Here is a 106,595-nt window from a genome sequence, read left to right as displayed (position 1 = left end):
AACACAATAGTGTTGACTTTATAAATGAGTGGTGATATGACTTTGCTATTAGAATGTTCATTTTATAATATATGATCCCTATATTCAATGTAGTCTACATAAGGGAAACACTGTTTATTGTAATTTTGAAAGACTCTATAAACATGTTTAATTTGCAGGCTGAAGTATTACAATGTGAAATCTGAAATATGTATTACACTGTAATTAAACATTTTTTGAAATGCTTTATCAATTTCTTAATTCTGAATTAAAGCAATACGATTTTTTATGGTTTTTTTTAATAAGGTTGTTATTTGACTATACAATTAAGAAGTTATTCTGTTCTTTTAATACTTGTACTGTCTAGAAGACTACATTTGATTTTTCAAAACGTACAATGTGTAATAATACTAAAACTCAAATTATTTTTAATTTTTATTATTCAATTACATTTTTTAATTACATGATTGGAATAGAAATTGAGAGAAATTCATGATTGTTATAAATTTATAAATTAATTTAGAGATAGAAATCAAATAGAAATTAATTTCTAAACTCAAATTTAGAAATCCGTGATTTTATATAAATAAAAATTATTTTTTTAAAAAAAAAGAAAAGAAATGCAAGAAGAAATCATGGAGGATAAAAACTTTGATTAAAACACAAACATTTTGCATGAGTGGGAGGTTTCTGTTTGTGTTAAAGGTTTCTGCTTTATTACAAAGTAAATACATATGTAATTACATGACATCGGTATTATTATCACTAGGATTAATAACATGAGATATTATTTGTTTTGAATATTTGAGTTTCATTGATTTTTTTCACTTACAAAAAAAATATAGAGTTAAAGGAAAAATATGTATTTAAATTGTTTTTTATTTTAATAATTAAATAATAAAAAATTACTAGATATACCAAAATACATTTATACACGTAATATTGTTTCTAATACAAGTTTTTTTTAGTAAAAGAACGTTATTTACCAAAATTCATCAAGGAATAAATTATACAACATTGTTAACATAAGTATTTTTGCTACAGGAAAAAAGGTTTTGAATAACCAAAACCAATATCGATTATGCTTTATGATAAGAGAGGTTTACAATTTTTAGATATTCACATAACTTTTATCACTTTAGTCTTTTAGACATAGCACGATCCACAAAATTAAGATAAACCATAATCTAATAAATGTTCAAAGAAGATTCAGAAATCTAGTAATGATGAGAATTTTGATATTTTATCATTAATTTAATGAATAGCTATTTTTTCACCTTTCTAAAAAAAAAAAAAATATGTTGATCTAAAGAAAAGACGTGGTCGTTGACATTTTAAAACTACATTTTTACAGTTTAAACTCGTGTAAACGATATCATTCCATAATCATGTCCCTTCATCGAATCACTTTTTGTTTCATTGATAAAGCAGAAGTTGATTATTAGTCACCAAATTTCAATTTAATCTATTTTTTATTTTTATTTTTTGTAGAGGTACATTTTTCCTTTCATTCTTATTTTGTTAATCTTTTTATAAAATAAGCTGTATTTGAATGAGTTGATAATATGTTTTTTTTTAAACGTCCATAAAATAACTGGCAACAAATTTCTCTCTCGTTTTCCTTCTTATTTGGGAATATAAAAATTTAGCAAGATATAGCTAAGTAAAAAAAATAATGGTCTTGAAATGAAATATTAAACTCTAACTAGGCTTCAAATCCTATAAAAAAAATATTAATATTGGTGCAATATGATATAGACAGCACTGACAACTAGGAAATTGTTTTGAATAAAGAAAAAATGGAGATTCACAATTAGAAGCTTTCTCGATTTAAATAATATAATTCTGGTATTTGTATAGTTTCCATGCCATATGGATGGTCGTGCGTTTCACAAACACATCATCAAATGTTGACTAAATTATTTATTACTTCCATCTCAATGTCTCAAACTCCAAACTCCTAAATCTAGTTAGATTCCACTACAGATTTTGTTTTAATATGTTAAATTACGTACATATTTTTCCTTCTTAAGTAAAGTTCACCGCTCAAAACTCAGACCCAACATGTCTCTTTTAATATATCATTTTGTGGAATTATTTTACTGCATTTAACTCAATTTCCTATTGCTAGTTCTATAATTTAATTTTTAAGAAAATAGCTTACTTAATTTATTTTTAAATTTATCACAGATTTTATTATTTTGAATTAAATTTTTTAATTGAGAATCTAAAATTTTATAGTGACGATATATCTTTCTATTAGGATTGAAACTAATTCTTTACTGTCATAAAGACAGCAACCATTTCTGTTATACTAGGTTTTACTATTAGTAGTTTAGTTGTTAGTTTGACAGAGCTCTATAAATAGAGCTCTCCCCTTTGTTTTCTTTATGGTTTTCAATACAGAAAGAAAATCACTATCATTTTGTAAGAACTCTCAAAGTAATCACAGAATAATAAAAGACGGTATTTTTCTTACCTCTTACGTTGTGCTCGTTCCTTTTCCCTTCTACACCGTCGTCCATAGCTGCCTCTGCGACGCTCAGCTTACGCGGACGCCATCGTTGCTTCTACTTCTACTGGAACCTTCAAGAAGATTTGTTCTCTCTCTTTTCGCTCTCATATCGCGCACATAAGACTGCTTGCGTGGCATCTGTGGTTTATTCTAAACCCCGTCAGTGGCAAACTAATATGGGCTGGGCCACATACCAAATGCAACAGTGTTGGGCCAGTTCTTTTATGGTATCAGATCAGGTCTAGTACCTGCTCTGCTTCCGTTGCCTCTGGTTCAAATCTTGGTATCTTCTTGGGCTGTTTCTTGGAATCTCTCTCTCATGGATCAATCAGCCGATCCACCCAGTTCTTGCTACCTACACCCAGCTGAAGCTAACAACCCATCCAGCCCCTACTATCTGCACCCTGGTGAGAACCCAGGTCTCACTCTCATTGCCCAGACTCTGAACAAAAACAATTATTCCTCATGGAGCATAAGCATGAGGAGAGCTTTGCTCTCCAAGAATAAAACAAAGTTTATTGATGGGTCCATAAAGAAACCCCAGAAAACTGATCCACTGTTTGATGCATGGGAAAGGTGCAATGTAATGATACTATCCTGGATTACAAAGACACTCTCCCCACAGATTGCTGAGAGTGTCATATACGTTGAAGAGGCCAAGGAATTATGGGATGAGCTGAAAGAAAGATTCTCCAAAGGAGACTATTTCAAGATTTCTGATTTATTACAGGATATACATTCTATCAAACAGGGAGAAAGGGGAGTGAGTCAGTTCTTTACTGATTTGAAAATCCTATGGGAGGAGTTGGAATTCTTAAGACCCATTCCTACTTGCACATGTAAAATTCCATGTAGTTGTGATCTTTCAAGAATCTCCCTGAAATACAGGGAAATGGAACATGTAATATGCTTCTTGAAAGGATTAAATGACTCCTACAGCACTGTTAAGACACAAATTCTACTAATGGATCCTCTACCTAATATCAATCCGGTCTTCTCTCTCATTATGCAGCAAGAGAGACAAGAGAAAAATACCTCTCCCGAGGTCAAGATTCTGGCAAGCACCACTGATAAGAACAGCGAGTGGAAGGGCCAAGGAAGAGGTTTTGGATTTCGTGGTCAAGGTAGAGGAAGGGGTAGGAATCCTAATCATGGGAAACAATGCTCCTTTTGCAACAAGATGAATCACACCATAGATGAGTGCTATTCTAAACATGGATACCCTCCTTGGTACAAGAAAGGGGACAACAACCAAAACAAGACAGCTGACTGGGGTTCTGCAAATGCCTGCCAGACCAGCACTTCCACTGAACCTGGAGATGCTCAGAGCACAAATCAAGCAAGCAGTAAGGACATTTTCCAGTCCTTCACGGTTGAGCAAATGCATAAACTTCTCAAAATGATGGACAAAATCGATGAGCCCCCTCACAAGGTTAATTAGGTCCAAAGAAGTGACACCCAACACAAACAAGGTACCCTTTCTTGGATTATTGACACTGGTGCCACAGATCATGTGACACATGATAAAACAAATTTTGTGACCTTCTATAAAATTAAACCTATTTCTGTGAAACTGCCAAACAATTCTATCCTAACTGCTGAACACGCTGGAACAGTGCAATTTTCCAAAGATTTTATTATTTTTAATGTTCTCTATATTCCTGAATTTTGCTTTAATTTGATCTCTGTTCAAAGTCTCATTAAGGACCTAGATTGCAGTCTAACTTTTTTCTCTAAGGTTTGCCAGATAAAGCAGAATCATACATTGAAGATGATTGGATGTGCTAATTCCTGGAAGGGACTCTATTACCTGCAAGTTTCTCCTAAATCTGATCAAAGATGCACTGCTAAAGCTGTTTTTTCTTTTAAAAATCTTGATGTAAACCTATGGCACTGTAGATTAGGCCATCCAGGTGACAAGGTGATGAAATACATATCTGAGAACTTTCCCTATGTTAAAACTGATACCAATATTGTTTGTGACACTTGCCATTATGCTAAGCAACGAAAGTTATCTTTCCCTAAGAGTATTTCTGCCACCACTGACTGTTTTGACATTGTGCATTGTGATATTTGGGGCCCTCTTAATATTGTTTCTGTGCATGGTCATAAATATTTCCTCATTATAGTAGATGATTACAGTAGACACACATGGATTTTTCTAATGAACAATAAGGGTCAAACTAGAATATTATTGCAAAATTTTGTTACTAAGATTAAGAATCAGTTTAACAAATCTATCAAAACCGTTAGATCTGATAATGGCCCTGAATTTAATTGTGTGGACTTCTACAACATGCATGGGATCAACCATCAAAAGAGTTGTGTTGAGACCCCAGAACAAAACTCTGTTGTTGAAAGAAAGCACCAACACATCCTAAATGTGACCCGTAGCCTACTCTTTCAATCCAATCTGCCTAACGTTTATTGGTCCTATGCAGTTGGGCATGCTGTTTATCTAATAAACAGGCTGCCCACTGTCACTCTTAATCACAGAACACCTCATGAACTTCTCTACAAGTTGCCTCCCACCTACTTAGACCTCAAAACCTTTGGCAGCTTATGTTTTGCCTCAACTCTTGAGAATAACAGGGGTAAGCTCGATCCTAGAGCCAGAAAAGGTATCTTTTTAGGATACAAATATGGTGTAAAAGGGTACATCTTGCTTGACATAAATACCAAAGAACTCCTCATAAGCAGAAATGTTATTTTTCATGAGGACATTTTTCCCTACAAGGAGGTGCCAGGCAGCAGAGAAGAATGTAACACTGAAAGAGACAAGGCTGATGCTTTAAATGATCTCTTAAAGGACCAATATCACATTGGTGATGGCAGACATGACGAGTTGAATGCTGTTGATCCAACAGCAGCAGAACACTCAGGAGAACAGCTCCCTGATGATGATGAAAATGACAGTGATGATGCAGAAACCAGCCAGGAGAATCAACAGCAGAGAAGGTCTGACAGACCCAGAAGAACTCCTACATACTTGAAAGATTATATCCACCAGGTGAATCAATCCTCATCTATTCAAAACTGCTTTAAAACACCCTATCCTATCTCTGATGTATTGTGTTGTGATAATCTTTCAGAGAAACATTTGAGATACACTATGGCAGTCACTGGAAACAAGGAACCCACATCATACAATGATGCGAAAAGGATGAATGAATGGGTAGAGGCCATGCAAAGGGAAATTAAAGCTCTGCAAGACAATGATACATGGGTCCTAACTCAACTGCCCCCAGGGAAAAATACAATAGGCTGCAAGTGGGTGTACAAAACGAAGTACAAAGCAGATGGCAGTATTGAGAGATACAAAGCTCGTTTAGTGGCTAAAGGTTATACGAAACAAGAGGGCATAGATTATCTGGACACATTTTCCCCTGTGGCCAAACTCACCACGGTCAGATTACTTATTGCTCTAGCAGCTTCCAACAGTTGGTTTCTACATCAACTGGATGTAGACAATGCCTTTCTGCACGGAGACCTTAATGAAGAGGTCTACATGGAACCACTCCCAGGACTAAACACATACAATGAAGGACAGGTTTGTAGGTTAACCAAGTCATTATATGGCTTAAAACAAGCCAGTAGGCAGTGGTTTGAAAAACTTTCTTCCTTCCTGATAACTGCCAAGTTTGTTCAATCTAAATCTGATCACTCTTTATTTACTAAGAAAACACCTACTAGCTTTACTGCCCTTCTTGTGTATGTAGACGATATTGTGTTAACAGGGAATTCCATGATGGAGATCAACCACATAAAGGAACTTCTCCATAACAGGTTCCGAATAAAGAACCTAGGAGAACTCAAATACTTCCTAGGATTGGAAGTAGCTAGATCTAAAAGAGGGATCCACCTATGCCAAAGGAAATACGCTCTAGATATACTGGAAGACACAGGAATGTTGGGTTGTAAGCCTTCATCTACTCCATTTCTTAGTGACACAAGTTCCTTATACAAATTGGACAGCTATCTAGATGATCCGGGCCCTTACAGAAGGCTAATAGGGAAGTTATTATACCTCACAAACACTAGACCTGACCTGTACTTTTCAGTTAATTTACTCAGTCAATTTGTTCAATCACCTACTGATTACCACTTTCGGGCCATCCAACATATTCTCAGGTACATCAAATCTAAGCCATCTGAGGGGTTGTTTTTCCCTGCTGACTCTCCTATGCAACTAAAGGCATTCAGTGATTCAGACTGGGCCACATGTCCCAACACCAGAAGATCCACAACAGGATTCTGCATTTTTCTTGGATCTTCTCTCATTTCATGGAAATCTAAGAAGCAGAGAACTGTCTCCAGATCATCTACTGAGGCTGAATATAGAGCACTTGCAGCCACTGTATGCGAGATACAGTGGCTCAATTATCTACTACATGACCTTCAAGTAGAAGAGTCAGGAATCCCGGCCCTATATTGCAACAACAAGTCAGCCAGACACATAGCTCACAATCAGAGCTTTCATGAACGGACCAAGCATATTGAGCTTGACTGTCATGTGGTTCGTGAAAAGGTACAAGAACAACTCCTAAACCTTCTTCCCGTGCGCTCCGACGAACAGTTAGCTGATATCTTCACAAAGTTCCCTCATCGCGTCAGATTCAGATCGATTATTCCCAAGCTTGGACTGACGACCATCCATCGTCCAGCTTGAGGGGAGGCTATTAGGATTGAAACTAATTCTTTACTGTCATAAAGACAGTAACCATTTCTGTTATACTAGGTTTTACTGTTAGTAGTTTAGTTGTTAGTTTGACAGAGCTCTATAAATAGAGTTCTCCCCTTTGTTTTCTTTATGGTTTTCAATACAGAAAGAAAATCACTATCATTTTGTAAGAACTCTCAAAGTAATCACAGAATAATAAAAGACGGTATTTTTCTTACCTCTTACGTTGTGCTCGTTCCTTTTCCCTTCTACACCGTCGTCCATAGCTGCCTCTGCGACGCTCAGCTTACGCGGACGCCATCGTTGCTTCTACTTCTACTGGAACCTTCAAGAAGCTCTGTTCTCTCTCTTTTCGCTCTCATATCGCGCACATAAGACTGCTTGCGTGGCATCTGTGGTTTATTCTAAACCCCGTCAGTGGCAAACTAATATGGGCTGGGCCACATACCAAATGCAACAGTGCTGGCCAGTTCTTTTACTTTCATTAACATGACATCTCTCCATGTTAAAAATAAAAAATAACATAATTTTTTTTTGTCTTTTATAAATCTAAACATTTTTACTTGGTTTTTATTAAGAGATTATGTTTGATGAAATGTCCAAAATCTTTATATTTTGTTAACTAAGTCTTTGTCAATATATAATTATTTTATTTTGCAATCTTAATAATAATATCATAAACTTAGACACTAAAAAAAATGTGGAATACTTATTTTATTTTGTTTTATTATTTAATTTAAAAAATAAAATTATTTTTTACAAAAATAATTAAGATTTTAGATATTTATTTTTATTATTCTCGAACTTTGTAATCATATTCTTAAGATTACAAAATCAAATGAAAATGATTGAACTAAAACAATGATATATTTAATATAATATTAATTTTTAATAAGAATTTAATTAAAAATATCTAAATAAGTTTAAAATTTAATTAACTTTGAATTTATTAGCATGTAGAATTTTACAAACATTTTTCTTACTTGCGATGCCATTACAGGGTATAAAGATTCCTCACTTCTTCAACACATCTTTTGGGGGAAAAAAATGTGAGATATGGAAAGAAACTAAAATGCATTATAAGGAAAATCTTCAAAGAATAGTGTCAGCTGTCTCAGTAGAAGAAGAGAAAATAAACACTAATTAATAGTATTAAAATTATGTACAGATTAATCCATCTTTTAAAAACAAATACAAAGTTATTTTTTCGGTTTACTTTTATGCATCGTTTAAAGACATAAGCTATCTATGGAAGAGCGGAACATTTATTTTTACTTATAATTTTTCATATCACTAAAGTGTGTTTGTCAAATGATCAAGAAAATATAAATAAATTTTTTTTGTGAGGATATGAAGTTCAAAGGATCAAAAGATAGCTTGGATAAAATGAGAAAAATTATATAATCAAAGGTTGAGGATGAGCTAGAAATTAGAGACAGGGAAAAGTTTAATATAACTTTATTAGCAAAATGAAAATGGAGAATGAGTGTGAAAAATAAGGGATTATGGAAGGAGATCTTAAACTCTAAGTATGGATCATGAAGAAACTTAAATGAGTATAATAGAGTAATGCATGCATCATGGTGGTGGAAAGACTTAAGTATAACAAATTCCTATTAGTAGTAGCTTTTCTCAATTGTTTACCATATGAAGTAGTAAGAAAAAAATGATTAGACAACTAGGTGAATGGAGAGAAAGAATGTGGGTCTAGAATATGTCTCGAAAGATGAAGAATTAATGCAAATTATAACAAACCAAAATATTTAATAGTGAAAAGGAAAATACTTAGGCTTGGAAAGAAGATGAGGACAAAATGTTTATAGTAAGGTCTGCATACAATATATTATAAAATGTTTCAGTAGGGGAAAACACTCAATTGTTTAATTTTTTTGAGTTTGAAAGCTCTTTCGATTGCACAACATTTTGAATGGAGAGTCCTATTGAATAAGATATCAACAAAGGACAACATACTACATAGAGGTGTAGGGCACAAAGTAATTCTTGTGAGTTATGTAAACAAACTGAGGAAATTGTCATACACTTATTTTGTAGTCGTCTTGTATCAAAGGAAATTTGGTAACAATGTCATAGGTGGTGGGTATAAGTTCAATGCATCATAACCTACCACAAACAAACTTTTAACAATTCTACCTATTGATTCTAAATAGAAAACAAAACAATGTTTAAAAGGTAGTATAGTTAGCAATTATTTGGACAATGCGGAATCGTATTAATGGTATATTATTTAGGTAATGTAAGGTTGATACAATGGATATTTTTGTTAGGATACAAACAAAGTCTCACATCATATAAAAACAAGAGATGTACATGAATTTATATAGAGATATACTTCCATTTATAAGAGACCTTTTGAATGGTACCAAAAACAAATTCGTGAGGGTTTGGCCTAGAGCAGACAATATCTTATCATTGTGGAGACCTATGTGTATGTTGACTCTCGCTACAAATGGTATCAGAGTTGATGATTAGTGACCGGTTCAAACGAGTATGTCCCTCCATAGTAAGGTGAAACCCTAACAGGAAGCCGGTGACAGACAACCAGATGAATCATGAGAGGTGGAGAACAAGAGATACTGAGTATTGTTAGGATACAAACAAAGTCTCACATCATATAAAAAGAATAGATGCATGACTTTTTGGTTTGGAACCAAAAGCAAATTCGTGAGACATTTGCCTAGAGCGGACAATATCTTATCATTGTGAAGACATATGTGTATGTTGACCCTCTCTACAATGTTGGTTGTGGATCAAACACAAAATCTCTTCTGTCACATTTTCATACACTAACCAGTACCAATGTCCTATTCAATGACTAAAAACCTTACGAAGCAAAATTGGTGAGATAACAAAGGTTATGGAAGAACATAGATCCTATTTCCAAGAGATCTAAAGGTTGTTTCCTGGAAATGTGTAGAAAATGAGGTTCAAGGTTTAAGAAATTCTGAATTAGTTAAGATGGTATGGTATGTAGCCAAGGTCTAAAGTAATGGACTTAAATAAAAAACTTAAAAGGATTATATGTGGGGTTGCTTGGTGGTTTTTCTCTTGCAGGTGAGATTGCTTGGGGGTTTCTGGTTTGCAAGTGTAGTCAACTACCATGGTGGGAACTCTCAAAAGAATAAACACGATAGGAGAATTGTTGTAGTATATAGGAGATAAAGAAATAAAGGAGTTTAACTATTTATACTATTCAAACAACAATGAGAAATATTGCAAACTAAGTCGAACTAAATGTTAATGATCTACAATGTTACAAGACTATTGGATATTTGGTGTCCTAGGATAGTTTATAGATTGTATTAACTGTAACAGCAAAGAAAAATGCTATAAATTTATAGTTGTTAGGCCATTGACCTTGTAAGAGTGTTGTAATGGTGTTCAAGTAAGAGTGTTGGTTGACAAAGAAAAAAGGTAATCTCTTTAAATTTGCTGAAAATAAAGTTGTAAAAATTATTGTTTTTAAATATTATATAAAAGGATTACAGTACTCCAAGTGTTATATTTTATATTCATATGTAATGTGTAGATAAAAAAGGCCTTGCAGCTACAAAAAGAAATGAAAACTTTTATTATATTATTTTTTAGTGTTGTACCTAGTTGATAACCCACACAACAAGATAAATTTTTAATCACATTAATTTGAATTAAATTTAAATTTTATTTAAACTAAACCTATCTATCAAAAGTAAAAACTACAATCAGTATGATTTTATGATTTTGTTAAACGATTCTAATAATAATTTTTACGATTTTATAATTAGACTATTTTAATAATTTTATTATAGATATATAAGATATTCGAATTAAAAAATAATATAGTAAAATCTTATGATTTTACGAGTTAAATATAAAATATAACACTAGGGCATTCGGCGTACGAATAATAACACACCTCTCCACATATGAGTGCCCACTTGAATTGATTAGTCAGTTTATATTTTATTTATTGAATTTGATGATTCAGAAAACAAGATAAGCAAAGAGATAGAGCAGTAGTAGAGTGAAAGAAGAGAAGACATTAATATATGGTTTGTTTGAAGGGAAACATTAATGGCAAAGTATATGGTGGCAGATGCACATTGAAGAAGTGCAATAAAAAGGGCTTTGTTTTCAGTTGGGTAGTAGGTCTGCCATTTTATATTGCTTTCAATATTTCGAATTTGAACACTGCAATTTCATCCTTAATTTGCTTCAACGTTTGTGCATAACAAGTGTATGTGTAAATGTGTAGATGATGAATCAAATGCAAACAATCATCATCTTGATGCTGAAAGTCCAAGACCCTCTCTGACCACCACCTTAATTAACCCCACCCACCACTTCTTCCTCACCATTAATACCATTAAGAAAGAGAGAGAAAACAATATCATCATAATCTTTACCCTCCCTTAATTACCACTACTCTTTCTTTCTCCTTCTCTTTCTGTCTGCTATATGGAAATACCCATGAAACTCACTTTTCCTTTCTGCTCTTTTCTTTCCCAGTAATGCTTCTCCTCTTTACCCATTTTCTTTCTTCACACTCAAAACACAAATTATGGCCACTCTTACTCTTCTTCGTTTCTTCTTGCTCCTCCTTCTACTAACGGTTCAGGTTGAATCCACCAACCTTAACTACACAACTGACAGGAAATTTAGCAGTTTGAGACTCCAAAGGATTCAGAGACACTTGGACAACATTAACAAGATCCCTCTCCTCACCATACAGGTAAATTAATTATTCATGTCTATGCATGTGTGATTGGTTCAAATGCTGTTGCAAAAATGTTGTTTTTTTGCTATGATTACAATGCTCCATTGATGAATTTCTATTCATGAATGTTTTTTTCAGAGTCCAGATGGTGATCTCATAGACTGTGTCCACAAAAGAAAGCAACCGGCTTTAGATCACCCCCTTTTGAAGAATCACAAGATCCAGGTACCTTCTTAGATTCATTGAAATTGAAAGAGAAAATTTTGGTTATTCTTTTAGATGTTTGAATGAGCATGAATGCAACAGAGAGTGCCAAGTGAGATGCCAAAGGGTATGAAGGTGAAGGAAAAGAGTGAAATGGGAATGGGAATGCAAAAGTGGCACCAAAATGGGACGCTGTGTCCAAAAGGAACCGTTCCCATACGGCGGAGCACCGTGCATGACGTGTTGAGAGCAAAGTCTTTGTTTGACTTTGGAAAGAAACGACGACGTTTCTCTCTCGCACGCAGCGACGCCCCCGATGTTGTCTCCGGTAACGGCCATGAGGTACCTTTTACTTCTATTTTTATATTTACATTATACCTTAACCATAAATCATTAATTTAATAAACTTGTTGACTTTCACACTCACAATAAATTTTAATAACTTTTACTTAATTCACCTTATAATAAATGCATAACATTAAATTGCACTGCTATTTTAATCAACATTATTGTTAAATATTCTAATGCTGTAAATACGCTTTCAATTTAAGGAATAAGTCTATCTGTCTCTACCAACACGGATTATGTTGTATAATGCTTGATACTTATATTACAAAACACAACACTCCTCCTTTTGTTTTTATTTATCTATTTATCATTTAAAACTTTTTTTATTCATTTAATTTTTTTCACTTCACAATTCTAAATATTATAGTGAAACTCCAACACGGTTAGAAGAAAAGCTGTAAAAGAAAATAGTTTATAAAAACAAGTAATTTTTTTTTAATTCATCATAAATATACAAGAGTTGGCAATTAATGTCATTGTTACAATACGTTTCTAGATTTTGACCGGGACCACAAAGCATTTACAATCAGTTTTTTTTTTTTTTAATTTCCTATTATGTATTGGCAAAGGGGTTCGATTTAGGATAAAGGTTTAAAATTTTAACTTTTCACCTTTTTTTTAATTTTATGATATATAAACTTGTGAGTTATTTGTTACATCTTTTTTAGTTTTTAATTCAAACGTATATATTTTAAATAATCATATATTATGTTGTTATGTAGAAATTGGGAAAGTAGTACTAGTTTGATGGAAAGGAATGAGTTATATAATGATTTAGTGGGTGTATGATGCAGCATGCAATCGCATACACAGGATCAGCAGAGGAGGTGTATGGGGCAAAGGCAACAATAAATGTGTGGGAACCTTCTATCCAAGAGGTGAACGAATTTAGTCTGTCTCAGATTTGGATTCTTTCTGGTTCCTTCGATGGCTCAGATCTCAACAGCATTGAAGCTGGATGGCAGGTATTCAAGCTTTGATTATTAGGTTAATTATATTATAATGTAGATTAATTAACAATTAACAAATGCTTGTATCTAAAGCTTTGATTCTTCTACTAGTCAGGTCAGTCCGGAGCTTTATGGTGACACCAGGCCAAGATTATTCACTTACTGGACGGTCAGCATCTCTCCCTTAATCACACTATAATCATTTTATTAACCACTCCAGAGATTTTCTATTCTGATTTATCATAATGATGTTTAGATGCAAAAAATTTGTGAGAGTGATGATTTTGTGGATTATGCAGAGTGATTCATATCAGGCAACAGGATGCTATAACCTTCTCTGTGCTGGTTTTGTGCAAACAAACAGCAGAATAGCCATTGGAGCTGCCATTTCTCCCATTTCATCCTACGATTCTAACCAATACGACATCACCATCCTCGTTTGGAAGGTTCGTGTTTCTCCTTCCACATGCAAATTACATGCTAAACTTTTCAGTGTTCTTCATCATTTTCTTTTGTAACACCAATATCAGGACCCGAAAATAGGGAACTGGTGGATGAGTTTCGGCGATGGCACACTGGTGGGGTATTGGCCAGTGGAGTTATTCACACACTTGGCCACACATGCGACCATGGTGGAGTGGGGTGGCGAAGTGGTGAACACACGTGCGAACGGGCAACACACCTCCACCCAAATGGGATCTGGGCACTTTGCCGGAGATGGTTTTGGAAAAGCAAGTTATTTTCGTAACCTTGAGATTGTAGACACCGACAATAGTCTTAGCTCGGTGCACAACATCTTAACCCTAGCTGAGAACACCAACTGTTATGACATCAAGAGCTCCTATAGTAATGAATGGGGCACGTACTTCTACTATGGTGGCCCAGGTAACAGTCCTCAGTGCCCGTGATCACATCATAACCTACCACATTTTTCGTTTTCAAGCACTTACGTAGTATTGTTTTGAGTTCGTTCAGGTTTAAGTGATGTCTTAGATTCTTTGCGTCGTAAATATAGAATTATTGTTCTTCGGCAGCAGCCATTTCCATTCTTGTTTCTGCTTTCACCTTTTTATTTTGTTTCCTTTGGAAGGGAAAGGAAAATGTATTTCTGTTGTAGCCAATAAGTCATGAAGGATTTTCTGGACGCATGTATGTATATCCATGCATAAACACGATTGGAAATGGTCAGAGATATTGAATCACTTTCATCTAATATTAATTTTGTTTTCTCTTTTTCTTTCTTTACAACCAATGGAATGATTATTGTGAGAATTATATGCCTGAGTTTAAAGATTTTAAGTTCTTTTTAACTCCCTTTGTATTTCAAAATAATACACTGTAAGATTAAAGCTTTTTTTCCTCCTAATTGATAAAGGTAAACTTGGAACTCAACTGAGTACATGTTTAGCATAAAACAGTTTTGGAAAATGTTTTTTTACAATCACTTTTGAGGGTAATATAATCATTTTAAAAAGTAACATTTTGTAATTGTAAGTGATTGTAAAAATTTATGAAATCCAAAGATATTTGGCTATGAACACGACAATGGTATTTGATATCAAAATACATTTTACATTGACATTATCATTCATTACTTTTCATATTCTCTCTTTTTCTTTGAAAATGTAAAAGTTAATTTTTGGTAAAACTATTTTACTTTTATAAAAAATTGTCAAATTAAATATTAAAGCTTAATTTGATGGTAAACTGGAAGTACATTTGCATTTTAAATTTAGCATAAAGCAATTTATTTTAAAAAGATAGTTTCCTTTTATAATAAATTAATCCTAATTTGGTATTATCTTTAGTCTCGATATGGAAACTCTAAGCAATAGGTAAAACTATATATACCTCTAAATCTTGAACAATAAAATTTATTTTAAGATTGATAAAAATCCTATCTATCAATACAATTGTGTTTAGGAATTTCGAAATTTTAAACATATTTTTCTGTCAATATTCGTTTAAGATCATAATTAATTTGAAGAATTTAATTTAACATTGATAAATATTACCTTCAATCAATTCTTTATTATTGTATGAAATTAGTACGTTCAGTGTTTCCAAAAGTTGTACAGTAAATTTTTCTCCAATTAAATTTGTTCCAATGTGTGTGTGTTTTATAAAATATAACAGAATTGTCAAAAATATCATTTTAAGATTAAATTGATTTCTAACTCATCTCTTATATTCAACCTTTCAAAATCAAATTCATTCCATTTATCTTGGCTATTGATGCTACTGCAAAGTATGAAAATAAAATGCAGTAATAAGTATCAATAGAATAATTTTCAAAAGTAATAAAAATAATGAAATGATAAATTATAGAAATTAGAAAATTCCATGCTAATTTAATTTATTGTCCAAATTTTATATTAATTGTCTACTTTAATAAATCACTTTGATTTTTTAAAATTATTTAAAAACCAAATACTACAACTTTGAACATAAAACATTATAAAGTCTTAAGCAGACTACTTGAGTTAATTGATTAAAATGTTATTTTAACATAATTAATTTGTTTATAAATATAATGAATAAGAAGGTTTTAATTAATGCAAACTTCCTCCCATTTTAGTATCCACTTTTCTTTTTCAATTATGCTCATACTTCTTACAGATTTTAAATATATATATATATATATATATTGTATAAAAAAGAAACAGAAAATATTTAACATTTGATTTTAATATTATATTTATATTTGCTTCTTGGCCATTTCTTCTTGCATTTCTATAATTTCAACTGAGGTGCAGGAAGAAGTTGCTTTGTTCTTTTATGCATCCTTATATGGGCTAGGCTTTTAAGGACCAATCCACTAAAACATTCCATCTCAGTCCTAAAGTAATAATGGTAAGCTTACAAGTTGCTCTGTACCCTGTCAAATTTCTCCATGCACCCATTATGTTGGATGTTGATATGTTGACTGAAATTAACAACAAACTATACCTTCTACAATAGGTAAAGATTGTCCATTAAGAGCTTAAGGGTTATCTAATCTTCATTTATAACCACATAATTATACTTGGAATTGCGTGTGAAATGAAATATTCAGAAAAGGCTAGATATTTTTATTTTATTTTTAATTCTAATAAAAATACATATATGTGTATTCATTCTTTTTTATGATAATAAAATTATTCTTATTACTATCATAATTATAAAATTAAATATAAATCACTTTTATAATTTATGTAAATAAATTTTATTTATTTTGCAAGTACTTTTACAACTAAAATTAGAGCGGTCAAAATGAGTCACAACCCACGGGCCAACCCGATCCACCACAAATTTGAGTCAGGTTGGGTTTGAAAAAATTGTATTTTTTTTATGCGAGTCAGATTTTAACCCGACTCATTTAAACTCGGCTCATGTGGGTTGAACCCGCGGTGGACCGGGTTGACCCACCAACCCACCTACATAATTTTATTTTATTAAAATTTAATTTTAATTTTATAAAAAAATACTTATTATTTTGTTTTTGCTTGAAAAATTATTTAAATTCCTTATTTTTAAAATTAATTAAACACTCATGTTGGGAGTGAAATTTGGAAGTGAAATTTCTTTAGATTTGAATTATAGAAAGTTTGTAATTTTTTTTTATTTAAAAAAATTTGTAATTGAGTCAGTGAACCAACTCGTTTACCCACCAACCCGTGATGGGTCATACTGAGTTCGAATTTTTCTAGCTCGCTAATAAATGAGCCGAGTTGAGTTGGCTCACTAAGTGACCAATCTGTGGTGAGCCAAACCGGGTCGAGCCGAACTGGGTCAGATAACCCGTTTTGACAGCTCTAATTAAAATAATGGTTTAATTTAAAAAATGATCAATTAAAAAATAATTAAAGTTAAAAAAACAACTATTTAAAGAAAAAATTAATAAAATACTTTTTTAATTTAAAAAAATACTTTTATCTAAAAAGTAAATTTGAAAAATAAATACAAACACTAAAAAAGAAGAATTCATAATTATAAATGATATATTTTTTGTTAAATACATTTTTTTTTATGTATATTAGTTTTGGATTAGACTATACCTTTCTTAGACTACAGCTTTATGTATATTCTCTTCCTTTCTAGCGATATACTATGTACCTTTTTCACCTTTTAAAAAGGTTAGAATAAACATATTTGTAGTTTAACCAAATTTTCATGTAGACAAAATTAAATCTTCAAAAAAGACTTACAAGTAAAAAAGAAAAAAAAATCAATCACCAACAAAGCTCATACACAACTCGCCAACATCAGAGTAATTTTCTATCCATAAGAACTTACCATATGTCAAATAGTTTTTTGTAACTCAAGCATTCTTAATCAAATGAACTACATTTTCTATACCAAAAGCTCACAAAGATTAGCCATCTTTTTAACCAGGAATAACAATGATATGGAAAGACTGGACACAGTCATCAACTAACTATTAAATCTGTTAGCATTTAACTTGACGACTCATATTCGTCCGTGTTGCAATCAGACTGTTGATGTTCAAACAGCCAGATAGTATTTTCAAAACCAGACAGAAGACCTGAGTGGTTTTACAAGTTATATGACAACACAATAACATGGTTAATGGCAAAAAGCTGCTGACACCTGATCAAATATTGCCATTTATAATATACAAAATTGATAACTAGTAATCCTAGTCTTCAAATTGACAATATACAAATGGAATTGCGAAACAAACAAGGATCCATTTCATATTCCTCTGCAGCAATTCATTTTTCCCATTCCAAATCTAAAACTTGAGAGCCACCCTTCCGTTGAATGCCCACTGTGCCTCTGGATTCTGTGCCTCTGGATTGCGGATTAGTTATCTGGTCCCAACCCATAATGTGTGGCAATGCAAACTGCATTATAATACAAATTAATAAGTGGAAAAACTCTTAAGAAGGTGCAAAAGTATACATGTTGTAAGAAAGGAAGAGATGACCATGGAATTCAAGTTTCGTTGAATTCAATCCGAAGGATTATTTAAGCCATGTGACAGCAGTTTCAAACTACAAAGGCCAGCATGTAAGCAAGGGATGATATGACTTGCCTCCGTCCTAGTTTTCATTTAGGGACTCGCAAATATAATCTCCCTCCCTCCCCTGAGCTTCTATATACGTTTATAATTGACTGAGTTTCCAGTGTGGAACTTCCAAGCATCAAGGAACACAATGGTTATCCCTTCAACCTCGTTTTCCTTTAACACTCTATGTCATGTACCTGTAGAATGATCATTATTTGACCTCATTGCGTTTTTCTTTTCTTGCAGGATATAGAATATGGTGTGCATATGGATCTTCTGCAGTCCAAAAATGAACTGCATCCCATGCAGTTTGGATCTAACGGCCTTCATTACTCCACACAGTTATTTATACTACTTCTACAAAACAAACTTAATATTTTAAGGGTCAAGATCCTTGTAGTTTTTAAACCAACTGTAGAGGGTCTGAATTCATCCTTGAGTGCGTGCGTGTGTATTTGGTCCAACAATCCTTATACTAGTGAAACATGAGCCATTTTCACCGGTTTAATCACTAGTACAATTTTATATATACTAATCTTAAGTTCTATTTACCAACAGTATATTATGAATGAAACCAACATGACAGTTCCACAGTAAAAAAAATTAGCATATAATCAACTATTTGAATCCTCTCCTGAAAGCAACAGTGGGTTGTCATATGTGTAAAAGGCAGTTCAAGAATGCTAATAAAAATGTCAAGAGAAACCCACATGAGTTCTTGTTAGGATATAGGGTATTTGGGATATAAGGGTATAATGGGAAATGGGATTAGGATAGAAGGTAGAGGAATTGTATAAATAGATTGTTTGGATAGTTAGAAGGTAGTTTTTGAGTACATTGTTTGTTAACAGGCCATTGACCTGTGAAGAGGGTTATGCCTCTAGATCTTGTATACACACTATTTTTTCTGTTAATAATACACAATTCACCACATATTTCTCTCTGTTTTCTGGGTGTGTGAGACTGTGAGGGAGTTCTTGATTAGGTTCCCAGTTTAGGAACCTATCAATTCTCAATTTCTAGATTCTGGATCAGAAATGTGCTAAATTTAATGGGCCATAAATGATGAATCAAGATTGAGGGCATTTTTGCGATGTATTAACTAGAGCTGTCAATTTGGCTCACCGTAGAGCTTGGCCCTAATCCACATGGGCTATGACCAAAAAAACTCACAATCAGAAAAAAGCCCTCCATTGAAAAAATTCATTGGACCAAAAAGCCCTATGAGCACATGGACTTTCTTTAGTATAGGCTGACTTGTCTCGATTTTCAGTTTGAATAGGCGTGTCTCAACTTTTAACAAAACCGACTAGAGTAGATCTTCAACCCATGGACCATCTCGACCTTGACTCGTCTAAAACTTCAATCCGGAACGGCTTGAGTCCACCTTCGTCACTAGTAGGATTGACTAGTCTCGACCTTCGTCCTAGGTTGCACCAATCTTGACCTTCAGCCCAAGCCAACTAGTCATGACCATTGACCCAATTCCGCTTTTCTCAACCGACAATTAAGGGTGGGTCCGAATTCAGGTCAGGGCAGACTCAACCGAATTTGACCAAATTCGGTCGAGGCAGAATCAGACAAATTCGGCCAAATTTTAGTCAGGACCGACTCAACGGCTGCATTTCGCCTTGTAGTGGGGCCAAGCCCACCTTAGCCCTGACGCTAACCCACTTGAGAGAGGGCTTTGGGGGCTAGGACTTTCTCTTGGCCCCCTCAATTAGGGACTCTCCAAAAGGGGACTTATTTAGGGGTGGGCTAGGACTGGTCAATGAGCTATGGGTCAAGTTGACAACTCTAGTATTAACCAAGGTTCAAGACAAGAATGGTGTTGATTAGGAATGTTAGGCTTGCAAGATGACGGGATAATTAGTTTCTTTGTCCTTTCCAACACTAGAAAGAAAATTCATGATATAAAAGGAACCATCTCTATTCTTATTTTTGAATTATTGCAAGTAGAAACTCATCAGCTCATAAAAGCTATAATATAATTTGAGAATTTATGAAAAATTAAGCAGATAAAAGGCATACACTGCAAGCTGTCTTCATTACAGCAAACTCGGCAGCTGTGACAGGAACACTGAAGTAGTCTTTGGTGTTTAACAGGTTGTTGACAACATCTGCCAAAGAAGGCGCAACAATCAGAGAGAACACATGGTGCATTGTGCAATCTGAGTAAGCAGCAAAAAAGAAGAAAAAAAACTAATGAAAAAAATAATAATCTTACTCAATGACACAAAGTATCCATTGCTGTTTGCATTGGGCTTAATAGATAAGCTCTTTCTTACTTGACCAGCATTACTGCAACATAATACGATTACAAAGCAGTCATCGCTATTTATCTTTGATTAATACAAATATAAAAAGAAAATCTGACTAAAAAGCTGATGATGATGTACTTTTTATTCAACCCCATCATAGTTCACTAAGATGATATTTAGTTGGCCGTCAAAACCTAATCCAAGATCCATGAAACCAACCTTGATAACATTGAAGGGTCATGAAAGAATTCAGAGGAATCTTGAGAGCCCATATTTATCAAAGAACCAACTTCAGTGGCTGAGAGAGCAAATCTCTACAAAAAGATAATCACTATGAGAGAGATAAACAAAAAACAGGTCAAAACCCCAGTAACCTATAACCATGCAAATGGATAGCAAAAACAATTACCTGTCTCTTCTCCCAGTCATATTTGCGTTCTCCAATAGAATGCATGAAAGTCATCATGATTGAACCACGTCGATCAACTACAACAGTCCCGGACTAGACAAGTGGAGTTCAGAGTTATGACATATGCGTTAATAACGCACGCAAAATGTCCATTCAATAAAATTATTAAAAGAAAAAAGCAATCTTACATCCAACTTAGTAAAAGTTGGAAGACAAGGACTCAACGAGAATGCCGCTTTGCCCTTGTAAACAGTATACGGAGCAAATATACGATCCGAGGCATACCCTGCAAGAGAAGTTCATAGCAGAAAAATAAAAAGTAAAAGTAAAGCCCAGTAAGTTCAGTTGCAGCCTCAACAAGTAGCAAAATTATAAACACTAGTATAAGCAATGCCTTTAGCAGCATAATTATTTGTAGAAGTAGAAATGCCGGCTGAATGGGTAAAATCACGCCGATCCCACAGAGAGTCTCCCACTTCAACATTCCTAGACGACAACACTTCCAACAGCCTATGCCTGTTTCACAAAATTGTAAAATTTAAAACCATCTAACCATGTTACTACGAAGATTCATCTGACATTATCGAAAGCTACCTCTGGGGTATGGCGTGTCCAGATTCACACCACATTAAGCAATTTACACAAAATTCTCCAAAGCCCTTTTTAAAAACCTTCTGTTTTTTTTCTGGGACGGACCATTTTCATGTTTGTTATTTAGTGTTGATACGAAGTTGTGAAGAACAACGGAATAGCAAGTACAGACAATAACCGATATTGAAGAGAAAGGGAAAAGTGAGTACATAGTTGAAGTAATAAGGTAGTAACAGAGAGTACCTAGAAGTGGAGGTGAGATGAAGCACGCGCGATAGCTTGAACATTTTGGAAAGCTTTTCTCTTTTCTCCTCTTCTTCACTTGCTGAGTAAAAGAGACCAACAACCGAGATTTTGGGGTTTATTGCTCATGCCCAGTTCAAATTGAAATTGGAAAATGCTCCCGGTAACCTTCACCCTAAACGACGCCGATCTACAAATACTGGCCCAGTCCAGGCCCAAACCCAAACCCAGGTTTTGTAGTAATGGTGAATTTGTTATTAGTCTGAACTACTTTTCAAAGCAATTGCAGCCATAATTTCATAATCCACCAAAAAGTAGTTTATGTTTAGTTTATATTGGTCAATTGTTATAAATTTGTATTAGTATTATATTTTTTTATTATCTTTATTTATCCATCTTAGGTCTATTGTGTTTGAACAAAAATGTTATTTTTGTATTTTAATCTGAAATAGAATTTCCTCTTTTTTTTTTACTTATTCTATGCGTTCAACGCTCATTTAAATCAATTAAAAAAAATTATGTTATAGTTGTCAAATTCATAAAAATTGTTAGAATTCTAACAACAACAAAATTAAGTTGTAATTTATTGATGTTCTTATTTGAAAAGAAAATTAAAATTATATTAATACTTATAAAATAGTATTTCTTGTAACAGTATAATGATAATAATTTGTCTAATATTTTATAACAACTATTTGGTACATACAGTAATAATTGTACTAGTTTATCTGATGGGAGTCTATTTTCTTTTTTATTATTGTTATTATTATTATTATTGTTATTTTAGAAAATTTATAACACATATTATCATTATTGAAGAGACCACGATTATCTAAAGAAATAATTTTGAATACATGTCTATAAATTGTTTTTTAATGATGCATACATATAAATTGTTTTCAAAAAGATGGAAAAAAGTATATATTCTGTTTTATGACTTATCAAATAACAATTCAAGTAGATATATTAACATCGTAAAATAGTTGTATAGAGTTATTTAATTACAAACAATTATGGGGACGGTTTTATGATAACTAATTTAAATATTAATAATTTATCGTATAATAATTTATAATTATAGCCTGACATTATGTATGATTTTTTTTTTTAAATAATGCTATTTTATTTATTTATTATTATTATTTGCTATATTTACCTTGGTTTTTTTTCACACACTAATTTCAAACCTGTGTATGTATGTCATTAATGTTGATTTGTTTGTTTATTAAAAAGAATTATATGTCAAACAATAATAATAAACATTTTAAGCTTATAATTAAGTTTTGAATTGAGTTAATTTAAAAATAATTTATAGATTTAGAAAGTCAACATGTTTATAAAAGTATAAATTGTAAATTTGTAAAGATATATAAAAGAAACATGTGTAAAAATAAAGTCAATTTTCTAAAAAGTAAAAAAATATGTATAATTAACTCATTAAAAATATAAGTTATTGTTTGAATAAGCTTATGTTGTCACATCATAAATATATAATAATCACAATTATATAATATAGGCGTCAACATCCAAATAAAGAGAACAGTTAAAATATAACTTGCAATTAAGTACGAAATTACAGTCATTCAAAATATAATATAGAGTTTTAAACTCAGACAGTTTTGAGTATTTAACATCCAAGAGTTTAGATATCTAAATCCTACAGAATGTGCAACAGCATCATTCTCCTCCAACTCTTGCTCCATAGGTATTTCCTCAACCTCATTTGCTCTCATCTAAGTGGATGATCATCGCAAAGAAAAACATACACAAACAGCACACAACACAGAAGCAAGGGTGAGCTAGATAAACAGGCAGTAATCATATTGTTCAATCAATTAATAATCATCATGCTTGGTATATATAAAACGGTTAATACATAACACATTAAACCATGACTCTAACACTTAACATGACTCGTCCGGATTAGTATAACTGTCGAACTATTGGTCGTCTTTACACTTGTGTAGTTCAGCTGGCACTCCCCAACACTATGCAAGGTAAATCCCCCAATTTGTCTATGTCTAAACTCTGAGACTATAGACGAGGACCTCCCTCTACTCTCACCACTTACACTGCTCTCCTCTATCTGAGTATGAATAGTGCTTCGAGTGTAGGGATAAACATACCAGTTCAAAGCTCCATACAGTTATACAGAACAACATCAACACCCCACACATCACTTTCAATCATCTCACCCTGAGATGTCCACTTCATACTCAATTACATCATTGTAGTTCACATTCATATGTTTTACAACCACTCAATAACACCATACATACATCCTGGTAGTCAAACAACATCAATCAATCCAAACAGAAGAAGAAAAATGAGTGAGATCCCCTCCATGCACCAGTTTACGTTCATATATATATATATATATATATATATATATATATATATATATATATATATATATATATATATATATATATATATATATATCTCATGCTTCATGGTTCTTATTTGGTAAACTACTTGTCTAATTTTCATCATAGTAGAGATCTTATTTTCTCCCAATTTGTCACCGGAGAGGGTTTAGATGTCTGAACGCATCAGACTCACCTTTGGCGCTAGCACATATGACTAGTCACAACGTACTGGACCAGGCCAAGGATGTGCCAACTCAGGTTTTTAAGTCCCCTCCTACCAACAAAGAAAGGCTTTTAACAAGTTATGATTTAATTATCTAAGTTATTAAAACTGTCCTACAGTGTTCTAGACATCAAATACCTAATTATATATATCTCCATTCCCCTCACAGTAACCTTAAACAGTACCTGCCCATATACATGCTATCATAGAGCCCTTCCTCCAAACCCTCCAACCAGAACAATTTCAACCAAAACAGATTAATTTCAACAGAGACACTTACAAACATAATTGACACATGTACCAGTTCAACACCAAAGCATAAATTATTTAAGCACAATTTCACAGTCTCAGTTATAATTATCCAATAAAAATTAACATAGTAGAACAACTTCACAAGAACACACCAGTTTAACATTCAACATGCATATATTTGTATAAAATAAATTCATACAAAAATAATTATCTCCCCTTACCTCATAGTCGAATTACCAAGCTCACATGAACTCTCCTTTACATGAACTCTCCTTTACATGAACTCTCCTTTACAGTGTCTCACCAAATGAGAACTCAACCAAACCCTATAAACCGCCAAGGGGTGACAGTAACATCTCTTAGAGCTTGATTTAACAAACAAAAAAAGAATATAAAAACAAAACCCCCTAGTAACATACAACCAGTAGCATTGCATGTTCTAGGTTTGAGATTGGAGACAGAGAAGGGAAAAGTTGACTCACCGGTCCAATCGAAAATGTGATCGGTTCAAAAGGAAGCCTTCACTGAGATGAACGTTTGAGCACCCTCCAACTCAAGATTGAAAGGTTCAAAGAGCTGGAAATTTAGAGAGAAGGCAGAGAGAGTTAGGGCTCGAAATTTTTAGAGAGAAGCTCAGAAAATTAGAATCTATTGAGCTCTTTCCTAAGGTCAGATTGACTTAGAGAGATGGGCCAACTGTCCCACATAGGGCCCAATAACCTTTTTTACCTTAATTAAATTTTTATCTCCATTTACTTTTTAATGTAAAAAAATATATAATACTATTTTATTTGGGTTTTCACATATGTAATGTGCATGGTTAAATTAGTCTAATCAATGTATTGACAAGCTCGTGTTTAATACGTGTTGTTAGACTTACTTGATCTGTATAAAGATATATTTGTTTAATGAATATTGTTAGACTCGTCTTATTACTATATGAAAAAACTTATGTAATGTATATTATAAGACTCACCAAATCATATAATTAATTGAGTCTTTAATTTGTATTATAATATATATGAAGATACTCGTCTAACTTATGTTGTTAAACTAATGTAATAAGTATATGGACAAACTAGTTTAATATATGTTATAATAATAATTTGACGAGTATTGACAAATTCATGTAATGCATGTTACCGTAATAGTTTGATCACTATATGTACATACTCGATATGTATTTTTAAAGTTATCTCATAAATGTATGAAATGACTCATTATATTTTTTGTTATACTTTTCTAATCAATGTATGTACAGATTTATTTAGTATATATTATTAAACCTGTGTAATGTTTTTTGTTGTACTCATATAATGAATGAACAATCTCGTATGTGATGTGTATTGCAAGATTTATCTAAATAGTAACAAAATTGTTTAATTTATTAATAGATTAGTTTAAGGTTTTATAGTCAATTTTGTCCTCAGTTTCGTTAACAAATCTCAATTTAGTCCATCGTTTTAAAAGTGTTTGAAATAGATCCTCACTTTTAAAATTTTGAGTCAAATTAGTCCCTTCCGTTAAATAAAAACAAACAGCGTTAAGGGTTTGATGATTCGACAAAAAACAGTGCTAACATGTTATTTTATAAATATATTTGTGTTGACGTGTTAGTGAATTAGAAGTTGATTGTGAAAGAGTAAAGATTGATATGGAAAGTATTGTACTTCCTAGGGGCTTTACACCTCATGGTTGAAAAACCATCCTTCTAGGCCAGTTCGAGCTCGTCTTTAATGGCACTGCTTCGTACTGGTTCACCGGGAACTAGAGCAATGGGACATTAATCAACATCCCAGATATGACCATCCCTTACCTTTACGCCTTTCACTTCGTCACGCCGTTCTCCGCCGTCACAAATGAATATGATTACTATTTGTTATAGAAGTTCAATCATTTTTTGTCTTGTGTAGCCTGACTTCTGGACTGCAGATGCTGTCAAGAGAGCTTACAGTAAAAACTGATTCTAATATTTTAGAGATGTCGGGTGAATTAGGTAGAGGAGGTTCAACTGCATTTACAACCATATTAGTCAATTGTCATAAGTTAATAGTAGCCAACATTGGGGATTCCAGGGTTGTCTTATGCAAGAAGGGTGTGGCCAAACAATTATTAGTGGATCATGAGCCAAACACAGAGCATGAAGATATAAAAAATAGAAGTCGAGAATATAAATGTTATCTATAAATCATTAAAGTAACAAAATAAGAAAGGAAAGAAAAAATGTTATCTAATAGAGTTACCACTACTTTGTAGATTTGATTTCCAAAACCTCAAATATTCAATTGAAGAGGAAAATGTTCTTCTCTTAATTCTACACGGAAAGCAAATCTAGACCAATACATAATATAACAAATCTTGAAACAGGAAAAAAATTAAAATAAAAAAGAGATAGGATAAAGTAAAAATATTGAGTTGAGTGGAAGAAGGAGAAGAGTGACAGCGATGTTTCGAATCTCGATCAAAGTTACAGTGATTACGAGACAGCAACGAAGGCGATGCCGCTAGTGATTTTGATTGGTATCGACAGTGATGCTATCGAAGGCTGAAGTGAAGCAAAGGAATTAGAGCACAAGACGACTTGCGATTTGTGTTTGCGATTCGAAGAGGAGAAACACGCGATTTGCTCCGTAGGACGGCGACGTCGTCGTCGACGACTTTTACTCAGAATCGGAACCTAATGGAAGCAACAGTGGCGTCATCAAGTGCACACGAAGGGAGGAACACTGTAGTGGCTGGCGATGTCTCTAGCAACGATCGGTGTCGCTGGTGACAGTTTTAGTCGTCCAAAGAAAGGCACGACGTTAGTCATGCGGAGGGCAGAGCTGCCGCTAATGAAGGTGGAGAAGAGACCTTCATTTTTGAAAAAGAAAAAAAAAAAGAAATCCCAAAAGGCTTGGGCCTCGCTTAGAAAATATCAAATGCACCTTTAAATTTCATCTCTGCACCCATTCACTAACACGCCACCATAAATATATCTATAAAATAACATGTCTTCTGCCAAATCATCAAACCCTTAACGCTGTTTGTTTCTATTTTACGGAATAAACTAATTTGACTAAAAATTTTAAATTTGTCAACAAAACTAGGGACAAAATTGGCCATTAAACCTTAGTTTAATTTATGTATTGAAAAAATTGTCCATTATATATTATTATAATCGTTGAACAAATATATGAATGATTCATATATATGGTTAGATTTGTTTAATCCACTTAGAAAATCTCATAAAATGTTAGGTGATAACAAAAATAAATATAAAAAAATAATATATATATATATATATATATATATATATATATATATATATTAAATAAGGATAAATAAAAAAATGACAAATAACTAAAAATAATTTGTTTGACAATTATCAACCAAATAAAAAAGATAACAAAATAAAATAAATTTAATACTATTGAAAACATTTCTTGGTTCAAGAATAAATCATACAAATAATATGGTAATTTTAATTCATTTGGTTCCCAATCTCATTCTCTTTCATTTTGTTTGGACTGGTATCGGTAAAGTTAGTTGTTTCTTCGTCGTGGATCCGTTCAGATCTCATTCAATCCAACCATCGATGTGTCTGCATTTCATTTTGACGATGCATTGCTGAACCTCAACCTGCGCTTCTTCTAATCCAGTTATCCCTCTTCCGTACACTCCACACTCTCGTCAACAATGGCGGATGTTGCCGGAGTCACAGTGGTGCACTACATCTGAAACCATTCCACTTTTCAGTTTCACTCAAATACTATTTTTGATTTTCATTTCTCGTAACCCTTTACTTATTCCGCTCTCTGCAGAGTCCCTCTATTGGCGAAACCAGCGATGCACAAAAGAATGTGTTTGATTTGGGAGCATTTGTTGGTGACCTAGCTTTGGAAGAGGATCCGAGCAGGTTTTCTTCGCTTTCTACCCCGTTTAGTTTCAGTTCGTACACTTTAAAGCCTGAAACTTTGGAATCAAGATTGGTTACTAGTTGATTCATGTGTTTCGGTTAACTTGACTTTGCAGCGATGATATATCGTTGGAAGGACTAGAGCAGGAACTGGAAGAGTGTAAGAACAATGATGTGAGTCACTCTGTGGTCGCTGTGTTGAAATCATTACTGCTGTTGAAATGGATCGACGTGTATTAAGTTATTAGGTTGCTCTGTTTTGTGTAGGTTGTTGCTAATATACTTTCTAAAGGTACCAAACTTAGGGACTACACGAAAGGAGTAGAGAACGATTTACGTAAAGTTGAATTGGATTCAATTCAGGTTTGTGGTCAATTTTCTGAAAGTTTTAATTGCTGCTCCATTTTATATTCCTTGTGGTTAGTGTGAATATTTGATAAAAGTGTGGTTGTTTTGCTCAGCTAATGCTTTTGCTTTTTTTTGTTCCGATTATTAGTTTTAATATCGTTCATTTTATCACAGGATTATATCAAAGAAAGTGATAATCTAGTCTCTCTTCATGATCAAATTCGTGATTGTGATAGTATTTTGTCACAGATGGAAACTCTTCTAAGTGGATTTCAGGTATGTTTTTGGCCAAGTAAGTTTTAACTTGAAGCTTGAATTTGACACATGAACTTCCCCTCCTTTTTATGAAGACTTCTCCCCATGAGAATGATTAGATTCGCTTGATGCTTTAGTACTTATTTACCTGTTATTCATCTGTAATAGTTATGTAACAGGAACTATGTTAAACCACAGCAGTACATTCAATAATCTGAAGGACTTACTAAAATATTTGAAGTACTTTTTTTTTGTATTTATTGTATATTAGATCATGAAATTATTTTTAAATTTTTATCAGGCTGAAATTGGTTCCATTAGTTCGGACATAAGGATACTCCAGGAGAAATCCATGGATATGAGTTTAAGACTTAAGAATCGCAAGGTATGAATGTTTAATTTAAACGAAATAAATTTCATAGTTGCTCACTAATGTATCATAACACCCTTTTGGGCCTTTCTTAATAATAATTGAACCAAACCCAATTTGTAACTAAGTCTTTTTGACCTGGGAAGCAATCTTCACCAAAATAAACAATTTGATATCTTATAATGTTTATCTATTTTTGTCTCTTCTCCTTACACCCCAGATAAGTTAGACCTTTTTTTATCAATCTCTACTTGTGTTAAGGTATTTCTTGTATCATCCAACAGGTGGCTGAATCCAAATTAGCTAAGTTTGTGGAGGACATAATAGTGCCTCCAAGGATGGTTGATATTCTTGTTGATGGAGAGGTATTTATATTTTTTCCATGCCCCAACGCTCTCTACCAATATTGCATAAGATGCCTTTGGTGGTGTGAAAATATATATTTATTTTTAATAGTATTATACTAGTTTGCATTTTACATCCATTTCAGTTTTTACGACTTAAAAAACAATATTCTAATTGAGGATCTCTCAGGTGTTTTACTTTTGATGTTGACTGTTCACATCATTGGTCACTTTTGTCATTATTATGCTGTAGACACAATATCTTTAGTAGCTTTGGTAATTCTATTCATATTTTAGGAATCTTGTAGCTTGAATCTTGATTAGCTTTATTAATTTTGACATATCTGCACATTGGTAGCCATAGAAACATTTAAAAATTGTACAATGATTATATTGAATTTTAATATAATGCATAGATTTTTTGATTTTTTGTCCACTGAGATACGTCGTCTGGGTTTTCTTTGATTTTTTGTCCTAGAGTTAATTTATTTCAATTCCACTGTCCTGTCTATGTTTTTTATTTTCATTCAGATCACTCAGTACTTAAGTGTATAGTTTCTTTCATTGTATTTCCACGTTATTGTTATATAATCTTTTAAGTAGACTTGTACACTTTGGACTTCTTTTCAGGTCAATGAAGAATATATGAGAACACTAGAGATTCTCAGTAAAAAACTGAAGTTTATAGAAGTCGATCCATTGGTTAAAGCTTCAAAAGCTCTAAAAGATGTTCAACCTGAGCTTGAGAAGCTCAGGCAGAAAGCAGTTTCAAAGGTTACCTAAAATAATAAGAATAATATTTTTTTATAGCTCATTTTTCTTTGTATTTGGTAGGCCATTTATTAGGTAAAAATTAACTAATACAAAATTTCGTCTGTAGGTGTTTGATTTCATTGTTCAGAAACTTTATGCACTGAGAAAACCCAAAACCAATATCCAAATACTTCAACAAAATGTCCTTTTAAAGTACAAGTAAGTTTTTCTTCTTGTTTGTGGTGATCTTGAAGAATTTATCCATGAAGTATTAAATTAAAGGTTGTGGTTGCCACCTTGCCATCATTTACGAGATTTGTATGTTGCCTGCTAACATTGAATGGCTGTGAAATATTGCAATCTATACTTCGCTTCATTGCCACCTTTAAATTGTGGACTCACTTGTGGTATTGTTTAGAGCTTCTGGTTCTCTGGTAATCTAACGAATTGATGTATAAATGTGTAGGTATGTTGTTACCTTCCTCAAGGAACACGGAAAGGAAATATATAATGAAGTTCGTGCTGCGTACATTGATACAATGAATAAGGTAACTGTTAAAAATAGAAATATTGGTATTTGGAATAGAAAAGGTCCAGTTGCTTCTGAGTGTTTGTCATTGTTTTCAGTTTTAGTCCAAAGCATATTTTTTGTTTGGTTTATTGAATTTTCATCAAGATCATGGCCATGAGTCATCAACATATTTTGGTAAGCTTAATATTTCCTAACCTAAGCCACCTTTGTAATCAATTGAAAAAACCTTGTTTTGTATGATTTGCATTCTACCTAAATCAAGGTTCAATAATGAAGGAAGCCGGAGCCCACCAGATCAGAAATACATCTATTTTTCATAAATTGGGTTTACATTGAGATATGTATATGATTGCATTGAAGACATTAGGTAGCTCTGATTTGGCATAGTAACAAGCCAAATAAGCTTATTCTTATTAGTTTCTCCACAAATTTTAATGGAAAAGGCTACAATGATCTCATAGGAAGGTCATAAGCAACTATCACAAGCTCAAAAGCTCTTCCAAATGCACCCCAGAACAACGTTAGATAACTTCAAGAAAAACACTAATGGTGCTGCTGAATGTTTGCAGGTTCTTAGTGCTCATTTTCGTGCTTATATACAAGCATTGGAGAAATTGCAATTGGATATAGCAACATATAATGATTTAATTGGTGTAGAGACAAGAAGCAGTGGTCTATTCACAAGAGCAAGGGAACCGCTGAAGAATCGATCTGCGGTATTTGCACTTGGGGATAGGATTAATATATTGAAGGTACAACATTGTCCAGAAAAAAGGAAATCCTTGCTTAGGATTTTGCTTTTTGATCACTGATTACATTGGCCTAAAATCATGTGTTTATTTAATCTAATTCTATTGTTATTCATGTTAATAGTTTTCTTCAAGGAATGGAGGCTAGTTAAACCCAGGAAATATAACTGTTAGAAAAGAAAGAAAGTTTGCTTTTTAGCAATTTGTATTTCAAGATTTTTGAACCTATTAATAATTTCATAAAGCAATAATGCTGAGTTATATGTTACTTTGATAGTTTGGTTCTGCAATTAAATTCATACAATACTAGAAATCATGTTTTTAAGATCTCCCAGGAATAATGCCAAAATACTCTAATAAGGTCTGGGAAACTCTTTTCTTAAGCTAGCTTTTGTGTTGGAGTTATATTCAGCCCATTTCTGTCATGATATCAGAATCTATCGGTTTTTTATTCTGGGTCACCCATTAATTTCCACTCTGGCTAATATGGTAAAAGAGCCTGATCCAATTTGAATACCATTGGTATTCCTTTGTTGTAATATTAAGTCCTTATTGAGGGTTGTTTGGCTTAATAAAAATTGATGTATTGTTTAACAAATCTGCACTGATTTGCAGACTTTTGGATAACTGCATTTCGTTTGTTACACTTTTTACAGGAAATTGATGAACCTGCATTAATACCTCATATAGCTGAAGCAAGCTCCATTAAATACCCATATGAGCAACTGTTCAGGAGCTTGCAGAAACTGCTTATGGATACTGCTACTTCAGAGTACTTTAAAAGTTCACTATGTCTTGTTATATTATCATCATAACATAAAGTCCCTACTGTTATGCATATTGACATTATTTTCTTTCATCTGCAGATATAATTTCTGTGATGATTTCTTTGGAGAAGAATCTATATTTTATGAAATTTTTTCAGGTATTTTTTATTTCTGGAACGTCTTGATTATTGTGAGGAGTTTTTTTCACTTAAAAAATAAAGAATAAGGAAGACTTCTAGCTTATTTGTATGTGAGATGAACATTGTTGAATTCATAAGTCACATGGTGTATACGTAGTGTGTGAGAGGGAGATCAACATTGTTGGATTCACTGTACATGTGGTGTACGTGTATAGTGTGCTTGAGAGGAAAATTGACACTGCTGGATTCATTCTCTTTGATGTGTGTGAGGAGCATGTCCAAAATGAGAACTCTAAGCTACCACGAGAAATAAAATTATATAAACCTTTAGTTACAACTATTAGTTTAAAATTAATGGTTTACATGGCATATTAAATTTCAAATCCCTTGTGGTTTTCTTTCTTTTTAATTGAAGTACATGAGATTTTTAAAAGATCTCTTAGAACTTGAAATTAAATAAATGAACATAGCTATTAATTTTAATCTAACCATTGTAATTAAATATTCTCACTCACAATAACCAACAGTTGTCTCTCTCTCTCTCTCACACAAACACTAGGATTGCTACTATTATATTATCGCTTGTCTGAAGAAGGGTCTAGCAAGTTACACCTGTGAGAGTGTATGAATAATAAATTAGAGGTTGCAATATGCTAAATTAACTCCTTAAAAACAGGTAGGGATGTATCAGCAGCAGTGATCATATATAAGTAAACATCATTTCAAAAGTGGTATTAGAACATCAAGAAACAAGGATGAGAGTTGTTTAATATAACTGATTAATTTTAGCATTGAAAACCAAAAAGTGATTTTTTATGAACGAAAAATTAAGCCCTAAATCAATGAATTTCTTGTTTGCTAAAAGAACATTTAGTGCTGAAAATGAATTAAATGTCTGTATTATAATTTAAATATAATAAAATTACGCTAGAAAATGACCATTTAATAATTGGAGATATATCATGCCACAAGCCAGACAGTTTAAGTATATTGGATCTCCATACAATGTGATGCAGAAATAGAGATGTAAATCATAGACTTCATACTTAGGTAGATGAAATGAAGGAATGTTTTAGGTTTTATTTGTGATTGAAAGGTGTCTCTTAAGCTAAAAGGAAAATCTTACTACACAATCATCATCAGAACAACCATGCTGTATGGTTCTTAATGTTGGGTGATAAAGTGCCAATAAAAGCATAAGGGTTGCAAAGATGTGGATGTTGCGTTATATAATTGATCATGCAAGAAAAGTTAAGACAAGGAAAATTCATGTTGTATTGAAAGTTAGAGTGGCATCAAGTGAGGGAAAGAAGGCAAAATGACATACATATGATATGGTTTAGGCGTGTGGGGAGAAGACTGATAAAGGCCCTTGTTTGAAGAATCCAGATGATACACAGCCTAATAATTTGATGAAGTAGTTATAGAGAACACGATGGCTTAATTCAGTTCGTGTACTTTGACCTTGTGGAAAACAGGTTTGGTGGTTGTTTTGTAATGATTTGAATGTAGAAAGGACCGTTGTTAAATTCATTTTGGTATATATTTATTTGTATCGACTACTAGATCACTTTAATGTTGAATCTCATTTCATTTTAGAATTGTGTTTTCAAGAAGATCCTTATGATTTTCTCTTTGGTATTTTCAGGTCCATTTGGTGTCATTGATGAGCACTTCAATTCAGTACTTCCAAATTGTTATGATGCTATTGGCCTCATGCTTATGATTCAAATAATACACAAGCATCAGGTAATGTTTTATTTTGTAAGCCTCTGATTTTTTTCTCTCTGGGTGAAAAGAACGCGTGTCTAAGGAAACACCATAGTGATGCTAATTAGACAGTTCTGGGATAAGTAAATGTAATCGCAGTGGATGACTGTTAACTGTTTTTGCATTTTATTCCAATTTACAGGAATCTGATTCTGAATCTTAAACCCCCCTCCTGAAATTCTGGAAGGTTGTGCTCCAAATAAAAATTTACAAATAGTTTTATTAGATTTAATTTATGAATTAACGCTTATGTTTGAAATTCTTTATATAAAAAAGGGTTTGAATTTATTTACAAATCAAATTCCACGTTTGGAATGCATTAATGATTAAATGAATTATGAATCGACTTTATGTTAGCAGATTACTTAAACTGACTAAATTAATAAGTGCAAAAAAATATCAATTCAATTATTAAAAATATGAGTGGATTTCTATTCGTACACAACTACAAATAAAAACGGTTTTCTAAATAAAATCAATGTTATAGATCATAACTATACAAAGGTATTCATTTATAAATCAAATTAATTCTTAAAATATTTGACCCCAAGCAGACTGAAAGAGAATTCACTCGACAATTTGGGGGCTTGGAACATCATTTAAGAAGAAACTACCATATGAATAAATAATATTGGAATGGTCTTTTCTACAGCATGAGAATATTTATGACTCTCCACTCTTAAACCATTTCAGCACATAAAACATACGTAGAAATAAGCTTTGTTAAAAAATATGGCAATCAACAGAATAAATTGTAGTATTCCAATGTTTTAGCAGATGATGGTGCACTTGGAGATTATATTTGTATATTTAAGATGTATGAATTTTTCAATTTCAGCTCATCATGTCTCGGAGACGGATTCCATGCCTGGATTCATATTTAGACAAGGTCAGCTTTCTATTTATGGACTTACTTATACAAGATAGCCTTCTCTTAAGAGTGTTTAAACTGAGAAGCCATATAACTTATAATTAGATTATTGGACTTCTATTTTTGGGAATAGCTTTAGTACTAATTGAAATGTGAGTCTAGCTTCGTATGTTACTTAAGCATTAGAGTTACTGGGATGTTATTCTTGTTAAAATAACAATAGATGTAAAAAAGAAAGTAAAATGTGATTGACACTTGCCCACTGGGGTCGTTTTTTCTTAAATATTATTGTATTAGTTGATGGCAGGAAAACTCAACTCTGACCACATTTTCCCTTTGTTTTCATTTGCGATTATGTTCATTTTTATTATAATATATATAGATTGTTTCCTAGCCTTTGCAAACTTTAAAGTGTGATTGAATTTGCCAGATGCAGCAAATATCGTCTTACTAGTTTATTTTCTGCTACATAATGCAAATCACATTTTTGTTTATGTATTTTTTTTTAATTGGCAAATATTTGAAGCAACGTGTAGAGAGTATTTACTTTTTATGAAGCCCCCAATTCAACTTCCTTCTCGCCCTTTTCTTTATTACATCTACTAATTATATACACATTTTTGGTTTCTGATATCCTTCTCTCACATGCCACTGGCTCATAGTTGGTAATTACCTGTAGATTTAGATGGACTACATTATTAATGGCTTTAAGGAATATTACTAATAAGATAATGTGCCCGCGTATCATTTAGAATTTACTCTCTATCGACCCATGATGAAGCTAATTTTATTTTGTGCAGGTCAATATATCCTTGTGGCCTAGATTTAAATTGGTATTTGACATGCACCTCACCAGCTTGCGTAATGCAAATGTGAAGACATTATGGGAAGACGATGTTCATCCTCACTATGTCATGAGGCGATATGCTGAGTTTACTGCTTCTCTTATCCACTTAAACACTGAACGTGGAGATGGTCAGGTTAGTATGATAGATGAATAGTCACCGAGTTTTCTTCTGTAAAATTCTAATATAATATATCCTCTGATCAATTGCAGCTTGATTTGAATTTGGAACGACTAAGAATGGCTGTTGATGACTTACTTATCAAGCTTGCGAAGAACTTCCCGAAACAAAAATTACAAACAGTTTTTCTTATAAACAACTATGATATGACAATTACAGTTTTGAAGGTAGGATTCTGTCAAATAACTATTTATATTTGCATCAATTAGAAGCTCAAGGGTGAGACAATAGATGTGGTTTTCATACTCAGATAAATTGTTTTCTGACTTTTGGCAACTGAAGCTTTCCCACTTTCTTGATTCCAGGAAGCAGGACCTGAAGGTGGAAAGATTCAAATGCACTTTGAAGAACTACTGAAGAGCAATACAACAATATTTGTGGTAACTGCAATCAATTTCTTGTATATATAGTTTCAATATAATTATAGTTTTGCGAATATACGAGTGCATCAATTTTCTGTTGCTATATATTCTAATTCTTGTTTCTTTTGGCATATGATGTTCACATCTTATGCCCACCTAGAATTTTGTAGTTTATCTCCTAAATTTGCGATAATGACTTTCAAATAACACAATCCCACTGAGTCGCGTCACCATTCAATTCACGAGAACTTTGTTGTGAGAAAAGTTTAAAAACCATTTATGTGATCTCCAAATTGGAGAAAGGACTTACAAATTTAATAAACCTTTCATATTATACTGATAGATTATACTAAGCAAATATAATATAATTTTCGTTGTTCTTGATGTTATCCTTACTGTTCTCTTCATTCCTTGTAGGAAGAACTGCTTCAAGAACATTTTAATGGTTTGATTAAATTTGTAAAGTCTAAAGCTTGTAAGTATCACAACAAGGACACGTATTGATTATGTTCTCTCTTTTGAAAAATACGGGTTTGATTGTGTGTAATTTGTCAGCCGAGGACCCAACAGCAAGTCCAGATAAACCTATAACTGTCGCCGAAGTCGAGCCCCTAGTGAAGGATTTTGCGAGTAGGTGGAAGGCTGCAATCGAGCTGATGCATAAAGACGTTATTACTTCTTTCAGCAACTTCTTGTGCGGTATGGAGATCTTAAGAGCTGCGTTGACTCAATTGTTGCTCTATTACACAAGACTCTCGGATTGCATTAAGAGGATCGTCGGTGGATCTGCATTGAACAAGGATCTTGTTTCCATATCTTCAATCATGTATGAAATTAGGAAATACTCGCGGACTTTCTAATCTCTTCAGGATGTCATTGTTATGTACTGGGTCTAAATCACAATCAATGATATTCCATTTTATATTATGCAAAAAGAAAAACAAAACATTTTTGTATCCTGTCAATGAAAGATAGCTTTGCTTCTTTCGGAACGCCCAAATAAGGGCACTTTTTGGTGCAATCTATTTGGGAATTACAGAAGTACAGATAATATAGGTTCAAACCTCACCATTGTTGTATAATGGCAAACGCATCAGTTGTTCATGTGTGGTTTTTTACACTCAGTAAATTCTTGTAGATTTTTTATCAAACCTTGATTTAAGCATTCTCAATAGAAAGCTGATCACACTAGATGTAATAATAATGGTGAAATCCATGTATCCGTTTCATCGTGCAAGTATCACTGTATGAAATTTTTATTATTCTGCCTTCATCACTATCAAAAGACTGAGTAGGTAGGAGCTTTAATCTTCAGCAATTTTTAGGGCCGTATAATCGAAATCAAGCAAGAGCACTTGTTTCATTTTGATATGTCGCACGGCCCTACTGCAATTTGTCATCTTAAATTAAGAAAACAACAATGTTATGTTTTGATCAACTTGTAATTGTGGTATTCTTTTAGTTCTTTGTATGTGAAATTTTCTTTTCAATAATACGTTATCAGCAAATAGAAGTGAACTTGAGATCTTATTATTTATCTATATATTACTCAACTTGTTAGTCAATCATAAAACCTTCAGTAGTGGTTGGGTAGATTAGTTTCGTTATAGAAAGTTATTACGTTGTAAATGCCAAAGAGAAAACATGTTGTATCAACTAATTTGATTTTCTCTCTATCCATGTGTATGAAGTAAAATGGGACTGGTGCAATGGGGCTTTTATCTCGCTGAGTAATTTACTAGAATCGAGCATGGTGATGTCGTGATGGATTATTTTGTGCAGCATGCTGAATTGTGACATGTTTAGTTGAAGGAGCTACTGAGCTACAGGAGGGTAGGGACGACTCAACAGTGATGAGATGGTTATGTTTGTAAGGAACCAAGCTGTGAGGTTCCCAGTTTGCATGTTATAATTTTGAAATCTGAATTAAAAATGTGAGATCTAACACCTGTCTCCGTGAAAATGAAAGTGACTTTGCCCACATCTCAATTCGACTCAATTTTGAACGAATCAGGAATTAAGGAAGTTAAACTAAATTATTTAAATATAATTTCTGAAACTAATTTCTATAGGAATATACAATGGCGACATAAAATTCAATCATAAATTATCATACATCATACATAAATTTGTTTGTTAACTGTTATTTTAAAAAATAATATTAATGATAGTTTTCAGTGGATTGATGTGTATATTTGTTTCATCTCAACTCGACATAAATAGTAGTAAATTTGCTCTCGAGATAAAATCCTGCCCTTCAGACAGCAACACTCGGCTTTTCTTTCAAAAGAAAAACAATAACAGCCAAAATAAAAACGGCGTGAAAATAAGACACTGGAAAAAAGACAGAAATATCAGTTTTTTTTTTCTGAAGTAATTAATTAGGTATGATATTATCTAAGTAATTCTCGTAGTATTGAGTATCTTCTTTTTTGCTTTGGGATATTCCTTTACCTTTGATTAATTAGTTTTTTAAACTCCGAAATATTGAGTTTAATAAGAAGAAACATCTATAAATCTGTGTTATTTAAAAATTAGGAACTACTTTTTATCAAAACTTTTGAGAGTATAGAATTATTGTACTTCTAGTTCTAAGATTATTTTAAATAATTTTATTTTAAAAATACTTGAATAAAAAGTTATACATTAAAAATCATGAGCGATGATGTATCGGGGTTTTAGATTTAATTAAGATTCAATAAAATATATTAAATTTATAATTCTTATTTATTTAGATATATTTTATTTGAATTTTTTAATTAAATTTGAATGTGGTTAAATTTTCTCTGTTAATTAGATTAAACTTAATGGAATTTGATGTGAATTAATTTTATTTAATTTGATGTAATAAAACACAAGCTAAACTTAATTTTATCTAACTTAATTTAATTTGTCTCAATCTTAAATTTGACTAAATTTAATTTAAGCAAACACATTTCAATTTATATGTGACATAACCTTATCTTGATCAAACTTAGTTTGACTTTGGTCTAGAGTGACTCGACTCAACATAGGTTTGAGTTAACTCGATTTGTCTTTATCTCATATTAATTCCGTTACTTTTGGTCTAAAATCGACTTGACTTCTTAGATCGATTCGACTTGTTCTCATCTCGAGCTAACTTGTCTCAACTTGGGACGATGTTGACTTGATCCAATTTTAGGTTAAGTCAACTCAATTCGACTTATGTATTTGATCTTACTCATCCTTATCTTTAGCATCTGCTAACTCAACTTCATCTTAAGATAACTCACGTCAACTTGTGTTCATATAGATTCGATTTGACCTTTGGTTTTTGCCAACTCAACTCCACTTAGACCATAATTGACTTAGCTCGACATTGATTTTAGACCAACTTAACTTAATAAATCTCATCAGACTTGATTACTTCACTTAAATTAAGTTTAACTCGACTAAATATTGATCCAGTTAAGTCGTAATTCAGTGATTCAAGTTCAAACTAACTACTTTATTTTATTTTAATCCTGAAATTTGACTTAATCTCTTATAATCCAATATAATGTTATTCTTATTTAAGATTCTCTTTACCCAACATTTTATAACTTGAAATTATTAAGACACATCTTAATATTAAATTATCAAAATCTAAACAATTAATACAAATATAATTAAAGAAAGTGAATTTAATCTAAAAATATAAATATAAATTTGAAATAAATACATTTAAATACAAGTAATATAAACTTAGATAAGTATGAATTATATTTCATAAGTTTTGCATTTTTTTTCTCACCTAACGAAAGAAACATCCTAACAATATACTTTCTTGCATCATTTTGTTAACACACAATAAACGATACTTGTTAAATAAAAAAAAAATAGACTTGAGATTTTTTTCACTCCATTAAACCACCAAGAATAGAATTATTTAATGAGTATGAAGAGTGGACGCAGATCGGGTAAGTGCGAAAGCAAAGAATAGAATCATTGGGTGTCGATCTAAACAGATGATGATGCGATACAAAGAGGTTCCAAATTTCATCATTTTCTTTCTCTCACTTAATCAAAATCAATATGAATGAATCTCACACTGTAATCGTTATAATCAATTGATTTTGTAGGAAAAAGAAGCAAAGAAGGAAGCTTTTAGAAAATATCTGGAAACAAGTGGAGCTGTGGATGCTCTCACCAAAGGTTTCTTTCCCATTCACATATTCATCTCTGCGTTTTTCAACTAATTCTTCAGTTAATTAACAATTCTTGTTTCTTTCTTTGTTCCCAATTTGGCGTTGTTGAAGTTCTCGTTGCTTTGTACGAGCAAAACGACAAGCCTTCTTCTGCCGTTGAGTATGTTCACTTCTTCACTTCCCATTCTCGTTTGTGACTCTACACGTGTGACACACACGTTTCTCTTCGCAGGTTCATTCAACAGAAGCTCAGCTGTCCTTCCATCTCCGAGTATGAAAAATTGCAGGCCGAATTCTCCGATCTGCAAATCAAATACAACGAGCTGTTGGCAGCGCACCAGAGAACCTGCAAAGAGGTTTTTTTTTTTTTTTTTTTTATTATTATTATTTATCATTTTTAATTTTTACCCTTCTAGACAGTTACTGGGAATATGTAATATTATCTCCGTTTAACGAAGTATAATTAATAATATAATTAATAATTAATTACACAATGCTATTAAGTTAATCGGTAAATATGTAAAAATGTAGTCTTTGATAAGCTGATTAGTGGGTTTGAACAAAAATTGAAATACATAAGGTGATTTTAAGGGAGAAGATTAGTTCATTTTACGACTTTATTTCCTTTTTCTTTTGGTATTTACTGAGAAGTCTATCCAGCCACAGTTATACTTGTAATGTACAGGGTTGTAGATGTTAGGATTCATGATGGCAGGTGAAATGGATAATATACTGTGTATAAAGCACGTGATAAAAAAAGTGGAACTCTTGATTAGCAACAAGAATATGGACTTGAAATGTTGTTTATGATGGATACTAATGTCTTGTGTGGTTAGGGAACTTGGTTATTTTAGGTTCACTAAAGGTAATGTAGGGGATAAAGTAAGGGGAAAATATGGATTGGAAAAGAGCTATGGACCTGTATAGAAGGGATGGAGGTCAGGGACTGGTAGAAGAGAACAAAGCTCCTCTTGTGGATACGATTGTTTTACATGAAAGTTAAAACCAATTTTGACCATCCACTTTGACTGAATGATCAACAGTAACATCTCCTCTCGGGCACGCAATTGTTATCATTTCTGTATATATGGACAATTAGTATTAGAAATTACTTTTAATAGCATGACTTTGAAGAAGTTACGTGATTTTTGTGTCTTGTTCTTTACTATATTTGATAAGATTTAATTATCAATATATACTCATCTCATTCTCAGCATATAAAAGGCCCCCCTCTTTATACTCTCTCATACGTATGCTGGCAGAACTGTGCATGCACATACTGGTGTTAAACTCAGAGCATGAGGCAAAACTTTGCCTTCTTCTGTTGTTGAAATCTCATACAAATACAATCTAATTATAAGTTGTCAATCTGATTTTCAGCCCAGTAAATCTTCTAAACTGCCGTATATACATTTAAACATATTATTCTATTAAGGGATGAAAATAATAGGTACAAATACCAATACATGTACAATCCCATATATTAGCTTTTGTCCATTAATGCTATTTACACCCCCCTCAAATTGGTGTTTGTGGATTCACAAGCATCAATGATACTAAATCCTATTTTGAGCTTCGTCTAAGGCAAGAAGTTCAGTTTCAACAGCCTTTAACCAACATTCATTCTCCATTGCCTGTTGATGATTTTGCTGTCAAGGAATTTATAGTACCCATTTGTGGGCTTAGGAACAAGAAAACTGTGTCACAATGGAAATGGATCTGGTTCCTGTACTGTGTCAGCGGCCAAGGAATTAATTTTAGGGGCCCCATGGGATTTTGTTTCCTGATTTTGAGTCACAACACTTCGTCTTTAGTTCACCAAGCAAGGTTTAGATGATGATTGACCTGACAAAGAGTTAGAAAACAATGGAAAAATAGAAATTGGAGAGAGTCATGATGTATTGCAAAAAAATGTATTTTCTTGGAAGATGCCATTTCTAGAGACCTGAATCCAGCTAAGGTTAGGATCATAACATAGAAAGCCCTTTTGGTATGGAGAATACCCAAGAAACACAGTCAACAACATATTGTGTTGTCAGTTTGGTGCATTATGTCCAAACTTCTTGCAGCAAAATCATTGAACAACCACATTGTTCTTCACATAACAAATCATTGAGACATGCATCCAGTGATGACCTCGGATACCTTCAAGGTCAGATCACAATTTCAAAAGGAAATTGATGTTGTTTAGTAGTTTCATGAATTGCTTAGATTGAACTTAAGACCATGAGATGTCAAGTTTTCATAACTTATATCAGTTTATCCAGCCCAAAGATTCATGAATTGAGAATAAAAGTTACACATGGAGAGACTGTATTGATTAAAGATAGATATGTGATATTCGAGCTGGAATCATCGAGGTGCATTGGTTTCATTATAGTCTTTCTTTTCATTATAGACTTTCTTCAAGTGTCCTCATCCTTGTTGTAGTCTCATAAAGACTGTTGAGAACAATTCTGGGATCCACGGAAGCTAGGATCCATGCCATGACTTGAGAATCTTTAACACTCCATTTGGCATAGTCAACATTATGTTGGATTTTGTCAGAGAGGTGTGCTACAACCAACATGCCCCAGCCGATATTTTTCTCTGACAAATATTTGGGATTGGAACTCCCATACTGAGTAATTTTTGGCATTAAGGCAAATTGATAAAACATCATATATTTTTCATAGACATGGATGTAGTTCAAAGGAAACAAAATACAACTAGAGGGTAATCAGGACAGGGAAACAGATAACCTAGAACAACTTGACTGGAAAACAAAAAAGATCCAGGAACTTGGACTAGGGTAAGAAAACAAGAACAAAGAACGTATTCTAAGCTCTGGGATTGTAACCTAGGTTGATACCGTGCTAAACTTAGAGAGCACGAGGGCAAAGTTGTGTATTTTCCTACCGGAGACGCCTCATATAAATACAATTTAATTACAAGCTGTCAATCAGATTTTCAGCTCACTAAATCTGCTAAATTTCCATATATATATGTGTGTGTGTGTGTATATATATATATATATATATACGTATAAGCATATTATCCTAACAGTTTCAAAGACAAATAAATGTGCAATCCCATATAATTTGCTTTCGTCCATTAATTCCACTGACAACTTGTTGGTCAAGTTAATTATTGTGTGTTCCCTCGCATGCCATGCCACTGAAAAGGATGGAAATGATTCTCCAAAATCTGGGCTTCCATTAGATGTATTCTTAAGTATGTTAACTTTCCATCTATGATGATTGATCTCCATATAAGTGGATTATGACTCTCGGATCAACGTTATATTTATGGAAAATATTAAAGATCCCCTAAACCAAAAGAAAATACTAAACTTCTAATCCAAAATTTGGTAGTCTTGGCCTCTGATACTATTAGAATATTCCATTGATTCTCTTGAATTTGTTGGTTTTATTTTTCGGTTTGACTGATGTTAGGGTTTATTCACCATATATGTGTTATTTGTCTTCACAGTTAGAAGAAATCAAAAGCTCACATGTCTTGGCGACGGTATCTACCAAAGAAACAACTGACAATGAATCTCCGAAAGATGGGCTCTAAAGCTTCCACGTTGAAACTTGCAATTCTTGTGGGTAACCTGGTTTGAAAATTTTCCGAAGTGTTTTTTTTTTTCAGTAGAGGTGACTACTGATTGTGAATAAGATTTTTGGGAATTTAGTTTTTAACCGAACCTCCATGGTATCATATTATTCATGTATCCCAATCTCAGCTACTGAGATTAGACCATTGTTGTTGGTGGTGGTGGCAAGTGACAATTGGTAGATTTTGGTTATAGGGGATTCCGTTATAACTTGTAATCACCTCTTCAGTCTACATAAGCTGTGACCTATGTGTAAAATGGTGTTGCTTTCTTATCAAGTATTTCGCACAGAATTTTGCTTGCTTCTTGGATTACAATGTAATTGATTGGGATGGGAGTTATATTTTGAACTTTTTGCCTGTCCTAGTTTCTTCTGTGTTGTGCTTAAATTAGGCTGAATAAAGTCTGAACTGGCAGTTTATATAGCCTAAATGGTTATAACCCTCAACCGTGGAGGGATTGAGAAATTTGACTAGTCGTTTTTGCCACTTTTAATGTTTTCTTCTCTGTTGGGGGAGCATAAAAAGTCTGATTATTTTAGGGAGTATTTTAAAGATCACATTACCCACCTAATGCTACAGCTATACTTGTCAACAGTGAGGGGAAGAATTTTTGTCAGGGTTTTGGGAAAATAAATTATTAAATATTAAACAATATATTATTTAAAATTAAGAGATTTTTTTTATACCATAAATTGAGAATTTTTGCTTTCGGTACTATTTTCTTAAGGTATCTTCAGCTGACACTTAAATGTTGGAAAAAAAAATCATTTCATCCTGTTTGATTGCGGTTTTATTTAACTTTTTTTTAGCAATATTTAAAAAAAAAGTAATTTAAATCATTAGACTTCTTGGTAATGATTCAGCTGGTTCAAAAATTGTAATGAAATTGTGGTTGAATTATATTTACTGCATAATAGGTTTGACTGGAGTTTTAACTTTTATACGCAAGGTTTATCTAGAATTTGGTTATTGCAAGTAAAAAAACAGTCAAATGAATTGAAATATCAGATGGGTTCTTTCATAAGCTTTCCAATTTACATTCACATGATCAAGTCAATATTATGCAAGAAGTGAAAAGGGGTTTGAAATTATATTGAATGCTTATTTTGCATCTCTCGTGCCTATCTTGTGTTTGTTGGCTTTTAATTGCATGAGTGCATAGATGCATCAGCCATTGCACTTCTTGATCATTTCTCAGAAGAGATTCTTTTATCTGTGCCCACTAACATGTGATTGCTTTTGTGAAATTATGCTCAATATGTCAATTGAGAATAATGAAGTTGTTTACAATGTAATAAAATCATGTTAACTTAAATAGTTTCCTGAACTCGGTATCTCATATCGAATAATGAATTTTGTGTCCGAATCCTTTAGATGCATAAAACATAGCTCCTTTCTGGAAAAATAAGAATCCCTAATCTGAATAACTTTAAAAAAAACACCAGTTTTAAGAAAAGAAAAATAAAAGGAATCCAGTTTTTCTGTTAAATGAAATTAATTTATAAAATTAAATTGATTTTAGTTTACGAAAAAGCTTATCCATTCTAGCTTCTGAATTTGTTTATTTGATAAAGTTTTTGTTGATTATCAATCTGCATATAAAACAATAATCTGAGATAAAGTATTCCTTACCTTATGGCAACAGCTCCCACAATGTGATATGTTGCAGAATTACATAGTATTCCAATTCATTGATGATGTCTCCCTGTTCACAAACCCATAGCACAATCCAACGCAATCCCACACACGTCCAATCTTGCCTTCTAGATAACCCTGTTTAAAGTCAAGACTTCCAAAATCTTTCTTCCATACAGCCACAGATTTCTCAATAGTAAAAAGGACCACTCTTGTTATTATTAATTAGATTTCAAAAAGCTACTACAACTTTTCTCCGATTAAGAATTTACCCTCACTAAAATCTTAATTTTTTATTAATTATTTTAAAACACATTTTTAAAAAGTTTATCATATTCATTCCTCTTATAATTTCAAATATTACGAAACTATTTTTTACATTGTAATTATTAAATTAGATTTATAATTCAATATAAATTTAAATATTTGTTTGATCCTTAATTTGCAGTGAAAATTAAAATTAGTTTATTTTTAGAGTTGTTTCTTAAATTTATTTGAAGCTTAAAAACATAAATTGAAAAAAAATGTGTGAAATACTATAAATAATTCAAATACTATCTTGAAATGATTTGAAAGTGTTAGGTTTATCTAGGAGAAAATTCATTGATTTCAATCACATAAAATATTGACACTACTATTTACAAAAAAAAAAAAAAAACTTAAGACAATGAGTTAATAGATTTTCAACTTTATGTAATATTTTACCTTATCTTATTTTTATCTAATATGAAACTTAGATTCATACTTAAAATTTTAATCAAAAAGTTAAATAAATTTAACAAAATTTGATTAGAAAAACTAAACATACACATTTTTTAAATTAAAAAACTAAATTGGGTAAAAAATTTAAATATAAATTAATTCAATTTCTTACTAAAAATTAAGAAAGTAAAATCATATTTAACCTATGAATATTTATTTGAATGAAGTGTGAAGAAAAATCTCGTATTTGAGAGAGGAAAGAGAAAGGTTTGTCTTGTGTATTTGTGAGTTAGGGAATTGGGAGAGAATATGAGAGGAAGAGAGTGAAAAAGAAAAAAAAAAAAAAAGAAAAAAAAAAGAGAAGGTAAGGTTGGTTGAGTGACTAGGATTCGGAAGAAGCTCAACCCTTATCGGTTTGTATATTTGGTTGTCAGTGTCACTGTCTGTGACTGCTCCTACTCACTACTTCCTTGTCACCCATTCAAATATCCACCTCCCACTTCTCCATTTTTCTTTTTATTTAATATTTATTATTATTATTATTATTACTATTATTAAATTAAAGATGATGAGTAAAATAAAAATAAAAAAGGTAGAAAAATAGAATAAGAAAATATGGAGAGGGAGAGGGTGAAAATAAGAGAGGGAAAGACGAAATGGAAAGGGTTGAGTTCAGACTCTGCACTGCCCTTCTTACAAGATAAACTGTTTTTGTTTTCATTATAAAAATAAATTAAAATATCTAAAAAAAAAAGCAGTGGGAGCAGTGGGAGCACACACATCTTTCTGTCCCAAACATGGAACCTAATGACAACCAACTCACCTCCTTCTTCCACCACCACCACCCCCACCACCACCATCACCACCAGCCCCAACCACCGCCCCAGACCGCCGCAGCCACCACCGCCTCTCCGACCAACGGCCTCTTGCCCAACGCCGACGCCTCACACATACTCTACCCTCACTCCGTGGCCTCGGCTGTCTCGTCGCAGCTGGAACCGGCCAAGAGGAAGCGGGGGCGCCCGAGGAAGTACGGCACGCCGGAGCAGGCTCTTGCCGCCAAGAAAGCCGCTACGGCTTCGTCTCAGTCGTTCTCCGCGGACAAGAAGCCCCACTCACCAACCTTCCATTCTTCTTCATCTTTCACATCCAAAAAATCCCATTCCTTCGCTCTAGGTTCGCTTTCCCTTTCTCAATTTCGCTCGTTAATTCCGCTTCTTTTGTATTCGTATGCTCGTGCGTTTGCTTCTCTCTGTGTTGTTGGATTCTGCGTTCGTTTTTTCGTTCTAATTTGAAAATGTTTAGGAATTGGGATTGCGAGTATAGCGTTTCGTACGAGTTTAAAAGTGTTTTTTAGTCGTACGGAAGTGTTTCTTTTAGCTTAAGGATTGACAAAAATACCTAAGGTACCGAGTGCGCGATTGATGGCAGAATTTTAACTAGATGTTTCTGCTGTGAATGGGGTGATGCAGGCAATGCAGGGCAAGGGTTCACTCCGCATGTCATTGCTGTTGCTGCTGGTGAGGTATGCGTTATTCATACTTCAGTCTTCGAATATTATTTGTGGATTTTAAATTTCTGCATCTACTTGCTTCAGGGCAAGTACAGTGAGTGACCTGTAACGAAGTCCCAACCGATTTGGTTATTATATTATAAAAGAAATTAATAACCCATCAATTTCAGCCCTAAAATGTTACTCCGTATCCTTAATAGTCGTCCCTAAAATGACCAAATTATATAAGCATTCTCCCAGGTATTAGAAATCACATTATAAAGTTTCTTATGTATTGAAAAATCCTTCGTAGGACATTAGTAAATTGATGGATATTTAATACCTTAGAGATTAGTTTTGTAATTTCCTTACTTAAAGGCTATTTAAGAGAAAAGGTAATATTTGTCAGACTAAATTGATAATTTGTTATATCTTGCATGCATCTGAACCTATATACTAAACAGCCTGACAATCTATATATCATATATCACTAATATATGCCAACTAAATTGTTCATTTAAGTATCTCCTACCCTAAGAGTTTAATTAGTAGGAATGTAAACTAGTCCAGCCAAACAACAAATCTTAGACTTGCCTTGTGAAAAATGGATTACAATGCTTGGCTCATCTACATAAATGAGTTTAACCGGAAGATTGAGTTTAGACTTGTTTAGATAAAAATAAATCTTGCGTGTGGTTTGTTTATCCCATTTTTAATTCAATTATTTTTTCTTTTTGCGGAAAATTTCCTTAAACTTATATTACTTTAAACTTTCTACAATTTAGTATTTATTATAACATTGAATACTAGATCATAATATACAAATAGAAATACACGCTCAAGATGTTAGATATACGTAATTTTAACATTATATTATGTATATAAATGAGTTTAATATCAAGTGTAAGTTTGCTTTTGTTTCTTTAATTAAGCAAACCAGTTTGATTAAGCATTTAACCAGTCAAGCTTGAATAGTTATACTTATTTACGACCCCACTAATTAGTAATTAATTACCATATGTTTTGTTCCACCCCATCCCATCTATTTATAGTCCTTCCAGATTTGTTCAACATGCATTGTTTCTTGCGTGGTGGTGATTTCAGTCTTTTCAAAGAGTAATTTCATGGCAGATCATGTTTTAAGTGACTAAGGGAGTTTATGAGCAAATATTTTATAAATAATGTAACAGTGTCTCTTGTAATTGAGATTATGTGGTGAGAGGATGCAATTTAGGACAATTCAGGAATAATGCCTTTTAGGGGTCAGCTTAGTCATCCTGTGTCGCTTGCTGAAGTTCACAAAGTTGCACCTGCTTAAGGGTTCCTACAATGGATCTAGGTGTGGCGCAATAGGTGTGCCAAATAGCCACAGTTAACCTTTGGATGTCATGTGAACTATTACAATCAGTGTAGTTACACTTTTTTCTGCATTTCCAACATATAAATTGTTTCAGAGAAATTATTAGTTTCTGTATTTTTCTGATGTTATTCAATTTTTCCTTGTAGTTCACCACTCTTTATACAAGTAAATTTTCCTCCATCCTTGTTGTTTGAATTTATTATGTTTTGTCATTTGTCCAGTTTATTTTCAACTTTCTTTTCTGTATGTGTATTACTTTGATTACTGTTTAACTGTGCACTCAATAGGATGTTGGCCAGAAAATTATGTTATTCATGCAACAAAGTAGGCGTGAAATGTGTATTCTCTCTGCATCTGGTTCCATCTCTAATGCCTCTCTTCGCCAGCCAGCAACCTCAGGAGGCAACATTACATATGAGGTAACATATTAGTTACTTTTTTTTTATCATATCTATTTGTTATATTCTTATAGATATTCTTTAAACAATCTTTTAAAGGAAAAGGAAACGTTGAAACTTTCAATTTTTGTCAAAATCTAATTTATGTGAGTACTAGAATAAAACCAAGACTTAAAATCTTGTTTATAATATATTTGATTTTATTGTTGGGTAAATTACATTCTCCTCCTTAGATATATTGATTTGTGTTACACTTTGGTTATTTAATGTGAATGAGCCTCTTAAAGATAGTTTCCTCTCTGACACTCTTCATTATTGACAATGGCAACTATTTTTAAACTTTTACTGTCAAATAAAATAAGATTTTGGATGATGTTCTTAGGCCACTAGTTGGAATATTGTAAACTTTATGTCGTTCATAAAAGTCCTATGTAGAAAATTAGTTTCCAGTGACGCTAAAAGTTGCAGAGAGCAAAAATGCACTTGGGAGAGATTAAAATTGTATTTGGAGATGCCAGTATGGGTGGGTACTTTAATATGCTCCCCCCATTTCATACCCACGCATATCATTTAATATATTAAACCTAAAATTTGAAATATTATATTTAATTACTTATTTAATGATACAAGTTGTCATCTTAAAGTTTACCCATGATATAATTCTCATCTCAAACCCTAAAGGCTTTTGTTGTAATTCTGCTCTCTAAAGTTTTCATGGCTTTATATTATTCATTCAATTATGGGAGCAGTTGTTGTTCTTCCATCCAACTTGGGGTATAATTTGTAGTTTATGTTTTCGTTTGGTTGATTTTTCATAATTGATTTTCAGTATTAACAATAGCATTTTTGTTTTACTAGTTTGTCAGAATTAAAATATTCCATTTAATTAGAATGTGAAAAATGGGTGAGGCTCTCAGGGTATGGGTTCAGAGGCAGGTTTAATTTTAAATGTGGTGTATGAATGGATTTTATAACCTTTTTCAAATTTTATCCATTTCCATCCCTACTAGGAGGCTTATTCATAATTGTTTACCACCATTAAGAGGATCAGTCAATGCGCTAAAGTGCAACATGTTTCTGACGTGGATGGAGAGTGTAATTTTTAAAATTGGAGGGAAAGAAGTTATAATTTAAGCATTACTCGGGAGAGGAAAACGTACTCTCCCTTTGATTTAAGGTTCTTCACTTGTCATCAAACAAGGTGAATGAGTTTTCAAATTTGAATTTTTCTCTAACTACTAGTAATAAAGGGACTAGTGTTTTGTCTTCATTTTTTCTCATAAATTTTTGAAGGTGTTCATTCTGAAAACTCTTGTTTCTTAATTATGCCATTAAAAACATTGGATTATAGATGTTCATTTAAAATTCTACTTAATAACAATAACTAATTTTCCCTTTTCACGCTCTTCATTTTGATCTCATCCTATCTTCTCATGTACACGTGTGTGCTTATGGCTTATTTGTATAAACCCAAATTCTATGGACCAATTTTCTCATGATCTAAATTAGAAGCTTTAGCAAAATGGTTTCAGAATCTGTAGATAACTCTTGCACCAGTTTCTTACAAGAAAACTAATCTTCATTCTTGAGTTGCCTTCAAGACTACAGACACAATGAGGAACCTTAATGAAAACTATCTATATTAGATTACAACCGGTCACTTAAAGTTAGTGCCGGTCAGCATTAAGTTAGTATTATCTTTTTCCTGTGTTGTCACTTGTTAATGAATTAACTGTTAAGCAGCAGTCATTGTCTACAACATAATGAGCACATGGCTAATTGCTGAAAATAAAAATTGTTAATTCTTTTTGTCAAGGGATTCTGCTTTATTATATTTGGTATTCATGTGCTCATATTGCAGTTATCAAAGTTTGACTCTTTGCTTTGACATCAGGGTCGATTTGAAATTATTTCACTTACTGGATCTTACGTCCGTAATGAGATTGGAACTCGAACTGGTGGTCTAAGTGTATGTTTATCTAACACTGATGGACAAATCATAGGCGGTGGAGTTGGTGGGCCGCTTAAAGCAGCTGGTCCAGTTCAGGTAATTTCAGAAAGAACTATGGAAGAACTTTTTGATGGCAAATATGAGCTGTGCTCTATTCTATTTTTCTTTGTCTTGATCAATATGCAATTTGTGCCTTGAAAAATTGTAGGCCTAACCATCAACATAATTTAGATTTAAAATGTGTCATTGAGCATGATTTATGATTAGGACATTATTTACCACTAGATATAACCAACCTCATTTAGTGGGAAGGTTCGGTAGTTGTTGATATGATTTTACGTTGCGGTCATGAGGTTGCTAACATATGCTTCAAGGTAAAACAGGGGTTGGAGAGAAAGTTGTATGTGATCAGTTCTCTACTTCTGTTCCTGCTTGTTCTGTAGTTTTTTTTTATGGCCTTCACCTTAATATACACAAATGTGATTTTACATGTATAAAAATTTCATAGGGAGAAAAAGGGAAGATGAGACGGGCATTTAGGGTTGTGCTTGGTAAGAGTAAAATTGATAGGGAAAACCGGTGAATAAAGTATGCATATAGACTTACTTTATATCTACATCGTCAAATTTCACTATTATATTTTGCACCTTCCTGTTTTTATTCCTATCAACCACTGCCTGGAAGTCATTTTTTATGAAAGGTTAATCTACACAGGTCATCGTTGGAACATTTTTTATTGACAACAAGAAGGATTCTAGCCCAAAAGTTGATGCCTCTGCAAGTAAGTTGCCACCACCACCTGTTAGTGAACCGGTATCAAGTTTAGGTTTCCGCCAATCCGTCGACTCTCCCAGTGGAAATCCAATCCGCGGAAATGATGAGCATCAAGCCATGGGGGGAAGTCATTTCATGATTCAACAGCTTGGTTTGCAGGGGACGCCTCCCCGGTCCACAGACTGGGCTCGTCCGGATTCAAGAAATTCCAGTTTTGAGCTGACAGGTATGGACTAACCTGCTCCTTCTAATAGTTTCGCTATGGTGTAATAAGGTTTCCTATCCGCAGGAAGGACAGGTCATGGGTCGCACCAGTCTCCTGAGAATGGGGGCTATGAGCAAATTCCCGATTGAAAACTCGATATGGCTTTGGATTTGATAAACCAATGTGCGATAGATGTATGATATCTATACATACCGGTCCTCTTTGTCGCGTGATGCCGTTTATAGTATGCACCATTCATTAAAGCTCGTGGCTTCTGAAAATTAGTACTAATGCTTGTCCTTGAAAATATTGTTCTGCCTCATTTACTGGTGTTGTATGTATAAATCAGGTTGCTTACTTCATTTTTGCAGGCCTGTTAGTTCATACCGGGATAAATATCATAGATATATGTTTCCTAGATTAGCTAATCTGTTGTGGATTATATTTTCCTTTCATTTTCAAGTGCACTTTAAGATATATTCTTCCAAATTCTGTCAAAGCATACATGATTATTATATTATGCTTCTTCATTTAAGCCTATTTTGAAAATGTTGATTATCTTTCTCTGCTCATCTTCTTGGTCGTTAGGCTCGTAAAGTAGTAAATGTAATGAAACTTTTTCGATTTTTAAGATACAGTCCACATTATGCGTAGTGTAATATGGTTAACTGGTATACTTTTTAACTATATTCTGTATGCTCAGAAGTTTTTAGATAAGTAGTAAATTTGTGATTTTAAGAGCATTTTGATTTATGATGCAAGGAAAACTGAAGACGTATTTTTAAATTGCACTTCCAATGGCGTTTTCAATTGTTTTTATTAAAAATATTATTTCCTAGATTCTTGCAGGACTAATTTCTTTTTGATTGAAATATTGAGGGATAAACACAAAACTTAAATGAGAAAAATAAAATAAATACAACGAATTTGAAACACTTTTAAACTATAAATTGGATATTATAATCGACTTACAGTTTATTTAGATATATTTCTCCAAAAGAATTTTCAAGAGGAAAAAATGAGTTTTTCTGTACTTTAAAATTAACTTATTCACTAATTAATAAAATATAAAAGAAGGTATAGTTGAGATATATCTACTTTGTCCAATACCAACCAATACATTTTAATATATCTCCTTTAACAGTGTCAAAAAAGACATTACATCCAGACGAAAATATTTCTTTGGTATTTATATGATTAAAAAATATTTCTGTGGTTATTTGATACTGATCATGCTTTTTATAACATTGTCATTTAGTAATGATTCAGTGATCCCTTATTTATTATTTATTACATCTTTTCAGTTGTTTAGCAATGTCTAGTGTGTAATAGTTTATTACCAATATACGAAAAGTGCCTCAAAGGTCATGTGAACAGAATACAAGAACTAGGAATCACTTAGCTTAATTATTCAATGAAAATATTTTATTTAATTTTCTTTTACACATCCAATATGATTTGTTTCTTTTTAACAAATTAATACAAGAGTTGGTGGTGGTATTTTCAGCTATAATGATGGCACCAGTTTTTAATATTGAATATGGATGCTTCAATGATTACTTTGTAAATTATATATTAAACACTCCCCTAGATAAAAACTACCTCCTACTTCATTTTTCATTATTTTTCTTTATAAAGGAGTGTTGGACAGCTGTTTGATAGATTAAAACAAAATTACTAGACATTATTAATTGTTGTATAATTGAATTTTATTTTATTTCCTTGATGAAAACTATTTCTTACAATATTTATTAGGTTTTCTAAAAACATCATAATAATGTATCATTTTTATTCAAAAATTTAGTTTAGTATCACATTAAATATTTTAATAAGATTAATATTATTTTTTATTAAAATTATTATTTTAACTAAAAAAAGTTAGATTTTCACCTTTTAATGAAAATGTATTTCTGATAAATTTGGTCAAACATCTTTTCTTGAAAAACGTTGTATCTAAATAATTTATTTTTTAAAATTTAACCTAAATATGAGAAGTTTCTCAGTTTTAAGTGTACCAATTAAAAAATATTATTATATAGTAATATACTCATATTAAACACTTTATACATTTTATTTTTATTTTTTATCATTCATCTAAACAAATTATAATGTAGATATTAGATTTTTTGTTGGTATGATAAAAAAATATTTACTATTTTATTTAACTAATTTATGAACTATGTTAATAAATACAAAAACATTTGAGAATCACCTTAAATAATTTATTTTAAGAATTTTTACTTTATAAACATTTCAAAAGTAATTTATTTTATGAATTTTTAGTTTACTTTTTTTTATATATTTATATTCGTTTTACGTCTATCAGTTAAGTTATTACTTAAAATTTTCCACAATTTTTATTTTAATATAGTTTGTATACTAATTGATAATTAATAAGTTTCCAGCTCATGATAAATTCTTAATTATTAAATTCTTAGCTTATAAATTTTATAACATTTGTCAAAAATAATTTTTATCTTAAAATTAAATTTGAAATATTCTCTTCGTGACATCTGTAACATTATTGATTTTTTTCTTCATATAATAATGCATACATCAAACTTTAATATGTGGTGACTACTGAAAATGATATTACGGACCCAGTCTGAAGGATCATCGCATTGCTACAGCACAACATGATGCCCACTTTACAAAATTAGAAAAAAACCCTATTTTCATGTCACCTTCTTTTCTTCCACAAATACAATACAAAACAACACACATATTAGGTTGAATAAGATATTTTGTTCCATAAGTCACTAACTATCATTTTTTTTATTAAAAATAAACAAAAATACTAATATTGCACAATAAATATCTACTTTATGTAATTCAAATTTAGGGTAATAAATATTGTATCATTATTAAAACTTTAAAATTCATAATAAATAATTAATTTAAATTATATTTTATATTTATGATAAATAATTAGTTAATATTACTATTATTACTATCATTATTAAGGTAATACTACCCTGTGGCTGTAGTTAAAATATAATTAATGATCACTGATTTAATTATGCTTATGTTGAAATATGAATAATTAACATAATTAATTAAAATAATATAAATTTATATAATATATTTTTTAAAGACAAAAACTTTGAAGTTTATAAGATCTTTACCGATAAATAGATAAAATTATTTCTTTGACATAAGAGCGTATCTCAGTGAATGTTTGAAATGTAAAGGCTTGAAACTAAGGATAAGAACGGATTAAGATAATATCTATTTTAACTGATTTATCTGATTTATAACAAAAAGAAATTATTCGCTATTTATGTGATTTATTAAATATTTATTTAAAAATCATTTGTGAATATTTTAAAATTCCACGAATTCGTAGATATTTGCGAAAATTTAAAAATATATTATAATTTGTTAAATAAAATTTAATAAAATTAAAAAATATACAAAATATAATATAAATTAAATTAAATATTTAATAAAATATAATTTTTAGGTTTTTTTTTTAGTATTGGATATTGGTATAAATAACATGGTACTCGCATCAATATGTTTATAGTTATTTCCTGTCTATTATCAACTGATGTTAAATATTCTCGAGTATCATTTATTCCTTACATATATTTTATTTGCGAATATTTATAAACACAAATATTTTTGTCATTGGTTTGAAACGTTTGAAAAATATTATCTTTAATTTTTGAAAAGAAAATCTTTTTGAAATTTATAAGATTTTTCAAATTCTTTTGTAATGAAAAGATTCCATTTCTTTTTATGAAAAAAATTCTCATTTTTTGACAGTGCATTTTGCACTCAAAATTAATTTCCCCTTCCTTCACAGTCCTATAATAATAGTGTTGTTGAGGAAGAAGTAACAGGGAATGTTGTACATTGTCCTCCAATTTCTAAAAAAAAGGTGGTCCGAAAGCAAGACGTTATAAAGGTGAAAAAGAACTATCAAAGAATAAGAATAGTTCTGGATTGTGTAAAGGGAATGGACATAACATTGTTACATGCAAGGTAAAGGAACAAAAAGGTTTCTGCAGGTGCAAAACTTTATGGTTGTTTTAATTTTTTATACAGTTTAATTAAATAAATAAATATAACTTTTTTAACTAATACATAAAATAAATTTAAAATCATTAAATTAAATAATTATATCTATTTATTTTTAAATTGTTGTTTCTACTTTGAGTTTTTGAATGCAATTTTGAAGAAGTCAAAATCAATGCATTAAGAAATGTTTGAAATCATGTGTTACAGTAGTAAATAATTGAGTGTCGGATTGATTATGATTATTGCTGGTAAAGGTTGTTTGAGAGAGGAAGGGAGTTTCAGTTCAGTTGAGTAAAGGTGCGTGGGTCCCATCTCTTTCTCTCTGCCTTCGACCAAGTGCAATCTTAAAACCTAAGATTGGATTTTTTGGTGATGGGTGGCATTATTTTATCAATTAATATCATTGACCAAAAGCATACCAGGTCCTGATTTATTCATTGTCTTCTCGATTTCTGACTCCAAATTGTTAGGGTTTTGGGAAATTAAACATAGTTTAGATCTGTTGTAATGCGTGTAGCAATTGTGGTGTCAATTTCCGGTGTATGTTCTTTGGGGATGCTGTAGAAAAAGGAAAATAGTAGCTCTAATTATTTTGTCGCCATGGAAAGAGGACTGCTTCTTTTGTTTTTCTTGCTGTTGGTTATGGTGCTCTCTGTCTTTGCTATCGAAGTGGAATATTCACACTGCAATTGTGATGACGAAGGGCTTTGGAGCATCCACAACGTCTTGGTTTGCCAGAAAGTGAGTGACTTTTTCATTGCCATTGCATATTTTTCCATTCCCCTTGAGCTCCTTTACTTTGTCAGCCGTTCCAATGTCCCCTTTAAATTGGTCTTTCTTCAATTCATTGCGTTCATAGTTCTCTGTGGATTGACCCATTTACTCAATGCCTATACTTACTATGGCCCCCACTCTTTCCGGTTGTTTCTTTCCCTCACTGTTGCTAAGTTTCTCACTGCTCTTGTCTCCTGTGCCACTGCCATTTCCTTTCCCACCCTCATACCTCTTCTGCTGAAAATCAAAGTCAGGGAGCTCTTCTTGAGGCAGAATGTGTTGGAATTGGGCCAGGAGGTTGGGATCATGAAGAAACAGGAGGAAGCTAGTTGGCATGTTAGGATGCTCACCTGTGAGATTAGGAAGTCTCTGGATAAGCATACCATCTTGTATACCACACTTGTTGAGCTTTCCAAGACCTTGGATTTGCACAATTGTGCAGTTTGGATGCCTGATGATGATAGGAGAGAAATGCTTTTGACACATGAGTTGAAATCAAACTCAGCAAGTAGTTTTCACAATTCTATTCCTATTAGTGATCCAGATGTGTTGGACGTAAAGAATAGCAAAGGGGTGTGGATTTTGAGGCCTGATTCGGCACTCGGAGCTGCAAGTAGCGGTGGTGGATCTGGGGATTCAGGTGCCGTGGCAGCCATCCGCATGCCGATACTTCATGTTTCCAATTTCAAAGGAGGGACACCAGAGATGGTTGAGACATCTTATGGTATACTGGTTTTGGTTCTTCCGAATTCAAACTCCAGGTCTTGGACCTCCCATGAAATGGAGATAGTGGAAGTGGTTGCTGATCAGGTTGCTGTGGCCTTGTCTCACGCGTCTGTTCTTGAAGAGTCTCAGCTTATGAGCCAGAAACTTGCAGAGCAAAACCGGGCATTGCAACAGGCCCAGAAGAATGCAATGATGGCCAGGAAGGCAAGGAGCTCGTTTGAGAAAGTTATGAGTCATGGAATGCGGAGGCCGATGCATTCTATCCTGGGTTTGCTTTCACTGTTTCAAGAGGATAATAGTATAAGGCCAGAACAGAAGATTGTTATTGACTCAATTTTCAAAGTTAGCAATGCACTCTCACGATTGATTAATGATGTGATGGAGATTTCCACGAATGACAATGGAAACTTCCGGTTGGAGATGAAACCTTTCAGTCTGCATTCAATGATGAGGGAAGTTTCTTGCACTACCAAGTGTTTGTGTATATATAAGGGCTTTGGTCTTGAAGTTGATGTTGACAAGTCTTTGCCTGATCTGGTCGCTGGTGATGAGGCAAGGTCTTTCCAAGTAATTTTACATATGATTGGCTATTTATTGAACCTTTGTGACAAAGGAACACTCATATTTCAAGTTTATCTTGAAAGTGGTAGTGGAGATAAAGATGATAGAAGTGTTGCAATATGGAGGTCAAACATGCAAAATGACTATGTACATATAAAATTTAATTTTCGAGTAAATGGTATTAGTTCCCAGTCAGATGAATCATTTTCAACAACAAATTATTCTTGTAGAAGGCAGCACAACAATGAACCTAAGGAAGGCCTGAGCTTCAGCATGTGCAAAACAATAGTGCAGGTAGGTGCACCATTTTCTTTTGAAAATTTACAAATCAGTGATCTCTTGTATGTGGCAGTGACATTTAATTTTGCGCAGATTTCTCTCCTGGCATGTTTCAGCTAAGGATATTAGGGTTTCTATCTCATGAGCTGTAATTTATCTCCAGTCTGTTAACAACTATCTTTCTTTGTTATTGACAATCATGGTATCCCTTGGGTCTAGCAACATTTTACAGTCGCTATTTTCCTCTATAACTTTAAGATTTTGTCTTGTTTATCCCATATCTATGATATATTATCCTCTTTTGAGATCTTAACCTAGATTGTGAGAATTTCTAGCATCATAGGCGTCAAGGACAAAATGAATATTGAGATAGCAGAAATGGCTAAGAGAGTCTACTTTTTTCTCCTGTGAGTGATCTATTAGTTAAGCAATTTTAACATGAAAGAGGCTCAAAATTCCCCCATTCGTCAGTTGTATTCTGAGAACAATTAACACTAAATAACATAACGATGAGTCCGTTCATGCATTTTGTCCTGTATATTTTGAACAGTTGGGCCTAAAACCGAATTTTATTTTGTCCTTGCGTACCAGCTTGACTGGGTTGGTTGAGCAGCTTTCAGCGATAAACCAGCTGAGGCATGTTAGTTTTAATGTGGTGTGATTGTTTGTTGTAATTCTGACAGTTGATACAATATGGAACAATATGCAGATGATGCAAGGTAATATTTGGATGTCAACTAACTCTATGGGTGTGACACAAGGAATGACACTTCTTCTCAGGTTTCCGACAGGATCATATCATGGAAGATTCATTCTTGCTACCAAAGATATTTCAAACTCCCAGTTTAGAGGGCTTAAGGTTGTGTTAGCTGATGATGATGATGTAAACAGGACTGTGACCAAGAAGCTGCTTGAGAAACTGGGGTGTCAAGTAACTGCTGTTTCATCAGGATTTGAATGTCTTAGTGCTGTAAGTGCCTCTGGTAACTCCATCAAAATTGTTCTACTGGATCTTCACATGCCCGAAATGGATGGTTTTGAAGTTACAAGAAGGATTCGAAAATTCCAAAGCCGTAATTGGCCCTTGATCGTGGCTGTGACTGCAAGTGCAGAAGAACACATCAAGGAGAAATGTCTACAAGTGGGAATGAATGGACTGATTCAAAAACCTATCCTTCTTCATGAGATAGCAGATGAACTTCGAACAGTCCTGCAACGTGCAGGTGAAAAATTGTGAGAACAAGTTTAGTTATCCCAAATCTGTTAGGTTCCTCAAATTAATCACTACAACATTCTGAAAGAGAACCTGGAATTCTTAACAAACTAAAATATACTAGATAGATAGTAGATACTAGCTTCATCTTGCTAACCATTTTTCTGTTTGATCCTTTGGCCGTATAATGAATTGTGACTTTTTCAAGGCGCATAGAACCTCTTCTCATAATCAAACAGGAAAAAGGACTAAATGCAAAATTCTGAAAGTGCTTACTTTCTTGTGTGTGTGTGTGTGTGTATATATATATAATAATATGAAAAGATGGATGAATGTGAAAAAACTATACATTAGACTAATTTTAGCTTATGTTGTTTGTTAATGTATTGTTGTAATATTAGTTATTCAATAAACTTATAGAAATTAATACGATATTTAAAATTGAGGTGGTATCTTCTGACTGCTCATTTGATCAAATGAACGCATACAAATTAGAAAAGCTTTTTGTTAATTGAATTTTAGATTTCTTGGTTGGTGGATTTTGTCTGTCACTTGATAATAACTAACATTTTTGTAATTATATTTTTAATGCTCATCATATTTTAATTTTTTTTATCATATTTATTAGTTTCATAAATATTAATAGTCATTACACTTTAGAAAAACGTGAAACATTATTTCTCTGATTTAAGATTGTGAGGTTTTGGTATAAGGGGTTTGTTCTGTATACTCATGAGCCATCCACAACTTGATTAATGTATTTAAGAGTAAATTGTACAGATAAAATTTTAATCAACTTTTAATTTGATATGCTACAATAAAATTCAAATTTATACTCTAGAAATTTTAATAATGCGATATGCTGATTTAAAAGTGTCCAATTAATGTAAATTTAGGTATGAAGATCTTCAACTATATTGTGTCATTGTATTAATCACTCTTAATTATGTTAAGATGAATTTTAAAATTTTAGAAAATGTTAAATGTTTTTTTAAATAAATCAATTCAATTTTTTGGTTTGAATAAGACAATTTAATTCCTATTATGTCCAATATTTATTTTCATAATATATATTTAAAGAATCAACATTTTCATTATTAGACTTTATGAAAATTATTAGTAATTGTTAAATTATCAAATATTAATATTAATATTTGATAATTCTAAAAAAATATTAGATGGTATAGAAAGTTTCAAAATGTAAATCATTAATATATACATGTTTTTGAAGTATCTTTGTTGTTCTCAATTCAAAAAAAGTTTAAGCCGATTTCTCATGAAGTTTATATTCAGAATGATAATGGTTTTACCAGTTTATAACTTGTATTATAAATTATAAAGTTTGGTATATTGCTTCTAAAATTGTTGTTCCCTGTTAGATGTTGAGATGTTAACAAATAAAATTAGGAATATTATAAAACAAGAAAAAGAATGATTGAGGACTTCCTCATGTTGATTTAAGATCTTCTAAATTTTTTAACCTTTTTTCTTATCGATTTTTTTTAATATATTTTCATTTCTTTCTTTTGTTTACTTACTTTATTAGGTTTAACTCTTTGCCTTAGACAACTATTTGAATTATTTAATATTATTAGTGAAGTCAATTACCTATAAATATTCTCGTTCCAAACTTTAAATAAGATGGTTTAGTTAATTTTACTTATCCTAATATTATTTAATAAGAAAAACTAAAAAAACATAGGAATTTTAAAAACATCATTTAACCAGTAAATTGAGTCAGAAATTATGAATTATTAGACGTCAGATCAAGCTCTATGAAAATAATATGAAAACAAGATGGTTTAAACTACACTAATATATAAATTAAATTTTAAAAGTTAATCAATCAACAATGACATACTTTGATTATCACATATTTTTTTTTTACAAAGCACTGCCAGTTAAATACTTATCACAAAACATAAACTCCCAACATTTACCATATACAAACTGTTTAAATAATAAAAATTTAAAATTTGATGCAAGTTTGTAACATATAATTTTGTAATTTATATAACAATTTTATACAATCTAATATAAATTTATAATTTTATACAATTTAAGTACATAAAATTGTATTATATTATTATATTAAACCATTTTCAATTAATCATATTTTAAAGTGTTGATTCAATGTATTCCTTAAATATTTATATTCTCATATTATTATTAATCTAATTACTTATTTAATAATTTCATCTTACATCATCTTATTATTTTAAATTATTTGATTATTTTTTCTCACTTACAAGAAAATTGATCAAACTAGTTATGGTATTTTTATAAGCATGTATAAATTTTATGGTATTTTTTATAAGCATATTTCTAGAATAGTTTCTTATAAATGTCAACGTATAAAAATAATAAATACATCAAAGTAAATCAAATCTCAAATAAATTATATAAGTGAGAGACAATAACAAGAACTAAATAAGGATAATCTTAAAAATTGATTTTAAACATTAATTTCATTCATTTTTATGTTAAATAATATTATAAATCAGAAGAGTTAACAGTACAATATAAATTGAATTTTACATTAAAATTCAAACTTCTACACTTAAATAATATGAATTTTAAAACAAAAGAAAAATAGAATGAAGTTTTCATATTAGTAATATTTAAGTACAGAAAATAGAATTTTAATGTAACATGTCAAATTAAAAGTTGATTATGAAGATTTTTTTTTTGTGATTTAATTTTCAATTGTACAAGTTCTTTTTTCTTGATTTCATACAAAAATTTCAAAAGCCTTCTATGCTTAAAATATCAATTGCACATGATCATCAAATATAATCAACTAGCAAGAAACTATACATATGCTGGTCTCGAATGTTTAAACACTATAATTTGTGCATCTTCATTGAATAACTAATATCACAAAACATGTTCTCAATTGCGCGACATAGTATGCCAGAAAAGCACTAATATGTCACATTCTTCCATCTTTTCATAAACAAATGCATAAAACCATAGGCACTTTCAGGGTTTTGCATCGTCCTTTCTGATGATGGGTAGCAGTTCTATACACATTGTTTGAAAGCCATAATTCATTTTTGGGAATAAAGATTAATCAGTAAAATGGTTAGTAAAATGGATGTAGTATCTACTATATTTAGTTTAAGAACTCCAGGTTCATGTCAAAAGTCATGAATTTTGAGGAACCTAAAAAGTTGATGCATTTAAGATTGTTTTCACAAATTTTCACCTGTACGTTGTAGGACAGCTCTAAGTTCATCTGCAATCTCATGGAGGAGGATAGGTTTTCGAATGAATCCATTCATTCCCACCTGTAGGCATCTCTCCTTGATGTGCTCTTCTGCACTAGCAGTGAAAGCTATGATCAAGGGCCAATTATGGCTTTGTAATTTCCTAATCCTTTTTGCAACTTCAAAACCATCCATTTCAGGCATGTGAAGATCTAACAGAATAATTTTGAACAAGTTACCAGAGGCACTGATTGCACCAAGACATTCAAATCCTGATGAAACAGCAGTTACTTGACACCCCAGTTTCTCAAGAAGCTTCTTGGTCACGGTCCTGTTTACATCATCATCATCAGCTAACACAATCTTAAGCCCTTTAAACTGGGAGTTTGATAAATCTTTAGGAGCAAGAATGAATCTTCCATGTGATGATCCTGACTGAAACTTGAGCAGAAGCGTCATTCCTTGTGTCAAACCCATAGTGTTAGTTGATATCCAAATATTACCTTGCATCATCTGCATATGATTCCATATTGTATCAACTGTCAGAATTACAGAAAACAATCACACCACATTAAAACTAAACCTACTTCAGTCGGTTTACCGCTAAAAGCTGCTCAACCAACCCACAGTCAAGCTGGCAGGCAAGGACAAAACAAAATGCATGAAGCGCTTATTGTTTTGAATATATTTAGTATTTATTGTTCTCATAATAAAACTGAGGAATGGGGGAAATTCTAGTCTCTTTCACGTTAAAATTATAGAACAAATAGATCCCACAGTAGAAAAAAGCAGACCTTCTTAGTCCTTTTTGTTATTTCAATATTTTTCCCCAAATCCTATGATGCTTGAAACTAGACCAAATAGGAGCTTTGTATGTGAAGGCTATTTCTTATTCCTAAAAATGACCTCTCACACTTAAAAAGTCTAATTTTAATTCATCATATGTTCTCGATATCAACTCCTCAATGCATCAGTCACCAACTCAACATTGAGGGTTCAACCCTAAAATCATCTTCTAAGCATAAAATGTGATGCTGAGGTTTACAGCCAACACAATTCAGAAAATTAATGGAGCAGCACAGAATTTCTCAAAAGGGGGGGAAATAGAGCTCTTTAATAAACAGTAAAAACATAAATGTAGGAATAATTCATATAACTACAAATCACTGACAGAAAGTGATATTGAAATTTTCTGAAGAGAATGATGCACCTACCTGCACCAGTGTTTTGCACATGCTGAAGCTGAGGACTTCCTTAGATTCATTGTTGAAGTGCCCTTTAACATTACAATTTGTTGTTGAAAATGTTTCATCTGCCTGGGAACTGATACCATTTATATGAAAACTAAATCTTATATGTACATAAGCATTTTGCATGCTTGATCTCCATTTTCCAATATTTTTATCACCTTTATCTCCACTATCACTTTCAAGATAAACTTGAAATACGAGAGTCCCTCTGTCATATATGTTCAATAAATAGCCAATCATATGTAAAATTACTTGGAAAGACCTTGCCTCATCACCAATAACCAGATCAGGCAAAGACTTGTCTACATCAACTTCAAGACCAAAGCCTTTATATATACACAAACACTTGGTAGTGCAAGAAACTTCCCTCATCATTGAATGCAGATTGAAAGGTTTCATCTCCAACTGGAAGGTCCCATTGTCATTTGCAGAGATCTCCATCACATCGTTAATCAATCGTGATAGGGCATTGCTAACTTTGAAAATTGAGTCAATAACAATCTTCTGTTCTGGCCTTATATTATCCTCTTGAAACATTGAAAGCAAGCCCAGGATTGAATGCATTGGCCTCCGCATTGCATGACTCATAACTTTCTCAAACGAACTCCTAGCCTTCCTGGCCATCATTGCATTCTTCTGAGCCTGTTGTAATGCCCGGTTTTGCTCTGCAAGTTTCTGGCTCATAAGCTGAGACTCTTCAAGAACAGACGCGTGAGACAAGGCCACAGCAACCTGATCAGCAACCACTTCCACTATCTCCATTTCATGGGAGGTCCAAGTCCTGGAGTTTGAATATGGAAGAACCAAAACCAGTATGGCATAAGCCGTTTCAACTAACTCTGGTGTTCCTCCTTTGAAATTGGAAACATGAAGTATGGGCATGCGAATGGCTGCCACGGCACCTGAATCCCCAGATCCACCACCACTACTTGCAGCTCCTAGTTTCGAATCAGGCCTCAAAATCCAAACGCCATTGCTCTTCTTTATGTCCAACACATCCGGATCACTAATAGGAATAGAATTGTGAAAACTACTTGCTGAGTTTGGTTTCAACTCATGTGTCAAGAGCATTTCCTTCCTATCATCATCAGGCATCCAAACTGCACAATTGTGCAAATCCAAGGCCTTGGAAAGCTCAACAAGTGTGGTATACAAGATGGTATGCTTATCCAGAGACTTCCTAATCTCACAGGTGAGCATCCTAACATGCCAACTAGCTTCCTCCTGTTTCTTCATAATCCCAACCTCCTGGCCCAATTCCAACACATTCTGCCTCAAGAAGAGCTCCCTGACTTTGATTTTCAGCAGAAGAGGTATGAGGGTGGGAAAGGAAATGGCAGTGGCACAGGAGACAAGAGCAGTGAGGAACTTAGCAACAGTGAGGGAAAGAAACAACCGGAACGAGTGGGGGCCGTAGTAAGTATAGGCATTAAGTAAATGGGTTGATCCACAGAGAACTATGAACGCAATGAATTGAAGGAAGACCAATTTAAAGGGTACATTGGAGCGACTGACAAAGTAAAGGAGCTCAAGGGGAATGGAAAAATATGCAATGGCGATGAAAAAGTCGCTCACTTTCTGGCAAACCAGGACGTTGTGGATGCTCCAAAACCCTTCCTCATCACAATTGCACTGTGAATATTCCACATCCATGGCAAAGGCAGAAAGCACCATGACCAACAGCAGCAACAACAAAAGAAGCAGCCCTTTTTCCATGGCAACGAAAAACTAGTGCTACTTTTTTCCTTTTCTAAACCATTCCCCAGAGTTAACCAACAGCTCAAATTAACATCACAATTGGCACACACATTACAACAGATTTAAACTAAGCTTAATTTCCCAAAACCCTAACAATTTTTAGCCAGAAATCGAGAAGATAAAGAATAAATAATTGTTGTGCTTTCGGGGAATTAGCAAGAACGAAGAAAGAATGAATATTTTGGTTTGAACTTGGAAGGGAAGAACCTGCTTGTGAGCACAGGAAGCGAGAGTGAGAGAAGTGTGTGGGACCCACGCAGCTATACATGAACCGAACCGAGACTACCTTGCTTTGCTCACACACCTTTACGTGTAATAATAAATGTCATTATGATCTGCCACAAAATTAATTACTAGAATAACATATTCGAAAGATTTCATAGTATCCATTGTAATCTTATCTTTATTATTATAAGATATCTTAAACCAGTAAAAATAAATAATTTAATAACTTTAATAATTGGTCAAATTAATCTTTATTATTTCCTAATTTGACCAAAAGAAAAAACTAGAGTTCTCATCGCTCATGAATACAAAACATAAAAAAGAAAAAATTCTTGGTTATGTTAACCAAAAGTTCAGACAATAAGCTAGAGTTAAATTCCTTTTTAAAATGAATTAAAATATTAAATTGATATATTCAAACTGAACTCGGGATAGTTTCATCAATCAATCTTGAAAAAAACTAAATTATAAAATAATATTAGATTAATACTTTCAACATTATGTATTATATGAAAATTAAAATTGATAAACAAAAACAATGTTAAAAGCCATAAAATTTGATGTTACGAGAATAGTACTATGACTTTTTTAATCTTTTGTAGTAAATGATTTTCAAGAAGAATTAATGGGAGATTCAATATTAATAAATTATAAATAAATTATAGGATATTATTTTTAACTAAAATATTTACTACAATATGTCTTTTTATTTATATCTTAGTTATTTTATTTATTTTATCAATTTTTAACTTATCTTATTTATTAATTATTATTATTATATATATATATTTGTTAATTATGTCAAACACTTTCGTTTTTATTAACATAATGTTGGGTTCTCGTAACATTTCAGATTATATATTCCAGATTATATAGAAGTATATAATATAATAAGTCCACATTTAAATAAATAAAAGAGAATAGTTAGAGTAGACGGTAAATAAGGTAGTTAATCTTACAGTCATCCCAAAATGAGTAGTAATTTAAAACTTAAAGATACTAGAGTATTTCAAAATAATAAGAACAACTAAGAGTCCTAACTAAACTAAGCAGCAACATCATCCTCCAAAGCCTGCTCCAGAGGCACCTCATTCACCTCTATTCACATCCAAGTGGATGATCATTGCAAAAGAAAAGTATACCCAAGCAAAACACAAACACAGAAGCAAGGGTGAACTAGATATAAAAATCATGTTATAACATTCACACACAATATGCAAATAAGACAGATATATTAGACTATACAAACATGACTTGTTGCACCTAAACTTGACTCGTCCGGACTTAGAATGATTGTCGAACTATGGCGGGTCATGCACTCGTGGTGGCCTCTACTGCTTTGCAAAGTCGTTGTTAATGGATTTCACTCTACCACACTCACGAGGTTAGTCCGTTATGACTCACCTTGAACCATACTGAAAGCACCCAAGACTAGGACCTCCTGCTACTCCTCACCACATGGATCAATCCTCTCTACTTGAGAATGAAAGACCATTGGAGCGTTAGGAAAACCTCCAAAACTGAGCTACCATGCAAATCATTCTAAACATTAAGGGCACCACCATGAATCTCCTCCTTGCAGATCATGGAATTACGTCCAACATTATAGGGCACCACCGTGTAATCTCCCTTTGAGATCCATGGAATTAGGTCAATTAATCATACTTTTAAAACCACGTACTTTCAATTACCAAACAATGATCATATTTATATTTATTGAAGTAGATAAAATTTTAAAATTTATCTTTAAATTGCACAAATATTCTTAAAATCCCACAAGAATCTCATCATAACTTGTAAAAATAGATTTTTTTATTTTTTTTTACATTTATTGGTGTAAACTTTGTATTTTCTTCATTGCATCGTATCATTTATTATATATGAACTCCTCGTCATCGAACACTTAAATAATTATCTAAAGTTTTAGTTCTAAATGTAGTTATGCTAATACAATAATAACAATTTACGCAAAAACATTTCCTATTTATTTTTTCACTGGTATATTGCACATATATATCATACATATTTTTTTCCAAACTAAAAAAACATGGAAAAGAAGCAAAACGATTAGACCGAACATCACAAACATATTGGCATAACTAAATTAAAATCAAAACAAAATGATATAATTAAAAAGTTGTCTGCATAATTATACAAAAATAAATAGGTCCATGTAATTGAATTGTTTAAAGTATCACACCAAACTTCCATGAAGTTGAAGTTGGTGACCTAGCCGGAGCAAGGTTGAATCATCATCATCTATGGCAGATTTGAAGGACAAAAATTGTTATGATGTTGATGATTAGAGGATGAAGCCTCTTCGCCACCCTCAAGCACAAAGGGTAATCTGTCAAATGCAGCATTAGAAAACGCAGCCAAAACAATGAAAACTCTTCCTGATGCCACCAACGGACCTACCACTTTGCCTCCGACAACTTGTCCCTTAGCACCGGCCAGATAAACCGACAACGTAGGCGGTGTTGCTCCGGGCAAAAACGAACCTTTCAACGATAGTATCTGCAACTGACCTTCCAGTGTCATGATGGTGTCAGGGATCAACGACTGCTGGAGAGTCACATTCCTAATGCTCCCAATGGCGCTCAGAACACAAAAACCTCGTTTTTTCCTTCGAGCAAACTGGACCAAGTTATCGATGATGTCTGTTCCACTTGCTATCTCGATCATGTGACTTTCGATAAGATTATGGGTGTCTCGGCTCCTGACCGATGCTGGTTTGGGCTTGTTCTTGGAGCCTAGAGGGCGACCCCTGGGCTTACCCATGGTGGACATGTTCGTAGCTTTTTCTGATGTTGGATCGTCTTTCTTTTGTTTCAGAGATGTTTCTGATACGACGGCGTTTGTGGAGGAGCTTGGTTCTGGATTTTGTATGGAGGAAGATGATGAGGTGCGAAGGTTTTGCATGTTATTTGTTGATGAGGTCTAAGAAAAATAGAGTTGTTGACACAATTACACATATGGGTGGTGGGTGTAGTTATGGTTTGAAACTGAAAATTAAAGAAGAGATGAGACTAATTAATAAGCCTTTATGTTTTGGTTTTTGAAGTAGAGAGTTAAGCGTGTTGTAACGTACATGGCATGTAGACAAACACCATTTATTTTATTTTGTTTTCATTACTCATCTATCATTTAAGCCTTCTCTCAAAATTTAAATATCATTCAATTTTATCCCGATATCAATAAAGCATTATATTTTTAAAATTATTTTACATATAAATGTAACATCTCAAATTAAATATTAAAGAATAAATCATTACTAAATATATAATATGCATCTCCCTTTATCTTTAAAAATTAAATCCTCTTATCTTTTAGACGTGTGTAGGAATAACTAAATTTAATTTTATTGAGGTTGAATGTAATGTATATAAATTCTTTATAGTTATTTCTATGAATATAATATTTTTTATTATTCTTATGTTTTATCTTTTTTTATTCATATTTATGTTATTTAGATGGTGTTTAATCATTGAAAAATGTTTTGGAACTTAAACATAAATAAGACAACTAATTAGTATTTTTACATAAAGATTTAGAACTTGTCTCTAAAGGATTAGGATTTATATTTTTATTATGAGAGTGTTTGAGTATGTTAGAAATATATTACGTAGATGATTGCATAGAGTTTTGATCATGAAGTCGAGTTTCAGTGAGTCTCTCCTCGGATCATTTTATAACTCTCATATTTAATAACTTTATATGTTTCAACTCGTTAAATAAATAAATATTCATATTCACAATTTAAATTAGTATGTAATGTTAGTTAGTTAAACAAACACAAATTCTTTAATAAACGATACTTGAACATCTTTACTAATGGTACGATTCAATAATACTTGCCAAGGAGTTAACATGTAAAAAGATAAACCTTATTGTTATAAGTTTTATGGCATATTCTAATCTTCAAACAAATGAACGATGAAGCCAAACATCCAAATAAGAGAAGAAAAAAAAGTTTAAAATAGTTTTTATAAATGATTTTAAAAAACTCAATTAATAAAAATCTCTATTTATAATATAACTTTTTATTAATAAAATAATTAAGTGTCATCTTTTAATGTGACTATTACTTTTTATTATTTTAAACCTTGCAATAAATTACTTATAAAATCAAAATTAATAATAGTTAAAATAAATTTATAATTAATCATGGTTAACTTTATTGTGAATCTTAACTCAAATAAACACAAAGTGGAAAAATATTTTCTTAACAATTTTGTAAGATAATCATATTTTCGGAGTATAGCTAGTTACTAAGGTATTCATTAGCTTTGTTGGTGATTTGTGACCACCTTTTTTTCAACTCATTCACAAAATTGAAATTCGATATTTTGTATCATCCTCGATTTAGTTTATTTTTTATAAGAGAATTGGAGAAGGGTTGGATTTTTAAAAATTTAAATTTAATTGGATTGAAATTAAATTCAATCTATATTTTATAAAAGAATTAATTTAAAGTTTTGTAGACCCAAATCTAAATTGTTGAATTCTAAATATAAATCAATATTTTTTTAAATAAAATAGTTTGGATGATTGGTTTTTAAAATTGATGTTTTCCCAGACCAATTTTAAATCTGAAATAGTTTAAAATTATTATATATTTCAAAAATAAGTTTTCGAATTTTTATAAAATATGCAATTAAATATCTTTTTTTTATATTTGATAGGGATATTTCCATTCTAGAGATTATAGATAAACATAGAGAATTTTCAAAACATATTTTGAAAATTGTTTCAGTTAAATTGGGACAAGGATGTCGTCTAACTGTTGCTCATGCGCCTTGCTCATTGTTCTTCTTAACTGATGGGTTTATGGGAGGTGACCCGTATAATACACTCCGAAAGTCAAAACTGTATCCAATCGGTCGATTATAAACTTATAGTAACAAAAATGACAAAATCTTTTTATATATGTTATAAATTTTTTAAAATGCCGAATATATAAAATATAATCAAAATAAAAAATATTTTTATTTATATACTAATTTATATATGTGAAAAAAAAGCTCCACCACTTAGATAAAGTCATGAATTTAAAATTCGAGTTGTATAGAACCGCTGATTTTAAATATATGTTGATACCACATAACATAAACTTTACATCGTGGATCTTAAATAAAACACTGAACACTATGAATAAAAAAATGTTTTTGAAAATATATATTTTTATCCACAACTAAATAAAATCATTAATTAGAGTCTAAGTATCTCGAAATCTATAACGTATTGCGTGAACTCTGCCTTAGTCGTATCAATTATTTGATGAACATTTAAAATTCAAAATTGTATTATTCAAACCGAGTTGAAGTCAACACATAATAGATTATTATGCATTGGTCAAAATGGATTATGCATGTTCAATGAATCATAGTGTTTCAGTCAAATTGTTTAAGTACACGTGTTAAACGAGTTAAAATTTATTAGAGCTGTCAAAACGGGCCACCTGATCCGACCCGATCCGACCCACTACGGGTTGGTCACTTAGTGAGTCAACCCAACCCGGCTCATTTATTAGCAAGCCAGAAAAATTTGAATCCGGTTCGACCCATCACGGGTTGGTGGGTAAACGGGTTGGCTCACTAGCTCACTTAATTACATTTTTTTTAAATAAAAAAAATTACAAACTTTCTATAATACAAATCTAAACAAATTTCACTCCCAAATTTCACTTCCAGGTGTTTAATTAATTTTGAAAATAAGAAACTTAAATAATTTTTTCAAGCAAAAACAAAATAATAAATATTTTTTTATAAAATTAAAATTAATTTTTAATAAAATAAAATTAGGTAGGTGGGTTGGTGGGCCAACCCGGCCCACCACGGGTTCAACCCGCATGAGCCGGGTTGAAATCTGACCCACATAAAAAAAATACAATTTTTTCTAACCCAACCCGATTCAAACCCGTGGTGGGCCGGACTGGCTCGCGAGTTATGACCCATTTTGACAACTCTAAAATTTATAAGTTAATTCTCAATGGTAATTGTTAAATATTATGCCAAACAATTTGATTGTAATTGTAATTAATTTTTAATTTATTGTCATCTTAAATTCCATAATTATATGTATTTTTATGTAACTATCAATTTCATGCTTTAATTTATTTCAAATAATTTATTATATTAAAAATTAGAATAACATTGTTGAAAAAATCACTTTTGTGATTGATTTTAAATAAAACGATGTTTGTGATTAATTTTTTCAAATAAAATAATGGTTCATAAATATATGCATATTGTGATAATTTTTACTTTATAAAATTAAAATTTCCATTAAATAATAATCAAAATAGAGACACAATCAAATTTGTTTGACCACTGAGATTCCATTAACGAATCAACTCATTGTACTTTCATTATTCAATCATAAAAATTATCTACTAGAACTTTTGCAACATTTATAACTAGCGTATAAATTCAATTAATAATAGTTAAATATACTTTTAATTTTTATTTAATACTAATCCCTAATATTCTACAAATATTTCTTTATTTTAATGTTGTTTTCTAGTAAAATATACCATCATTCAACTATTTTGTTGTCTTTATATATTTTATTGGGATACTAAATGTGTAAAAAATACTACAATTCGGAACTTTTCAGCTTAAAGGCCAAACTCATCATTCAAAATATATAATTGTTAAATTGGATATACATTGAATATTTTAACAAACACTTTATACATTGAATATTTTCACTGTTTTAAGCGACTATCGACTCTAATTTACTCTTTCAAATACCAGAACTACGACATTTATCTTTAAAATAAATATGGATTTTTTATTTTAAATAATGACAATGGTTGGTCCAAAGTATGTGGTTGTAGGCATGAATGTATCATGTAATTATTTTGTATCATATTTAATTTTAATAGAGTTTGATTGATTAATTAATTTGTATTTATGAATTTTTATTTTTCATATTTGATTTTAATCACTAGTGCATAATTGGGTTTTAACGTCATCCCGTAGACGTTGGATCACAAAATAACCAACGTAAATTATTGACAGGTGACATTTTCGTAAATAAGGAGGCATATAGACGTCTGTTAGGCGGGGTCCCGACGTCTATAATATTATAGACGTCGGGACCCCGTTAACAGACGTCTATATGCCTGACAGGTAGGTGAAAAGTCATTTTTTTCAACCTTAGAGACGTCCGATCCTGCCACCCCGTCATCTATATTCGATTATAGACGTCGGTGTCCCTCCCAACGGACGTGTATATGTCTGACAGGTAGATGAAAAGTTATTTTTTTCCGCAGTGAGACGTCAGATCATGCCATCCAACGTCTAAATGGCCTGATGAAAAGTTGTTTTGGGCGTCATATTAGTGAGGGCCCCGACGTCTAGGCCAGAATAGATGTCGGTTCAATTGGGGAGCACCACTTCATCAAATCCGCTGTTACGAGCACCACTTCATCGTCTTCCTTCTCGTCTTTTCTCTCCGCGACATTGCTTTTCCAGGTGCGTTTTTGTCTCTTTTGAACCGTTTAAACGTACTTTTATTCCAATTATATTAGTCTTTGCTTGATTATCTTTCACTTGAACCGATTAAAATGAGTTTTTGTTGTGTTTTGGTGCAGTTTTTCTCGTGTCTTTGGGTAGCGTTGTACCACATTCTCTCTTTTGCTTCTTTTTATTTTATTTTTTTCAATACAGAAGTCCACGTTAATATAGTTTTTTATACTTTAATATATTTTAAAAGTAAAAGAAAACTTTTTTGTTTTCATAATTGAAAATTTTAATTTAAATACATCATATGATGTCACCATTTTGCAATAATTTCTTTATAATTCTTTAATATTAAAGTTTAACGATATTTTTTTTTTTGAATTGAGGAGGAAATATAAATTAAGAAAGAAAGTGAAAAGAAGAACTATTTAGATTTAGTAAAGAAAAGAAGAAGAAGATATAACTAGAATATTTTTAATTGATTTGATAAAAAATAATAATAGTAAACTGATTAGATAATACTAATAAAAACACATTACGTAAGTTTTTATTATAATAAAAATTAATAAAATGGTTAGGATTAATAAAACGAACAAATAAAAAACGATTAAAATTAAAAAAAATGACAATTTAAATAGTAAAATTATTAAAATAATTATTTTAGTTTAGAAAAAATTTGTTGAAAAGGTAAAATTAAAAAAAAATGAAAAAAAGAAATCAGATATATATATATATATATATATATATATATATATATATATATAGATAATAATTTATCAAAATACCTTTAGTTAAAATTTAATGATAAGCATGAATAAAAGTTTAAAATATTTTAATTATGAAATAAAAAATAATCTTAAAAACTAAAATTTAATTTATTCAAGTAATTAGTTGTAAATAACGCGTATAACTTTTTTCACAATCCAATTTGGAATAAATAAAATATAATAAACTAACTTAAAAATTAATTGATTAAATTTTAGAAATTTTCATACAATTAATTATTAAATAGTAAAATTTTAAATTTTAAAATTATTTATTTTCTTAATAATTATAATAAAAATAAAGATTTAACTATATTTTATTTAAACCTAATTGCCAATCCATTACATTTTGTGTTTGACCTATTAATTGTGTTTTTGGTTTTTACGTACGTTTTAACATAAACAATTATACTGTAAATATTTAATTAATATTTACGCTTATAATTAAATATCTTTACATATTATCGCAATAAATCAATAGCCAAAAATTCATTTTATTTATTGGGATTTACATCCCATTTTTTTTAAATTTGTTGTGTCTTAATTCATTTCTTAATTAAGTTTCGCTCTCAAAAACCAAACACAGTATAGTAGAATAATGATGCTAATCTCTCCCTTCACTTCTCCATGCTCACTTTCTTTAGCAAAAGCCAATCTCTGAAACCTTATAATTTTTGAACACATATTGACCATAACAGTAAAAGCACGTCTACATATAGTAAGTTACAACATACCTCCGTCACATGAGATTAGGCCTTTTTAACTGGTGGTGTGATAGCGTCTAATCATGATTCTGATATTATGATTCTGATATTATGTTAGAACTAAACTTTAAATCTAATTCAATTCTATAAAATCGGTTTGTAAAATGAGGTTTTGATATCATGTTAGAAGTGGACTTTAAACCTAACTTAATTCTACAAAATCGGTTTGTAGAATGAGGTTTGCATCTACTTATTCATTAAGAATTGATTTTATCTTTAGTTACGATACTTCTAACATCTTTAACTACGACTTATCCAGGAAGTTACATCGCATAATTATGTTTTCTTTACTTTATGTTCTTTAATTAGGAGGAGTGTGTCGGAAAAAAGATTATTCGAAAGCTTGATCTTTGAACCTTTTAAATCACTATAAATACCTCTCTCACTTTCATACGTTCCTCACAACTACACTAGCTTACTTTCTGTTTCCATACAATGGCAAGTGTTCAGGTAATTAACCCAGAATCCTTCATGCATGTTGTGAGATTCATTGCTAAACTTAGAGCTTAATCAGCTGATCAAAACCAGATTTTTTTTATGTGTGATTGAGTTGCCATGTCTGATTATGTGACGTTCCATTTGAATTTGGCTAGAAAACCTTTTGAACTGAAATGGGATCTTGCAGGATGTTCCAAAAACGTTGAAAGAAACTGAAACAACCGAGAAGGATGTAAAGACAAGAATCCGAGGAAAAACAGGCATTGAGGTTACAGCCTCCGAAGCAGAATTGCAAGAAGCAAAAAATGCTGCTGCTGCTGTCACTGTTATTGTTGAGAGAAGCAAGGAAGTGGTGATAGAGAAGAGAGAGGAAAAGGAAAAGGCGAGAGAAGTTATAATAGAAGATCCAACTACAGCAGCAGAAGATGAGAAGCTGAAGCATAATTAAAGTGAAATTAAGAAAGAATTTTATGTGTCTTAATTACTTTTGAAGTATACTGCTTTCTCTTTCACACTTGTTTGATGCAAAAATAATTATATTTTTATCTCCCTTGTCAGTATAAACTCATTGAGTGCTACTCTACTACTAACTCGGCCATCACAGAAAAACTTATCATACAATACAAAATGAAGACCAAAAACTTCTATAAACTCATCAATGAAGAAGCCCTTTTTCAGGACCATTATGTGCCGTTAATGAAATGGAATGAACAAACATAATATAATACTAGATGTTAAATTTAACTCAACTTTATTATATAAAACAAAATTTGTATTTTGATATATATACTTTAAATTAACTTTTATCTCTAATGTCTAAGAATTTTTCACATAAAATGAAAACATAGTTTATAAGTCACAAAGTTAAGTTTACATATATTCCAAAAAAAAATATACATTTTGAGAGAGCTTAACATCCATTTGTTCGCTACAACAAAGTTTCAAAATTTTAATCTTAAAAGTTTTAAAAGTTATGTAAAATATTATTTATAATAAAATGTTATTTTTCCTAGTAAAAATATTATATAGAATATTTTTCATGTGATAACATGTCATTTGAAGAAAAACATTTTATATGACTTCGGTATAGTAAATAAATAAAATACGTTGCATTTGTTACAGTTTTTTTCTTTTTATTTATTGTACATTTTTTTTTTTATGAATTGGAACAACCTCATTATTCCTTAAATATATTTATTTTACTAATATATATATATATATATATATATATATATATATATATATATATATATATATATATATTTAAGCCTAACATTATAAACAATGTGAGAGGAAGATGAAAAATGAGTTTAGGGATGGAGTAATCAATAATGACTTACAATCTTTCAGAATGCAATCTAAATCGTTTTCTTAGGCAATTTTTTCCTAATATTTTATGAACACAATTATTGCATCCTTTCCCTGTCAATTGATATTTGACTGTAAGAAAGAAAAGATGACTATCTTTTTCGAAAGATGAGAAATTATGAATGAACCTTTTGTTTTTTATTACTCATAATTTAAGAATTAAAATAAAGTTCAATTGAAGGATTTTTTTTTTTTTTACAAAAGTTATTACAATGGAATTAAAACTAATTTTAAAGCGTTTGCTTTCTCTTAAGGTGAAAAACACAAACTAAATTTTATAAAATAAATCAAAAGTACGAATTATTTTAAGAACAAAGATATTTATAAATTTTAATATAGCATATATTAGCGTTTTATCTTTCAAGGAGTGAGTTATATTATTTTTATTTGAAGGATCAATTAGAAATTTAAAATTTTAATTATAAAAATACTATACTGTTAAATTTTATCAAGAATTAAAATTTCATGATAATCATTCATGTATCATGATAAAAATATTATGTAAATTAAAGTGTTGAAACGGAATTGTTAAAAGTTGGGAAATCTTAAGTAATCGGAAAAAATATATTTCTATGATTTTCCAAACATGTATAAGGAATAAATAAATAAATAAAATTAGTATTCAAATTATATATATATATATATACGTTATATTTTTTTTACAATAATATGAATACATTACATATTTTATATAAGTTAAATATGTTTTTAATTTTTATTTTAACATAACATTAGATATTATTTATGTCTCAAATTTTAAAAAATCATAAATATAATTATTATAACCCAATTAAATTAGATTTTTTAAGAAGACATTTCAAATTTATATTTAAGCTATTTTCACTATTACATTATTAGATTGAAAAGTTATATTTATATATTTTAAAGTTTGAGAAACAAAACTTATAGAAATTGTAGAGCCAGACGAATTATAATTTGACGTACAAATTTATTTATTACAAACATATATTTAGTCCTTTTAAATTTAGTAAACTTAAAATATTTTTTAATATAATAAAAGTATTATTTTTAATTATATTACATGGCTATGTTTTGTACCGTACGAAGTATATGATGTGTAAGAAAGAACATAATTTAGATTCATAAAATATCAGTAAGCAGCGGCGTCGTATTAGGATTTCGCTTTCGAACTTCAACCTTCAACGTTTTAATTAAAACGAGCCTTTGAAAGCTCTTTCCATTTTTGTATTGGCCACTTACATTTTTGTAGTTTATAATTAATTATTGATTGCAGAAGAAACAGTGTACTATAATTAACTATGACGTGTCTTTTTCTCATGCACGTGTGCTTGCAACCAAAACCATAATCACAAACCATAACTTTGACCCAGCATGCAGAAAGCTACCATGTTCATCGTCTTCATCAATTCTTTGTCGTTCATTCCCCCTGTCTCTTTTTTTTTTATTTTTTTTTAATATTTTCATTCTTCGTTATTATCCACATTTTCTTCCATAGTCATTGAAAATCCCAGACCTTCTTACAGATTAACATGCACCTATGTTATGTGCACACTAACTTCGGAGAACTGAGGTTGAAAAAACACACTGAAATTGTGTTTTGGCGTGGGTTTTGGTCCCAAAGAAACTACAATTTCTTTATCAGCATCTTGTTACGTTAAATCAGATAACTAAAAGTGATTGAAACCTTTCAGCACCGATTGTCAACAATTGTAACAGGTTCATGCATTGTTCTGATAATCTCAAAGAAAGCATGGACCATTTGCAGTTTCATTTATTTCTGCTTTCTTTTTTGTTTTTATTAGTGTACGATTGCCCTTTCTTGACACTCTAACTTTGTTCAAATTTATTCCTATTTGCATATAGCAACATTTTTTTTTGTTGTTTTTACGTTGTTCAATGATAGTTATCTAGAAATAAAAATGAAACTAAATTTTATAGATGAAAAAGGTAATGATTGTAATAGCACTCCCACTGCATGGAAATAGAAAGGTGGGAAAAGGGATATGAAATTAGTGTAAAAAAAAAACTGTGTAATTGGGCATGAGTTAAATATGGAGATGGTGAAAATGGTGTAGTAATAAAATGGTAGAATCGTGAACAAGAACTGAGTTTATCATCACTATTAAGGAACCATAATTCTATCACGTATATATTGAAAATCTAAGTGTGAGTCTAATTTTCACATTAAGTATAAATAAGAAAGTAGAACACTATATAAAATTGAAGATCTATTAACCCATTATTTTAAGGTTTTGGATAGAGAGTGATGTTAATTCCTTATGCAGTTAGACTTAAATCTCCAGTGAACCTCATCCTCAATAGACCTAATAGTGATATCAAAGCCTAGTTCGTCTTAGTAACTAGCTCGGACAAGTATAATGATATCTTAATAGTCAAAATCACGTGATAAATAAATGACATGATGAGACTAAGTTATTTTTTTTCCTATTTGAGATTTTTTCAACAAATATAAGTAATTTTTTTAAATTAAAACATTTTTATTAAAAAGTCGAATATATAAACACATAAATGTATATGTATGTCCATTCTTATTTACAACATCAAAGACTTGTCATGAGTCCTTAATAATACTTGTGAAATATCTACTTTCTGCATATGAGTATGAGAATTTAGAGTCAAGATGACTTCTCACATCATTCCCTACACCAATGTATAGGTTACACTATACAATATAGATATTTATCCTTAGAAATATTCATATTCATATAATTCATCCAACATATATCAATACACTAATTCTAATTATTTCTCGGTCACACAATACATTTCAATTACAAATATGTTACCCTATTTGCCTACCATATTTAAGATGTCTAAACTATGTTATTTTGACTAAAAGTGATATTTTTCTTTTTGAGTTAAAATTATTATCATCATGAATGTGGTTTTGTTGCATCTTATCTACGTGAAGGGTGGTTACCATCTATTTCGAAGTTTCTCCAAAGACGAAAGGTTTATTTTGTGTTCAAATACTTTAGATGTAAGAGTGAGATGGAATGATATTATCAATACCTCACTAATAAAATAAAAATAATAACAATAAATAAATAAAAGATAATATTATCAACACCTCATTAATAAAATAATAAGTAAATAGATAAAATAAAATTATAACACTTCACTAATAAATTATATAAATAAATAAAAATGAGATTACCAACCTCACTAATAAAATAATAATAATTAAATAAAAATGAGAATATAAAACTCTCACTAATAAAATAATAACAATAAGCAGATAAATAAAAATAAGAACACCAAAATAAAATAAATAAATACTAAAATAAATTTAGAACTTATAAAAATAAATAGACTTTCTTATATTAAAAGTACTTGTCCAAGTAAAACTCTACTTTTTAAATAATTTCTCTAAGCTACTTTACAAAATTTTGATCAAAGAAAAAAAATGAAAATGAAGAAAAATAATTAAGAAGAAAGATTCACTGATGCAACTCCAAAACTTCCTTATTTCACTTCTCCTTCGATCATTACCTAAAAAATTTATATTATTATTCTAATACTATTTTAGTATTATTTTATAATAATAAAGTCACCAACATTATGTAAATATTTTAATATGTAATAAGTCATCATCATATTTTAATATTTATTCATGGTATTTCACACTTTATCTTAAATACAAAAATTATATTTCTTATTACTAACTTAAAATTATATTTCTTACTACTAACTTTTGTATGTAAATCCAAATTATTAGAGTGAAAGAATGTTATCTTACAGTTAAGTTGGAATAATACTGTAAAACTTTCGGTCTAATCCAATAATTAATAAGGCTGTGATTACAAATTGTTAAAATAACTTAGAAAAGTATACTTTTATTAAAATAAAAAATATATTTATTAAAATATTTTTCTAAAATTAAATTTTTTTTATATTAAATATTTAACTATAAAATTTAAATATGATTAATACGAACATATACAAAATATTTTAAAACTATACAAAAATAAATTAATATTTTTGAAACATTTAATTTCATCATATAAAATCACTAACATCTATATCTTATATAGATTAAATACCTATGCAATCAATTAAAAAAATTAAAATACACCTTCCGAAAACCCTTTTCAGTTCAATATATATATAATATATAATAACCTTGTTTGCTTGAAAGGTTTATTTGATGGAAATGATTGCCAACGTGCATGGTAACATGTATAATACGGACGTGCATATTGTTAAAAACAAAATTGATTTTCTTTTAAATCATATTGTTACTAACTTATTTGATTAAGTCTCACTCCATCAATAATAATAACAACAACAGATTCTGAAATTTATATTAATTATATTTTTCATACTAACAAAAATTATAATAATATTTGACTTAAAGAAAAATATCAATAAAACTAAACACTAATTTAATTAGTATATTTTTTATCCAACAAAAACATAATATTTCATAATATGTGATTCTTTAGATTTGTGTCTTTCAACAGTGGCTAAATAGTATAAAATATCTTTTACTTTTAAAATATTTTATTTCCTTTTAGAAGTCTATATTACTTTAAAATATAATATAACCGTCAAATTCTAATAATTAAATACATAATAATAATTAAACACATAATGAATAAGTTAAAAAACTTTTTTATTTTTTCATTTATAAAACTCTTTTACTTTTTCATTTATAATATTCTGATCAAGAGATCTTTATTTATATAAAGTTTAAATTCATTATTAAATTGATAAATTCTTTCTTAAAATCATTAATCCCATAATAATTTAAGGGTTAAATATCTTTTTGGTCCCTTAACTTTGAGCGAAAATTGGAATTAGTCCTCCTTCAAAACTTTGGCATAATTAAACTTTTTCATGATAACATTTGAGTTGTTTACACCGTTTGACACATTTTTGTTTCAATGTTCACACTGAGAAATGCGTTTGAAACATCAAATAAAGTTAACAAAATTTGGTTAAAAGGATTAAATTCACACATTTTTAAAGTTTGGGGACTAAATTAGTCCAAAGTTTTGAAGAGGGACTAATTCCAATTTTTGCTGAAAATTAAGGGACCAAAAACATATTTAACCCATAATTTAATTATATTAAAAAATCATTCAACTATATCTAAGTATAATAAACTATTTATTAATTTCCATGATAATTTTAACTCTAAAAAAATTATATATTTCTCCAAACAAGTTTTTCATTGACAATTCTAAAATAATCCTAACCATTAAAAAATTATTTTTTGAGTCACTTCAATGATATATATCTATATGTAATTTAAAAAATAAAATATTCTAATATTTATCTTATAAAAATTACTACACATATATTGATCTATCCTAATATAAAACTCATTTTTGATTATTATAATATCTGTGATAAGAAGTCTTTAATTTTAATAAAGTATGTTATATCACATGAATTAAAAATACTAAACACAATTTTATTATTATTAACCTGAGAAATTTCATATATCTGAAATCTTACGTGTACAAAAGTGTTGTGCATGGCGAAGAATAGCAGTGATCCGAGAAGAGAGGAGAGAAAGAGGAAGGTAGTATTTGATGTCATACAACGAATGTGTTGAAGGAAGCGAACCCCAGCAGAGTGTGGCCGCCCCCACAGATTTCTTTGACTCATGTCTACCCATCACCCTCATTTCCTTAACTCGGGTCCCATTAATCACCACACCATATCTTGCAAGTGGCTAATGCCAATGCACCATTCCTATATAACTAACCACATTCCTCACACCATTTCCGTCAATACACAAACAAATATGACTTCCTCATTCTGTTCCCTTCCTTTCAACGAAAACGACTCTCAAGAAATGCTCCTTTACCAACTTCTCGCTCAGCCTGCTGCACCTTCCTCCCACTCAATAACATCATCGTTATCTTCGTTGTCTCATGGTTCAAGTGTCGCCGAAGCAGAGGTTTCGGTTTCGTACAGAGGGGTTCGGAGGAGGCCGTGGGGGAAGTACGCGGCGGAGATAAGGGACTCCACCAGGAACGGAGTCAGGGTTTGGTTGGGAACCTTCGACACTGCCGAGGCTGCTGCTCTGGCTTACGACCAGGCTGCTTTGGCCATGCGAGGCTCCATGGCGGTGCTCAACTTTCCGGCTGAGATGGTTTGGCAATCGCTTCGGAAAATGGAGTATGGTTTTGACCAAGGGTGTTCCCCTGTTCTGGAGTTGAAAAAGAGACACTCCATTAATAGAAAATGGGAGAGGAACAAGCTCAAGAATAAGGTGCAGGAAGAAGAAGAAGAAGGGGTTTCCCAAAATGTGATGGTGTTGGAGGACTTAGGAGCAGAGTATTTGGAACATCTTCTTACTGTCTCGCAGGATATGATATGAATGTTTCTTACTCAAACCTTCTCTTTCCAGTGTCATGAGTTGCTCTCATACAAATAAAACCCTTTTCTCATCTTGTCTTTTTGTTTTATCTTAGGATGCTCAACCGTTACAACATCCATCATTTAATTGAAATTTAAATTCTCTCACTAAAGAACGATTTAAATTATCAAATTACTTTCTTCAAAAAAATTCAATTTAATTAAAACCTCAAACTAGAATAAATAAATGGAACAAGTAAATTTTAGTTATAAGTTATAACTAAGAGGATGGTGTCACAACTGAAACTTAGTAAAGCCCATGCAGATAATTGTAGATGTTATTATAATATTATTTTTTTCATTTCATAATAGAGGAACTGTCGTGAAAGCATATATATACATATTATTTTGAAAGAAAAAACATAAGGAATGTCGTACGGTCGTTAAGACTCTTTTCATTCTGTAGTTAAGAAAATAAAATAATGTTAATAAAGTAGAAAACGATTCGCAGGCTAAAATATTTATTCTAGTAATCTTTTAATTTTAAATTAATTAAGAATGTTCAACAAATTAAATTAAGAATTAAATGTGTTTTTTATGTTTATATTATTCTAAAACTATATTTCATTCTTAATTCAAGTTATAAAGTATTTTATTGTTATATTTTAGAAAATTTATGTAAAATATTTTTTTTTAACAATTGTATGTTGAAATTTTCTTTTTCACATAAAAGTAATTCACATACTGATTATTTAGATGAAAGTTTTATTAAAAAAATAAATACGTTATAATTTAGTTTAAAAATAAAAATACAATTTTTGATAATTATTTAAAAATACAAAATATATTTAATTCCTAAATTAAATGCTGAAGACTAATGAAGAACGTCTCTTTACTTGGAATTTGTGACCATTTTCAGAGAATGAGACAAAAGATTGTCATAGTTGGCAATTATTGATCTTCAAGTTTATCTATAATTAATTAATATATTCAACCACTAAAAGTTTAGAATATACGTGATGATTAGTGTGATTGGATTGAGTGATTCATGAATTTTTTCATAAAAGTATTGAAATTAATAAATTTTAAAAAATTATATATGCTGTATTTGTGGGAATCATATATATATTTAAAGATATTTTACTAAGATTAAAGTCATAAGTTACACACAAAATGAGTGAAGCCGAATTAAAAAGCGAGATTTTTGGTATGGAAGAAAAGAAAATAAATATTAATAATTAATAATTAATTAAAAATAAAAACCGAGCTCTGGCACTCACTGAGGCGAAGGCCGAGTCTGTGGAAGAAGGAATTATGATTTTGGTATTTTTTTGAATAAAAGAAAGGAAGAAAGTGAAACCCTCTCCTTTTCTCCGAAAGGAATGCGGAAAATCCTGAGGGGCTGCAAAACGACAACCCCCTGCGTTCAAAACGACGACAACTCCCACCACTCCACGATTGCGGTGTTGAGTTGAGGCATGTTATTCGCTCACTCCTTCAACTCAAACTCCTACTGTACTTGTTCTTCTTCGCATCATCGCATCGAATAGAGACGTTGACTTTGAAGGAAGAAGAAGAGAATGGAGCAATCGGTTTTGGATGACATAATCAGTCGTCTCCTCGAAGTTCGTACCCGACCCGGGAAGCAGGTTCAGCTATCGGAGTCCGAGATCCGTCAACTCTGCGTCGTTTCCAGAGACATTTTCTTGCAACAACCTAATTTATTGGAGCTCGAAGCGCCTATTAAGATTTGTGGTCAATTTCTTTTCCTTTTCAGCCCTATTTCAATTTTCTTTTTACTTCCCTCGCTCTCTCTGTCTAATTTCGTCAAATTCAAACCTCGAGCACCGACGATTATTCTTAATTTTGAAGGTTTTGACATGATCCGAGTGCTTTTAATTGCATGTTTCGTGGAGTTTTCATAATTCGCATGTCTACTGACGAGTGTTTTGAACTGGATTAGTAGGGATTGCTTGCTTAATGTTTGAACTGCATGTACAGATTGTATTTCAGATAGTGGGAGCCACTTGTTTTTTTTTTCTTTTTTCTTATTTATCTTTCTCTGACTGCACCCGCAGTCAAAATATGGTCAGTAGAGAATCCTGATTTGATTGGACTGGTGCTGAAACGCTTTGTTTTTGTTGAATATGTGGAATGAGATTCCCTGCAGTAGAATTAAAAAGTGTGCGTGAATTCTTGACGAATCTGTGTGTTGGAGCGAATATATGAAAAGAATCTCGAACATTGATGAATCTATGAAGTCAAATAAAATCTGCACACGTCCTATATTTGACTGAAGTTTGTCTTTTTTATCTTTCCTTGTCCTTGGTGAATTTATGTATGGAGGACACCGAGAGTTTTTAGAACATTTCGCCTCACATTTCACCCTAATGTGAGCTTTGGGAAGTTAAGCATGAGTTTGCAGTGAGCATTGGGTATGCTGCAATTTACTTCGATATTTTTAAGGTCTTTTTGGTTTAAAAGAAGTGGATCAGAGGGATTTTTTTAATCATACCTCGTTTGGTTAAAAAAATTGCGGGGCAGGGAAATTTTGGGACGGATTATATTTTCCTGCTATTATAATTTGTTTAGTCTCCGCTCTTTTCATTTATGTGGATACAACTGTATATAATCCATACTTTCCCTCCCATTCCATTAGGAAGAATACCAAACCAAACATGGGGAACTCTCTTATGATTTGAACACGTTGTTAATTAATTTTCATTAATCATTACTTTTCATGATTATTTGGTTAGGGGTTATCTTTTTTACTCTTCCTGAGAAGGTTTTTTCTGGACTGCAATCACTCATTTGTAGTGGACAATTATTTCTTGATCGAACAAAATTTGAATTGAGGGTTGTCTCTTTTGTTTGTATGTACTTGATGAATGAAAGCATACAAGTGAAATAATCATGTAATGAGCTTTGAGAATGTGATCAGTTGTATTGTTTGTTTATTGATTTTATTGGGTAAAACAAAAACATGGTCAAATTAGAAGGAAAAAGCATGTGAAATGTCTCCATTAACTTCACTGGACTTGTACGAGCAGTATATCTCATGCTGGTTTAGTTGACTTATACTGCAATATCAAATCATGCGATAATTTTTTATGTATCTTGCAGTGATTGCAAATAAAATTCATGTTAATGTATTTATTCCCACACGACATCAGTGTTTGCTTCTGAATTTGTAGTTATATTTTAAAGTATGTGAGCAGTAAGGATTGAACTCTATAGATCACATGGTCATAGAGGATCTGATGTAATCTTATGAAAAACTAGTGAAAGCACATGAGTTGTTTTATATCCAAATTCAATCAGTCCTTATAGTGGTATATAGACTTTTTTAGTATAATTCATATTCATATTCACATATTACACATTTATACTCACTGATGATGTTAGTCATGTATGTAATACTCTATTGCTGTACACACAAAAAACTATGTTCTTGAAGTTTTATTCATATCCTTATATTTATGTTTCAGGTGATGTACATGGCCAATATTCTGATCTCTTAAGGCTTTTTGAGTACGGTGGATTACCTCCTGAAGCCAACTACTTGTTTCTGGGGGATTATGTGGATCGAGGGAAACAGAGTTTAGAAACAATTTGCCTTCTCCTTGCTTATAAAATAAAATATCCTGAGAACTTTTTCCTGTTAAGGGGAAACCATGAATGTGCTTCTATAAATCGGATATATGGATTTTATGATGAGTGCAAGAGAAGGTTCAATGTAAGGTTATGGAAGACATTTACAGAGTGCTTCAATTGCCTGCCCGTGGCAGCCCTTGTTGATGAAAAGATTTTATGTATGCACGGAGGACTTTCTCCTGACTTACTTAATTTGGATCAGATTCGAAATATACAGCGGCCCACAGATGTTCCTGATACAGGTTTGCTTTGTGATCTCCTTTGGTCTGACCCAAGCAAAGAAGTTCAAGAATGGGGAATGAATGATAGAGGAGTTTCATATACATTTGGTGCTGATAAGGTCTCAGAGTTTCTTCAGAAACATGATCTTGATCTTGTTTGTCGTGCACATCAGGTTAAACTTCTGCCTTTGGTACCCCAGATCTTCTGGATTGAGTTTGTATATCCATTTGTATTTCAATGACTAAAATGACTGAAATTAGCTTCTTTTTCCCCAGCAATTTTAATCTATCTCTTAGCATTACTACAACTACTTAATTTTTTAAACTGGGAATTACTTTTTACCTTGTATATGGGACAACTTTATGTATGAGCCTAAACTAAACTGCTTCAACTGCCATGCATTAGCTTTAGCATCTGATGCTTTGTACTTTACATTCCTTTCATGTTTATATTCTGGGATAGTAGGTCTCAATCAACTATGCTATTTGAAAATAAATTGTTTTTATTTTCAACATTTTCTTATCAGGTTGTGGAAGATGGATACGAGTTCTTTGCTAATCGACAGCTTGTAACAATATTTTCAGCACCTAATTATTGTGGGGAGTTTGACAATGCCGGTGCTATGATGAGTGTTGACGAGACACTAATGTGCTCTTTCCAAATATTAAAGCCAGCTGATAAAAAAACAAAGCACAATTTTGGAAGTACTACCACTGCTAAGCCTGGAAACTCCCCAGCAGGTGTAAAGGTAGGAAGTTTATAGAGTATTGGCTGACAATGTTTGCATGGCATCAGTAGGTACCCATCTTCTAATTCTATTGACGTATAACCCTTTTGTGCAAATGTAGATATTTCAGAGTATCAGTCTCTGTAGTGATTTGGCAATTTTTTACCCACTGGTGGGCTCTTATATCGTACTGAAAATTTATTTTTGAGACTTCAAAAAGTATTACATGAAATAGGAATTTGTCATGATTTTACAAAATTGAAAAGAGGTGGTTGTGCTTGGAAGAGGTGACTGGCTCGTTGGAGGAGACATTCGCCACTGTCTAGGTTATGTTGTGGTATTTTCTTCATAGAGTTCAATTGGATTAATTATGTGGGATTTCCATGGATTTAGCCATTTTCAACATGATTAGGATAATTAGAATGATCTTAATTCATTTGTTAACCCTGCTAGGAAGCTATGTTTAGTAGTGAAAACTAAAATGCTGTAACTAAGTCTTTCTACTAAACTTGCATTATGCAACCAAAGGTATTGGATGTGTCTGTTGTTTCGTATTGTTCCCACCCCAATCAGTTAATGGGTTCTTTTGCATTTGTTAGTTTGGGCTTGAGAAAGTGCAAGTTTGCGCTGAATAGCAGAACCATACCATGTAGGCAGATTTTACCTGCTGTGTGGGTTATGAATCTTATTGCTTGGACTTGGAAGCACCCTATGAGAAGGGTCATGACATCAGATTACAAAGTGGGAATCAGTACCGCCCACAAAGGGTGTGCCCGTGGGGACACTTGGTGTTTGGCCAAAACTACCTAAACTGTAATGTCCCTAATCTGGCACTCAATTCAAGCGATGGTATCACATTACTTAGCACGGACACCTGGTGTTTGACCAAAATTAGCTAAACTGTAATGCCCCTAATCTGGCACTCAATTTAAGTGATGATACCGCATCACTTAGCACTGAACTGAATACATGCTCTATTTTATGTTTTCACACTTACTCATTCTCCAATATATTCTAAATTTTTCTTATTATCCGACGCAGTCCTTCCTGGGAGCGAAAGCATGAAATGAAATTTTGCAAAAAGGTTGCTGCCTGCTACTTCGGTTTAGCTTGGGCTTAAACTCCTATTGGTTGCAAGGGAGAGTCGAGTTCCTTTCGTCTATAATATTTTGAAATTGTAAAATCAAAGGGAAACACCACTATGAACTATGTAAACCATTGTTTTTTATCGGTACAAATTTGCATTTCAAGATGGAAAGCCATAATCTGCTTGTCTTCGTTGTACACTAATAGCTGGTATATTTTCTTAACTGTAAGCTTCTCAAGCGTAGATGGATGCATTCGCATCTGTTGCTGAGGACCATTTATAAATGTTTTATACGGTTGGCATATATGGATGCCATTTGAGGCTGGTAAAACAGAATGTTGTCGAATTTCTTTGTTTCTCTTTTTTATTGTCTTTTGTGTGTGAGAATTCTAATTTGATTTGGGATCACTTTCGTCTTACGTGATTTTTCCTGAAATTTAATTCGAGGCATTGGTTTCCCTTGTCGAGATGTTCAACCTGTAGAACGGAGTCTAATGGAGTAATTTAAGTTTTATGGTTTCGTACAGGTTTTGTGGAGGAAAATTACAGCTTTTTTAGGGGAAAATGGAACTTAATTTATTTTTTCAATACCTGCTAACTGTTGAAATATAAATTCGTTCTGTTGTGAGCTGTGGTGGGTTTTTTCTTACGAAAACTCATGTTTCCTATGATCAACTGGTATAGGTCTATAGGTCTGTCCTGCATAATTTGTAGCTCTGCGGGTCAATGAAAGGTTAGATTGACTGATTTCCATATGCTCTATTGCGTAGATTTGTCCTAAAATGTATATCAATAGCCTATAATTTGTCCATTGACATGAATATTATGTGGATTAGACATTACCTAAATTTGTTGTCAGAAAAAATAGAAGTTTTTTTTTATTAGTTCTCAATTTTATTTGAGTGACTTTATTTACTTAAAATTTACTTGTTATTATTGTTTGTTATATATATATTTATTATGAAATTTCTAACAAACCTGCTTAGAAATTAAAAATTATAAAAATAAGAATGTCACTTATTTTAAAAGATAAGTTTATAAACATCTATTATTTTTATTAAATTAATTAAATAAAAAAATAAGGTTATTAAAATTTTGCATCTATTTTAAATGTTATAACTAAAAAAAATTATAAAATAAATAATTTATTATGAGTTATTGTACAAGGTAAATGTTATCCAACACGGGTAACATAAATTAACTTGTATTTTTATACTGATCTGACTAATTTGACTCGTTCCTTGCAGACGAAATGTTGATTGACTCAAAATGCGACGGATCTCCATTTTTCTCTCTAGTCTATCAAACACAGTCTTTTGTTTGTGCTTTTAGTTGCAAAAATGTGTGAAATTATGTTCCTTTTATTCTTTAGTCTGTTCAGATAAAAATATTCTTAATATATGTCTGAAATTGAGTTCGTTATAAATTTTAATTATATTCATGCAGTAACTGTTGATTATCACTCCAATTTGAAGATCTATGAGTAAAATAATACTTATTCCTAATATGATTCTTATGATTGTATTCCTCTTATTTATTAGAACTGAGTAAAAGACTTGAGATTCATATAAACAAATGGATTAAAAATATATAGTAATTTAATGTCATCTTAAACTTGTAAAATGATTTCTTTTTTGTGTGTGAAGATAATAGATATAAAGAAAGTGATAAAATAACTACTAATCTATATTCTTTTAAAGAAAAGGTGTAAACTATTGTTTTAAAATCAATGTTTAATAAATTATAAGCAAGCTCTTGTTAAAAGTGATAACCGTCTGCACTAGTCCCATTATATATTAAAGGAAACTCAGACAGTGGCTCCACTCTCTTGAAGCAAATCAGTGGTAGATAGTATGATGCAATTAAAATATATATTCTGCTGGAGCAAAAAAATATAAAAATATATGATGTGTGTATTAATTTATATCCATACTATTATTTGTCTTAAAAGGGTACAATTATTTGCTCCGAAGACAAAAAGTTGTGGTCATTTAAGAGACATCTGGCTATGTAAGTTTAGTTGAAAAGGTATAAATTTGCCGACCATCTAATCCAAAACTATTGTAATAGCACACAGTTTAATTGGTTTGGTTGCGCAGTCTAGTAATTAACATCATCAATCACCAATTACTAATAATTCAAATACTATGATGATGTCCTTCCTTGCCTTCTCCACGCTTACACACTATCATTTTGTCTTCATATCACCTTAGATCTTAAATTTATACTTCAACTTATACCATTTTTAATTTAGAACCTCAAAATATTATATTTATAGAATATATAAGAAGGAGGACATGAAAGTGACCTTCATTCATCTTAACCTAATAATCCAACTTACTTATTCATAATTCTCCATGATTGAATTCATATGATGATGTAACATCTACTTTTTAATAATTCATCACAACCTTATTCTGTGTTGTTGTTTACTGAAAATATCAGTGTAGAAAGACGTTGATGAGTAACGTGGCACATGGAAAGGACCGTGCTTTGCAGTTGGACATAGGTGGGTTTGCATTTTATATACGCTAACTTTAATTAAGTAATTCGACTTGCTAATAATATACTAAATTAAAACTTCTAAAACTTGTTAGTATATCCTCAAGGCCCAATATTCGTCACCACTTGTTTTGATTCTTCTATATTCTTTTATCTATTTATTAACAACATCATTCTTTCAACTATGAAATACGTATTCTCTGGATCTGAGAGAAAATTTGAAGGAAAAGATATAACGCGGTCACTCATTCTTAAATTATTTCAGGCTAAATACGTTTAATCATGTAGTTTTTATGAGTTAGGTTACCAAAAAGCAAATGCATTTTGATGATATGAGTAGCTAAATTAATCTCTTTAAGCTATCCTTCAACTGTATAGTCACATACTTATAAAGTCTCTAGATCCCTCTCATTCCGGTGTATGTTTGATTCATGTGTCCCTTCCACTAGAAGTCTACCAGGAACCACTCCTTGTCAGTGTCCCTTGCACTTCGTGTCTCTTACACCGATCACTCTTCACCCATCTGAAAGGACTGAAGATGGGTGAAATAAAATGTTGGAAGTCTTTCAGATCTATTAAATATAAAATCAATTTAGAATTGTAAACTTTGTTTATTTATTTATTAACACTTTAAATTTACTTATTAAGATAAAAATTTATAAAAGTTTAATGATGCGTGAATAAATAAAATGTTCATCCAACAAATCCATTCCTGTAAGGGTAAAATAATGCACGTGTATTTTAGAAAAAAAAAATTGCATATAATTGGTTTTTAAATCTACATGTATGAGATTAATGTTACAAAGGGAAAAAAGAAAAATATATCATATAGTGTGTTAGTCTATCCAACGTTAACAAATTTTGACTGCAATGGCGGCTCATCGGCTTTGATAAATAGATTTTGACAAGAGAGTTTCAAATGATTGAGTAAATTTAGTTACAGTGAACGTTTTGACAAAGAAGGAATTCAAGAGTTTGAAATAAATAAATTAAACTGGTAAAAGTATAATTATAACAATTTAAAACGTTAAATTACTGGATTACAATGATTAAAACACATAGCATCGAACATTGCCCACAATAAATCATATTAAAATCTCAATTAAATTGTTTTATGAAACAATGACTAATCAAGATTTCTTACATTAATTGAACATGGAATACTTTCTGTTTGAAACTTTTATCACACTTTTACTTTTTTAATATATTTTAAAAAATTAAAGAAAAAATATGTATTTAAATAATTTTTTATTTCAACCTCTACATGAAACTAATGAATGTAATAAAACAATTAGAATAATAATAATAAATAATAATTATTTGAAAATGAAATAAGAACAAAAGTTTGTTAGAATTCTAAATAGTCTAAGTCTCATATTTAATAGAAATAAGAAAATAAGGTACCATATAAGGATAAAGACCCATTGTCTTAAGATTTTGGATAAAGAGTGGTATCAATCCCTTTATGTGGTTGGATTCAAGCCTCGTTGGTGTTGTATCTTGTTGAGAACCTTCTCTATAGACCCAACAAGTGGTATTATGGTTCGTCTGACTCAGACGAATACAATGGTTCATATATCGAGAGTCTCCTAACAAAGGATTTTAGGTTTCCTGACAAAGGATTTCAAGTAAGCGTGTTTTGTTAAGATGAAAGATGATACAAAAAGAGGTACTTGTAGTTGGAAATCCTTTCTAACAAAGGATTTTAGGTTTCCTTATAAAGGATTTCAGGTAAGCGTGTTCTGTTAAGATGAAAGATGGTACGAAAAGAGGTACTCGTAGTTGGAAATCCTTCTGTTAAAAGGAGAGTTGTACGTGTACCGATGTGGAAGTTAAGATAAACGATGATACCAAAAATACTCATGGTTAAGAATATTTTTCTTGAAAAAGAGTGTACCAATGTGGAAGGAGTTCACTCTTAAAGGAAAATATTGTTAGAATTCCAATTATAAGTATAAGTCTCACGTTAGATAAAGATATGAAATTGAAGTATAAGGATGAATATTCATTGTTGTAAGGTTTTGTTTAGAAAATTTTGTTAATCCCTTATTGTTATTGTATATATTCGTAATGAACTTGCTCTTCTGTAGATTTTTAATAAAATTGACCAATGTGAATGTGACTTGTGAGTCTAGCCTGAACCTAAAATTTAGTACTTCATGCTTAAATAAAGACTCATTTTTACTTAAAAAAAAAACAAATTCAGCAGCAACACGAAGCCTTAAAAATAGGAAAAATCACACATACCTTCGGAACTGAGGGCCCCATGCACTGAAAACTGCTATTAATTTTCCATGGTCAAATGAAGAATCAATGGTGAAACAAAAAAAAGAAACGAACAAAAATTGTTGTCGCGGAAAAAAATATTGATGAAGAAAGGACAAGGAACATATCACTTGACTTCAAAAACTAGACGTGTTTTTCCCTCTCACATCAACGTACTACAATTCTTCATAAATATATAAACAATTCATAGAACAAAACAAAACAGTTTGAATTAGTTTATTTCAAAAATATATATATTTTTTAACGTTTTTTTATAAGCTGGTATAATTTCTTAACTATTAATTACAGTTAATCATAATAACATCCCAAATAGACACACTGCCTAATATTTTTACTGATATTAATCATTTAATAAATAAGTTAATATGTATTTTGTATTAATAATGATTTTTTAACCTTTGAGCAACAAACAAAAAGTATTAAAATAATCTGATTAATTGGATATCGAACTCCTTAATTAATCAACAAATGAGTTTCTTCATCGTATTGTTTCGTCTTCACCATTAGTCACACCTCACCAAGCACGTAAAGAAGATTAAAATAATAAAAATAAATAAAATCATAAGTCAGAAGTAACGAAAATTATGCTAAATTTCCATGGTCAAACGATGAATCTGAATAAAACAAAAAAAAAAACAATCAATAAGACATTATTGTGGTTAAAGAATTTTTCTACGAAGAAATGAGGAGGAGCGTATTACTTGTATAACGCTAAAAACCCAACTTCTCTCAGACGTGCTTCTCTCCCTCCAACGTCATCGCATACTTCATCCTTTCAAACCATTTTTTGTGAATGAAATATTAATTTTTGTACTAATAAGACCTCCCGGCATAGACCGAGCGCCCAGCCATCTAGTAAATGCATGTTCGCTCAAGGATTGGACGTCCAAGGACTGGACGTTCGCCCAAGAGCTGGACGTTCGCCCAAGGATTGGACGTCCGCCCAACGATTGGACGTCCGCCCAACGATTGGACGTCCGCCCAAGAGCTGGACGTCCGCCCAAGGAGTGGACGTTCGCCCAAGAGCTGGACGTCCGCCCAAAATGGGACGTCCGCCCTGTTAGAAGTGGACTTTAAGCCTAACTCAACCCCATAAAACCGGCTTATATGGTGAGGTTTGCACCCACTTATAAACTATGAATTGGCTTTATCTCTAGTCGATGTGAGACTTCCAACACACCCTCCTCACGCCGAGGTATATACATCTCGAGCGTGGGATTAGACAATGGGTGGTCCGATAGCGGCCCGATAGCGGGTGGAACAATATGCCCAGCAAACAACAATATCGCTAGGATAGACTCTAACCATGGCTCTGATACCATGTTAGAAGTGGACTTTAAGCCTAACTCAACCCCATAAAACCGGCTTATATGGTGAGGTTTGCACCCACTTATAAACTATGAATTGGCTTTATCTCTAGTCGATGTGAGACTTCCAACACGCCCAAAATGGGACGTTCGCCCAAGATGGGACGTTCGCCCAAGATAAGACGTTCGCCCAAGAGCTGGACGTTCGCCCAAGGATTGGACGTCCGCCCAACGATTGGACGTCCGCCCAAGGATTTGACGTCCGCCCAAGAGCTGGACGCCCACCTAGGGTAACATCCCTGACCGACCATCATCCCCAACCGACGCACTTTGCTGATTACACGGTTAAATGCTAATGACACGTTAAAGTCCTAAATAAAGATTAAGGTATTATTGGGCCGTTTCCAGGCCCCCAAAAGGTAAAAGCCCATTACAATTCACTATAAATAAAGGTCTCAGGTATGAACTCTGGACCAACTTGAATAACGATGCATACACGCATCACAATCGCTCTGTCATATTACTGACTTGAGCGTCGGAGTGCCTTTAGCAGGTACCCGGCCCCTCCCCAACTGGGAGTGTGGAGCAGCGCTAAGTACGGAAGGACGCCCGTCCAGCTTGGAGCAGAGAGCGAAGGACCATCCGCCAGGAGTGGAGTACGTCCGCCCGCTAGGGAGCGTGGAGCGAGCGTCTGGAGTAGGAGGACGTCCGCCCGGTTTGGAGCGAGGAGCAGCGATCGTCCATCTTTGTGCCGCCCCGCCAGTGCCGCTTCCTTCGGTTCGTGGGATTCAGCAGGACGTCCGCTCGGTCCGTGCATCTTCGTCGTCCGCTCGTCCGTCTTCAACAGTAAGTTAGTGTGTTTTAACAGGGTTCGCCCGGATCCAGTCGAAACATTTGGCGCCCACCGTGGGGCCGTGTGACTTCAGTTACCCAAAGGTGACCGCGAGATATGAGCACAGACGACCCCATCAACAACACTTCATTGCCGCACGACATATATCCTCGGCCGTTCGGCCTCATCATGATTTCAACCGTTCGGCCTCCACGTATTTAAGACCGTTCGGCCTCCAAGTATTTAAGGCCGTTCGGCCTCCACGTATTTAAGGCCGTTCGGCCTCAGCATAGTCTCAGTCGTCCGGTCTCAACCTATTCTCGGCCATTTCGCCATAGCATATTTTTGGCCTTACAAGGTACGAACACACCCTTTAAGCTGGAAATACGATCATGTTTCCCTTATAATGCAGGTGACCAACCATAATTACACAATTGCACAAAGCGAAAAGGGACCAAGCATTGCCGTCTGGCATCAACAGTTGGACGTCCGGCCTCAATTGCCAAAATCTGGCCTCAACACGCTCACGGCCATTCGGCCCCAATAATGACCGTCCGGCTTCAGCAATCACTCGCCCGTGCGGCCTTAATGGACGCTCGACCGTCCGACCTCAAGTATTAGCCGTCCGACCCGGTGCTTAGCCAAATTTGGCCGTTCGGCCTCAACATATTCTCGGCTGTTCGGCCTCTTCTCGGTCGTTCGGCCTCAGCATGTTATTGGCCGCCCGGCCTCAACACACTATTGGCCGTTCGGCCTCAACATATTCTCGGCTGTTCGGCCTCTTCTCGGCCATTCGGCCTCAGCATGTTATTGGCCGCCCGGCCTCAACACACTATTGGCCGTTCGGCCTCAACATATTCTCGGTTGTTCGGCCTCTTCTCGGCCGTTCGGCCTCAGCATGTTATTGGCCGCCCGGCCTCAACACACTGTTGGTCGTTCGGCCTCAACATATTATAATCCCATTCGGCCTCCACATATTCTCGGCTGTTCGGCCTCTTCTCGGCCATTCGGCCTCAGCATGTTATTGGCCGCCCGGCCTCAACACACTATTGGCCGTTCGGCCTCAACATATTCTCGGTTGTTCGGCCTCTTCTCGGCCGTTCGGCCTCAGCATGTTATTGGCCGCCCGGCCTCAACACACTGTTGGTCGTTCGGCCTCAACATATTATAATCCCATTCGGCCTCCACATATTCTCGTCCGCTCGATCTTAACAAGAATACGACCGTTCGGCCATAAAGGAACCACCACTCTCGTCCGAGCAGTTTCAACCCATCAATCCGCCTTACAAGGTACGAACACATACTTTCTTTAAAATTCGCCATGTTCCCTTAATAATGCAGGTAACCCGCAACAATGGCACGAGTGTATACCCTCCCAGTAAGACCAAGCTGGTAAAAAAGAGTGTTCCAACGAGAACAACTCTCAGCTTGGCCGGGCAAGAAAGCGAAGGACCGTCCATCCCAGTAAGACCAAGCTGGTGAAAAAGAGTGTTCCAACGAGAACAACTCTCAGCTTGGCCGGGCAAGAAAGCGAAGGACCGTCCATCCCAGTAAGACCAAGCTGGTGAAAAAGAGTGTTCCAACGAGAACAACTCTCAGCTTGGCCGGGCAAGAAAGCGAAGGACCGTCCATCCCAGTAAGACCAAGCTGGTGAAAAAGAGTGTTCCAACGAGAACAACTCTCAGCTTGGCCGGGCAAGAAAGCGAAGGACCGTCCATCCCAGTAAGACCAAGCTGGTGAAAAAGAGTGTTCCAACGAGAACAACTCTCAGCTTGGCCGGGCAAGAAAGCGAAGGACCGTCCATCCCAGTAAGACCAAGCTGGTGAAAAAGAGTGTTCCAACGAGAACAACTCTCAGCTTGGTTGGGCGACGAAGCAAAGAGCCGGCCGTCCATAACTTAGCCAAATCTGGCATTCAGCAATTGACCGGTCGTCCATAACTTAGCCGAATCTGGCATTCAGCAATTGACCGGCCGTCCATAACTTAGCCGAATCTGGCATTCAACAATCAACCGGCCGTCCATAACTTAGCCAAATCTGGCATTCAGTAATTGACCGGCCGTCCATAACTTAGCCAAATCTGGCATTCAGCAATTGACCGGCCGTCCATAACTTAGCCAAATCTGGCATTCAGCAATTGACCGGCCGTCCATAACTTAGCCGAATCTGGCATTCATCATCAATGATCGGCCGTCCATAACTTGGCCGAATCTGGCACTCATCATCAATGACCGGCCGTCCATAACTTGGCCGAATCTGGCACTCATCATCAATGACAGGTCGTCCATGACTTAGCCGAATCTGGCATTTATCATCAATCTAAAGTAGGAGGACGTCAATCAACCGCTCGGCCACTTGTCCTGCAAGGTACGCCAGGTCGACCTCCACGACAACCCAGCAATTCGGGGGCCATCCAAAATATCCCTTTGCACAATAAAATTATGCTCGGGCTTGGGGGGCTTATGTACTAATAAGACCTCACGGCATAGACCGAGCGCCCAGCCATCTAGTAAATGCATGTTCGCCCAAGGATTGGACGTCCAAGGAGTGGACGTTCGCCCAAGAGCTGGACGTCCGCCCAAAATGGGACGTTCGCCCAAGATGGGACGTTCGCCCAAGAGCTGGACGTTCGCCCAAGGATTGGACGTCCGCCCAACGATTGGACGTCCGCCCAAGGATTTGACGTCCGCCCAAGAGCTGGACGCCCACCTAGGGTAACATCCCTGACCGACCATCATCCCCAACCGACGCACTTTGCTGATTACACGGTTAAATGCTAATGACACGTTAAATTCCTAAATAAAGATTAAGGTATTATTGGGCCGTTTCCAGGCCCCCAAAAGGTAAAAGCCCATTACAATTCACTATAAATAAAGGTCTCAGGTATGAACTCTGGACCAACTTGAATAACGATGCATACACGCATCACAATCGCTCTGTCATATTACTGACTTGAGCGTCGGAGTGCCTTTAGCAGGTACCCGGCCCCTCCCCAACTGGGAGTGTGGAGCAGCGATCGTCCATCTTTGTGCCGCCCCGCCAGTGCCGCTTCCTTCGGTTCATGGGATTCAGCAGGACGTCCGCTCGGTCCGTGCATCTTCGTCGTTCGCCCGTCCATCTTCAACAGTAAGTTAGTGTGTTTTAACAGGGTCCGCCCGGATCCAGTCGAAACAATTTTCATGCAATAAATTACTATAGTTTAGAATCATAAAAGAAAACGAAGAAATAAATATAAGGAAAGTAAAAAATAAATACGATAAAAATTAATACTACATTTTTTTTGGCATAAATAGAGTTGGTCTTATGTATCTATTCCTATATTTTGTTATTATTGTATCTGACCATAAATGTTTTTTAAAAATAAAAAGTATAGAATTTATACATTTATAAATTTGTCCATGCAGTGCTAAGGGTTAAATGTGTTTAGTGGATAATTGTTACCAAATTACTGAGATATGTAAGTTATTTTATTTTACAATTACCAATGTTTATAACGTGGTTATAGGACTAATAATAATTATAGATGATAGAATTGCAATTCGTTACTAGTATGTCGAAAATGAATTGCGTCAGTTGATCCCGTTGAAAACGGGTTGAATATAACTAAAATTTAAAAAATTAAGATTTTTTTAATAAATATTTCAGTTTAAAATTATCTTTGAATATTAATTTTTTATTAGTACTGAGAAATTAAATTTATCAAAAAAATTAAAACAATGTGACACTTGTATTTAGATTTTTTTTGTGTCGAATTCTTAAATACAATAGTCAGATAGAATCTAATCTTGGCGTTAAGATCCTCGTAAAGTATGTGGGAATGCAATGTATTTAATCATTATACACAATATTTAACCATTAGGTCAACCCATTGAATCAACTTAGTCAAAATTGTAAACATGAAATTTTATATCATAAAAATAGATAAATTAAACAATATATAAATAATAAAAGACTTTTTAAGTTTGATTTTCTCCAAGGTCGGAAACTTTCAATCGAACTAATATTGGTATTTTTCAATAATGCCAATGATAAATACTTATAGTTTTCCTTTTAAGTAGGAAGCGAAATGAAATCCTACTTTAAAAAGCTATTTAAAAGGGCTGTTAAAAAAACAAACGGAAATTAATTTTCAAAATGTAATTTTACAAGTCAATTATTCAACTATTTTTAATTTATCTAATCTTACAAATAATTGACTTGTAAAATGAGTTAACATCTACTTATATACTTTAATTAATATAGAATTTACAATTTACAAAACTAATAGCATAGACTACTCAAATCAAACCATAAAAGCTTTCATATATAAGAGTTCTTGATTTATCTTTTGTGTTGTACTAAACATTAAAAATACATTATTATAATATTCTAAAAACCTTTTTAATATATTTTAAAATATTAAAATAAGTGTTCATGGAAGTAATTTGAACACAAACATGGCTACAAATAACCCAAGAGTTTCTGTTTTTCTCTATAATTTGTACAAAAATGGATGAAAAAGTTGGAAGCTGCAGTCTTCAAGAAAGATCAGCACTACTCAAAATCCATGGATGTCCTGGAACCAAATAAATAACACATAAATTAATAGCGTAACAGAAGAATCATAACTTTAATTTAGAAGATTGAAAGGAATAAACATACTCAATGCTTGAAGTGCAGATATACGTCTAGAGGGATCTCTACAGATCATCTTCCTAAGAAGATCCTTAGCCTGAAGAGACACAGACCTAAAAATTGTGGAAGGAAACCTAAGATTAGCCCTTAAAACAGCTTCGAAAATTTCTGCAGCAGAGTCGCCATAGAAGGGTGGAATGCCACTCAACATTGTGTAAAGAATAACCCCACAGCTCCAAACATCGACTTTCTCGTCGTACTCTCTCCCCATGATCACTTCAGGCGCCACGTAATAAGGGGTGCCCACCACGCCGCGCATGCTCCTGCCCTCACCGAACCACTCTGCGGAGCCGAAGTCGGAGAGTTTAAGGTTGTTGGCTTCGTCGAACAAGAGGTTTTCGGGTTTGATGTCTCTGTGGGCGAGGCCGAGCGCGTGGCAGTGGGTGAGGGCTTCGAGGAGCTGTTTGGTGAGGGAGGCGGCGTGGGACTCCGGCAGAGGGCCGTCGGCGATGCGGTCGAAGAGGGTGCGAGGCTGGCAGAGCTGGAGAATGATGGTGGAGGTGTGGGCGTCTTGGAAGGCGTCGATGATTTTGAGAATGTTGGGGTGGGGAGAGAGGAAGGTCATGGCCTTGGCCTCCACTTCGAGGCAGTGACGGTCGGTGGCGTCGGTGAGGAGGCGGTTGTTGATGAGTTTGAGAGCGTAGAATTGGTTGGAGGAAGGGTGGAAGCAGCGGAAGACGGTGGCGAATTTGCCTCGACCGATTTCTTCCAACGCTTGGTATTGTTGTTTTTTGGGGGCTGCTTCTTCTTGGTGCATTTTCTGTTGTGTGGAATTTAAGAGGTGTTTGTGTTTATATAGAATAGTCAGTGTTTGTGAAGAATATATGAGAGGATATTCGTGGATTCACTAGTATTGTTATTCAGTTAATTCTATTGTGGGCCCGTGTTCTTCTTAAATATTCAGCCACCTTTTCAAACTCTATGCTCCAGCTTCGTCACAAACTTTCCACCCCCAATTCTACTTTTTCTTTTCTTTTTAAATTTTCCACAATATATAATTTTATATTTTTAATAATCACCTTATTATATTTAACTCACCGTATTATAAGAAAAAAAAATAGTGTAATCAAAATTTTGGAAAATACAGAGAGGTCAAGATTTTTAACATATTTATTCAAAAAATATATATATTTAACGACAAAAATATTGTGAGGGCCTGAAAATAGGTGGCAAGAGCTGATAGGTACTCTGGATTAATGAAGTCAGGCTCTTAAAACTCGTTAAGCTTAAAAAGTAAATTTTCCAGCAGCTGGTTCAGTAGCTCAGCCCTTATCTCTCTCTAGACCACTTGTTCTTCATTTTCTCCTCCTTCTCTCTACCACTCCTTCTCATTCAGTCGTTGCATGTCTGATTAGGTGGTGCCTAGGTACTCCTGACGCCGAGAGCTTCAAGTATCACTGATTACTTTCTCGTTTCAGCTGGTGAGTGTTCTTCTCTTTCTCTGTGGTTTCTAGGGCTGTGAACATGCAAGTATTCTACTTTGCATGTGATTAGTGGTTCTTCCTTCACTTTCTATCTCAAATTAGGTTTTGAGAACCGTTCTTGATCACTGAATGGTGAACCGTAGGGTCCTGTTGAGTCATTTTCACAATGCAAGGTACTTTAGAGACGCGTGTGTGAGCTGTGTTGTTCAACTCTAAGGTAAGGGGAGCTAGAGTACTTTCTTATGAATTGTTATATGTTGGGTGTATGGACTAAGTTATGCATCATTGTGTTGTTTGAGTTACGTTTATAAGTTTTAAGTGTATGGAATAATATGTGCTGATATGTTCATCTGTGAACCTGTGAATGAATGCTTGTGAGCTGATTTTAACGTGTTGTGTGACTGCAATGAGAATATTGGCTGGGTGAAATCTGAGGTAGCAGCTGTAAGTTGAAAGTTAAGAGGGTTGGTAGTGCTTTAGGTGACCTTGAGAGGAAGTGAGGTAGTGATTTTGGGAAGTAGGGGTTTTGGGCACATTTGGGTTGTTGGGATATCTAAGGCAAATCATTTGTGACTTGTTAGGATCATAAAACTGGACTAGAACATGTTAAAAGTGGTAAAACCGAAATTTGGTCCTTAAGTATAGAAATTGATGTTTTAAAAGATAAAACTTGATCTTAATCACTTTAAAAAGATTTTAGGAAGGGTTAGAATCAGTTAGACATGTTTAATTCAATATATACTTCGAGTTGGGGGTGTTAGAAGTTCACCAAAATGGTTAAAATGAGTTTGGAGTGGTTGAGTTGTGCAAATCTGCAGAATGAAATTCTGCAGATTCGCAGAGCAAAGCCTTTCGCACAGCGAGTCGCCCTGGCGAGGTGCTCTCTGCCAGGGCATTCGCATAGTGACTCTATGCGCGATGCGAATTATAACAGAGGGTTGCTCTCTGTTTGGTAAGTCGCGTAGCGAATGTAGTCGCTTTACGACTGTTGCTAGCTTGGGAAATTAGCCAAATTAATTCGAATAGTGAATTTTGGGCGTTATGCGAGGGTTTAGGATATGATAATGTGTATCAGAATTTTCAGTTTAGCATAGCGCACAGACTTGGTGCGCTATGCGAATTTTAGTTGTCCCCATGTCAGGAAAATTCGCTTAGTGCACCAAGGGTGGTGTGCTATGCGAATTTTAGCTGAAAAACACCCCCTCCGTCAGGAAAATTCGCTCAGCGCACCATGCGCTGTGCGGATTTTTGCTGTCTTGCCTTGCACCCTGGTGCGCTGTGCGACCTGGTTCAGTGAGTTTCACATTTTTCCTCATCTGTTTGAGTTGTTTGATGTTGTTTGACTGCCAGGATGTATGTATGTCTATATAACTGATTTGGGTGGCTTGATTTTGCAACATGATTGAGGGTATGTTGTATTGTGTGTGAATTATAGTTTGGAAGTATGTATGAAACAAAGTTGTGATTGGCGTAAGTGTAACAGTATGGTTGATGGACGTAATTCCATGGATCTCAAAGGGAGGTCCCATGGTGGTGCCCTATGTTATGGACGTAATTCCATGGATCTCAAAGAGAGGTTACATGGTGGTGCCCTATGTTATTGGACGTAATTCCATGATCTTCAAGGAGAAGATTCATGGTGGTGCCTTGAATGTTTAGAATGATTTGCATGGTAGCTCAGTCTTGGGGGTTTTCCTGACGCTCCAATGGTCTTTCATTCTCAAGTAGAGAGGATTGATCCATGTGGTGAGGAGTAGCAGGAGGTACTAGTCTTGGAGGCTTCCAGTATGCTACAGGGCGCGGAACGGACTAACTTTGTGAGTGTGGTAGGGTGGAACCCATTGGCAACGGCTTTGCAAAGCAGTAGAGGCCACCACGAGTGCATAACCCGCCATAGCTCGGGAATCATTCTAGTCCGAACGAGTCGGTTTATAATGCAACAAGTCTTGTAATGTCATTTACCATGTTTTGAGTGAACTATGCATGCTGTGTGTGTGACTGTATAACATGATTTTTGTATATCTAGCTCACCCTTCTTCTTGTGTTTGTCTGTTGTTTGTGTCGTGTTTCTGTTGCAATGATCATCCACTTGGATGTGAGCAGAGGTGGATGAGGTACCCCTGGAGCAGGCCCTGGATGGTGATGATGCTGCAGCTTAGTTTGTTTAGGATTTCTTAATTAAGTTTTACTATCTTGAAATACTCTTATGGGTGTTTAAAGTTTTAAATTATAGCCATTTTTGGGATGACTGTAATTATTAAGACTTTAGCTACAAGTTTGACTCCTAACTGTTCTGTTATATCAAAATTGTGGACTACCAATATATATATTTGTTATATTTTTGGGATGTTACAAATATTCCCTTTTAGATGGAATATAAAAATTTATCTTTAAAAGAATATTTTAATTGTAAATACAAGATATGCGTTTTGAAACCATTTAGAATAGGTATTGCTTAAATTAGTAATCTTATTTGGTGTAACAACTATTATTAGATGATGACATGATACTCTGATATAGCCTTCACTGGATTCCTCGTTTCTTAATTTTTTTATTTATAAACTATAAAAACAAGTTTAATGAGTGTTCTTTTTATTAACCGATAAAACAAATTGATGTCAGTTCGAGTATATTTTATTCTTATTGATAGATTATATTCGTTTTATCATATTCAGCTTACTTTCAAAATTTATTGTGTATTTTATCTTGAAAAGAATATTGTGTATTCAGATTAGTTTCATACTTCTTACTAAAAAATTATTAGTTTCATACTGACTGAGAAATAGTAGGTATTGGTAACGAGTAATATTTATATTTTAGAATTTAATCGTAATACACCCAGTATAACTTTTTTTACATCATTAGCTTATTAGAAAGCAATCTAAATGTCAATGTTTAAAATAATTACAAGAAATTTTAGTGACTTTAATTTTCCAAAAAAAAAAACTGTAATTAAATGGAAACATTTATGTAAATTTAAATAATTTTTATAATATCATGTCACTACACATCATGTGCTTTAGTAAAAAAATTAACCCTATCGTGTTATACTATAATTTAATTATAAATTGAATTAAAGTATGCATACAGATCATTTAACCCCTACATGTTTACATACTATCACCTAATCAAATATTGTATATTAAATTACTCAAATATAAAAAGACTATTTTCTTAAAACATTTGTAATCCATATTAAAAAAACGTTATGTTACTAACTCGTTTTGGTTAAACTCGGTTTTCAAAAAAATTAAGTATTATTTAAAAAATAAAAAATAAAACGTATAACATGTTTAACCCTAACCAATGAAAGTGTGAACTTTTACCCATTGAGAGAAAAAAAATCTCCTTGATCACAGATAAATCTTTTCTTATTAAAACCAAACATTTAGATCTTTATAAATATTAAAACATATATAATCTGACATAAATTAATTTGACCACTGATAAACTAGAGAACTATAAAATGATACACTCAAAAGACGTTATGGAATGAAATGAAGAACAAAAAAAACTGAATACAATGACGCGGTGATTCAAAAAAAA

At 32.6% G+C, this 106,595-nt stretch overlaps 12 protein-coding genes and 1 long non-coding RNA gene across 17 annotated transcripts; 8 read left to right on the top strand and 5 right to left on the bottom strand.

Annotated features, from left to right (window-relative positions):
* The first annotated feature begins 2,813 nt into the window (after positions 1-2,813).
* LOC108344324 (uncharacterized) lies at positions 2,814-3,935 on the top strand. Its single transcript, XM_017582782.2, has one exon. It carries the CDS (start codon positions 2,814-2,816, stop codon positions 3,933-3,935), a length of 1,122 nt encoding a protein of 373 aa, XP_017438271.2.
* Positions 3,936-11,363: 7,428 nt separating this feature from the next.
* Positions 11,364-14,604, top strand: LOC108344819 (uncharacterized). The gene is made up of 7 exons (XM_017583322.2): positions 11,364-11,904; positions 12,028-12,114; positions 12,196-12,435; positions 13,236-13,406; positions 13,507-13,560; positions 13,691-13,837; positions 13,922-14,604. Exons 1-7 carry the CDS (start codon positions 11,734-11,736, stop codon positions 14,297-14,299), a joined length of 1,248 nt encoding a protein of 415 aa, XP_017438811.1. The 5' UTR covers positions 11,364-11,733; the 3' UTR covers positions 14,300-14,604.
* A 3,196-nt stretch (positions 14,605-17,800) lies between these two features.
* LOC108343725 (single-stranded DNA-binding protein WHY2, mitochondrial) lies at positions 17,801-22,157 on the bottom strand. 2 transcript variants are annotated; one of them, XM_052879447.1, is made up of 9 exons: positions 21,907-22,157; positions 21,667-21,757; positions 21,467-21,588; positions 21,261-21,358; positions 21,073-21,165; positions 20,883-20,977; positions 20,630-20,703; positions 20,434-20,522; positions 17,801-18,238 (listed from the first exon to the last, which is right to left on the bottom strand). In XM_052879447.1, exons 2-9 carry the CDS (start codon positions 21,699-21,701, stop codon positions 18,107-18,109), a joined length of 738 nt encoding a protein of 245 aa, XP_052735407.1. In that variant the 5' UTR covers positions 21,702-21,757; positions 21,907-22,157; the 3' UTR covers positions 17,801-18,106. The 2 variants fall into 2 exon arrangements, with proteins under 2 accessions (XP_052735407.1, XP_017437558.1); XM_017582069.2 differs by lacking the exon at positions 21,667-21,757 and having other exon boundaries at positions 21,907-22,153.
* A 1,291-nt stretch (positions 22,158-23,448) lies between these two features.
* On the bottom strand, positions 23,449-25,379 carry LOC108345485 (uncharacterized). Its single transcript, XR_001833676.2, has 3 exons — positions 25,233-25,379; positions 24,972-25,076; positions 23,449-23,639 (listed from the first exon to the last, which is right to left on the bottom strand). It is a non-coding gene; the product is annotated as an uncharacterized LOC108345485 (long non-coding RNA).
* A 2,837-nt stretch (positions 25,380-28,216) lies between these two features.
* LOC108345932 (vacuolar protein sorting-associated protein 52 A) lies at positions 28,217-38,085 on the top strand. The gene is made up of 20 exons (XM_017584790.2): positions 28,217-28,455; positions 28,554-28,648; positions 28,765-28,822; positions 28,916-29,011; positions 29,171-29,272; positions 29,553-29,636; positions 29,906-29,986; positions 30,596-30,739; positions 30,846-30,937; positions 31,185-31,266; positions 31,820-32,002; positions 32,656-32,771; positions 32,866-32,924; positions 34,555-34,655; positions 35,515-35,565; positions 36,348-36,527; positions 36,605-36,739; positions 36,878-36,952; positions 37,352-37,409; positions 37,490-38,085. The coding sequence occupies exons 1-20, from the start codon at positions 28,429-28,431 to the stop codon at positions 37,792-37,794; spliced, it is 2,124 nt and encodes a 707-aa protein (XP_017440279.1). The 5' UTR covers positions 28,217-28,428; the 3' UTR covers positions 37,795-38,085.
* Positions 38,086-40,766: 2,681 nt separating this feature from the next.
* Positions 40,767-44,979, top strand: LOC108343867 (uncharacterized). Its single transcript, XM_017582282.2, has 5 exons — positions 40,767-40,923; positions 41,017-41,089; positions 41,194-41,242; positions 41,315-41,438; positions 44,554-44,979. The coding sequence occupies exons 1-5, from the start codon at positions 40,903-40,905 to the stop codon at positions 44,638-44,640; spliced, it is 354 nt and encodes a 117-aa protein (XP_017437771.1). The 5' UTR covers positions 40,767-40,902; the 3' UTR covers positions 44,641-44,979.
* A 2,683-nt stretch (positions 44,980-47,662) lies between these two features.
* LOC108344321 (AT-hook motif nuclear-localized protein 14) lies at positions 47,663-53,738 on the top strand. 2 transcript variants are annotated; one of them, XM_017582780.2, is made up of 6 exons: positions 47,663-48,195; positions 48,492-48,544; positions 50,159-50,290; positions 52,164-52,316; positions 52,935-53,220; positions 53,284-53,738. In XM_017582780.2, the coding sequence occupies exons 1-6, from the start codon at positions 47,817-47,819 to the stop codon at positions 53,346-53,348; spliced, it is 1,068 nt and encodes a 355-aa protein (XP_017438269.2). In that variant the 5' UTR covers positions 47,663-47,816; the 3' UTR covers positions 53,349-53,738. The 2 variants fall into 2 exon arrangements, with proteins under 2 accessions (XP_017438269.2, XP_052735255.1); XM_052879295.1 differs by having other exon boundaries at positions 47,664-48,195; positions 53,269-53,738.
* Positions 53,739-57,429: 3,691 nt separating this feature from the next.
* LOC108346097 (protein EIN4-like) lies at positions 57,430-61,038 on the top strand. Of its 2 annotated transcripts, XM_052879164.1 has the most exons (3): positions 57,430-57,963; positions 58,171-59,577; positions 60,272-61,038. In XM_052879164.1, the coding sequence occupies exons 1-3, from the start codon at positions 57,823-57,825 to the stop codon at positions 60,797-60,799; spliced, it is 2,076 nt and encodes a 691-aa protein (XP_052735124.1). In that variant the 5' UTR covers positions 57,430-57,822; the 3' UTR covers positions 60,800-61,038. The 2 variants fall into 2 exon arrangements, with proteins under 2 accessions (XP_052735124.1, XP_052735123.1); XM_052879163.1 differs by having other exon boundaries at positions 57,431-59,577.
* A 2,523-nt stretch (positions 61,039-63,561) lies between these two features.
* Positions 63,562-67,291, bottom strand: LOC108344320 (protein EIN4). The gene is made up of 2 exons (XM_017582779.2): positions 65,199-67,291; positions 63,562-64,497 (listed from the first exon to the last, which is right to left on the bottom strand). The coding sequence occupies exons 1-2, from the start codon at positions 66,948-66,950 to the stop codon at positions 63,970-63,972; spliced, it is 2,280 nt and encodes a 759-aa protein (XP_017438268.2). The 5' UTR covers positions 66,951-67,291; the 3' UTR covers positions 63,562-63,969.
* Positions 67,292-69,476: 2,185 nt separating this feature from the next.
* LOC108344319 (AT-hook motif nuclear-localized protein 20) lies at positions 69,477-70,139 on the bottom strand. The gene has a single exon (XM_017582778.1). The coding sequence runs from the start codon at positions 70,137-70,139 to the stop codon at positions 69,477-69,479; it is 663 nt and encodes a 220-aa protein (XP_017438267.1).
* Positions 70,140-83,773: 13,634 nt separating this feature from the next.
* On the top strand, positions 83,774-84,427 carry LOC108345392 (ethylene-response factor C3). Its single transcript, XM_017583992.2, has one exon. It carries the CDS (start codon positions 83,779-83,781, stop codon positions 84,355-84,357), a length of 579 nt encoding a protein of 192 aa, XP_017439481.1. The 5' UTR covers positions 83,774-83,778; the 3' UTR covers positions 84,358-84,427.
* Positions 84,428-85,626: 1,199 nt separating this feature from the next.
* Positions 85,627-90,371, top strand: LOC108345773 (serine/threonine-protein phosphatase PP1). Of its 2 annotated transcripts, none has more exons than XM_017584513.2 (4): positions 85,627-86,090; positions 87,824-88,383; positions 88,738-88,959; positions 89,980-90,371. In XM_017584513.2, exons 1-4 carry the CDS (start codon positions 85,916-85,918, stop codon positions 90,001-90,003), a joined length of 981 nt encoding a protein of 326 aa, XP_017440002.1. In that variant the 5' UTR covers positions 85,627-85,915; the 3' UTR covers positions 90,004-90,371. The 2 variants fall into 2 exon arrangements, with proteins under 2 accessions (XP_017440002.1, XP_052734928.1); XM_052878968.1 differs by lacking the exon at positions 89,980-90,371 and adding an exon at positions 89,538-89,965 and having other exon boundaries at positions 85,634-86,090.
* Positions 90,372-101,270: 10,899 nt separating this feature from the next.
* Positions 101,271-102,546, bottom strand: LOC108345147 (phosphoenolpyruvate carboxylase kinase 2). Its single transcript, XM_017583721.2, has 2 exons — positions 101,593-102,546; positions 101,271-101,506 (listed from the first exon to the last, which is right to left on the bottom strand). The coding sequence occupies exons 1-2, from the start codon at positions 102,380-102,382 to the stop codon at positions 101,469-101,471; spliced, it is 828 nt and encodes a 275-aa protein (XP_017439210.1). The 5' UTR covers positions 102,383-102,546; the 3' UTR covers positions 101,271-101,468.
* Between the last annotated feature and the right edge of the window lie 4,049 nt (positions 102,547-106,595).

This window comes from Vigna angularis, chromosome 6 (assembly GCF_016808095.1).
Source record: "Vigna angularis cultivar LongXiaoDou No.4 chromosome 6, ASM1680809v1, whole genome shotgun sequence".
NCBI classification, from domain to species: Eukaryota; Viridiplantae; Streptophyta; class Magnoliopsida; order Fabales; family Fabaceae; genus Vigna; species Vigna angularis.
The sequence above is the reverse complement of the archived record's forward strand: the minus strand, read 5'-3'. Positions and strand labels throughout refer to the sequence as shown.

Coding starts and splice junctions, on each gene's coding strand:
- LOC108344819 (XM_017583322.2), top strand. CDS start 11,734: ATGGCCACTCTTACTCTTCTTCGTTTCTTCTTGCTCCTCCTTCTACTA. Junction 12,436..13,235: donor TCTCCGGTAACGGCCATGAG/GTACCTTTTACT, acceptor TGTATGATGCAG/CATGCAATCGCATACACAGG. Junction 13,407..13,506: donor GCATTGAAGCTGGATGGCAG/GTATTCAAGCTT, acceptor TCTACTAGTCAG/GTCAGTCCGGAGCTTTATGG.
- LOC108346097 (XM_052879163.1), top strand. CDS start 57,823: ATGGAAAGAGGACTGCTTCTTTTGTTTTTCTTGCTGTTGGTTATGGTG. Junction 59,578..60,271: donor TGTGCAAAACAATAGTGCAG/GTAGGTGCACCA, acceptor AACAATATGCAG/ATGATGCAAGGTAATATTTG.
- LOC108345932 (XM_017584790.2), top strand. CDS start 28,429: ATGGCGGATGTTGCCGGAGTCACAGTG. Junction 28,823..28,915: donor AAGAGTGTAAGAACAATGAT/GTGAGTCACTCT, acceptor TGTTTTGTGTAG/GTTGTTGCTAATATACTTTC. Junction 36,953..37,351: donor GCAATACAACAATATTTGTG/GTAACTGCAATC, acceptor CATTCCTTGTAG/GAAGAACTGCTTCAAGAACA.
- LOC108343867 (XM_017582282.2), top strand. CDS start 40,903: ATGATGATGCGATACAAAGAG. Junction 40,924..41,016: donor TGATGATGCGATACAAAGAG/GTTCCAAATTTC, acceptor TTGATTTTGTAG/GAAAAAGAAGCAAAGAAGGA. Junction 41,090..41,193: donor TGTGGATGCTCTCACCAAAG/GTTTCTTTCCCA, acceptor GCGTTGTTGAAG/TTCTCGTTGCTTTGTACGAG.
- LOC108345147 (XM_017583721.2), bottom strand. CDS start 102,382: ATGCACCAAGAAGAAGCAGCCCCCAAAAAACAACAATACCAAGCGTTG. Junction 101,507..101,592: donor ATCTGCACTTCAAGCATTGA/GTATGTTTATTC, acceptor ATTTGGTTCCAG/GACATCCATGGATTTTGAGT.
- LOC108345773 (XM_052878968.1), top strand. CDS start 85,916: ATGGAGCAATCGGTTTTGGATGACATAATCAGTCGTCTCCTCGAAGTT. Junction 86,091..87,823: donor AGCGCCTATTAAGATTTGTG/GTCAATTTCTTT, acceptor TTTATGTTTCAG/GTGATGTACATGGCCAATAT. Junction 88,960..89,537: donor ACTCCCCAGCAGGTGTAAAG/GTAGGAAGTTTA, acceptor TGCATTTGTTAG/TTTGGGCTTGAGAAAGTGCA.
- LOC108344319 (XM_017582778.1), bottom strand. CDS start 70,139: ATGCAAAACCTTCGCACCTCATCATCTTCCTCCATACAAAATCCAGAA.
- LOC108345392 (XM_017583992.2), top strand. CDS start 83,779: ATGACTTCCTCATTCTGTTCCCTTCCTTTCAACGAAAACGACTCTCAA.
- LOC108343725 (XM_017582069.2), bottom strand. CDS start 21,950: ATGTTCAAGCTATCGCGCGTGCTTCATCTCACCTCCACTTCTAG. Junction 20,978..21,072: donor ATGACTGGGAGAAGAGACAG/GTAATTGTTTTT, acceptor ATCTTTTTGTAG/AGATTTGCTCTCTCAGCCAC. Junction 20,704..20,882: donor GACCCTTCAATGTTATCAAG/GTTGGTTTCATG, acceptor ATTATGTTGCAG/TAATGCTGGTCAAGTAAGAA.
- LOC108344324 (XM_017582782.2), top strand. CDS start 2,814: ATGGATCAATCAGCCGATCCACCCAGTTCTTGCTACCTACACCCAGCT.
- LOC108344321 (XM_052879295.1), top strand. CDS start 47,817: ATGGAACCTAATGACAACCAACTCACCTCCTTCTTCCACCACCACCAC. Junction 48,545..50,158: donor TTGCTGTTGCTGCTGGTGAG/GTATGCGTTATT, acceptor TGCACTCAATAG/GATGTTGGCCAGAAAATTAT. Junction 52,317..52,934: donor AAGCAGCTGGTCCAGTTCAG/GTAATTTCAGAA, acceptor TAATCTACACAG/GTCATCGTTGGAACATTTTT.
- LOC108344320 (XM_017582779.2), bottom strand. CDS start 66,950: ATGGAAAAAGGGCTGCTTCTTTTGTTGTTGCTGCTGTTGGTCATGGTG. Junction 64,498..65,198: donor TGTGCAAAACACTGGTGCAG/GTAGGTGCATCA, acceptor AATCATATGCAG/ATGATGCAAGGTAATATTTG.